This window comes from Nicotiana sylvestris, chromosome 1 (assembly GCF_000393655.2).
Source record: "Nicotiana sylvestris chromosome 1, ASM39365v2, whole genome shotgun sequence".
Classification (NCBI taxonomy): domain Eukaryota; kingdom Viridiplantae; phylum Streptophyta; class Magnoliopsida; order Solanales; family Solanaceae; genus Nicotiana; species Nicotiana sylvestris.
Window position 1 is genome coordinate 185380791 of NC_091057.1, and position 144179 is coordinate 185524969.

Here is a 144179-nt window from a genome sequence, read left to right on the forward strand (position 1 = left end):
ACATACGACCTGATTGTTTCAATCCATATGAAGATTTCTGAAGTTTTATTGAACAAGTTTCTCGAAAACTTTTATATACTTCTGGCACTTTAAATCCCTCAGGTACTTTCATAAAAATTTCGTTGTCAAATGATCTATACAAATAGGCTGTAACAATATCCATTAGATGCATATCAAGTTTTTCTTGCACTGCCATATTTATGAGATATCTGAAGGTGATAGCATCCACTACAGGAGAATATATCTCCATATAATCAATTCCAGGCCTTTAGGAAAACCCTTGTGCCACAAGTTGTGCTTTATATCTAACGACTTCATTTTTATCATTTCGTTTTCGCACAAAAACCTATTTATACCCTACTAGCTTTATGCCTTCAGGTGTTCGAACTATGGGTCCGAAGACTTCACGTTTTCCAAGTGAAGTTAACTCTGCCTGGATAGCGTCTTTCCATTTTGGCCAATTATTTCTCTGTCTACATTCATTGACAGATTTTGGTTCAAGATCCTCATCTTGTTGCATTATTTCAACAGCAACATTATAAGCAAAAATGTTATCGATAAAAATATTATTTCGGTTCCATCTTTTCCCGGTTGAGACGTAACTTATTGATATCTCTTCATTCTCATTATTTTCAGGTACTTGGACCTCCCCTAAGGTCTTATCATTTGTTATGTCTTGGGGATCTTCTTGAGCCACTACCTCTGTGTTATGTTCACTTTGATCACTTGCTCCTTTTCTTCTTCGGGGATTTTTATCTTTAGAACCGATTGGTCTACCACATTTCAAACATGGCTTAGAATCATTTGTTTTAATTAATTGTCCGGCCGGGATAACAACTCAAATTGGAGCATTAACAACTGAAATATGTGACTTAGTCACCCTTGGTAGGTCAGTGAATGCATCTGGCAATTGATTTGCAATATTTTGCAAATGAATAATCTTTTGAACCTCTTGTTCACATTGATTTGTTCGAGGATCTAAATGAGACAGTGATAATGCATTCCAATCTATCTTCTTTTTCAGTTGCTTATTGTAAGCACGTGATTTTTTGCCCTATATGAGAATTACTCCCAAAAATTCAAAAATAAAATGATTTTCTTTGGTGTGCAATTTTGTGATATTTTGAATAATTATTTGTAGTTGTCTGTGCGTGTTTATTTGCTAAATTAATAAAAAATACAAAAATATGTCGCATTTTGCATGTAGGATTTAATTCTATAATTGATAATAATTAAATTTGTTTTACAAAAATTAAAAATTACAAAAATAGGCATCGTTTGCATTTTTAGCATTTAATGTCCAAATATACAATTTTATGCTTAATTAATACTTAATTGTGCGTTAATTGTTATTGGGAATTAATTTGCGCTTTTATAACTTAATTTAGTTCTTAATAATAGTTTAAGTATTTTTATAATTTAGTTTTAGAAAAATAAAAGAAGAAAAGAGAGCGAAAATATAAAGAAAGTCGGAATTGGGCCTCTTCTTCGATTTCAAGCCATAGGCCCAAAAAATGGCCCAACCTTCCCTACGACCCAGTCCATTTCGAACTGGGTCGACCCAGTCCATAACCCAACACCCCTTTTATTTTACAAACAAAATAAAAAAAAAAAAATTAAGAAAACCCTAAGAAATGCCTAAAGCATCCGCCCCCCCCCCCCTATTCTCCTTCTTCTTCCTCAAAACTCCAAAGCACAACCATGGCTTCCCTCTCCCATTCCCCTCCATCTTCACGTCTTCATCTTTTCCGTCGACGTCGTCCATGGTTTCTCCGTTGCTTCATCTTCTTCGTCCGAACGAACATCGACGTCTTATGTCCAAGTTGTTCACCCTCGCCATGGCCAGTCGCCATTGTTGCTCACGCAGCTGCTACTGCGCTGCCTTCTTCTCCGACTGCCCTTACCCTCGTCGTCAACCCCCATTTCTATCGATTACAGTCGACAATCAGGGACGACCCAAACAGCCCACCTACTGCTCACGCAGCTGCTACTGCTGCCATTGCCTTCGTCGACCATCGCTTCCGAGTTGCTGCTGCCTCGTCCAGTTTTTTCCCCTCCCCATTGCTGCGTCTTCAGTCGATGGATAGAACCAGTCGACAGAACCAGTCGACCACTTGCTCTCATGACTTCTGCTTCACTCCGTCTCCTTCACGTAAACAAGTGAATCCCAGCTGCTTTGTTCATGCATTTCTGCCGCGACAACTGTTGCTGCTGCATCGGCGCGGCTTCAGTTGGTTTCGTAGGTTCGTGTTCGTTGCCGTTTGGTCGAGCTTTGGCCGAGGTTCATCGAGTCAGTCCATACATATTTCATGTCGATCCGGTTAGTGGATTTTTGAGTTTTATATTGTCCGCATTTTTTTTTTGATATTTTCGAATCTAAAATCGGCAAATGTTTGTTTTGTTTATCGTTTGACTTAATTTTTAGTTCATGTTCATATGTTGTTTGTTAGATAAATTTTTCAGATTTCAAAGGAAGGATTAATTAGTTATTTTTCATGTTTATTTCATGTTTGTTTTATTGTTAGAATAAATATTTGTTAGTTTGATGTTTGTTAGATTCAAATTGAAATTTAATTGATTATTTCTTCAATTTGTTTCATGTGTTAATGTATTTTTAGAAATTGTTAATATTGTTAAGTTCAAGTTTAAGTTCATAATAGTTTCTAACAACAATTTTGTTATTTGTCTAAAAAATTTTAGTTGTGTTGAAGGAAATATATTGATTTAATCGTTTGAATCCGTCATGCTTGTTGTTTAATATAGATTTAATTCATGTTCATACTTTGTTTGGATGATCTTGAATCCAAATTTTGTATAGTTTGATTTCTTGTTTACCATTTATGATTATTTCTTGAATTGTTCTCATAATTTTGTTTAAAGTTTAATATAAGAATTGTTTGTTGTAATGTTGTTAGAGTTGATTTTAAGTTCAATATGACTGAGTTTAGAAATCTTCATACTTTGTTTATTGTTGGTGTTGAATCCGAAAATAGGATTGTTTGTTGCTAAAATATTGTTCAATCAAATTTTAGTTGTTCTTGGTTGTTCAATTTGTGTTCATGTGATTTGTTGTTGAAATGTTGTTAAAATCATGTTCATGTGATATTGTTGTTATGATGTTCATCCGTGTTCATATTGTTGTTTGAACATTGTTAGAAATTGATCATATTGTCTATATTTTGGTTAAGTTTGATTAATTGATGTGTTATAGCTGATGGGTAGTTTGGTAAATTTGTAATACGTTCAGGGGTAGTTTGGTAATTTCAGTAAGGTCGGAAGGGGTAGTTTAGGAATTGTACATTTTGAAATTGTTTATTTGAAGCATGGGGGACAAAATGAAATGGGGTGGGTTGTGATATGATTATTTAATATAAAGGGGGACAAGATTTAAATTAAAGGGGAATCTTGCATTATTTTAAATAAAGCATGGGGGACAAAATATAATGGGGTGGTGTGATATATTTATTTAATGTAATGGGGATGAGTGGGAAGATAATGGGTTTGGTAGAGAAAGGGATTGATTTTAATTGATTTATGGGATGGGATATATATATGTGAAGTCTTGAACACAAGAGGAGGAATAGAGACAGAAAAAAAGAGATTGAAAAAAAAAGCTGAACATTTATTCCGAAAAAAAAATTGAAACTCTCAAGAAAAGAAAAACATACAAAGAAAAAAAATTGAAAATTAGAAGAGAAAGTAGTACACACCTGATAAATATTCTGGTATACAGGTGTAGAAATTAAGGGTTGAAGATTAACTAGCCTTTCAAAAATCTGAAAATTTCCCTTGGTTTCTGTCCGTTATTTTCGGCATTCCTGGATTTTATTTTGAATTTTTCAAAGCTGTCACTAGGATTTTCGTTGACTGGTTATTGCTGGTTATTGTTGCTGTTGCTGTGTTACGTATTACGTTGCTGACTTTCTTCTTCTTATATTGACAATATCAGGTACACAACTGTAATTTTGGCATTTTGTAAGCTGAAATGAAGAATGGAGTGTTAAATTTTTAATTTAGTTTAATTTAATTTTTTGTATTGTATTTAGGTTATTCATGTATTATTATTCCGTAAATCACTGTCATCGGCATAACTAGGCATATTATAGCGACATATTAAATAACGTCTTTACCAGATTATTAGGAAATATATTTAAACCTGATTATTAATTAAAATTGTTTAAATAAAAAAAAATAGAAGAAATAACGTAAAAATGGCGTTATTGAATCAGTTTGGCAAAAATTAACTAAGTTCCTTATTCATAAGGTTTTTCGTCAACGATAAGTTAATCCGAATCATGTAGTCAATTTCAGTTATAACATGAATTAGTTTGCAAACAAGTATTAGGACATGATGAATTAAAACAAAGTTAGTTAATGTTAAATTGTTTAAATTTTTAGAAATATGATTTAGTACTCAAGTTTTTATTTTTATTTCTTTCAATTTTCAGTATTTGTAAATAATTAGTTTCAATAAGCTTAAGTCTTACTAATAATTTGAATTTTAATCCAACTATGGGATAATTAGTTTTTTTATTTTTTTACTTTTCGATAATTCCATGTTGTATTTATGATTATAATTTTATTACTTTCTGTTAATATCTGTTTTTCTCTTCTATTTAATATGTCATTTTCAAGAATGTAGATATTGATTTTATATTTATAAAAAAACTTAGTAATAATAAAAAGGTTGTCATTAAAGGATATTATTAAAGGATTTCGCTAAAAATAAATAGATGTAAATAATACAAATGTATAGGATTCTCCAATCTCATTTATTTATTTAATTATTTTAAAAAAAAATTACTTAGAATTTGGGATGGATTGTTTAGTGAATTTCACTTCCTTCCCAAAAGATAATGACGCGTTAGACTCTTTAGGCGCGATTTAATTAATTTTACCTTCTTAAACTCGGATGCGCATTTCATGCGACCCAAATCTAAATCCTAAAACATCAAATAAAATATGTTTCGTATTGTGGGTGCATTTCATGTGACACAATCCAAAGATATGTTTTAAGCGATGTTCACATTCCTAAAAAATAATAATTATAATAATAAAGCGGTAAAAGATAAAATTTGCACATGGTTCATAATTGTATTAAAAATCAGATAAATAAGCCGAATATAACAGTTGAGCGACCGTGCTAGAACCACGGAACTCGGGAATGCCTAACACCTTCTCCCGGGTTAACAGAATTCCTTATCCGGATTTCTGGTACGCAGACTGTAATATAGAGTCATTCTTTTCCTCGATTCGGGATTAAAATTGGTGACTTGGGACACCCTAAATCTCCCAAGTGGCGACTCTGAAATAATTAAACCAATCCCGTTTCGACTGTCCTTTAATTGGAAAAACTCCCTACGCTCCTCGCGTTGCCGGAAAAAGGAGGTGTGACAGCTCTGGCGACTCTGCTGGGGAATTAACCCAGAACCAGTGGTTCAGGGTTAGAAATTCGAGCTCATATAAATTGTTATATTTGGTTTTATCTGATTTTTACATGTTTGAGCCTAATATGCTAAATGTTGCTTTTACCGCTTTGATATTACATGAACTGTGTATAAACTGTGCCGAAACCCATCTCCTCTCTGAGTCTTCTAAATCATGAAGAAGGGTGTACTTCGTACGACTTCTTTTCTGTATAGTGTAAAAACCCAATTTAGAACGAGGTTCGGACAAGTTGCTAAGCCGGTGAAGCTTCTGTATTCCCGGTACGCTACCCCCCCTCGGCTCGAGTTGTCTGCTCGGGTAAGCCAGGTCTAGAACAAACACCCAGGTTCTGAACCTAGTATAACAAAGCCACATGCCGGATCCCTAGTAGGAACGTTTGTTTGCATCACGTGCATCTGACTTTGGAGGCTCAACACAGGGGTTGGGTCTGTCTAGGACAGGTGCACCAAAAATGAAAATGACCATCCTGATGCATCTTATTTGTTTTATGTGCATTTATTTGCTCGGTCTTGCATGTTGACCGGCTTCTGAGTCTCGGGAGTGTAAAGAATAAAATAAAATAAAAATAGCAAGTGGAAAGTTAGATGATTAATTTAGAAAAATCAGTGTCCAAGTACTGTCGAAATGCTGCCGAATTTTTTTTTAAAAAAAAAAACATATATATTTTTTTTGTTTGTTTGCTTAGAAAGCAGAAAGTGTGTAGGAATAAGTCTTTTATTTTAATTTGCTTTATTTTCAAAAAAAAAAAAAAAGATAAAAAAAAAAGGAAAATAGTTTTTTTTGCTATAAAAGAAAAAGGAAAAATTTGTTTGTTTTTAAAAATTAGTTAGTTTATAGCCTGAACTACGCGGGTCTGATTCTCACCGGATGTGAGATCAGAGGCAAACCTCTTTGGTTTCGGCTCACTGTATTCAAAAAAAAAATCCAAAAATATTTAACATTACTCACTTCTTTAGAAAGTTTTTCTTTTAGACCTCAAATTATTTTTTTTAAAAAAAAATATATTTCCTTTTAATCTCAAAATCCCAATTATTTGTTTAAAAGATATTCAAAATAAAATTCAAAAATATTTTTTTCTGTAGTATTTCTTTCATAAATTCAGAATATTAGTTCAAAAATATTTCCTTTCTCCTTAAAAGTTTTTTTCAAAAAAAAAAAAAAAAAAATTTAAAGTCCAAAAAATATTTCTTTAGAATATAGATAGTTTTTAAGTCAAATAAAAGTTTTTCCTTCTTTAATCACTATAATAAATGTGCAGGATGAGCACAAGTCAAAATGAATCATTCTCAGTGTGTAGCGAGGTCCCTTCGCAACTCCACATGTGGTGGAATGATATGGGAAAGGATAGTATAAAGATAGTGGAAAGAGTTTTGGGAGGTTTTGTCGATCTGTTGAATATCAAGCCAAGGACAGATATCATCGAGGCTCTAATACCGTTCTGGGACCCAACCCGCAACGTGTTTCGTTTTGCTGACTTTGAACTTTCACCTACACTAGAGGAAGTCGCCGGATATGCGGGGTTGAATGGGAAACTAAGAGGGCAGTATTTACTTTCACCAAGACCAGTATCTCCGCACGCGTTCTTGGATTTGCTAAGCATTAGTCGGAAGGTACAGAATGATGATTTGTCGAAGGGATGTTGTACTCTCCAATTCTTGTATCAACGGTACGGAATTCCTCAGGGTTTGGAAGAACCAAACCTCGGATTAATTCACACTGGGAACAGAATCAAGTGGGAAGCAAGACGTACTTTGGCATTTATCACAGCATTTCTGGGAGTTGTGGTCTGTCCCCGCAAAGATAAAAAAATAGAGATAGGCCTTGTAGGGATGGCCGATGTTGCAATCAAAAGAACCGACAGTACTGTGGTTCCTTTGAATTTTGTCCGAAATCTACCGAGCTTTAACTATATGCCGAGAAGGAGGCAAGTTCTTTCAGGGATGCAATCTGTTACTCCAGCTGTGGATGCAAGAACACCTCCATCACCGAGTGGGATACATGAACCACGGGTTGACTGAGAGAAACTGCATTAGCGGCTTTGAGAAACGAATGACAGGCGTCATATTTCCCGAAGGCGTCGAAGCATGGCTTGCACAATTGAGGTCAACAACAGCCGACCAAGTTGAATGGGCATTTGGGTGGTTGAATGATACTGAGGTAATATACATGGCGGCCGAGGAATGTCATGTTCTTTTGATGGGACTTCGTAGCATCCAACCATATGCTCCTCATCGGGTACTGCGCCAACTAGGAAGATTTCAGGTAATTCCCACTGATGAGGATCTAAGCAAGCACGCCATTGAGTTGAGTCCAGGAGTCGTGTTCCCCGAAGGAAAAATTAGAAAGCTGTGGCACGAATGTAGATTCCTTGAACCCAAGACTATGGTTCGAGAGCTGGCTAAGGGTGAGGTAGACCCAAAATACGATGTTTGGTTCGGGAAAAGTGGGGCTGGTTAGTGAGAGAGGAAGGCTACCGGGTTGAAATCGGTAAGCTGAAGCGACAAATTGAAAGGCTTATGTTTGAAAACAACGTTCAAGTAGCCTCAGAGCAGGGTGAGAAGAACAAATTAGCCAAAGAAAACCAGGCACTGAAAGCCCGAATCCGCCAAGTCAGTAAGAGTGATAGTGACCGACAGAAACGTCGATCTGATGAAAGGTTGATAGCGGAATTGAGAAATCAAGTCAGCCAAAGCCGAGAAGACTTGGAGAGATCCCAGGCTTGTATAACAAGAATGCGGGTCAGGTGGGCTACAGTTACAACATCACGGAGAGAGCACCTATGGCAAGTAAAAAGGGACTACGAAATGAGTGTTGCGACATTGAGAGAGATAAACTCCATTCTCAATAATCGGGTCCTCAAACAAGCCCAGGATGCTAGAACATATAGAGAACACTGCCATGAGTCGATAGCCCGGATGGAAGAACAAATGGAGAGGTTCCAAGAGCAGCTCATTGACAATACTCGAATATTGGGACTAAAGAATCAACGGATAGAACAGCTGTGCATAGAGAGGGATAGAATCAGGGGTAGGATCAATGATATAGGGCGCTATATCACCACAAAGTGCCTAACATGTGAAGAGATGCCTCGTGATGTCCTATTTGCCTCAATCATGGGTTATGTCCATCAGATCATGGAAGAACTAAAAAGCTTGCAAAGAAGCCTGGCCCCCAAGCCCGCGGAAAGGCCGAATGATGCCTCGCGGGCACCAAAATTCAAAGCTTTAATGTATCCCTAGTTCAATCTTGCACTTGTTTGTTTTTCGAATCTGTGGTCTACCCATATGTTTTTTTCTTTTCTTCAAACATTCTCAAAAAAAAAAAAAAATATATATATATATATATATATATATATATATATATATATATATATATATATATATATATATATATATAAAGTCTGTATTTTTTGTTTTTTGTGATGGCTTGTAATAGCATTATTTTTGAGTAATAAAAAATAAAAAAAAAATATATTTGGTCTTATGGCACGAACTACGCTTGGTCTGATTCGTGCGGGGTCACGATACGTAGGCAATCTCTATAGGATTCGACCGTAGAAAAAATAAATAAATATATATATATATATATATATATATATATATATATATATATATATATATATATATATATATATATATATATATTTGTCAGAGCAAAAATAGGCCGGGATGATGCATGCGGTCAGAGCAAAAGCATGTTAGAAATGATTAACTGCCTAGGAGCATTGCATCCCCCTAACGTGCAATTACAATATCTGTTAAGACTCTACCACTGACAAGTTTGTTGTTTTTTCCAATCAATATCAGTTAGTTGTTAGAGCGTACTGGCACCGTACCATTATCAGACAAGATCAAAAGGTCCTATACCAGAAAGCATGACTGGGTCAGACAACAGCGTTGAGTCAGAAAAAACGGCCAATCAGATGCTGAAGGAAGCCCTGGAGAAAATGGAAAAAATGAGGCTAGAAATGAATGAAATGCAGATAGCCTTAGCTAGAGCCCAGAAGGGGCAAGAACTACCCGTTACTCCTACCCTCCAACCAACACACACGCCGGAATACCCCTCTCCCGGTCCTTCAACAAGTTTCCCAAGCCATCACTATTATCAGGGAAGAGAGGCTTATGATTCCCAAGCTCCACCACCCACTCAAAACCCTCCTCCACCAAATGTTCCCGTCTTTGTGGCACCTCCCCCAGCCCCATTGCACAGATCATCTAGTGAGCCACTGTTTCAGGCTCACGATACACAATACTACCCCCCTGAACTCACATTCAAAGCACCCGAGCCACATACCTATAATCCCCACTTTGAGGTCCCGGCGGAGATTGAAAAGCCGGCTAAGAGCCCAGAGCAGGACGAGGTGATGCGGAAATTTAAAAGCCTGGAGCAATCCTTCAGGAACATACACGGGTTAGGTAACCAAGTCAGCGTGGCTTACAAGGATCTATGCCCTTTCCCTGACGTTCAATTACCAGCAGGGTTCAAAATGCCCAAGTTCGATTTATACGAAGGGCATGGTGATCCTATGGCACATCTACGAGGTTTTTGTAGCAAAATGAGGGGAGCAGGGGGCAAAGATGAGCTATTAATAGCTTACTTTGGCCAGAGTTTGAGCGGGTCGGCGTTAGAGTGGTATACAAGACAAGATCCGAGCAGGTGGTACACCTGGGATGACTTGGCACAGGCTTTCGCAGGACATTTCCAATACAACCTTGAGATAGTCCCAGACCGTCTCACATTGCTAAAGCTCGAGAAGAAACCCGGAGAGAGCTTCCGGGAATTTGGGTTCCGATGGAGAGAACAGGCAGCCAGAGTTGATCCCCCAATGAGAGAAGGAGAAATGGTGGATTACTTCTTACAAACTCTCGAGCCAACTTACTTTGGTCACTTGGTGACGTCAGTTGGCAAATCATTTAATGAAGTTGTGAAAATGGGAGGTATGATAGAAGAGGGACTTAAGTCCAATAAGATCCTGAGTTATTCGGCAATTAAGGCAACAACTCAGGCCATTCAGAGCGGCACGGGAGGTGCGCTAGGGAAGAAAAGGAGAGAGGAGGTCACGACATTAGAGGCCGACAATTGGTCCAGATCTAGAGGTCCTTCCCCTCATTACCAACCCAGACCCCATCGTCTAAACTACCCACACATTCCAAATTACCCTCCACAACCCTACTACCAACCACAAGAACAACATTTCACCGTCCATCAAGCCCAGACATACACCCAACCTCCGGTTCGCCCACAATGGCGCGCGCCGGTTCCCCACAATACATACCCACCTCCACATAACACATACCCACCACCACAAAACACCTATCCACCACCAAGAGCCTACAGGAACCCTCCAGGGATGGGTTTCAGGGGAAATCCGGCCGCCAGAAATGAAAGATTGCAGAGGCAAAGAACTTTTACTGAGTTGGGGGAAACTTATATTGCCTTGTTCCACAAATTGAGGCAGTTGGGTTTATTAAATCCTGTTGAGCCTAGATTACCAAATCCCTTACCCCAAAATATGGATCACTCGGTAAGATGTGAATATTGTTCGGGAGCTCCCGGACATGATACCGAGAAATGTTGGAGGCTGAAACATGCAATACAAGATCTTATTGATACCAACAAGATCGAGGTACAGGCACCGGAGGCACCTAACATTAACCAGAACCCATTGCCAAAGCACCCTGAAGCCCACATGATCGAGCTTGTGCACGAAGGAGGGGAGCCGAAGAAACCCCCACAGACAGTGATGATGATCCGTGCCACTCCAAAAGAAAAATCGATCAATGAGGAAGCAGGGGTACAGTTGAAGGGGGAAGATGTCAAGCCAGTGGTGATATTGGGGAAGAATCCATCTGCCGCTACAAGGAAACCAGAACCAGCCAAGTTGGTAATAACGGGAGCATCATCTGCACCCGTGGTTGTTGTGAAAGGGGTCTGTAGGGAACCGGTCATCATAAAACCAGTAGTCCAAACACCAATGATGGATAGCAAGGCTGTGCCTTGGAAGTATGAGAAGGCAGTGGTGATGTACAAGGGACAACAAGTGGAGGAGAATAGTTGTGAGGCGCAGGGACTGACTCGATCAGGACGGTGTTTTGCTCCGGCAGAGTTGAGAAGACCCAATCCAGCTGCAATAAAGAAACCTGTGTCAGAAGAAGAAGCTGAGGATTTCTTAAAGAAGATGAAAGTGCAGGATTACTCCGTGGTCGAACAATTGAAGAAAACACCGGCCCAGATCTCACTGCTATCATTATTAATCCATTCGGATGAACATCGTCGGGCCCTGATGAAGATACTGAATGAAGCTCATGTGCCCAATGAGATTTCTGTAAATCACCTGGAAACGATTGCCAACAAAATTTTCGAGGTGAACAGGGTAACATTTTCAGATGATGATCTGCCAGTGGAGGGCACGGAGCATAATAAAGCTCTCTACCTAACTGTCAAATGTGAAGATTCGGCAGTTACTCGGGCATTAGTGGATAACGGCTCAAGTGCCAATATTTGTCCATTATCCACCCTGAACCAATTGAAGATCGACCACGGAAGAATCCAAAAGAATAGCATTTGCGTCCGAGGATTTGACGGAAATGGAACAGCCACCGTGGGGGATATTATACTTGAGTTGACCATCGGTCCAGTCCAGTTTACCATGGAATTCCAGGTATTAGATGCTACGGTATCTTATAACTTTCTGTTGGGACGACCGTGGATCCATGCAGCCAAAGCAGTGCCATCCACCTTGCATCAGATGGTCAAGTTCGAGTGGGATAGACAAGAGGTCGTGTTGCACGGCGAGGACACTGCGTGCACCGTAGGAGGCGCCATTGTACCCTTCATAGAGACCAATGATGACAAAGGTCCCTGGGTCTACCAGATTTTTGATGCAGTGTCGGCAAACAAGTTCCCCGAGGGTGAAATCATTCAGCATCCTAGGATAGCTTCCGCAACGGTTATGATGGTTTCAGAAATGCTGGGTAATGGGTTTATGCCAGGAAAAGGCTTGGGAGCTGAACTTCAGGGAATTGTTCAACCTGTTTCCTTGCCCAAGAATTTGGAGACCTTTGGGTTGGGGTTCAAACCGACTGCGGCAGATGTAAAACGAGCTCGGAAAATGAAGAAGAAAGTTTGGTTTCTTCCCAAACCTGTGCCACGTCTCTCAAGATCTTTTGTTAGAGCAAGCGCCAAGGGGTCACCAGTCGGGATTGACGGGGATCTGAATCAGAGCTTCGAAAGATTGTTCACTAATGTCAATATGGTAGAAGTCGGAGAGGGTTCCAGCGGAACAGACATACAGTTTATGGGGCCTGAGGCCAAAACCAACAATTGGACGGTTACTCCTCTTCCTACTCGGGGAGAGTCCTGGTAGTAGGCTTTGATTTTTGCTTTCTTATTTTTCGGATTATTCAGGGTGTAATCCAAATCTTATTTTATCTTGTAAAAGTGTGAACCCTGTTATCCCGCATTTTAATAAAATTCTTTTCTTGTCTCATTTTAATTTTGTTTTATTCTTTTCTCTTTCTGAACAGTTCTCTTTTTACTGGTTCTAATGACATGGCATGCACGACGGATCTTCGACCTAGTCTAATAAATCAATCTGACTCTGATTTAATGATACAAGAGATCGATTATGACGATGAGTCTGAATATGATGAGGATAAAGCCTTCGAAGAAATAAACCGAGAACTATGCCAATTTGAAGAGAAACCCAAGCCTAATATGAATGACACCGAGGCTGTAAATCTAGGGGATGCGGATAATGTCCGAGAAACCAAAATCAGCATCCACATTGAGCCTAGCATCAGGGAAGAATTAATCAAAGCACTCATTGAGTTTAAAGATGTTTTTGCATGGTCGTATGACGACATGCCGGGTTTAAGCACCAAGCTAGTGGTTCACAAATTACCCATTGACCCGACATGCCTCCCCGTCAAGCAGAAACTGAGGAAGTTCAAGACAGATATGAGTGTGAAGATTAAAGAAGAAGTAACCAAGCAACTGCAAGCAAAGGTTATTCGGGTCTCTCGATATCCTGATTGGTTGGCTAATGTAGTGCCAGTACCAAAGAAAGATGGGAAGATCAGGGTATGCGTCGACTACCGTAATCTGAACAGGGCAAGCCCAAAGGATAACTTTCCATTGCCCAATATCCATATCTTGATCGACAATTGCGCCGGGCGAGAAATCGGCTCCTTTGTGGATTGCTACGCTGGGTATCATCAGATTTTGATGGATGAAGAAGATGCAGAGAAAACAGCTTTCATTACGCCATGGGGGACTTATTGTTATCGGGTAATGCCATTCGGTTTGAAGAACGCTGGGGCAACATACATGAGAGCAATGACTACTGTGTTCCATGATATGATACACAAAGAGATCGAAGTGTACGTAGATGATGTGATCATCAAATCCAAGCATCAGGAAGACCACGTAGCAGACCTTAGGAAGTTTTTCCAAAGGCTTCGAAGGTACGACATTAAGCTCAACCCAGCCAAATGTGCATTTGGTGTTCCATCTGGAAAGCTGTTAGGATTTATCGTCAGTCGGCGAGGCATTGAGTTGGATCCGTCAAAGATCAAATCCATCCAGGAATTGCCGCCACCAAGGAATAAAACAGAAGTAATGAGTCTGTTGGGAAGATTGAACTATATCAGCAGATTCATCGCTCAGCTCACAACAACTTGTGAACCCATCTTTCGATTGCTGAGGAAAGATGCCGCGATAGAATGGACGGCAGAATGTCAGGAGGCATTTGACCAGATCAAAGGTTATTTATCCAATCCACCTGTATTGGTTCCACCTGAGTCGGGGAGGCCATTAATCCTTTATCTAACGGTCCTGGATCATTCGTTTGGTTGCGTGTTGGGTCAACACGACATCACAGGAAGAAAAGAGCAAGCCATCTATTATCTCAGCAAGAAGTTTACAGTCTATGAGAATAAGTACACTCAACTTGAGAAGACATGTTGTGCTCTAACTTGGGTAGCACAGAAGTTTAAGCATTATCTGTCGTCACATACTACTTACCTTATTTCACGTCTGGATCCATTAAAGTATATTTTCCAGAAGCCTATGCCCACAGGAAGATTGGCAAAATGGCAGATATTACTCACAGAGTTCGACATTGTCTATGTGACGAGGACGGCCATGAAAGCTCAAGCATTGGCCGATCACTTGGCTGAGAATCCTATTGATGAAGAATACGAGCCTTTGAGGACGTATTTTCCTGATGAAGAAGTGATACATATAGAGGAGTTAGAACTGAATGAGGAGCCAGGGTGGAAGCTTTTCTTTGACGGGGCTGCTAATGCAAAAGGAGTTGGAGTAGGAGCAGTACTTATTTCAGAAACAGGAACATCACTATCCTGTTACAGCTCAGCTACGTTTCTATTGTACTAACAACATGGCTGAATATGAGGCATGTATTTTGGGCCTACGATTGGCTGCAGACATGGATGTTCAGGACGTCTTGGTCTTGGGAGACTCGGACCTCCTAGTACATCAGATCCAGGGTGAATGGGAAACACGGGATTTGAAGCTTATACCATATCGACAATGTTTGCACGATCTGAGCAAGCGATTTCGATCAGTGGAGTTCAGACACATCCCGAGAGTTCACAATGAGGTTGCCGATGCTTTGGCCACTTTAGCATCGATGTTGCACCATCCAGACAAAATCCATGTTGACCCATTGTATATTCAGGTTCGTGATCAGCATGCCTACTGCAACATAATAGAAGAAGAAATGGATGGCGAGCCATGGTTTTATGATATCAAGGAATACCTCAGGATGGGGATATACCCGGAGCAGGCAACCGGAGATCAAAAGAGAGCCATTCGACGACTGGCAAATGGATTTTTCCTCAGTGGAGGAATGTTGTACAAAAGAACCCCAGATCTGGGATTGCTGAGATGTATTGATGCAGGTCAAGCCACGATAGTGATGACAGAGGTACATGCTGGAGTCTGTGGGCCCCATATGAGCGGATATGTGTTGGCAAAGAAGATTCTGCGAGCGGGATATTATTGGCTCACTATGGAGCATGATTGTATCAGTTTCGTACGAAAATGCCATCAGTGTCAGATACACGGAGATCTGATTCATTCTCCACCAATGGAATTGCACACAATGTCCGCACCATGGCCATTTGTAGCATGGGGCATGGATGTCATTGGGCCTATCGAGCCGGCAGCTTCGAACGGTCACAGGTTCATTCTGGTAGCCATCGATTATTTCACTAAGTGGGTTGAAGCCAAAACTTTTAAGTCTGTAACCAAGAAGGCAGTGGTGGATTTCGTCCATTCCCATATCATTTGTAGATTTGGGATCCCAAATATAATAATCACGGACAATGGTGCTAATCTTAACAGCAACTTGATGAGAGAAGTATGTGAACAGTTTAAGATTACACACCGTAATTCCACCCCGTATCGGCCCAAGGCGAATGGAGCAGTTGAGGCAGCCAACAAAAATATAAAGAAGATATTGAGGAAAATGATTGAAGGATCCAGACAATGGCATGAAAAGCTACCATTTGCGTTGTTAGGATACCGCACTACTGTTCGTACTTCAATAGGTGCGACTCCTTATTTGTTGGTATACGGAACCGAAGCAGTAATACCAGCAGAAGTTGAAATTCCTTCCCTTCGAATTATCGCTGAGGCCGGGATTGACGATGATGAATGGGTCAAAACCCGACTAGAGCAGCTGAGTTTAATGGATGAAAAAAGATTGGCAGCAGTATGTCATGGCCAGTTGTATCAAAAGAGAATGGCAAGAGCATACAATAAGAAGGTGCGCCCCAGAAAATTTGAAGTAGGGCAACAAGTATTGAAACGGATCCTCCCACATCAGATTGAGGCAAAAGGCAAGTTCGCCCCGAATTGGCAAGGGCCGTATATTGTGACCAGAGTATTATCCAATGGCGCTTTACGTCTGACGGATGTTGAAGGAAGATGCGTCGACATGGCTATCAATTCTGATGCAGTCAAAAGATATTATGTGTAATTTCTTTTGTTGTTTATTTGTTTGTTTGTACTTAGTGCTTATCGGATAATGAAATGACGGAGGCAATTCTTTCTTCTATCCAAACACTTTTAACCTTTGCTTTACCCCTTTGAGCCATACTTATCTTTTTATACCCCTCTCTTGGAATCATTAATAAATGTATGAAAAAAAAAACTTTTTGAAGGTCGCAAGAAAACAAAGGAGTCAGTGAACTACGTTCGACCTGATTCCTCAAAGAGGATACGTAGGCGCCTCACGGCTCGGTCATAAGGTAATAAAAAAAAAAAAAAATCCCCAAGTAAGAAAACTGGGGCAGAAATTATGTTTCTAAATTTTGAAAAAAAAAAGAAAAAAAAAGGAGTTTGATTCCAAGAGTTGTAATACTTTACCCATCAAAGTTATTTTGAATTTTATATCCTTTTCTTCTAAAACCTATATTGATATCCAAAAAAGACCTCCCGATCAGTATCCGAGAGGTGTTAAGATAGGCAAATGAAAACCAAGAATAAAACATCGGTCCCTGACTGAATGAGGATCATGAATTGAAAGAATTTATAGCCAAAAGAATTCCCGGCAGAGATAAATCTTATCGGCAACACTCCAATCCCAAGCTGAGAAAATAAGATGAGAGAGTCTTATCGGCGAAAACCTTCACAGGCGCCATAAGGCGACGTAAGCTGAGAAATACAAAATGAGAGAGTCTTATCGGTGAAAACCTTCACAGGCACCATAAGGCGACGGGAGTTGTGAGAAATGAGAGAGCCTTGTTAGTGAAAACCCCGCGAAGGGCACTATAAGGCGACAAGATAGATTGACGGAAAAGATCCGTATTTTGCGAAGAATTGGGCACCTATTTATCCCCAGCAAGTGAAGACATCAGAAAGTTTGATCGACACAAATAGACTGGGTTGATTAATCCGGAATGCACAACATGATCATTGGAATCGGTTGTATCACCCAGATAAGTTCATTTTTTTGTTCAGAAAGATTTTCTCATTTTTCTATCTTTTCATTTTGTTGTTTAAAAGAATTTTTCTAGAAATTTATGTTTTAAGGAAGGTCTTTCAGAGCTTACTACCAGTTGCCAAAATGGTACAACATAAAAAGTGAAAAGGGCAGGCAAGAGACAAGGCAATAAGGCAAAAGACGTTGGTTGCTAGGCCGAATAATACTGTCCTAAAATGGCAAGGAAAGTACGGGGAAGAGCCGGAGAAAAAAAAAACATGTTGAGGAAATTGTAAGCCAAGTTCCAAGACGATCCCCAGAGTACTCCGACCGAATATCGACCAAGCTACGAGGTGGTCGGACAACACAGAAGGGGAAGGGAAGAAAGGAAAATTCATCTTCGGCAAAATAACCTCCAGAAATTTTTGAGATACAAAATGGTGAAGGGATAAATGGAAAAACCATCCCCAGCAGAATGTTATCCCCAGCAAATAACATCATCCCCAACAAGTTTTGAGAACGCCGAACAAGAATAAGGGAAAGGGAACAATCATCCCCATCAGGAGTGACATGACCACTCGCCATATTTCAAAAAAAAAAAAAAAAAACTAACTAAATTTTCTTTGATTTGAACAGGAAAATAAAGTGTTGATGATGGCCTAAAGATACGCCATAAGAAAGATCGCCAGAATTGGGGCAGAAAATTTTCTGCCACAAGTGGAAATTTTCTCGGAGAATCGAGGAAACAAATTCAAATTATTCTTTACCAATTAGGCGCCCACCAGTATAATGCGGGAATACATTTTATGTTTTCATTTCATGTTCTAGGTCGCCCACCAGTATAATGCGGGAATACATTTCTCTTTTCATTTCATGTTCTAGGTCGCCTACCAGTATAATGCGGGCATGCATTTATCTTTTCATTTTAAGTTCTAGGTCGCCCACCAGTAAAATGCGGGAATACATTTAAGTTCTAGGTCGCCCACCAGTATAATGCGGGAATACATTTCAGTTCTAGGTCGCCCACCAGTATAATGCGGGAATACATTTCAGTTCTAGGTCGCCCACCAGTATAATGCGGGAATACTTTTAAGTTCTAGGTCGCCCACCAGTAAAATGCGGGAATACATTTAAGTTCTAGGTCGCCCACCAGTATAATGCGGGAATACATTTCAGTTCTAGGTCGCCCACCAGTATAATGCGGGAATACATTTCAGTTCTAGGTCGCCCACCAGTAAAATGCGGGAATACTTTCAGTTCTAGGTCGCCCACCAGTAAAATGCGGGAATACATTTAAGTTCTAGGTCGCCCACCAGTAAAATGCGGGAATACATTTAAGTTCTAGGTCGCCCACCAGTATAATGCGGGAATACATTTCAGTTCTAGGTCGCCCACCAGTAAAATGCGGGAATACTTTATGTTCTAGGTCGCCCACCAGTAAAATGCGGGAATACATTTCAGTTCTAGGTCGCCCACTAGTATAATGAGGGAATACATTTTGTCTGTTCATTCCATAGTTCTAGGTCGCCCACCAGTATAATGCGGGCATACATTTCAGTTTTCCATTTCCAGGTCGCCCACCAGTATAATGCGGGCATACATTTCATTTTTCCATTTCCAAGCACCCACCTGTATAACGAGAGGAATACTTTTCAGTCTTATACTACAGATTTTGAAGTCAGTAACCCCACCGGAAGGCAAAGGTTACAACAAGAATCCCCAGCAGGAAACGATAAAATCCCAACACCAGAAGGCAGAAGGTGGCAACAAGAAGTCCCAGCGCAAATTCAAGCGCATGAGTCAAAAGAAAGAAAAGACGCGTCTTGATGAATCTGATGAAGATAATCGTGTCCCCCGAGGAACCGCCAAAAAGCTTAATGAAGAAAGCCATGTCCCCAGCGGACCGAACAAAATGACGAAAACTGGTATTAAAAAAAAAAGTCAAGGGCCAGAAGTCTTGGTAAAAAGGCACCAGAGGAAATACAAACCGACAAAAAGCAAGGCAACCAGAGCAAGGGGGAAAACAGATAAGATTCTGTAATTTCTAGCTTAGTCTAGCTTCTTATTTTGTTTTTAGCATGGTGTAATAAGGAGGTCAGCAAACAGTAAAAGTAGCATGCAACAGCAGTAACTTTGCAGTCCCATGGTAGTCCCAGCTACCAAGACTTCCCGAACTACATTGACCTGATTCCTGTTTAGCCCAGGATATGTAGGAAACCTTTGAAGCAAAGGTTCGGTCAAATCTTTTTCAAAAAATGCTTCAACAGAGTACTCGGATGGGCAAAAATCGCTCGCTTTATCTTTGCACGAAAACCCTTCGTGTCTCCGGGCAAAGAGGGGCAGCTGTAAGCACGTGATTTTTTGCCCTATATGAGAATTACTCCCAAAAATTCAAAAATAAAATGATTTTCTTTGGTGTGCAATTTTGTGATATTTTGAATAATTATTTGTAGTTGTCTGTGCGTGTTTATTTGCTAAATTAATAAAAAATACAAAAATATGTCGCATTTTGCATGTAGGATTTAATTCTATAATTGATAATAATTAAATTTGTTTTACAAAAATTAAAAATTACAAAAATAGGCATCGTTTGCATTTTTAGCATTTAATGTCCAAATATACAATTTTATGCTTAATTAATACTTAATTGTGCGTTAATTGTTATTGGGAATTAATTTGCGCTTTTATAACTTAATTTAGTTCTTAATAATAGTTTAAGTATTTTTATAATTTAGTTTTAGAAAAATAAAAGAAGAAAAGAGAGCGAAAATATAAAGAAAGTCGGAATTGGGCCTCTTCTTCGATTTCAAGCCATAGGCCCAAAAAATGGCCCAACCTTCCCTACGACCCAGTCCATTTCGAACTGGGTCGACCCAGTCCATAACCCAACACCCCTTTTATTTTACAAACAAAATAAAAAAAAATAAAAAATTAAGAAAACCCTAAGAAATGCCTAAAGCATCCGCCCCCCCCCTATTCTCCTTCTTCTTCCTCAAAACTCCAAAGCACAACCATGGCTTCCCTCTCCCATTCCCCTCCATCTTCACGTCTTCATCTTTTCCGTCGACGTCGTCCATGGTTTCTCCGTTGCTTCATCTTCTTCGTCCGAACGAACATCGACGTCTTATGTCCAAGTTGTTCACCCTCGCCATGGCCAGTCGCCATTGTTGCTCACGCAGCTGCTACTGCGCTGCCTTCTTCTCCGACTGCCCTTACCCTCGTCGTCAACCCCCATTTCTATCGATTACAGTCGACAATCAGGGACGACCCAAACAGCCCACCTACTGCTCACGCAGCTGCTACTGCTGCCATTGCCTTCGTCGACCATCGCTTCCGAGTTGCTGCTGCCTCGTCCAGTTTTTTCCCCTCCCCATTGCTGCGTCTTCAGTCGATGGATAGAACCAGTCGACAGAACCAGTCGACCACTTGCTCTCATGACTTCTGCTTCACTCCGTCTCCTTCACGTAAACAAGTGAATCCCAGCTGCTTTGTTCATGCATTTCTGCCGCGACAACTGTTGCTGCTGCATCGGCGCGGCTTCAGTTGGTTTCGTAGGTTCGTGTTCGTTGCCGTTTGGTCGAGCTTTGGCCGAGGTTCATCGAGTCAGTCCATACATATTTCATGTCGATCCGGTTAGTGGATTTTTGAGTTTTATATTGTCCGCATTTTTTTTTGATATTTTCGAATCTAAAATCGGCAAATGTTTGTTTTGTTTATCGTTTGACTTAATTTTTAGTTCATGTTCATATGTTGTTTGTTAGATAAATTTTTCAGATTTCAAAGGAAGGATTAATTAGTTATTTTTCATGTTTATTTCATGTTTGTTTTATTGTTAGAATAAATATTTGTTAGTTTGATGTTTGTTAGATTCAAATTGAAATTTAATTGATTATTTCTTCAATTTGTTTCATGTGTTAATGTATTTTTAGAAATTGTTAATATTGTTAAGTTCAAGTTTAAGTTCATAATAGTTTCTAACAACAATTTTGTTATTTGTCTAAAAAATTTTTAGTTATGTTGAAGGAAATATATTGATTTAATCGTTTGAATCCGTCATGCTTGTTGTTTAATATAGATTTAATTCATGTTCATACTTTGTTTGGATGATCTTGAATCCAAATTTTGTATAGTTTGATTTCTTGTTTACCATTTATGATTATTTCTTGAATTGTTCTCATAATTTTGTTTAAAGTTTAATATAAGAATTGTTTGTTGTAATGTTGTTAGAGTTGATTTTAAGTTCAATATGACTGAGTTTAGAAATCTTCATACTTTGTTTATTGTTGGTGTTGAATCCGAAAATAGGATTGTTTGTTGCTAAAATATTGTTCAATCAAATTTTAGTTGTTCTTGGTTGTTCAATTTGTGTTCATGTGATTTGTTGTTGAAATGTTGTTAAAATCATGTTCATGTGATATTGTTGTTATGATGTTCATCCGTGTTCATATTGTTGTTTGAACATTGTTAGAAATTGATCATATTGTCTATATTTTGGTTAAGTTTGATTAATTGATGTGTTATAGCTGATGGGTAGTTTGGTAAATTTGTAATACGTTCAGGGGTAGTTTGGTAATTTCAGTAAGGTCGGAAGGGGTAGTTTAGGAATTGTACATTTTGAAATTGTTTATTTGAAGCATGGGGGACAAAATGAAATGGGGTGGGTTGTGATATGATTATTTAATATAAAGGGGGACAAGATTTAAATTAAAGGGGAATCTTGCATTATTTTAAATAAAGCATGGGGGACAAAATATAATGGGGTGGTGTGATATATTTATTTAATGTAATGGGGATGAGTGGGAAGATAATGGGTTTGGTAGAGAAAGGGATTGATTTTAATTGATTTATGGGATGGGATATATATATGTGAAGTCTTGAACACAAGAGGAGGAATAGAGACAGAAAAAAAAGAGATTGAAAAAAAAAAGCTGAACATTTATTCCGAAAAAAAAATTGAAACTCTCAAGAAAAGAAAAACATACAAAGAAAAAAAATTGAAAATTAGAAGAGAAAGTAGTACACACCTGATAAATATTCTGGTATACAGGTGTAGAAATTAAGGGTTGAAGATTAACTAGCCTTTCAAAAATCTGAAAATTTCCCTTGGTTTCTGTCCGTTATTTTCGGCATTCCTGGATTTTATTTTGAATTTTTCAAAGCTGTCACTGGGATTTTCGTTGACTGGTTATTGCTGGTTATTGTTGTTGTTGCTGTGTTACGTATTACGTTGCTGACTTTCTTCTTCTTATATTGACAATATCAGGTACACAACTGTAATTTTGGCATTTTGTAAGCTGAAATGAAGAATGGAGTGTTAAATTTTTAATTTAGTTTAATTTAATTTTTTGTATTGTATTTAGGTTATTCATGTATTATTATTCCGTAAATCACTGTCATCGGCATAACTAGGCATATTATAGCGACATATTAAATAACGTCTTTACCAGATTATTAGGAAATATATTTAAACCTGATTATTAATTAAAATTGTTTAAATAAAAAAAATATAGAAGAAATAACGTAAAAATGGCGTTATTGAATCAGTTTGGCAAAAATTAACTAAGTTCCTTATTCATAAGGTTTTTCGTCAACGATAAGTTAATCCGAATCATGTAGTCAATTTCAGTTATAACATGAATTAGTTTGCAAACAAGTATTAGGACATGATGAATTAAAACAAAGTTAGTTAATGTTAAATTGTTTAAATTTTTAGAAATATGATTTAGTACTCAAGTTTTTATTTTTATTTCTTTCAATTTTCAGTATTTGTAAATAATTAGTTTCAATAAGCTTAAGTCTTACTAATAATTTGAATTTTAATCCAACTATGGGATAATTAGTTTTTTTTATTTTTTTACTTTTCGATAATTCCATGTTGTATTTATGATTATAATTTTATTACTTTCTGTTAATATCTGTTTTTCTCTTCTATTTAATATGTCATTTTCAAGAATGTAGATATTGATTTTATATTTATAAAAAAACTTAGTAATAATAAAAAGGTTGTCATTAAAGGATATTATTAAAGGATTTCGCTAAAAATAAATAGATGTAAATAATACAAATGTATAGGATTCTCCAATCTCATTTATTTATTTAATTATTTTAAAAAAAATTACTTAGAATTTGGGATGGATTGTTTAGTGAATTTCACTTCCTTCCCAAAAGATAATGACGCGTTAGACTCTTTAGGCGCGATTTAATTAATTTTACCTTCTTAAACTCGGATGCGCATTTCATGCGACCCAAATCTAAATCCTAAAACATCAAATAAAATATGTTTCGTATTGTGGGTGCATTTCATGTGACACAATCCAAAGATATGTTTTAAGCGATGTTCACATTCCTAAAAAATAATAATTATAATAATAAAGCGGTAAAAGATAAAATTTGCACATGGTTCATAATTGTATTAAAAATCAGATAAATAAGCCGAATATAACAGTTGAGCGACCGTGCTAGAACCACGGAACTCGGGAATGCCTAACACCTTCTCCCGGGTTAACAGAATTCCTTATCCGGATTTCTGGTACGCAGACTGTAATATAGAGTCATTCTTTTCCTCGATTCGGGATTAAAATTGGTGACTTGGGACACCCTAAATCTCCCAAGTGGCGACTCTGAAATAATTAAACCAATCCCGTTTCGACTGTCCTTTAATTGGAAAAACTCCCTACGCTCCTCGCGGTGCCGGAAAAAGGAGGTGTGACACTTATTTTCTCCCCCTAATGTTGGATATACTGATTCATAAAAATGGCAATCAGAAAATCTTGTCGTAAATAAATCTCAAGTTATCGGCTCTAGATATTTTATAATAGAAGGAGATTCATATCCAACATATATCCCCAACCTTCTTTGAGGACCCATCTTTGTGCGTTGTGGTGGAGCAATTGGAACATATATCGCGCAACCAAAGATCCTAAGATGGAAAATATTTGGCTCCTGACCAAAAGCCAATTGCAATGGGGAGACTTTATGATAACTTGTGGGCCTTAACCGCACAAGTACTGCTGCGTGCAAAATAGCATAACCCCATACTGAAATGGGAAGTTTTGTTCTCATACACATTGGTCTAGCAATTAATTGGAGGTGTTTGATCAATGATTCTGCTAGACCATTTTGTGTATGAACATGAGCAACCGGATGCTCAAATGTTATCCCAGTTGAAATACAATAATCATTACAGGCTTGGGATGTAAACTCACCAGCATTATCAAGACAATTCGTCTTGTAGATGCATCTACAAAAACCATATAATATTTGAATGGGCTCACATATATCACCCTGTATACGTTCCAGAAATGCAGGGGATTTCATCCTAACTTTAATAGTTGATGGTCTAATAATTAATTTTCCTTGAGAACATGCAGCACAAGATAATTCCTTAAATTTAAGAATCTTCTGATTCTTCATTGCATGTCCATGTGAATTCTCAATTATTTTACGCATCATATTAGAACCAGGATGGCCCAATCGGTCATGCCAAATAATAAAATTATCTTGATTAGTAAACTTCTCGTTTATTACGGCATGTGTTTCAATCCTGCTAATACTTGTGTAGTATAAGCCGGAGGAAAGAGCAGGTAACATTTCAAGCACATATTTCGTACCGGACATTATTATAGTAATATAAAGATATTCAATCTTTTCATCATTTGTAGTCTCAATATGATAGCCATTTTGTCGAATATCTTTGAAACTTAATAAGTTTCTTTGAGATTTACTACAATATAGTGCTTCATCAATAGCCAAATTTGTTCCTCCTGGTAGTAATAAATTGGCTTTTCCAGAACCTTCAATTAATCTTGTACTACCGGATATTGTATTAACATTCGCTTCTTTCATTACCAAATAAGAGAAATATCTCTTATCTTTTAAAATAGTGTGTGTTGTAGCACTATCCAGAAGACATATATCATCTTTATTAATCTTGAGTCCAACTGAAGACTAGGGAATTTTCATATTCTTCATAAAAAAAATACATCATAAGAAATATGAAAGACAAACAGGAAAAAAAAACATTAAGAAATACATTAAGAATGTAGAAACTAGCAACACATGATGCATTAGGAAAATACACTCAAGAAAAATAAACTAGTTGCAAACATAAAAATAACAACTTTTATAGCTTCATTCCCCAGTAAGATAATTAGTTCTTCAGTCAATATCCTCAAAGAAGTCTCCAGCTTCTAAATGAGTAATATTTGTTAGGCCTCCAAAATCATCATCTTTATATGCAAGATGTGCCTTAGAATCATATTTGTTTGAGGGACCTGCTTCATCATCATTATTTTGAAGGTCAATTGTGCCTCCACATTATTTTCTTTTTTTCTGAGGGAGGCTTGATAAAGTTTGACAAAATGATCTGGCGTACGACAAATGCGTGCCCAATGACCATCCATACCACATCGGTGACACATACTAGTTTTACCTTTTGAATGATTAATTTGAGAACCCTTATTGCTCTCCAATTTATTTTCACCATAATGACGATAATTGTTTCGTCCCCTGCCACGTCCACGTTTACGACCATGTCCACGACCACGGTAATTATTTTATTTTCTTTCAAACTTATCATATGTTGCTACAGCATTCACTTCTGGAAATGGAGTTGACCTAGTGGGACGGGCTTCATGATTTTTCATTAATAGAGTATTATTCTGCTCTGCCACAAGTAGGCATGTGATTAACTCAGAATATTTCTTAAAACCTTTTTCACGGTATTGTTGTTGTAGCACCACATTTGAAGCGTGAAAAGTATAAAATATTTTTTCCAATAAGTCCTCATCTGTGATAGTGTCTCCACATAATTTTAATAGAGAACTTACTTTAAAGATAGCAGAATTATACCCACTTACGATTTTAAAGTCTTGCAACCTTGAATGTATCCTCTCATACCGAGCTTTCGGTAATACCGTAAGTTTTAGGTGGTCATACCGATCCTTCAAATTAATCCATAATTCAAGTAGATCTTTTACGGTTAAATATTCAGTTTTCCCTTCATGTAGATGATGACGAAGGAAAATCATGGCCTTCGCTTTATCCTGATTTGATGATTCATTTCCTTGTATAATAGTATTTTCAAGACCTTTAGCGTCAAGATGAATTTCAGCATCAAGGACCCATGATAAATAGTTCCTCCCGGTGATGTCAAGTGTCACAAATTCAAGTTTTGATAAATTTGACATAGTGAAAACTATCATAAAAGATGAATAAGTTAGAGAAATAATTATAATAATAAACAATTAATGAAAACAAAACGATTAAGGTAAAAGAAATGAAAATAGAGTTATATCATGTTAACAATCTACTATTTCATTTTATTCTTAATGAGACACATTATCTTACATGGACATCCAAGGGAGAGTGTTATAAATAGTTTGTACATTGGATGCTTAATTGAATGCCCATGTTGTGAATAACATAGTTTGTACATTGGACGCTACATTGGATGCCCATGTTGTGAATAACTTAAAGATTGAATCTCCTACTTTATGTCCATCATCTTTACTTTTTATGCCTATAAAAAGCTATGTAATTGCAATGGAAAGATACACCAAAGTGAAAGAACAAAAGACTTATTCCTTTTTTTTATCTCTTCTTATTTACATTTTACTACATTGCTTTTATTTTATAACAAACTAAACATTTTAGAACTTCTTTATACCATGTTTAATTCTTGCTATATATCAAACCAAACGACCCCTCACAGGCTATTACAAAGTTGCAAACTAAATTGAAGTTTTATACTACTCTTTAGTTGAAATAAAAATTAATTATGTTTGTTGAAGAATTAAACTGAAAAATAATTTATTTTCCTTCTCTACTTCTTCAAATTAAAATCCCAATTTGTTTTTCACCTTTCCAGACAAGTTATTGTAAAAATTGCATGGGGCGCCCTATTTGGTCACCCCTTTTTAACTTATATTCGTTTTGTTTTTCCGTTTGCATCTGTACCCAATTTTTTTGTTAAAGCGTTTTAAAAAAATGATTTTGCCCTTCTTTAATAAAAAAACTATTGACAAACTGCAGGACAAAAACTTAGGTATGTTTAAGTTGAAATTTTAGCAAATGAACTAAAAAACTTCAGCTTGTTTAGACTGAAGTTTCAGATAAAACTCAGGACAAAAATGTAGACAGAGTTACAAAACTTTTGCATATTTTTGGTATGAAGTTTTAGCAAATGAACTAAATAACTTCAGCACACATTAGCAAAAACTCTTTAAAAAATTACATATTGCAACACAAAAACTTAAACATGTTTAGTCTAAAGTTTTAGCAAATGAAATAAATAATTTCAGCATGTTTTGTGTGAAATTTTAGCAAATGAACTAAATAACTTCAACATGCATTAGCAAAAACTCATTAGAAAATTACATATTGCAAGACAAAAACTTAAGATGTTTAGTCTTAAGTTTTAGCAAATGAACTAATTAACTTCAGCATGTTTAGACTGAAGTTTCGGATAAAATTCATGACAAAACTGTAGACTACAGGATAAATAATTTCAGCATGCATTAACATGAAATTTTAGCTTCAAAGTGAAATAACTTCATGCTATATTAACACGAAGTTTTACCTTTAACACGGTACATTAACATGAAGTTTTAGCTTCAACGTGAAACAACTTCATGCAAGTCTGATTCTGAATAAGTTTATGATTTTTTGATAAAGCCGTCGAGAGCAGTGGCAAAACCAGAATTTTTCGTTAAGGGGTGTCAAAATATATAAAAGTAAACATATCGGGAAATTAAGGGGAATCAATACATAGTATACATCCATATAATTTATTGTTTTACCTACCTATACAATGTATTTTTCCTGCAAAGGGGTGTCATTACACCCCTTCCTATAAGGTGGCTCCGCCACTAGCCGAGAGGAAAGGAGAAGATCATTTTTCACAAATGAAATTGCAGATCACACGATTAATCCGTGATGCAGGTTTTATATCTTTTGTTAAGAGTCTAATAGTCATATTATTACGGATTTTTTGTCAGCTAGCTACCAAATCAATAATTTTTAAAAATAAGGTACAGATTAAAAGGTGACACAAATATAGGTACGGGCTAGCCAGTCCCCAAAGTTATTGATGATAAAAGTAGGCCCAAATGGGCTAGCCAGTCCATATTTAACGCCGGGTAAGAAACATCTGGTCCCAACTGTCCAGTGATCTAGGTCATAGGACTATAGTCGCATTAAATTATTCACCTTATCGCATATTGTATATTAAATAACGAGCATATTATACAATTAAAAATGTTACATAAAGCATTGTGCACAGAAAAGATTCTACAGAAAATAATAAATTTTTATACTCTCAAGTCTCAATGGTATTGAATTATTCATCTTCCAACCATTCCTGAAGGTTGTGAGTTCGAGTCTCATCAAGAGCAAGGTGGGAATTTCTTGGAGGGAAGGATGCCAATGGTTTATTTGGAAACAACCTCCCTACCTTAAGATAGGGGTAAGGTCTGCGTACACACTACCCTCCCCAGACCCCACTAAGTGAGATTATATTGAGTTGTTGTTGTTGTTGTTGCAACCATTCCTTACATCTCCCATTTCTTTTTCTTTTCCTTACAAAAAATCATTTTTGTTGTTTTATGAACACTAAAAACCCTACACTCACAAGTCCTACAATACCCAAACCTCATTCCCATTTCTCAATTTTTTTTAACTCTACTCTGTTAGTACTATTCTTCCTTATCACTATCACCTGCAACAGAAACAGAGAGTAGAGCAACAAAAAGCCCAACATTAACCCCACCCTCTCGTCCTCTTCCTGCTATCATATTCTTGCTCTCTCTCAATACTCTGTTTTTTGCTCTTTTATTATTTAACTACTTAACCCTTCATTATTGTTGAAATAGTAAAACATTACTAGTATTCAACAGCTAAAGGAATTAGCAAAATACCCACATGGATCTGTCATCTTCTTCTCCTTTACACTTCATTCTTAGCTTGTCTTTTGCTTTCCTCGTTCTATCGAGAGGTAAACAAATAAAAATCTCATTCTTATGTCATATTATTAGCCTTTTTTGTTGGTACTTTTGATAATGTATAATGCAAGATGAATTGTGTGATATTAAAGTTGCTGTTTTTTCCTCTTTTTCAGGTGTATTAGGGGCTACATTTACCTTTGTGAACAAATGTGAGTACACAGTATGGCCAGGTATTCTTGCTAATGCAGGTAGTCCAACTCTACAAAGCACTGGATTTGAACTTCCGCAAGACTCTTCACGTACATTCACTGCACCCACTGGTTGGTCCGGCAGGTTTTGGGGAAGAACCAGTTGCTCATTTGACGGATCCGGGTCGGGTTCTTGCGGAACTGGTGATTGCGGCTCCGGTGAGGTAGAATGCAACGGAGCTGGAGCTGCTCCGCCGGCGACTCTAGCGGAGTTTACTCTCGGAACTGGCGGGCAAGATTTTTATGACGTGAGTTTAGTTGACGGGTACAATTTACCTATGGTAGTTGAAGCTTCGGGCGGGTCGGGTATGTGTGCGACGACGGGTTGCGTTACGGATCTAAACCAAATCTGCCCGACGGAACTGAGGAGTGGCGGTGGAGAAGCGTGTAGGAGCGCGTGTGAGGCGTTTAACAAGCCGGAATATTGCTGCAGCGGCGCGTATAATACACCGGCGACTTGTAAACCGTCGATGTACTCGCAGATGTTCAAAAATGCTTGCCCGAGATCGTATAGCTACGCTTATGATGATCCAACCAGCACTTTTACTTGCAGTGGCGCAGATTATACGGTCACATTTTGCCCTTCAACCCCAAGGTAAAATACTATTCCTGTACTCTTTTTCCTTGTAAATTGCCCACAATTTTTTTAGCTAAAAGGTAAAATTAGTTATCCTGCTACAACAATTATAACTCCTTCGAAGTTAGAACTTAGAAATATGAATTCAGACTAATTAAGCGGCTTGTTATAATAAGTTAAAATGCACTTTTAATCGAAACTTGTTCACATTGCATAAATTTTTTGGAAAATTACATATAATCGATCATAAAAATAAAAAGTAGTATCAAGTTATCGGTTACAACTTACAACAACCACCCATTAGGATCCCGCAAGTGGGGTTTGGATAGTAGGAATCTTATCCTACCCCGGAGGACAGAGAGGCGGTACCCTCGACTCAAGAGAAGAATAGGAACAAGTAAATAACAAGCCAGGAAAATGAGCCACTTTTTTCTTAGACCTCACTACTATCTTTAAACCTCACCCATGGAATTATACTGGATTTGTTGTAAGGCCATGAAAATGATATCAACAATAGAAAGACCGGAGAAAAAATAAATGGAAGAAAGCAATAGCAAAAGTAATAGCCACAAGCCGTAACACGACACGGTACTAAAAACTAAATGCTGAAACAACCCTAATACTAGCATTCTAAGAATCGAAAACAATGTACTCAAATTGTGGGTTACAATGAGTAAGAATACAATGATTGTATAAAGTTCATTGAACATTTAATTTCCTTTCTTTTTAAGGGTGTCTTTCTATGTTAAATTCCATCTTTCGTACTCCATTAGTTTGCATCTAATATTGGTGTTAGCATTAATTAAAGAGAAGAAATGCAATGATTTTGGTCACGAGAGTAACTGACAAATGCTGCAGTAAATGATGTAATTGGTAGCGGTACATTTCATTGACATTTAGCTAATGAGCATTATTTTGTTATGTTATGGTGCAGTCAAAAATCTACAAAAGATACGACACCTACTACAACAACACCCAGTGATGGTGGGTCTTATGATGGGACAGGAGTTGTGGACCCTGCAACAGGAACAGGGTCAAGTTCAGGCCAAATGGTTTCCGGATCGGGTGCCGGGTTAGAGTATGGGTCAGGAACACAATACGGGTCAGGATCCGGAACACAATACGGGTCAGGATCTGGAACAGAATATGGATCAGGAACCGAAACACAGTCCGGATCCGGGTCCCAAGCTATGCTAGCAGATGGGTCATATTTAGCTGGATTAGCCATGGGAGAATCCACAAGAGTTCTCTCTCCAACAGCTTTGCATTTCAGTTGTTTGGCTGCAACTTTGGTTTTATTTGTTTTCTTGTAGCTGTAATGAGAGTGGGGTTTTTTTGCCTTTTGTCTAGTAAAGATGATAGATTCCTCCAGATTGTAAGCCACCACTTCCCATAAATTAATGTTCTTTTTTAGCTATGAATTTTTCTTTTTCTTTTTTTATTGTTGTACCTGGCCATATTTTCACTTTTCAATGTGTATATGTAATGCAGTATTCTTCCTCCCCCGGCCCCCTTTACATTATCCAAGATTTTGTTGGTGTTAGGTTTGTAATTATTATTTAAGTAGCATATTAACTTTACCCTTGATTTGGGGCTCTAAAAATTATAGGGAAGAAATTAATATATCTGGAAAAGGGAGAAAAGATTGTCGGGCCAGCATTGGGCGATAAAATTGACTTTGCGGAAATCACAAGCATGGCTTTTGTTACTTTTGTCTGCTATGGCTTATGCTATACTGCATTGATAATTGCATTACATCGACTTGTGTTAGTTACTATGTTGTTTGTAATATGTGAAAATATGAACAGCGGATTGGGCATTGCTTTGTTTTTCTCTTCTTTCCTATTAGTGAGTTCCGGCCCTTTTATTCGGAATTTCTTCGTTTGTACTGAACTACTTGCAGAATCAAATCCTGTTCTACAAGATCCTATATCAGCTATACATCCTCCTTGCATTTAAGCCGGAGACGTCTGGGTAGAACAAATTGACGGGTTGAGTTAAATTTCAACAATTTTAATAGATGAGTTATAATTGGATATAATCAAAGTTTGGTTATCACCTAATCCGCTCAACATGACAGATCTCTCATTTTTCTTGTTTTGCCTTTTGACATAATTCTTCTAACAGAATTATCCATCTCCAAATTGACATAATTCCAAGTTCTTCCAAATTGTTATAAATTCCAGTCTCAAGAGTTGATTTTTCAGGCTTGGTTAGGACTTTGACCCGTCGGGTTATATTATTTTGGTCCATTTGACTAGATATTTTGACAAATCATTTTGGATTCAAATCGTAGGGTCAAGTCAATAAACATGTCATGATCCAACCTGTTTTAGCTTAGGTGAACCGTGCGAGTTAAAAATAAATGTGTTCATTTTGCAACAAAGTCAAAGCCAGACAAAGAGTTACAAAATGTGGTAACTTTTTTTCACAAGATCATGTCAAAATCTATGTAAACTTTATCATACATTACATCTAAGTAACACCATCACAACTGAACATTTAAATGCCTGGTTTCAGCACCTCCATATAGTGAGCATGTTTAAATAGATGTTCTGTTGCCAAATATGACTGTAATCTTGTATTCACCTAAAAAGCCAGAGAAGCTAAATGAGCCATGATCATCAGTCTGACCATTCACCACCCCAGTTTGCCATTCTTTCAGCAAGTCATCGACTACGTCCCCAGCAGGAAGCTTATGAAAATAGTTATCTGTCAAACACATCTGATAACATCCATTAGTATGTAATGCTGTCCAAAGCATGATTCCATTAACACCTGGATGCGAAAATCCCTCTCTTAATACCATCTCTAGATATCTAGCCTGCCATCAAATTCACAAAAGGGATAATATCAAGCATAGCTACTGAACTTTGTCTACTATAATATTAAATTAACAAACTACTACTCCTTTTTTTAATAGAGAAAAGTAATAAACTATCTTTTGTCACGTTAAAGTAACTGACATGTCACTTTCCACGTCAAATAATTAAAAACATTAAAATGTAATCGATTACATTTACACGGTGGATTTCCTTTTTATCTTCTGATCTATTATATAGTGATAAAATGCTGACGTGGGTAAATGCGGATTTAGGATTTAATGTTTATACGTTCCTACAACGACCTCGAGTAAATTCTCAATAGTAACTGAGTTCACATTCAAACATTTATAGCTTTAATAAATTTTTAGAACACAATTACATTGTTTGCACAAAAGCTATTGGGTTCGCGTGAAATCGTAGGTAGCAAGGTGGATTCGCCCCTGGACATGGGGGTGACATATCATAAACCTGACACCCGAAATTTCACCTTCCGGTTAATGTTATTTTCTGTGCAATTCACACATAGTTCAGTACTTTATCATGAACAAAAAATAGTTCTTGTGATGTAAGTAAAGTTCAGTGTTCATACGTGAAAAAAAGGGCAGCCCGGGGCACTAAGCTCCCGCGCATAGCGGGGTCCGAGGAAGGGCCGGACCATAAGGGTCTATCATACGCAGCCTTACCCTGCATTTCTGCAAGAGGCTATTTCCACGGCTCGAACCTGTACCTCCTGATCACATGACAACAACTTTACCAGTGTTCATACGTGAAATTAACTCTATTTTGTAGAGATTTTGAGGCCCTGACCTGAGTTTGTTTATCAAGTGTATTGCTGATATCAACTTCTGTAAGCCATATGGGCAGTTCAAGTGTAGCCAATTTGTCTAACACTGCTCTGATAAGGGGAGGATTTGGTACTGTAAAATGTCCTTCTAGGCCAATTCCATCCATAAATACTCCACCTTGTTTTAAATCTCTCAATTTGGAAATATAGGCATCAACTGTCGAATTCATATCATAGCAAGTCTCTACAACATTATAGTCATTCATAAACAATTTAGCTAAAGGATCCAAATCCTGTGCTGTTTTGAAAAATTCCAGACTAGTATTGGTGCCAAGTCTTTGTTCATAGAAATTATAATGAAGCATCTCATTGTCAACATCCCAATGAATGAACTCATTCTTGTATTTACTCATCAAACTTTGTATCCTGGAATTAACAGCTGATTTAAGATCTGATCCAGTTAAATTCCGAACCCAAGATGGAGTATATCTTGGATCCTCCCAGAATATGTTGTGGCCTCTGGCAATGATTTGGTTTGCTCGAACGAATTCCAGCATTTGATCAGGAATTGTATAGCTCACTTCTCCTTGTTGTGGTTCTGTTGAATACCACTTGAGTTCATCTTCAAAAACCGCAGCATTGAACCTCTCTTTAAACCATTTCTGTAACAAGTTTTAGTCGTTTACACTCTTTAATATGAGCTCGTTTGGCTTAGCTGATTAGAAGTAGCTCAATGCTGAAAAAACATTTTCAAGTGTTGAAACTGATTCTGTAACTGAGTAGTTATGTGCTTCGGTAGAAATGCTGAAACTTATAATAAATAGAGCCAAAAAGTCCTTATAAGAAACCAACTTATAAGCTTACTCAAACACCTTCGATATGAGGCTGATCGTTAACATTCGTACGTCTTGACAGAAAATTTGATCAGCATGTTACCTGATATGGTGGATTTCCAAGAATTGTCTTTGTAATGCAGAACCTAGTGGAAAATCTCTAGACACTTGCTCTGCTATGATTGAAGCTCCAGGCAGTCTCTTTCCTTGCACATCTGATATATGTATAGTTGCTATGCATTTTCTTTCCTGGGGTTGAATTTTGCAGAATTAGTGCAAGTACATGCTGATAAATAATATGCTTAAGTGATTGAAAGGCCGTTCTCTCTGACAGTTTAAACTTTTAGATGAGATGGTCATACAATTCAACACATTGTCAGAGCAGGCATAACGTCCTGGTTTCATACCCACCGTCATCTAAAACACAAAATATATTTTCACGTATTTTGCCCATTAAAAAGAATCAAAGCCCTCACGTGAAGGAATGAGATGGTTACACCATTCAACAATATAAATGCAGCCAATGAAAATCATAGTTTTACCTTAAAACTAAAGAAGTTGAAATTCATGTAGTAATCAATCCCTGATTGTGGAAAAAATTACAATACTTGTCACACCTCCTTTTTGCGCGCCCGGCCCCGAAGGGTTAAATGCGCTGGTGGAGTTTTTCCAATTTAAGTGACAATATTCGAAATGGGATTATTTATTTAATTCAGAGTCGCCACTTGGGAAAGGTTTGGCTTTTGGTGTCCCAAGTCACCGGTTTATCTTGAATCCCAAATCGAGGAAATTTTCGACTTTTCCAAGTGAAGTCTGCGAACCAGAAATTCTAAGTAAGGAATTCTGTTGACCCGAGGGAAGGTGTTAGGCACCCTCGAATCCCGTGGTTCTAGCACGGTCGCTTAAATTGTTATAATGGCTAAATATCTGATTTAAATACATATTGTGACTTATGTGCTTTTATTAAGTTTAAACCGCTTTTATTATTATCATTTATTTTTATAGAATTGCAACGTTGTGAAAATGCATCTCGAACCACGTCACAATCAATGCACCCGTGGTCGTCGACACATTTTGACTCCGTTGAGATTTGAATTTGGGTCACATCAATGTGCACCCGTGTTTAAGAATATAATTTGATTAAACCGTGCCTAAAAAAAAGTCTAACGCATTATTATTTTTGGATAAGGCCGTGAGATTCACTAAACGGCCTGTCCTGGATTCTAAATATTTATTATGGTTAGTTATTGAGGGCCCCGCAATTCGCATTCTTACTTGACGAGGCTCGTCTCATTATTTTAGAAAAAGGACATCCTGAAGCGACTACATTTCTATTACATTTGTCTCTAAAAAATAAAAGAGAAAATACCAAACTTACTTATTTAGGCAAACTAACATACTAAATCTCTACTATATGTGACGAATCCGAATTTTGCTTGATTGCCTGATTGGTTGTTTATGAGGTGAGAATTATTTCATGCCTCGTCTTCAAAGAGTGAATAAGCTTTGTTAATTTGAATAGGAGAGATTGCAAGCAACAAATAACTCATACTAAGTTTAACATTAAACAAACCTTAAATTTGAACTTTATAATTAGGCTTGATAAATGAAATCGGCTACTTATTAAGAAAAACTGCTATTAATTGGATTTGAGAATGCCTATTAGTTTTCCTCGAAAGTCATCGCATTATTCCGAAACAATGAATTTATATTGATGCCCATATCAAAACTATGTAGAAGCAAGTGATCTAACAAAAGGGTTGGCGTACATTATCACCCTGTTAACGTAACGCTGCATGGGAATTAGTTTGGGGTACACTTATCTTGAAGTCAAATGAAACTGAATGTAGCAGATTCGATAGTTCAGAGATCTAGGCAAAAATACATACGCATGCTTGCTAAGATCCTATGTTATGATGTCACAACTGAAACAAAACTAACGGTTGTATGCATCAAAACACATCTGATCTAACAAGCAAATGTTATCTAATTGTTCGTCTCAACTTAGAATGTATATTGATTTATACAGAGTATTTGCAGTTTACAGTTTAAAACAAATACAGGCTAAGACTAACATTCAACCTGTTTTGATCACAAGCATTATAAAGTAAACAGACTTTCGTTTCTTTATTTCTGGTTCAAACTTCAAACTTTCTACAACATATGGTTTCAGAAGTTGTGTACCTGGAAATGTTTGACAATTGAAGAAAAAGGGAAGTCAGCAGAGTAACAATGGCAACAAATGCAGCAGCAGTAACAGCAGGTAACCAATAGCACAAATCCCAGTGTAAGATGCAGTTAGAGCCAATGGAAAAATGGCAAACTGAAACAATTTCCCAGTAGTGTGGAACCAGAATTTAGGCAGAACACATCCAGAAGTGAATTAATGCTACCACACAACCAGTAACCTCGATCAAGACTCAGAAGAAAAACAATATGAAACAAGAAAATCCAGACCAGTAAAAATCAAGATCAAGATGTAAATGCAGTCCCTTTTCTATGTTATGTTTTTCCCTCCCTATTTCTGTCTGTGTGTGTGTATATATCAAAATCTGTCCCTCTATCCCCTTCTCTTATGTATTCTCTCTAATATCAGATGTTCCCCCCTGTGTGTTTTTGTTCTCTCTGTCTCTCCCAATGTGCCTCTTCCCTCCCTTCTTCTTGTCCTAAAACTGATGGCAGTCCCCTTTTATAAGCCTAAAATCAAACCTTTAACAGCCTGTTTAGAACATCACAACACCCCTCCCATGTGCCTTCACATTTTCAGATTCCACTTGGCTAATTAAGTATGAACAAAACCCCATGATATTCCCTGGCAGACTCACTTTAAGTAATGTTTATTATTTCTGAAACTGAAGTAGAGTATGGGCAGCAGAATGTAGTCTGACAGCATATGCTGTCAAACTATTTTAATTCAAACAGGGCCTTTATGCACATGTTGTGCACAAATGCACATGCCATCAATTCAGATTACAATTACAACCTACACCTTAGATTTCTGAAATCAAATTAGCAATTATAAGTAACTAAACTCAGTTCCTAATCGATTCAGGCAATGCTTAACAGAAGCAGGTCAATTGGTTTTTGTTCGGACAACTGAAACTAATTGACGACATATGTCGACTCGACTATGCTAATCATAACACGTACAATCGTAGCCAAAATCAGAAATCTAAAAGTATCACACAAGGGGTTCAGATTTGCAATGTTAACACATAAATGACCTCGGGAGCTAATTGAATGACCAATTACGAATTCAATTGAACATACAGTTTACACACATACATTACGAAGAAAGATTTGACCGAATACAGAGGTCCGGTCAAGGTGGATAATAGCAGTTCAAAAACACAAAACAAAACGTTTGGCCATACGGACGGACACACAAACATACGAACTAAAAAGAAAAGAAAATTAACTCACCTTAAAGCTTTGAAAGAACAAATCAGAAAAAATCCACTTTGTGTTTTGAACAGATCCTCCTTAAGGCTGAACGGACTTTAATCGAAGTGTTTCTCAGATGAGAAACACTTCGATTAAGGTCCATTAGACCTTAATCTCTTTGGTTTAAACGGATACGGACCAATGACGAGGAACCCTAAGGTTCCAAAAATTAGATCCGGGATTCATGCTTCCCTGGTCAGATTCGGACCAAACCAAGCATGGTTTGGTCACGAGGGGGTCCGGGGACTGTCTGGTATGAATTTAGGGCAGATCGGTGTAGATCGAGTTTTGACTCGAATCTTCAAATGAAGATTCGAGAAGGTGGGATGGGATTCGAGGTGTGTGGTTGGCGGATTTGGGTTCAGGACGGTGAGGAGCATCTATGGTGTTAAGGGTGGGGTCACCGGCGTTCATGCCGCCGGGATTAATGGCGAGGAATAAGGGGGCGGCTAGGGTTTCGTGGGGAAAGGGATGAGGACGAAGGCTGGGGTATTGGATAGGGGGCAGGGTATGGTTGGGAACTTATATATGAGATGGGTGGGGTTGATCTCAGCCGTTGGATGAGGCGAAATGGAAGGCTCATATCTTTCCTCTGATGAGGAAACGGTGTCGTTTCTCATTCAGGGTTTGGGGGTTGGTTTGGGTAAGACGGGTCGGGTTAGTTCATGGGTATGGGAATGTGATCTAGGCCGTTGATCAATCTGAGATCAACGGCCCAGATTAGATCAGGTTAAAACGGTGTCGTTTGAACGCTTTTGGAGTAGGCTGGTCTGGACCGGGTCACACAGGGGTTTTGGATGAGTTTGTTTGGGCTTTGAATTAAAAATCAGCCCAAACTGATTTTCAAACCCAATTTTGCACTTTCTCTTTTATTATTTTTATTTTATTTTATAACAAAACCTAAGTAAATCAAATTAAAATTAAATAAACACTTAATACAATTATTTGCACACATATATCAAAATATTTAAAACAGGTAAAATCAAACAAAACAAAAATCACGAACAAAGATGCCTATTTATGATTTTCTATTTAACAACCGGATTACGGTTCAAATTACGCATGACACATACATTTTTTGTATTTTGTTTTAATAAAATAAAATGGGCAAAAATCGTAAATAATTAACAAAGTGCCATGTAAAAATCCAAAAATTGTACAGCAGGACCAATTGTTATTATTTTTTATTTCTTTTGGAGCGATTGTCGCGCGAAACAAAAATCACGTGCTCACAATACTCACTCCCTCCGTCTCAAATTATCTGTCGTGATTTCTAAATATAGTTGTCTCAAATTATTTGTTATTTTAGAAGTTCAAGACAAAATTAATTATATTTTTTGTATTTTACCTTTAATAATAATTGTTCTTGAAAATGGAGCACATAAATAAAGCAAAGAGATCATATCTTAAGACATAAATAAGGGTAAAATAGTTTAAAACCCCATCTAACTAATAGTATTTCTTAACAAACGTGTAAAAGAGAAACACGACTGATAATTTGAGACGAAGAGAATAATGAAAAGCATGGAGTTGTAGGAGTTACTTTATCGATTGCGTCTTGTTGGTTTTTTCTCCATTGTTCGCAAGTAAATGGCTGCAAAAGAACCCATCTAACTAATAGTATTTCTTAACAGACGTGTAAAAGAGAAACACGACTGATAATTTGAGACGAAGAGAATAATGAAAAGCATGGAGTTGTAGGAGTTACTTTATCGATTGCGTCTTGTTGGTTTTTTCTCCATTGTTCGTAAGTAAATGGCTGCAAAGAACACCATCTGATCTCTGAACCAAAGTATGACATTATCATTTGTACACTCAAACTACTGCAGAAATTTACAGAAATTGAATACTTAATGTAAAGCGGTTCTTCAGGCACCGATTTACACTAAAACAGAACAAAGTAACTTAAAAAATGACCATCATTTTCAAAAATGGATGAATAGCTAATCCAAACAGCTATTGGAAATGCACAAAATTACGTTTGTAGATGACTATTATGTAAAATGTTACCTCAGTATATGCAGAGTGATCGTAAATAGGTCCCACTGCATCCAAATAAATCCATGGAAAAAAATTAGCTTTTACTTGCAGCTACGTACATAAATAAATAAAAAGGGTGGCCCGGTGCACAAGCATCCAGCGTTTACGCATGGTCAGGGGAAGGGCCACACCGCAGAGGGTATGATGTAGACATCCTACCCTAATGAAGCATCAATGGCTGATTCCACAGCTCGAACCTGTGACCTACACGTCACACCGAGACAACTTGACCCTCCCCTTCTGTAGCTACATACATACATTATTAATTAAACATATATATATATAGAGAAAGACCATACCATAAGCAGCAAACGAGGGAACTATGAGGGTGTTTGGATTGGCTTTTAAGCTAGTCAAATAAGTTTTTAAGCTCTTTTTAGCTTTTTTCAGTGTTTCGCAAAGTAAAAAGTACTTAAAATAAGTTAAAAACTGCTTAAAACAAGTCAAAAGCAATAAGCTGGGCAATCCCAACTTACTATTTTTTGGCTTAAAAGTTATTTCTACTGAAAAACTACTTTTTTTAAAGCAATCCAAACGGGCTCTATGCTGAGAAAGATTCCTAAGAGGAAAAACGAAGATTGAGAGTTCATTTTTCTCTTAACACTTTGTTGAATGACAGACCAAAGTTGTCTTACAGAAAATTAAATTTTATATAAATTTTGCAACCGTGCAACAAGATACATGGGACAACAAACAGTATACAGTATATGATATATCTGTATTGTAAGTATCTCCGTGACTAATCACATGATTATGCTAAAAAGATAACGTAACTGAGCTCAAGTAAAGTACATATAATGTCTAATTTTCATAATTTGTTTAACATTAGGAATGTTTTCGGAAATTGTTCCTTGGACTATAGCCTGTATATCAAATGTTTGAACGCAATTTATGACCTCTTCATGGAACTCATATTTGCTTGTTCTTTCTCCTTGGATCGTTAAAGAATCCTGTCGCTCTGATACCAATTGTTAGCGGAAACGTAAAAGAAAGAACACAAGATTTAACGTGGTTCGGATCAAAATAATCCTACGTCCACCAGAGAACAATTGCCCTTTTAATATTAACAAAGGAAGGGGAGATTTCCCAATTACACTTAAGAGAATTTCTCTCTTAACTCTCTACTCACTACAATGTATTGTATTATTTTGGGATGATTTCTACAAGTGAAGGAGTGCATCTATTTATAGAGGTAAAGACCTCCTCTTGATGTCATTGGTGACATCAAACTACCTCCTCTTGATGTCATGGGTGACATCAAAGGAGGAAGCTTCCTCCTAGCATCCACACCAACTCTTTCCACCAACTCTTCCAATTGGCATGCCATTGTTGACTAAACATAAACCAACACCTTCAATCTCCACCTTGGTTTGCGTTTCGAGCGTGCGTGTGAACAACTCTGGCCAAAACTTCTAAGCTTACTGGGCAACCCCATTGTAAGAAACAAGAAGAATCAAACCATTGTTGAACATACCACCTCCACCTAACAACTGTTCTCTTCGGAGTTGCATCAGTTGATGCACACCCCCGCCAAGTCCTTGCAGTGTGCAAACTTAGCGAGCGGGACTATCTTGGTCAACATGTCTGCAGCATTATCGTCTGTGATAACCTTCACGACCTTGATAGTTCCCTCATCAATAACATCTCGAATAAAATGAAATCTGACATCAATGTGTTTAGTGCGCTCATGAAATCTCTGATTTTTCATTAGATGAATAGCACTCTGACTATCACATCTAAGAGTTGATTCCAGCTGAACCAAACTCAATTCCGCTACTAAACCTTTCAACCAGATAGCTTCCTTCACCGCCTCCGCTGCTGCCATGTATTCTGCTTCTGTCGTAGACAAAGCGGCAATCGACTGCAGAGTCGACTTCCAACTAACGGCACTGCCAACGAGGGTAAAGATGTATCCAGTTGTGGACCTTCTTCTGTCAAGATCTCCTGCATAGTCAGAATCTACATAACCGAGAATTGAAATACCTCCACCACTTTTTCGAAAGGTCAGACCAACACCAGAAGCTCCTTTGAGATATCTCAATATCCACTTGACAGCTTCCCAATGCCTCTTTCCTGGGCTGGACATGTATCTACTTACCACACTTACAGATTGAGCAATATCTGGACGTGTGCATACCATAGCATACATAATGCTACCAACTGCACTGGCATAAGGAATCTTTGACATATGCTCCACCTCATCCTCGGACTGAGGCATTTGTAACTCTGAAAGTTTAAAATGAGGAGCTAATGGTGTACTTACAGGCTTGCACGTATGCATATTGAATCTCTTGAGAACCCTTTCAATATACCTCTTCTGAGAAAGATGTACAACACCGTCTTCTCTTGAAATCTCCATACCAAGGATTTTCTTTGCAGCTCCTAAATCCTTCATGTCAAATTCCTTACTCAACAGTTTCTTCAAAGCATTTATCTCTGTAATGTTGTTAGCAGCAATAAGCATATCATCAACATACAACAGTAAATAAATCATTGAGTTACCAGACATCTTCTTGTGATACACACAGCTATCAAATGCACTCCTTGAGAATTCATGTGTAGTCATGAATGCATCAAACCTCTTGTACCACTGTCTAGGGGATTGCTTCAAACCATACAAAGACTTCTTTAGTTGGCATACGTGATCTTCTTTTCCCTCAGCTAGGAAACCTTCAGGCTGATCCATATAGATTGTCTCTTCTAGATCACCGTGTAAGAAAGCAGTTTTGACATCAAGCTGTTGAAGCTCCAAGTCAAATTGGGCAACCAATGCTAGTAGCACGCGAATTGAGCTATGCTTCACGACTGGAGAGAAAATCTCATTGTAGTCAATTCCCTCCTTCTGACTGAATCCTTTTGCAACCAATCTCGCCTTGAACCTAGCATCTTCCACTTCAGGAATTCCCTCTTTCTTTCGGTAGACCCACTTGCATCCAACTGTCCTCTTCCCCTTTTGTCTTTTCACTAAGACCCATGTCTGATTCTTGTGAAGAGACTCCATCTCTTCAGTCATGGCTAACCGCCATTGTGCGGCATCCTTGCAAGAAGTTGCTTCAATATACGAGGAGGGCTCCAGATCTTTAATCTCTTCTTGTGCAGCTACGAACGCATATGCAATCAAGTTTGCTTGATTTATAAGGCGTTCCGGTTCTCGTGTCTGCCTCTTCTCCCTCCCCTTCGCAATTGTGTATGGTTCATTGACAGCAAGTTCTTCAACGCCTACATCTTCTGACTCATCTTTAACCTGAGTCTCTTGATCCTTTTCCTTGGCAAGCTCCACCAGAAGCTCCACCTGCTCGTTGTTCTTGTTTCCTGAAAACTCCACGGAAACTTTACGGGGATCAAGTATAGAGGATTCATCGAAGGTGACATCTCTACTAACTATAAATTTGAGTAAAGACAAACACCAAAGTTTGTACCCTTTTACTCCATCCACATACCCTACGAATATGGCCTTCTTAGCCCTTGGTTCAAGCTTTCCTTCATTAACGTGATAATAAGCTGGACACCCAAATACTCGTAAGTATGAATAGTTAGAGGGTTCACCTGACCATACCTCATTCGGAGTCTTAAAGTCAATTGCCGATGCTGGAGATCGATTGACAATATGAGCAGCAGTGTGAACTGCTTCAGCCCAAAATACTTTGGACATTTTGGCTTGTAGGAGCATACAACGAGCCTTTTCAAGAAGAGTTCTGTTCATTCTCTCGGCAACTCCATTCTGCTGTGGGGTATGCCTGACAGTCCTATGTCTTGAGATCCCATGAACCTTGCAGAATTCATTAAACTCTTCATTGCAAAACTCCAAGCCATTGTCTGTGCGAAGATACTTGATTTTCCGCTCCATTTGATTTTCAACCAAAATCTTCCACTCTTTAAATGCTTCAAAAGCATCACTTTTTGCCTTCAAAAAATACACCCAAACCTTTCGTGAGAAATCATCAATAAAAATGAGAAGATACCTCTTTCCGCCCTTCGATGGAAGTTTAGAAGGACCCCATAAATCTGAATGGATGTAGTCTAGCACTCCTCTTGTCTTGTGTTTGCCAGTGCTGAAGCTGACCTTCTTCTGCTTCCCTAGAACGCAGTGCTCACAGAAGTCAAGCGTGCTGATCTTCTCACCTTCCAAAAGTTTACGATTGCTCAACATCTCCAGTCCACGTGCGCTCATATGACCCAGTCTCATGTGCCATAGTCTTGCCTTGTCATCATTAGATAACTGCACTGTAGATGCATTTGCAGAGCCAACAATGGTGCTTCCGGCCAATGTGTAAAGGCCGTTCTCCAGCTTGCCTTTCAGCATGACTAAAGAACCTTTAGTCACCTTTATAGTTCCTGCTTCGCTCATGTACCTGTAGCCTTGTTCATCCAGAGTACTCAGGGAGATCAAATTCTTCTTCAGATCAGGAACATGACGGACTTGTGTAATAGTCCTCACGACTCCATCATGGCAGCGAACCCGAACTGAGCCAATGCCAACTATTGCACAAGTTGCATTATTGCCCATTACTACGGTTCCTCCACTTTTCTCATAGCTGCTAAACCAGTCTTTTCGGAACGTCATATGCAGAGTGCAAGCAGAGTCTAACACCCATTTGTTTCCATAACTACTATTATTATTACACGATGTTGTTAGTACATAATCATTATCAAAATCATGTACCTGTTCAACTGTGGATGCACTCGCCTTTTCCTTGGACTTTGACATTGGGCAGTCTCGTTCAAAGTGCCCCTTCTTGCCACAACCCCAACACTCTGTATTCTTCTTGTTCACACGAGACTTTGATCTGTGCTTTGATTTGCTCTTTCCCTGTTGGCTAGTCCGGCCTCTCACAAAGAGCCCACTTGCCTGGTCATCTCTATCTCCTTCAATGTGCCTCCGCACATCACTAGAGTTAAGTGCCTGCCGCACTTGCTCAAGCTTGATAGGCTCCTTGCTATACATCATTGAATTCTCAATATCACGATATCCTGAAGTCAATGAAAATAGCAAAGCACATGCAAGCGTCTCCTCCTCCCTTTTTAATTCCTGCAATCTGTAAGTCCATGACAAGTTTATTGAACGCATCTAAATGATCTTGTAACGAAGTACCTGACCCCATCTTAAATGTGTGAAGACGCCGTTGTAACAACATCCTTGTTGTCACTGATCGGTCTTGGTATAGCCCTTCTAGCTTTTCCCATAACTGTTTGGCCGTCTCTTCGGTACCCGTACTCACTTCACAAAGCACGTTAGGTGCAAGGGATAGTTGGATTGCACTCAATGCATCCCCTTCAATCTTCTCCTTGTCGGGAGCTGATATATCCGTAGGATACTTTCCGTCAATAGCATGGATTGAACCTTCCCTCCGCAGTAACGCCATCATCTGGATCTTCCAGATATTGAAGTTGTTGCGTCCATTGAATCTATCAATTTCAAACTTCATGGAACTCATATTTGCTTGTTCTTTCTCCTTGGATCGTTAAAGAATCCTGTCGCTCTGATACCAATTGTTAGCGGAAACGTAAAAGAAAGAACACAAGATTTAACGTGGTTCGGATCAAAATAATCCTACGTCCACCAGAGAACAATTGCCCTTTTAATATTAACAAAGGAAGGGGAGATTTCCCAATTACACTTAAGAGAATTTCTCTCTTAACTCTCTACTCACTACAATGTATTGTATTATTTTGGGATGATTTCTACAAGTGAAGGAGTGCATCTATTTATAGAGGTAAAGACCTCCTCTTGATGTCATTGGTGACATCAAACTACCTCCTCTTGATGTCATGGGTGACATCAAAGGAGGAAGCTTCCTCCTAGCATCCACACCAACTATAGGAGGAATTCTCTTTTAAACAAAAATTAAAAGAATGTAGAAAATTTAAAAAAATAAAAAGTTTTGTGGAAATTTTTAAAAAATTAAAAAGTAAAAGAAGGTTGGAATTAAAAAATAAATATAAAGGTATCTGAAAATTTAAAAAATTTAAAGTAATTGAAAGTAGCATTTTTAAAAGAAAAAGAAAAGATAGTGGTTTGTTTTTTTAAAGAAAAGTTAAATAAAGTGAGATTCTCTTTTAAAAAAATAAAAAGTGGGATTTTAAATAAGATAAAGTAATTAAAGTTGGAATTTTAAAAATAAAAGTAAATAAAGGTGGGATTTCTTTTTCTAAAAAAATAAAAGCAATTTGTAAGTGGGATTTCTTTTAATTAAAAAAATAATAAAATAATAAAAAACAAATCTGAAAATTTCGAAAATTTTGCTATAAATAGAAGAGAAAATTTAGGAAGAAGGGTGGAAAAAAAGAGAGGAAAAACTAGATAGAGAGAAGAAAAAAAGAGGGGGCGGAGTGAGAAGTATACACTCGATATACACTCTAGATACATAGGATATACAGGGACAGAATTCATTTTGGAGAGAGTAAAAAAGATAGAACCAAATTTTCTGAAATATTGAGAGCGGAAAAACACCATAGAGAGTTCAAAGCTAGAAAGAAAAAACAAAGAGAGATTTTCGGACTATTTTTCTTCTCCATTTTTACTAGTTTTCTCCGTGTTGCTGGGATTTCTGGATTGAGGTGTTGAAGCTACTGTGTTGGGCTTTCTGCTGCTGTATGTTGCTGTGTTACATACTACTTTGCTGACCTTCTTCTTCTTGTATTGACAATACCAGGTACACAACTGTAACTTTGGTATATTGTAAGCTGAAATGTGAAAGCATGAATACATATGAAGAATGTAACTTTGAAGTTTTAATTTAGCTTTTTCTTTGTTTCTTTTACTAATTGTATTTAGGTTATTTCATGTATTATTACTCCTTAAGAGATACATATAAGATTTCGTATCGAATACATTACTTTTGATGTTTGAGTTGTAATGATGTTGCAACTAATTTGCATATTATGATATAAGTCATACTTTTTGTATTATTCATAGTTGAATTATAATTTATAAATATTTTAAATAGATTATTTGTTATAATTTTGTGTTTTTTAATATAATTTTTATAATTATTTTTTATTTTATATTATCTTAAAATTCTTGAAATTAGTAAAATTTAAAGATTCGTGGGACTTACGTCCTATGTCTCAGGGCTTACATCTCGCCTCGTCAGAAGTAAAACGCCTCGCCTAACGCCCCGCCTTTAAAAACATTATTCACTATTGGACTTACTCCTTGAAATTTCTGAATTCCGCTGCGCATTCATTACATTTTCTTGTGGATTGTCGTTGATTATCCACTTCTAATTTTATATCCCAACATGCAAAATTATTTAAAAAGAAGGATTGGTTAGGCCAAGTATAGAATAGCAAGTCCAAACTCAATGATGAAAGCAGTGGCTGCTTTGTCGTCCAGAAGAACTAGTCTTACTGCTATTGAAATTCTTTTTATTTTGAGATAATTTTAAAATCGATAGGTAAATTTTTAATGGAACAAAGATTATTACAATCCATGCATCATAGTCCAAGTGTGTACCAATTAAACGGGACTTCATGTTTTTCGTATTAACATGGTAAAAATACCACTAAAATAGTTTTACAGGCTTAAAATCGTACAAAGAATTCAAAATTACTCAATACAAATAACGAATTCCCACTAATCAAACACAAATATGAATTCCACTATTGCACAAGCAAGTGAAAAGATATCATTAGGAAAAACATTTCCTATCAATCCTCCCAACTTACCTCACAACAAATACTACCCAAAGAGAATCAACATTCATTCATCAAGATAATACAGCAGTAGTACTCTTCTTTGTTTTCCTGTTTGCATAAATCTTAGCATATAAGTTCTTGGTTCTGATCGTTAGCAGAATATCTAATCCGAATCCAACGATGCAAGCTATAGACATAACTATGAATACTAGCCTGTAGCAGTGAGCGCCAACACAAGTGTTGCCACCACCAGCTGTTTTTGTAGCCTCAGCATCATATAACAGACCCGCGAGCAAACCAGAGAAGAGAAATGAACCAAGTGGAAGGTTGAGTATTAGGACATTATAGATGAGACCGTAATATTTGAGACCAAAGAGTTCAGAAGCAGTAGGAACAGTGACAGCAAGACGAACTCCATAGCAAATTCCAACGACGATAGAGCCAATGTAGAGTGATCCTGGCATAGCCATTGCCATTAAGATGTATCCTACAGCCATTACAATCTGTGATGCTGCATTCCATATTGGCCTTGGCATTGCAGCTTTCCTGTAAACAAAGAAATTAAGATTATTAAAGGTACAAATCATAGATGATATACAGGAACTGAAACTCCATAAAATGGTACAAACCCAAATTAAGGTACATTCTTGTAGGGGCGGTGTTCAATTGAATACTCTTTGATGAAAACTTATACCATGCAAATAAGGTTTAAAAGAAAATTATATGTATAAATTGTTGAATCTCCTAGAAATAATAGACACTAATCAATGTTAATGAGTCCAAATTGCAGGGGGTAAGTATTGGTTGAGCAAGATTCCCTGCTGCTTTCATAGTTCGTAAACATGCCAAGAACTTTTTTTATTCTTCAAACTATTTATAATGTTTATGTTACACGTAAAGTTGTTGGTAGAGGGGAGCCTTGGTGTAACAGGTAAAGTTTCTATCATATGATCAGGAGGTAATGAGTTCAAGCCGTAGAAACAGCTTCTTGCAGAAATGCAGAGTAAGGCTGCGTACAATAAACTCTTGTGGTTCAACCCTCGTGCATAGCGGACGCTTAGTGCACCAGACTGTCTTTTTTATTTATTTTATGTTACACGTAAATCTTTAACTAATTGTCACTTTCAAGGGGGGAAATGATTTGAAAATTATAAGCATTTGTTTAGACTTTAGACATGCCAAGTTGGGGAAAAGTGTACCCTTTTCCAACTTTAGGAAGTTTTTTCTTAAAAGCCAACTATTGGTCATAAATCGTAAGGAAGAAAATAAAAGACAGACATTGTCCACACCTTTCCGCTAGATTTTAATGTATTTTCTAATCTTTCTGAGATCTAGTTGAAAACATTAAGATAGGAAGTCTTTTAGAAGTAGATCTTTCATAAAGCAAGGAGTACCTCACAAAGAAAAGGACTTTTTGAACTTTTATGCAGAGAAATTTTCAATGCACATAAAATATCATTCTATCTATGTCCCACCTTCTTTAATTACTAGTACTAGTACTAGTCCACAACAAGAAAAGCCCTCATTCTATGTATCCAATACTATGATTCCTTATTTAACCAATCCTACTGTAAACAAGAATTTTCACCAATCTGGTTACTTTGATAAACCTTCCTAAGTACTCCCACCAGAATCAATTTATATGTACCTCGTACCTCGACTAATTTTAGGAATTACTAGTAATCTCATGTCAGTTTATGTAACGGATGTTCATAATTTATAAAAATACGAAATTGTTACTGCTTTGATAACCATACCTACCACTAGCTGCAGGGCCCACTAGGTTTAGCTTAGAAAAAAAGAACAAAATTAAAAGGGAATGGTAGTAGGTGCGCTCAATTACAGTGACCGTACTTTTCTTCTTCCTTTTCCTTCCACTCAAATATCTTCCAACCAAACTCAGCTTCTAAGTTTAACATAAATTACTTTAGAAAAAGAAAAAAGATAAGTTATCTTGAACTTATATATCCCGGGACGGAGCTAGAGTGTCGGGAGCAGGTTCGGTCGAATCCAGCAGCTTTGGTTCGAACTTTGTATTTGTCTTAAAAAATCAATTGAATACGTGTAAATTACTAATTTAGAATCTAATAACTTAAAACGATTAGAATCCTGAACCCATAACCTTGAAATCCTAACTGCGCCTCCTATCATACAAACTTTAGACTATTCAATATTAACACAAATAGATATATGCAGAAATATTGCCTGAATTAAATCAGGAGCAGGAGTAAAATTAAAGAAACATGTATTACTACTAAATAAAGCTGTAAAGTAAAAGTAGAGATCAAGTAACCAGTATAATTATAGTAAGAGTAAACTTACTTGATAAAGTATTCAGAAACAGAGCCGGAAAGAATGCGACCGAAAAATCCCCAAATGCTAGTGAGGGAGACGAAAATGGAAACATCAGTATATCCCAAAGCTAATCCCATTTGCCCCAAATTATTCATCACAGCCAAACCAGTTCCAACTCCACAAAGAAACGAAACAAACAAAATCCAGAAATCCAGTGTCCTCATCGCCTCAAATATCGTGTGATCTTCTCCAATAACAGGTACCCTTTTCTCCATTTCCGCCGCATTTTCCTCCTTCACTACAACAACCTCCTTTTTCACCAGTAATGGCTCTACAAATTCATTTTCATTGCCTTCAACATCAAAATTTTCTGAATTGGACCGGATAAAGTTCTTCACCATTAAATGAACCGGAATGAACAAAGGAGAAGCTAAAAGGATTAGGAGTATAGCTGCAAATATTTGTGAAAAAACTTTTCCATGAGTCCCTGAAATGTCAAAAACTAACAAATAAACCGCTATGATAACGGCAATGACGTTAATGACACCGAAATATTTAACTTCTTCTTTCTCTTCAGCGGGAGTTGAGGAAGGCGGAATTTCACGGAGAAATACAATCGCCGTTAGACAAACGGCGAAAGGGACTACAGCGAGCAAGAGAAGAAAAGTTGAAGGGTCACTAGCGAAAAGCGCCGAACAAATATCGGTGAATATAGCGGTGCTTAAACCCACGTAACCTTTCAAAATTCCCGTTACAGGTCCTCTATTTTTTCGAAAATTACGAATACACGTCACTAAAATGGCGGTGTTCATCCATGTAGTACTGTTACCTCCCATGCACAAAAATATACACATGACCCAGTACGGAAGTGGCTTAATTGTGCCGCTAACGACAAGCCATTGAACGCCATAACCGATGAAGCCTTCGATTGAACCAATGAGTAGAATAACGGGAGTAGAAAGTCGGTCAGAGGCAAGTCCGGCAAGAATTCCGAACGCTTTTCCGACGTCTTTAGCAACGGAGAGGTTGTTTAGTTGGAGCTGAGTTAGGGCCATTAGAGACTTTAAAGCGTCGGAATAGTTGGAAAATGTGTAGTTATTGCCGGAAATGGCTTGTACCCAAACGGCGGCGACGAAGCCGAGCCATTTTCCGACCGGCGAATTATAAGAATATTGGAAAGTCATTAAAATACAAAGAACTGAATAAATGAAAGCTGAATAAAGTGAAAAAGATTTAGGAGACAAAGACTTTGGTTTGTATTTTCTGATTCTGAGGGTGCATAAGATATGATTTATTATATAGAGAAAAAAAAAGACTTTTATTATCCTGATCAAGTGGCTAATTTTTAATTACTAAAATATGTAGTTGTTATGTTGATTAGAGTTGTTTCTGCGAAGACACGTACAAGTTGCCTCATCCCATTTTTTGCAATTGGAAAATGATTTTTAAGTAATTTTTCTTTTTTTTATTTGAGTTTTTAAAAAACAAAAAGGTTGCCAGAGACAAACTAGTGTGCTTTTGTTTTAGTAGATCATAAAGTCATAATAAATCCAAATGGTGACAATATCAACATAGATAAAATATGTGTGTACAAAATTAGACGTTGCTCTACTACAAAATGAATGCAGTTCGAACAACCGAAATTGCCTAATATGAGTTTTGATTAATATATATTGACAGTTAGAATATTACAATTAAATTACCTATAAAGTAAATTATATGTAAGTTTTGATGATAAGCATTAATAATAATATTGCTTGCTATAATATATATATATTTAAATTATAACGGAGAATTTCTTACTTCCAAGTGTAATTATTCCATTTCTCAATTTAGTTCGGACAGAAGCAAATAATCCATTGTTTAACACAAAAAAATAGTTTTCAAGGTCAAAGCAATAATTTTATATGACGGGCCACAAGCAACCGATTCAATCCGATAGATATAAAATTTTGTTAATACAACGTGATAGAGAAGTGAGAAATAAATTCAATGACTGATAATATAATAAAAATAAAGCAAAGAAGAAATAATTCTTATTGAATGATTCTTGATAGGATAATGAGCCAAACAAAGCTTGAAGGGACGAACTATGGCTAACTTGAGAGCAATATGCTATAAATTACCATGTATAGAATTGTAGAGAAGAAAATTAGATTCCCTGATAGTGGTAAAAGTATGTCTATTTATAGGGCTAAATCTAAGTAACTAGTTTCCTTGAATTATGGGTCCATTATGAGCATTTATTCAATCCATCCATTACTTTTAGAAGACTTGTAACAGTTGAGTAAATGCTGGAATTCCGTAACTGATGAGTTAATTCCGAAACTGATGTGTTAATTCCGTAACTAATGTGTCAATCTCGTGCCTGTTGAGTCAATCTCGTGCCTATTGAGTCAATCTCGTGCCTGTTAAGTCAATCTTGTAATTGATTGCCTTGTTCTGACCGTTACAATCATTTATTGCATTTGTTAATAATTGATTTGTAACTGATGGTGTAATGATGGTAAATCCCATATAATCTGGGATTAATTGATTCCTTCCTCATTTGTAATTATGAGATATTCTCCTGCACCTGATCCGGGCTATTTTATGATGATCAGTTCCGAGGCTAACAGACACGGTACGAGTATGGTCGGTCCCGAGGGTGTTTCACATATCATCTTTACATGTCATTCTTCACTTTTCTTCAAACTTTGCTGACACGTGTCGCGATTTAATAATCCCACATGATGAGTCTAATTTTTACTAATACAGATAGTCCCCCCACTTTTCGGTTACTTACTATGATGTGACCGGGAAGTGAAGATTTTAACCTTTTCATCATTGTCTGTGCCTCATTAAAAACCTTGTCAGAAAAACCCAATAGGGACAAAAATCGAACGAAGAAAAAAAGAGTGTAGAACTTAGAGATTCAGAAGATAACTCCACCGCTTATGTTCCTTTCGTCAATAATCGGTTGGTTTATCCCTGTCTCGTTTCGGGGTTTGAAAAGACAAATCTTTGCCTTATGTTTGCAAAGTTTGATATATAAATTTCGACTTTATTTTTTGCCTATTTTAATGTTTGGGTTTTTGTTTCACCCTTTAGCTTTGCATTGAAAATGCTTCAATGCTCTGTGACTTTTTTTGAATAAGCACGAATTATAAAAGAGAGCCATTTTATGAATGACACTTAATGAAGAAGACATCTCAACTTCATCATGGTGTAAACATACGAAAGAAGAAATGGGAACACACATATTTCTTTGAACAGCTTTGAGGAAAGTTTTGTATCATTCTATCTTTCGACTTATATAATAGTTTACATGTATTTAAGTATCATCTATAACTCTTTCGTAACTGTTTTCTTTACAACAGATTCGTAAAAAATTCAAGGGTATATCTTGCAACCCATGATTTATATATTGCCTATAACCTAAATATTTGTAAGATTTTGAAATTTACATCCACGAGTGTATTCTTCATAGATTTTTGAATTAGGCTTGCGTTTTTGGCTCGTAACTTTGCTCTTAACTTTCGATTTGTTGGGTAGACCTTAGGCTTGACTTGAATTCTGATTTTTCTAGTTTTCTTTGCCTTCCATAAATACAGTCCACCAAGTGTTAGAGCTTTGAAGTATGAGATCTCGAGCATTTGATTATTCCTTCCATGTGGTCCATTTTCTGAAAAGGAAAAACATACGGGACTCGGAGGTATATATTTTAGATGATGACTGCTTAACCCTTTTATTTCATAAGAATGGTTGTAACCTAGACCGGAAAAAATACAGTGTTCCTTGTGTCTTTCGGGTCTAATATATATATATATATATATATATATATATATATATATATATATATATTTATTTAGAGCACCATAATTTAGGGCTATATATAAAATTATAGCCAAAATAATTAATTTCAAATCATGTATTTTTATAACTTTTTAGATGCCTTGAATATTTATTCAATTGTATAAATATTTATTTTCAGATCAAATTCAAAAAAAGATTAACTAAACTTTATTATTTTTAGCCAAACAAAAATAATTTAGCCTAAATAATGTAGTTCTATCCAAAGTTTATTATAAATTTTATTCAAAAAAAATTATCTAAAAAAGTAACATACTTAAAAAGGTAAAAATATATTTTATTTTTCAAAAAAATGCCACATATACAGAAAAATCCATGTGGTAGGCGAGTGCACCTACACAATTTGTCACATCAGCATTCAGGGGAGTAATGACTCTCAAAAGGCCTAGTTGAGGAGGGTAATTAAGACCACGAATAGTTTAAGGCGGTAACTAATTAGGAGAGTGATAAGGTATTTTGTCAAATAATATTGAGTGTATAAAAAAACAAATTAACGGGGAACCAGTTACCCATTGCGATACCCTGTTTATTTACTCCCACCATTCATAAAACATGATCAACTTAGTACTTACTGTTCACAATGTAATCAGCAATCTTACTTTACCTCAATAATTTCTGTTAGTGTAGGTAGGTGAAAGAAAGGGGATTTAATTATTGAACCCCTTGGTCGAAAAAATATGTTGCGCAAATAAGAAAGAAGCAACAAAAACTCCGTCAAGTCTGTACAAACGGTGAAGAAGTATAGAGTATTTATTGGTTGATTGTTGACCAACGGAAAGCATGGGAAAAAAGGGGGTAAATCGGGAATGTCAACTGAAAATTTTTAACGTGATGGCGAGGGAGGTTCAAAAGTTATTTTAAGTTACTTATTGGCGAAATGGCTTCTTGACCATTTAAATTTGTTGGGTTTTTTAAAGCCGATACATAAACTTTTTATTTTCCCATTTGAACACTCGAACTCGTTTTTTTTATAATTAATAAACACATCTGACAAGAGACCATGTGCGCGTGTATTACACATACACATACGTGTCCATCCAGTCGGCAAATGACCAATGGATGTCTTACACATCAAGGGCGCGAAAACCCTAACCCTAGTCCCCTCTTTAATGCAAGCCTTTTGAATGAGCCTGATTTGATAAATCTATGTGTTAGGAAAGATCTAAAGATTTGTTCATCTTGTGGGGTGAATTATTCTAAAGGATTCTTCCCTTCTAGTTCTTGTACTGAAAATGCAGACACGGTATGTACTCCTTGCTCTCTTTGCCAGAATAGCTCTTGTTCGGATGTTTACGAACTCATGCCTCACGGAACACTTCACGACCACCTCCACGACGGTCTTTCTCGTCTCAGCTGGAATCTTAGGCTAAAGATTGCGATGCAGGCTGCAAAGGGGCTCGAGTACTTTCACAAGGAAGTTTCTCCTTCTATTGTGCACTGTGATGTGAAGAGTTCGAACATTCTCTTGGACGTTGATTGAGGAGTTTGTATTGCTGATTTTGGATTGCTTACACCTAATGAGAAGGATCTTAACGGAGATGTGACAACTGATGTTTATAACTTTGGGATCGTGCTGCTAGAGATTTTTAGTGGAAGAAAAGCTTATGACCGGGATTGCACACCTCCAAGTATTATTATCTGGTAATGCTGTTTTGATCGAGCTTCGTTTGGTCCAAGTGATACAAAACTTAGCTTCAACTCTACAATGATAAAATATACAACTTTCCACCATTTTCACGGTCTGAAAAAATGAAAAAATAAAATAAAAATGGAGCTTCAGATTTTTAAAAATGGAGGAAGGGGGTATTTTAGAAGGAATAAATAAGAACACAATTAAACACAACCCATTTTGTACTGTTGGGCGTTGGGAAGGGGGGTTTTCACGCTCTTGTGCGTCGTGTTCCTCACGCGAGCTGCTGATTAGGACCAACTGACGCCACATGGGCATGGTCAATGATCAAATATGTTTATTAGTTATGGAAAAAATAAGTTCGAGTGTTCAAATGGGAAAGTTATACGTTTATGTATCGACTTTTAAAATTCCGTCAAGTTTAAGTGGCCAGGAAATCATTTCGCCGTACTTATTTGAATCCGATGTATAATATTCTAATACTTTTTTAATATACAAGATCATTCAACTATTTAAAATTAGGCTAAATGATCTCCTGACCACTTAAACTTGTACTGGATTTTAAAGCCGATATATAAACTTTTGACTTTCCCAATTTTAGCACCTCAACTCAACTAGTTGATTATAAATAAACCCCTTCTTTAGAGCGTATAGCTCAGTTGCCTGACAAAAAGAACACGTCAAATACTAAAGCCATTTATTATTTTACATGTGTCAATAGGGGTCCTATTTTTTATAATTAACTTATCAAACTTCCTTCTTATTTTGTTTCTTTCATTATTCCTTCTACACCTTTTAGAAGGAGCTTCTCTTGTTTACAGAAACGTCGCAGGAGCTTCGCTAATTTGAAATTGCTTTCCTTCTACACCTTTTGGTTACGAGGGCATATTACAAAGATGCAGAAGGAGCTTTGCTTGTTTACGATGTGACTAAAAGGCACACTTTCGAGCGGCTGTCGAGTTGGCTTGAAGATATACTATAACAACGCGACACGACAGTAATAGTGGTGGGGAATAAGTGAGTGTGATGCCGGAAAAAATATTAGGACTGTTAGTGCAGAGGAAGGCGAGGAATTCGTGAAGAGTAATGGATGTTTGTTTATTGAAGCTTCTGCTAAAACGGCGGTGAATGTGGCGGCGCCGTTTGATAAGACGACGGAGAGAATATGTGAGAAGATGGGATACGGGGATGTTGAGGAGGTTGATGAAGCTCTGGGAATTAATACTTGGAAATGGAAAGGGTTTAGGATTGGAAAGAACACAGGGGTGAAGGGAATTTTGCGAGGATGGGGGAAGTGGGTCTGACTTTTTTTTTTTTTTTTCTGGTTTTAGATTTTTTAAATCAAAACTATTGCAGTCACGCGCGTAATTTTCGTGACTTGCACACACTTTGTCCACATCATCTCTGTCACTGCCACATATGCATGGTCAACGGTCAAATAAGTTTATTAATTACCGGATACATGAGTTTGAGTGTTCAAATGGGAACAATGTAAGTTTGTATATCGGCTTTAAAATCCGGTACAAGTTTAAGTGGCCAGGAAGCCATTTCGCCTTAAAATTATATAGTAAAAGTCATGTTTCTTTTGTTTATAACAGAAAATTCATTTAACTATTTCTATAGCACTCAGAAGATCACTCAACTAGATTTCCTACACTGTCAATGGTGATATTTAGAGGGTGAAATATGTATTTGGCCACCGAAATTTTGAGAAATTCTAGTTAGTGACCTTCTGAATGTTATATGAATAGTCAAGTAATTTTTTGTTACAAACAAAAGAAATATGACTTTACTTGATAACTTCAAATAGTTGAGCGACCGTTTAAATAATGGACTCTAAATTCATGTCTCCGGCTCTTCACTATTCAGAAGGACCACAATAGTATCAAATAGAACCAAAACCTAGCAAAGAGCATCTTCTCCAAACTTTCCAAATCAAGAATCAAAGAGATAATTAGGCACAAAATTTGTGCCACGCAATATAAAAATGCAGCTCTATCATCTCGTCTGCATGAACTCCACATGGTAAGAGCATCACACAATCTTCACGTCAACCTTATTCTTCTTATGTCAATTGTCAAATTAATCATCACGCACGATAAATAAACCATAAAAATGAAAACTTGAGTAATATTTAACTTGAGGTTGTTCATAATTACAAATAACATGTGGAACTTGAAGATTTTCCAATTATGGCTCGCGCATAATTCTCTCACTTATTGGAAGTAGGGCAATAAAAAGAGAAAAAAAATAATTAAGTACCTTTTATACAGGTAAAATTGGTTTATATTAAATGATCGAATGGAAACATGACACATGGAATCGAAGACAGATAGAAAGTATCTGTTTCAATTTATGTAAACCTGTTTGACTAAGCACAAAGTTTAAGAAAAAATGAATACTTTTGGAATTTGTGGTCCTAAATAAGTCAAAAGGGGCCCAGAGTATTTGAGTGGTTATAAAAGCTTCTCATTAAGGGTAGAATTGGAAGTCTAAGCTAAATTGTTTCCAAATTTAGAAAGGGATCATTCTTTTTAGAACGGACCAAAAAAGAAATAGATTTACTTAAACTGGAACGGAAGGAGTATACAATAATCAGTACCGGGAACAATAGCTGCAAGTGACATTGGCTGACCCCGAAGGGAGCATGATCAACGTGAACAAAATCAAATGTTTGTCATCGATAACATTCAACGAAGAATATTCCCTGGCATTAAATAGGCAACCGTTGCAGAAAATATTTGCATTTGTCATTTAAGAAGGGCTTGATCCTACGATCTTGTTTCCCTAGGTATAGTTATAAATAATAGACTAACAGCCATTGTAAGACACGAGACCCTTGGCAAAACCTATGCTACATTCCATTCTCAAGCTAAATCAAATAAATTTACTTGCTCTTTATATTATTCTCATTTCTGTCCCCGGAGTCAAGCTCATTGTTTCTTTCGATTTTAACTGCTAAGTCTTATTTTTAATCTAATTTATTTATCTTTTTTGAATCAAATTAGTTCGCTCTATAAATCATATAACAAATTTAACTGTACCGTTTTACGGATAACCACCTTTAACAAGAAGGAAAATGTTTCCCATAAATTGCAGCCAAATCTCATAGATTAGGATTTAGGCCTTACTCCTAACAACTTGAAAATGAGGTCATAAAAGACTGCCTAATTAATGTACGTGAAGTAGCAGCCAAACAAATGAACAATTATGGTGCAATTGTGGTTTAAAACAGTTTATATTGGTTTAGAAGTAACTTGAAATGGTTTCTTGTCAAGTTGTACGGCATCTCCCATCTGTTACAACAAAAGCAACTACTCATATTATACACTTGTTGCATTGACATCCACATATATATATATATATATATATATATATCTCCTTGCAAACCGTGGACGTATCATCCAATGAACTGTTGACTTCGGACGAGCAATAGATTGATTTATCAAGAATTAATGTATTTCTAGTCAATTTGAAGAAAGTGTTATTATCCAACTTGTCTTTCCATTTCTCTTTAGTCTTGAACATTTCGTAAAAAGCTTCTCTTTGCCTTTTGTTCTTTTTCTCAATCTCATATATTTCATATCTTAAGCACGTTTGTTTTTTGTAATTAAAATTTTCATTTCTCAACAAATATGTACATACTATACTCGAGCTTAATCTGGACATACATCCCAGATTTTAGCTCCACTTCTGCCTTCATCAACTACAATTACAAGAACATATTAATCTAACTACTACCTATAAATGAACCTTACATATTAGGATAGTAGTTGAGTTCCCGTAATCTTCTTTGTATCCTGTGTTTACTTTCTCCTCTCCCATGCACATCCTGCGTAATTGCTTTGCTTAGAGTGACTTCTCATCGTTGAACTTTTTTGAAAATCCTGTCATTCCTCTCTTGCCATATGTAATACAGTGTTCCTACCAACACAAGTTTATATAGCTTAGCTGTTGTGCTCCCCCCTCTGTAGTATTTCCCTGCTTATTCAAGCTCATTTGCCCACATCATTGGTTGTCTCTGAATTCCTTTCCATTGCAGCATTGCTGTCCATATTCTTGATGCATAGGTACTTTTGAAAAACAGATGATCAACTGTTTCCTCCTCACTGTTACATAAAGAACATGTTACATCCTCCACATAGCCCAGACCCCTCAACCTGTCTTTTGTCATTAATCTTCTATGTGCAGCTAGGTAGATTATGAAGTTCCATTTTGGTACTCCAACACTGTCGTGCACCATTTTCCTCCATGGCACTCTATCAAATTCACCCATCAGTTTTCCATACATATTCTTGATAGAAAAGTTTTTCATCTCCTCTACATCCTCTTCTATATAGCCAGCTTCCTCAAAGTATTGTTTGGCTTTAAGTATCTTCTGCACTATCCAAGAGGCTTGTTTTGGTGCAGTATCCCACAATGTATTCTGCTTCTTATAATACACATATATCCATTGCACCCATAACCTGTCCTTCTTCTTGCACATGTTCTAAAGGGGGTTACATATGGCTGCCTTATTCCATTCCTCTATAGCTAGCAGATTAAGACCACCAACTGCTTTAGGTTTGCATAAGTTATCCCATGATACTAATATTTTCCTTGATACTTCTACTCCTCTCCCCCCCCCCAGTCCAAAGGAATGTTCTGCATACTCTTTCAATGAGTTGAATAAGTTTCTTTGGTAACACAAACACCTGAGACCAGTATACTTGAATAGAGAATAACACACTCTTGATTAGTTGAATTCTCCCTGCATAAGACAGGAATTTTGATGTGCAGGATTGGATTCTCCCTAGCATCTTCTCAAGTAGAGGCTGTCACTGTATCAATGATAACCTCTTAGAGCTTAGATGTACCCCCAAGTACCTAACTGGTAGATTTTCCTTGACAAATCCCAAGTCTTGTAATATCCTCTGTTGTTGATCATCATGCACTCCAACAAAGAATATGGAACTTTTATCAGCATTTGCCTCTAGCCCTGATGCCTTTGAGAATTGTTGAAAGCACTGAAATAGTAGCTGAACAGATATGGCATCACCTCTACAGAATAGTAATAGGTCATCAGCAAAGCTCAATTGCACTATGTTTAGTTTGCCACATTTAGGATGATAGTTAAAGTTAGGATCCTTTTTAAGAGTCTTCAACAATCTTGTCAAATACTCCATAACCAGTACAAATAGGTAGGGAGATAGGGGATCTCCCTGTCTCAATCCCTTTTTAGCATAAAATGGCTTTGTAGGCTGCCCATTAATCATAATGGAGTAGGATACTATTGTAACACATCTCATAATCCATTGCACAAATCTCCCTGGCAGTTGCAGGTGTGTCAACACTTGCTCTAGATAAATCCACTCCACTGAATCATATGCCTTCTTCATGTCTATCTTCAACATGCATCTGGGAGAAATACCTTTCCTGCCATAACCTTTCACTAACTCATGACTAAGTATTATATTGTCACTTATCAGTCTACCAGGAACAAATGCAGACTGGATCTTATCCACTAGTCCATTCATCACTCCTTGTATGATATAATCTTGTAAAGAATTGTGCAACATGATATTGGCATGTATTCAATAATTTTAGAAGGACTTTTCACCTTAGTAACAAGGGTTACAGTTGTACAGTTAATAAGCTGATACATATTTGAGCTTGCAAAAAATTCCATGACTACATATGTGATTGTATCTCCTACTACAGGCCAATCCTTTTTGAAAAATAAAGCATTAAATCCATCACACCCTGGGGCTTTGTTATCATTGATACCTTTCAGAACCTGATGAATCTCCTCCTTTGTGATCTCTGCAATCAGTTGAAGTTGTTGCTGTCTATTTATCATGAGACCATCTCTCACAATAGCTGGATTAATAGTAGGCAACTCACTTGCTGATGAGCTTAATAGCTGTTGATAAAACCCTGTCACCTCCTCCTCAATGTCCTCCCTTGTTTGCACTATGCTCTCATTAGCTTTTATTAGCCTTATAATCTTGTTTTGGCTGCATCTGTTTTCCATATTTGCAAAGAAGTATGTTGTGTTGGCATCACCTAGCTTCAGCCATTTTATTCTTGATTTCTGTCTCATAATGCTTTCCTCCACTCTTAGCCATTTCACCAGTTATTTTTTCATTTCTTTCTCTTCAGCTACTAAGGTTTCATCTTGCCCAGTATCTCTCATTTGCTCTTGCATAACAGTCAATTTTTGTCTACATACCTTGATCCTAGTACCAACAGTATTGTATTCATTTTTGTTTAAACTCTTCATAGCTTGCTTTACTCTTTTTAGTTTCTGCCAAATACACCTCAAATTGTGTTGTTCCTGTGGCCTCTCCCATGCTTCATTAACTATCTTTATAAAATCATCATGCTCTGCTAGGTGATTTAGAAATTTAAAAGGCTTGGAGCTAAAATCTTCATTCTCCTCCAGTGCTATACTCAATGGTAAATGATCAGAACAGTGAGGATCCATAATCCAAACCTCTAGTTGTGGCATTACCAGCATCCAATCAACATTGATCAAGGCTCTATCAATTTTGCTATAAGTATGGCCATTTGTCCATGTAAAGTTCCTTCCACTAGTCTTCATTTCTGTCAATCCAGTATCTTCAATAAAATCATTGAAGTTTCTTACCTCCAGTTCTTGCACAGGATTATCAATTGGTCTATCTTCAGCTGATCTAGTAGCATTGTAATCCCCCATTATCAACCATGGCCCTTGTTGTATTGAGTTCAACCTAGTTAGTTCACTCCACATACTTCTTCTGTCTTCAATACTATGCAATCCATATACAGCTGTAAATGTAAATCTCATATCCAATCTCCTAGTATATATTATAGTGTGGATAGTCTGAGCAGTGCTACTCACCTCTTTGCACTCTATTTCATTTGTGTCCCATAACAACCATATTTTTCCTTTGCTATTATACTCATAATTGTCTAAATATGCCCATCCAGGTTTAATTTTCCTTATAACTTGTTCAGCCTTCTCATTTTTTATTTTATGTTCTAGATGCTATCATGCTTACTTTGTTACTACAAATGAACCACTTTACCTTTTTTTTGTTTAGGGAGTTTATTTAATCCCCTTATGTTCCAAGTCCCTAACTTCATACAGGTATAAAAAGGGTTGTAGAGTACCTTCCTGCCCAGTATCACCTTGATGTCTACCTGTTCCTCCCTCTATCTGTCTTGGCATAGCTAGTTGTAGTTTTGACTCTGCAAGTAGATTAAATCCATTGATGACATTTACTACATCAGCTGGTTGTCTTTCTCTACTTCTAGCTGCTGATTTTCCTATAACAGTCTTCCACCTTTGCTCCTCATTTCCTCTTTCACCTCCTGCACTAGTACTAGCCATTGATATACTAGTATTAGCATTCTTTTCATTTGTAGTCTCTTTCGACTGCAATTGCTCCTTAACTGGTTCCTGCACTTTGGATGCCACCTTAGGTTGCCATTCCTGCTTCTATTTTACATTCTTAGCCTTCACCTTTGGACCACTCTGTTCTACATTTAGTACAAAAGTCAGGTACCCAAACATATGTTATTTCCTGCATAAACTCTTTTCCATTAGGATCAGTCACTTTAATAGATCTAGGAAGCTCCTTAGTCACATCCATTTCAACCAACACCCTTGCATATGAGATCCTATCTACTTGAGTAGTACAAGCATCCGCATAGAGAGGTATTCCCAATCCACTGCTGATCCTACTAAGTGACCTCTTTCCCCAGCAATTCAAAGGCAAATTGGGATATTTCACCGATATTGGTATAGTTTGGAGAACCTCTTTATTGAAATCAAAATCAGCCGACCACATTTTGACAATGATAGGCTTATTATTCAGCATGTGAGGCCATAAATACAGAACTCAATCGAATTGAAACGAACTACATCCCTATCCTCAATCGAATTGAAACGAACTACAAAAAAACTATCATTATGAAAATAAACCTTAGGTTTAGCCACAAAGTTCCATACTGAAGCAATATACCTTTCCATGGCTCCTATTGTTGGACTTCCTCCAACAACATACAATACCATACTAGGTATTTTTGTATAGTATTTAATATTTTTTCTTAATAAGCGTGCTAAAAGTAAATTGGACACTTATTGTGAACTGAAGGGAGTAGTTATTAAGAACTCATAAACCTATTTAAACTTTACAATTTTGTTGTCTAATTTTCTCCTTGAAAACGACATATAAGGGAACTAGGGTACTTGTTCAAAGCTGTATGACAATGGGATTTTATATCCCCATTTTTTTAAGTCAGCGCACGCGCGCACACAATTTCGAGAAAGAAAGGCATGTTTCGTTTTGCTCTATGAAGAAAAAAAGAAACAAAGAAAAAGAAAAAGAAGCCAAACAATGGTCGGTTTGTTTGTGCAGGACTATTCTCTGGAATTATTCAAACAAAGAAACAAAAAGCAATAAAAGATCCATGTTATTAGCAAGTGAAAGGACGAAAATGGTCTTGAGGCATATTCTCTGGAACCATGCATATATCGTATATTCTTTCTAGAGAAGTTTGTACTATGACCAAAGGGAAAGAGCAAAATCATGTGGCGAATGCTATTATACAAAGTAGACTTCAAATCCTGGATCCGGCTCAAGGCGAATATAGAGCAAATGGTACGAGTTCCCGTGAACCCAGTAACTTTTGCATATACTCTGTATTTATACAAAAAAATTCATTAAAAATATAAGAATATTTATCTTGGAACCCAGTTCGTTGGTCCAGTTATAATGTGGATTAACTTGAGATTATTATAGGAACCTATAAGCTTAAAATTTGGACCCGCCCCTGCTCCGGCTATGCTTAACAGGCAAGTGGATGATAAGAGATGTTTGTTTAATAAGTCATTTGTCTTATAAGTGTATGGGTCCAAATTTGGCAACCACGACAGAAGATAAGCAAGACATGGAACGAGGTCACCACAACACAACGACTGATGGTAGTCGTGACAAAGGACGACGACCAAGAGCAGTCAGTCGAAATAAGATAGTAACAATAGTTTTAATTTAGAAAGAGATAGGAAGAATATGCCTTTTGGATATTCTCTATATTGTACTTTTTAGGATTTTTTGGGAAAATGTCCCTTATAAATAGGAAGGGTTAGTAAATAAGAAGGGGCGACCATTTTTAAAGAAAAAGAACACATTGTAAGAAGGGAGAAATATACGAAAGAATTGTTTTATTGATTTTACTCAAGCACATGTTGTTTAACCTTTGTCCATATATCTGAAGATTCCGCATTCGTATCTGCTATACACCTTTTCGCATCATCAGAAAGAGGAGGTGCTCAATCACATAATCATTGGGTGTCATCCCCTTTATATTATAACCCTATGAAAACTCGAGGAAAATAAATGTAAAAGGTGATGAAGGCTAACTTCACACCCAGCCAACTCCTCATACTTCGTCAGCACTAGAAAGATTTTATATGTATATAGAGATAGATGTGTCGGGAAGACTTTGTAGAACCGACAGAATTCCTCCGCCAGTGGAAGAAGACGGAGGGTGTGACCGATCACAAAAGGATACACGTAGAAAGTACAATATCCCGGTCTATGGACCTCCACGAGGTCCCTCCCAATCGGAACCATCTTGACATGAGGAGGAATATTGTACGTAAATCGGAGTTCATTTATGTGAGCCAACTCAGTTTCAGAGACCACCGGAACGGGGGAAGGGGCAGGTTCATTGTGGAAATCATTCCTGGACAGAGGGTTTCTTGAGAGTATCTCCTCTACAGTGGGTAAACTATCGCCCTCCTCAACCGCCATATCCTCACCACCGGAAGGATGGGCCAAGGATAACGGAGTGACGTCGGAAACTACTTCATGTGTTCGGTGCATTCTGGGCATCTTGGTAATAAAAGGTGTGTTGGTAAAATATAAAATGAGGAACGGTGCTTGAACGGAAAAGAGGAGAAGCAAAACCACGAAAACTGAGCTAAAGAACCAAAAAACAAAACCTTCACCTATTAATAGGGTTGGGTGGCGCGAGAATCAAAGCGGAAGGCTGCCAATGGCACTAAACCAAAGCGACAAGCAATCAGATGTTGTCTCAGGAAGGTGCGTAATGATGACGCCCGTGGGAGTCATGTCACATCTCGATAAACTACACCAGCCAGGGTTCCGTGGAACGCGTTACTCTCTCGGCCTTGGCCAAACCGGCGTAATTTCACAACCAAATTCTCTAACGGAAACAGACGAGTCCGCTTAGCAAGGACGTGCAGAGCCATGACCTCAACAAGCGGAGGGACTAACTGTATGGGTCCAAATTTGGCAACGACAACAAATAAGCAAGACATGAAACGAGGTCACCATAACACAATGACTGATGATCGTCGTGACAAAGGACGACGACCAAGAGTGGTCAGTCGAAATAAGATAGTAACGGTAGTTTTAATTTACAAAGAGATAGGAAGAATATGCCTTTTGAATATTCTCTATATTGTACTTTTTAGGATTTTTTTAGAAAATGTCCTTTATAAATAGGAAGGGTTAGTAAATAAGAAGGGGTGGCCATTTTTAAAGAAAAAGAACACATTGTAAGAAGGGAGAAATATACGAAATAATTGTCTTATTGATTTTACTCAAGCACATGTTGTTTAACCTTTGTCCATATATCTGAAGATTCCGCATTCATATCTGCTATACACCTTTTTGAATCATCAGAAAGTGGAGTTGCTCAATCACACAATCATTGAGTGACATCCATTTATACTATAACTCTTGTCATTTCTTGCATTTATTGCACTTCTAAGATATTATATATTTTGTTAACCAAACCGTATTGCACATATTACTTAACACTCCTATAATGTTCTCACCTTATCAAAATGTCGTTCCATTTGATCTAGAGATTATTAAGTTCAACTGAGATTCACCCTATTAATTTGTTATAAATTAGTTTAGCATTTATTTGCTCAAATAATAAGATTAAAAGTACCTATATGTAGCTATTTCCCTAGATTCCATTAGCATTATTCCAAATGTACTGTTCGATGTGTTAATTGAACTACCATGTGCTCCTTAGTTATTTTTGCAGTAGTTAATTGATAATCTAACTGCCAAAGAACCTGGTAAAACAAAATAATTCAAGTTCAAGCACGGTTCTTGATGGATTACAAATATAATTGTGCGCTTTGTAAATTGATAACATATATAATTGTGCACTCTAAGATACTCTCTCTGGTCCACTCTACGTATACAATTAGCCTTTTAAAAATAGTTCAAAATAAGTGTTCTTTTAAAAATAAAATTAAAAAACATCAACTTACCTTTGCTAGCTAGAACCATCACCTCAGATTACTACTACCTAAAGCTGTCATCATTGTTAGATCTTAAAGTGTGATTCATTAAAAAAAAATGTTCTGTACAGCTCAATGTGAATTAATATTTACTCAAATATGTTTCGATTGTAATTTTTATGTATTAATTTATTTTGACTATATTTATTAGCTTTAATCTATATCTCTCTCTATATATATATTATAAAAGCATGAATAAAATGTTGCATTACAAAAATAACCTTTTAATATTAAGCATAATAACTCACAATAAAAGGATATAAACGGAATTCTAGACATTAGTCCAGTAATCCTATTAGTTTTAGAACATAGTACTACACGTTAAGAATCCTACATAATTTCCTTTAAGAATCCTATTAGTATAATTATTTTTGGGCATAGATATTAGCCTTGTAATCCTATTATTTTTAGGATATACTTCTTAAAAATTTCTATTGCTAATTTAATTTGAAAACATATTATATTGTCCAAATCCATTTAAAAACAGGAGAGCCTATATTATTATAAAAGCACGAATATAATATTGATATATCAAAATAGCCCTAAAATATAAAACAAAAGAACTCATAGGAAAAGTACATAGCTATAATAACTTTTTTTTAGACTACAATAACTTTTATGTTAATTTTTTAATAATTAATATTTTAAAATTATACAATCTTGTCTATTGAATTCTTATTAAAAATATGTAGGAAGGTTTAATAAAATCAATTTCATAAAAATCCTCCATATTGGTAATACATTACCACTCTATAATATTCAATACCAAAAAAAAAGTAATGCTAAACGGACTCAATAAAGCGTTGAAATTGAGAAAACAAATCCTCACGATAATATATTATTATGTTATATCTGAACAGCTTTGCTACAATCAAATAATATTTTTTTATTATTAATTTTTCATGTAATATAGAAAAATATATCAAATTATTAAAGGACAATTAATTTTTTTTAAGAATATAAATGTGTGAGAAAAGAAAGAAAAAGGTTGGTAAGAGCTAATACCACTAATGATTTTGTAAACATAAAGATCTAAAAGTGGAATATCATCGATCTTTTTACTCTTTGAAGATATTGTTTTTGGTGGATAAAATTATAATCACGGTTAAATATTCAATCATGAGATGAACTAATATTAAGAATCTAAATCGACCGAAAATAAATTTTATTTTAGGTTAAAACCAAATAATTAAAACTTTCAATTAATTATTTAGCAAGAGAATCCAATTAAATTATTTTTAAAATTCCTCATATGAGTAAAATTATTTTTCAAGTTAGGGTACATAAATTTATTTTATAAAAAGAGTGTTAGAGATTTACAAAAATAACAAAGTAAAAAAGATTATTATAATATTAATAAAGTCATAAAACTGTTTGAGAAAGCACAATCAATGCTAAAACCTGAACAAGAATAAGCTTTCAAGACTATATTATAATAAATCGACTTTGGTATAGCGGGATTATCCTTTGTAGATGCCTCCGGCGGAATCGAAATAATATGTCATGCATTACTTGCAAATGTCAAATCAAGAGGCATGATATTGTTAGCAATAAGAACAAATATTGTACCAGCAACGATTTTATTATAAGGTCGTCAACTCACTTTAAATCTGATATACCTCTTCAAATAACTGAAATATCTGTCACGAATATATCAAATCAGAGCAATAGTGCTAAATTTATAAGGAAAGCAAAAGTGATAATATGGGATGAGACATTTTTGGCGGTGCCGCGATGAACCGTTTGGTGGAAAAGTAATAGTTTGGGGGCGATTTTTGTCAAGTATGATTAATTGTTTCAAAATTGACCTAAGCAAAAACTGTAAAAGCTAGCTTGCCAAAATTATACTTATGACCTCAAATAAAAAATATTCAAATGACAAGAAATATAAAATTAAGAACATATCCATTATTCAGTGACTTTTTGCTTCGTGTCAGAAACGAAGAAAAGTATCCAATAAAAGATGATTTAATTCTTCTAAAACAGTTGGTTATCAACCCTTATGGTAATAGTAGTGCATTAATAAGGATAATATTTTCATCATTAGATTTAAACGTAATTTGTGCAAATTACATGATAGAATCAAAGGGCTATCTTAGCTAACAGAATTGAATATGTTGATCAACTAAATAAAAAGGTGATTGCTAAGTTTCATGGTAAAAATAAAATATTTTCAGTTTTGATTCAGCAGAAGATGATACCAACAATAACTACCAAGAAGAATATAAATATTTTAATACCAAATGGTCTTTTACTATACATGATTGTTGTCAAGTTCATTATTTCTTACGTATGTTAGTGTCACCATATATATAATAGACTAAGTTAAAATTGATCTTCCATTGCATATAGGTTTATTTTGAAGAAAAATATGCTCATCATGCTACTGAAAATTTAGATCCGCTGAATAGCTTATGTAATAGTACACATATGATATATAGAAATTTTGACAATAACGTCATATATGCAGAACTTATGATACTGGTCAATGTGCTTCTAAGTATGTATTTATCCCTAAATTTAACTTTCGTCTTCTGAAACTAAAAAATATCCTCTTAAATTTGTGTGAAAATAAATTTTAGTATATTACTGGTGGTGGAATGCAGTTGTCCAAGGTAAAGTGGAAGCGAAGAAGGCGGCGTACCTACAATTAGTAGGGAGCACTGGGGAGGAGGAAAGGAGAGCGAACAACGAGAGATATAAGGTAGCTAGAAAAGAGGCAAAATTGGCAGTCACGGAGGCTAAGACGACGGCTTTTGCTCGTTTGTATGAGGAATTGGGGGACAAAGGCGGGGAGAAGAAGTTATTTCAGCTAGCTAAGGCGAGAGAGAGGAGGGCTCAGGATCTAGACCAAGTGAGGTGCATCAAAGATGAGAACGGCAAAGTTTTGATGGAGGATGACCAGATTAAGAGGAGGTGGCAGACCTACTTTCGTAAACTTCTAAATGAAGAATGAGATCAGGCTATTGTTCTAGGTGAATTGAGGAATGTCGACAGGCTCAATGACGTTAGCATTTGTAGGCACATTGTGGTCGAGGAGGTCATGGAGGCAATGCGTAAGATGAGTAGAGGCAAAGCAACCGGGCCAGACGAAATTCCGGTTGAACTTTGGAGGTGTGTGGGTAGAGCGGGTTTGGAATGGCTGACTGAGTTTTTTAATATTATATTCAAGACTAATAAGATGCCTAAGGAGTAGAGGTGGAGTATAATGGTTCCGTTGTACAAGAACAAAGGTGATATCCAAAGTTGTAACAATTATAGGGGTATCAAATTACTAAGTCATACCATGAAAATTTGGGAAAAAGGGGTAGGAATGAGAGTACGAAGGACTGTGTCTATTTTAGACAACTAGTTTGGGTTCATGCTGGGGAGTTCTACCAAAGAAGCTATCCACCTAATTAGGAGGATGGTGGAACAGTACAGGGATAGGAAGAAGGACCTCTACATGGTGTTTATTGATTTGGAGAAAGCGTACGATAGAGTTCCTAGGGAGGTTCTATGGAGCTGCTTGGAGGCTAAAGGGGTTTGGTTTCCTATATTAGGGTGATTAAAGATATGTATGATAGAGCTAAGACAAGAGTTAGGACGGTCGGGGGCGACTCAGAGCACTTTCCGGTTGATATGGGGTTGCACCAAGGGTCTGCGCTCAGCCCATTCCTATTTTCCCTGGTGATGGACGCACTGACTCATCATATTCAAGGGGAGGTGCCATGGTGTATGCTATTTGCTAATGACATAGTTCTGATTGATGAGACATGAGGCGGCGTCAACGAGAGGCTAGAGGTATGGAAATAGGCCCTTGAGTCGAATGGTTTTAAGTTGAGCAGGACTAAGACAGAATATCTAGAGTGCAAGTTCAGCGTCGAGCCGACGGAAGCGGGAGTAGACGTGAGGCTTGACTCTCAAGTTATTCCCAAGAGGGGTAGTTTGAAGTACCTTGGGTCGGTTATTCAGGGGATTGGGGAGATCGATGAGGATGTAACATACCGTATTAGGGTAAGGTGGATGAAGTGGAGGTTAGCGCCGGGTGTCTTGTGTGACAAGAAAGTGCCAACATTACTAAAAGGTAAGTTCAATAGAGCAGTGGTTAGTCATGCCTTGTTGTACGAGACTGAGTGATGGCCGATTAAGAAATCACACATCTAGAAGATGAAAGTAGCAGAGATGAGAATGTTGAGATGGATGTGCAGGCACACTAAGATGAATATGATTAGGAATGAAGATATTCGAGAGAAGGTGGGCGTGACCCCCATAGAGGACAAGATGCGGGAAGCAAGACTCAGATGGTTCGGACACATTCAGAGGAGGAGCACTGATGCACCAGTGAGGAGGTGTGAGCGACTGGCTGCGGTGGGTACTAGGAGAGGTAGAGGGCGACCTAAGAAGTATTGGGGAGAGGTGATCAGGTAGGACATGGCGCGACTTAGAATTACTGAGGACATGGCCCTTGACAGGGTATTGTGGAGGTCGAGCATTAAGGTTGTAGGTTATGAGGAAGTTGCGAATATTTCTACGGCACACCCGAGTAGGACTAGACAGTTAAGATTAAGTTTCAAGATGCTAGTAGTTATCTACTGATGCATGACTTTATCTACTGGTTATTATTGTACTTTCCATCTATTTCGTATTTCCTATAATGTTGTTATTTTATTATTATTCTATTGATGGTACTAATATATCGTCTATTGTCTCCTTCTTGAGCCGAGGGTCTCCTGGAAACAGCCTCTCTGCCCCTCAGGGTAGGGGTAAGGTCTGCGTGCACATTACCCTCCCCAGACCCCACTAGTGGGATTACACTGGGTCATTATTGTTGTTGTTATGTTTTGTAGTTATAATAAATAAAGTACAATGACAAATATCCTAAACATTGAATTATATTTACCACAATATGTTTTCTTACACGAACAACTATATGTTGCACTTTCAAATAGAGATATCAATATCAACAACAAGAGTTCTGATTATGGCAGAGTAACCAAAGCATTAGAAGGAACATATAGTACAAAAAAATACAGTCTATAAAGAAGTGTTTGGTAAGATATCATCACATTAGATACCTTTAAACTACAATACATAATTATCGACTTAACACGATTAAAATTGATCATTTATGCAAGTTCTGATGATATCCTTTCATTTTGAATTCGCGTATTATGTTGGTGTAATAATATTTTTCGACATTTAGATGATTTTTGTAGTATTAAATATCAAAATTTCTCATTGATTAAATTTTATTATTCATTCATATAAATAAATATTTAAACCATCATGTGTCATTATTAGCGTGCAACGCACATTTATAGATACTAGTAATCATAAATGCATGCAAATTTAGATATTTAATCTAAATAAAACAAAAAAGACCTAACTCCACCGTTTTCATATATTTTCCGTACTATTGTGTTCAAAATGAAAATTTAAATTCTTAAACAAATCCAAGCAGTCATGGTTCAGACTGCTTATCATCTTGATAATTTTCAATCAAATATGTACGGTGTTGTGGGTACGAGTTTGAAGTGACAACCTGTCTTCCTCGGATAGAGTAGACACCACCAAAAACAACTTTGTATTCAATTTGAACTGCACCGACAAGATAGTTTGCTCTCTTTTTTCTACAGTTCCTTATAAATTATGATTGTAAAATGTTTAGGACTCGTTTGATACAACAGATAAAGAATAATTAATTTTGGAACTAAATTTAAAAAGAGTTTATTTCATATTTGGTTGATAGAAAATTATGGTATGATTAATCACGAGATTGTAATATTTTTTTATTCCCATGAAAAATTGAAATAACTAATCTTGAGATAATTAATCGTGGGATAACTTTTTTCCAACTAAACGACCCCTTAACTATTTTAGGGCCGTCAATTGGACGTCTTATTCCATTAACCAAAACATTAATTCAAAAATATTACTTTCACCTCCTAATTTATGTAGTACATCTCGATTGAGTATAAAACTTAAGAAAGAATGAAATTTTTAAAAGTTTATAATTTAAAATAAGTCAAAATATCTATAAAATCGTAAATTATTTCATTAAAAATAAATGAAATACTTAAAATTAAATTATTAAAAATATAATTTTTTTTTACAAATTATGAGCTGTGACATATGTTTTTGTTGTTGTACTTTTCACGCGTTGTTACATCAATTTGTCTTTTTTCCGTATGTTGGGACAACTTAAGATAAGTCTTTAGTTTCTTTTCAATTTCCTTTATCTTAGTAGGGCCCAATTTCACTTTTAGGGAGTGGACGGTCTATTCACACTTTACTCTCAAGTAGCCTTAAGTTGCTGCGAAAACGCATTTTATTGAACGTTGATTTTTGGGGCGTTTAACAATACTATTTTTGTTGGGACCTCATTTTTAGTAAAATGAATAATGTTGTGTGATACTTCACAGAATAATACCTTTGATCTCAAATTAGTTTTTGTTGGGATTAAAAGATTGGTGAATGGAAAATGGAGGAAAGAAATATGAAGGGAAAGTGAGCTCCTTTATGATTTGGAAAAAATAATTGTTCTTCACTAGTGGTGAAAAGAAAATGGAATGTGCTTATATTAAGAAAACACTTCCCTTGGTGTTTAATGGGATGGAAAGAAGGTAAGCCTCGCGTCGTCATCGTCGCTCGGCTCGGCTTCGACTTCGGTCAAAGATTGATTGATTAATCTTTTCGGACAAAATTTCTTTCAATTAAATATCGAAAATTATAACTATTTCCAATTTCTGTCTTACTGTTGTTTTTCTTATTTCTGTTTTATGCTACAGAAATTTATTGTTTCATAATATTATAGTTTAATACAGATTGAAATACAATCTTAAGGAAATTAATTTATAATGTAATATGTATTCTGTTTTAGAGATTAAAATATTTGTGGTTTTCTACTCCTTCTGATTTTTTCTATTTTTGATTTAAATATATAAAAAACTGCATCAGAGTATTAAAATTCATAAACGATTTGAAGAACATAAAAACTTCATCGTTTCGAGAAAGCGACAGTTGGAGAAATGTATTAAAAGAGGTACGAGTTGTAACAGATGCGAGCAAATCACCCACGAGAGGAGAAGATATGGTCGTTCAAGTTTAAACAGTTACATGAAGAGGTACCAGCGAAATGAATCGAGACAGTAAAAAGGAAAGATTCATTGATCTCCAATTAGTGAGCATGGATGATTACAAACGTTACAGAATCTTCATGAAACGGTTACGATTACCAATTATAACGTTTCATTAATGTCATTAATGCTCATAATGACTCAGTCATAAAAGGGGAAAAGACGTTGTACTTAGAAGCTACTATATAACGGAAAGAAATGTCATATGTATGGACAGGTTCTGATTATTACTGGAATACAATCATTTTCTTTTGCTTTCTATTGATTACTTTGCTATTTCATATTCTAATTTCCTTTCTTATTGTAAGAATATTAATTTTCCTGATTATCAGTAACCCGAGTACTTCTAAAAATATGATTTGACCGAAATTTCTATTTTTTGGTTAAACAAATTGATTCCATTATCGGGAATCTGATAATCTTTTTACTTTCCAAATTTATTTTTCTTTCAAAAAATTATGTCGAACTTTAACGACAACAACCAACAAAATCAGCAACATCAGTTGAACCAACAAAATCAACAAGAGAATGGAACTTTAGTCCCTTCACCACGAAACTCTCCTCAATAGTCTCGAGAAGAGTCACCTAACATATCAGTACCGCATGTGAATGACCAACGTGGGGATGATCAAGCTATTGATGAAGTATTGAAGCAATTAATCGCAGAACAGGTCAACAATGCTCTTCAAGCTTTTGTTAGTGGGTTGCCAACTGTACCACCAACTCCACCTCCGAATAACACCGCAACCATAGAAAATCCATGCTTGGGACTCGCCAATTAGGGCAGTGGAGGAACTACCAGTGAATCTCGCGATGGAAGGTCAGGTATTCCAATTAATTCTGATTTACAAAGTTTAGTACTAACTTTGCAGAAATAACTCAACAACCAGAACGATCGCATAGAACAGATACCTGGTGTTCTACCTATAATCAAAGGAGTGGATATGGATAAATATTCTCAACAACCCTTGAAGCGAAGTACTGCTCCTTTGCCTATTCCAAAAAAGTTTAAGATGCCCGATATCCCAAAGTATGATAGGACAATTGATCCACGAGATCATGTAACTGCATTTACAACTAGCGTGAATGGCAACGACTTGACCAAGCAAGAGATTGAATCAGTGCTGGTCAAAAATTTTGGTGAAACACTCACAAAGGGAGACCTAACATGGTATTCTCTTTTACTTAAAAATTCTATTAATTCTTTTGCTGAGCTTGTAGATTCATTTATAAAAGTACACTCGAGAGCTCAAAAGTTGAAAAGAGGATGGAAGACATGTTCAAAATAAAACAAGGAGATACGAAGCTACTCAAGAAATTCGTAGATAAATTCTAACGTGAAAGAATGATGTTACCACGTGTACCTGACAATTGGGCGGCTATGATATTTGCAAGTAATCTAACTGAAAAAAGCTCAGAAGCCACGATTAGGCTCAATGAAAGCTTATGAGAAGTCCCTGCAACAACTTGGAATGACATTTACAATAGGTATAGCACGAAGTTGCGGATAGAAGAAGATACTATCACTCAGTCCCGGGTAGATGAAAGAGTAAGTTCGAGGCGACCAAAAACTGAAAAAAAAGGTCTAGTAAGAACAAGTATGAACCTTACACGGGACTACCAGAAAGGTATTCACGTTCAAAATAAGAGAACCCGAGGTACGATTCCGGAAGAAGGGACAGAGATTCGGTTTCGTAGTCCATATTTGGAAAGGAGCGAGACACGCAAGATACGCGGGACAACGATATAAGTTCAAAAGTGAAGATTGGTGGCTACATTTTTAATAAAAGAAATGAGATCGAACCCAAATAAAAGAAACCCTAATTTCTAGTGCGAGTTTCATAATGATCACGGTCACAAAATAACAGATTACAAATTGCTACAAGGTGAAGTAGAGCACTTATTAAAACAAGGCTACTTAACCGATTTGTTTAGTGAGAAGGGTAAGCAAACATATATGAAGAATAGACGGGAGCCATCAAAACCTCCGTAACCAAAAAGAACAGTTAATGCTATAAGCGGAGGGGAGAAGGTCAATGGCGTGACATATACGGCTGCAAAGAAGGTGTCAAAAATCACAGTAACCCACGGAAAGCGAGTTCGCCAAGTTTTGGAAGAAGACAGTATAACATTTGACAATGCAGACGCATATGGCGTGTTGATCCCACACAATGATGCACTGGCAATATCTTTACTTGTACATGATACTAATGTGAAATGAGTTTTGATTAATCCAGGTAGCTTTGTAAATATCATTCTTTTAAGAGTGGTAAACGAGAAGCAAGCTGATGACAAGTTGGTACCCAAAGCACCTACCTTATTTGGATTTGACAATTTAAGCGTTGTCACAAAAGGGGAGATAATACTCACCACATCCGCAGAAGGAGTAGTTAAATATACGAAATTTAGGTAATAGATATGGATATGGCGTATAATATGATCCTTGGCACACCTTGGATTCACGAGATGGATATTGTTTCATCTACCTTACATTAGGTTATCAAGTTTCCTTCGCAATAATGAATAAGACAAATCTGTGGTGATCAAAAGGCTTCTCGAAGCATTAATTCAGTGGCAGATTCAGGCGTAAAGAATGACGTTGCAGATGAAAAATAGCAATTACATAATTTAGTTGAGGGTTTAGCAACACAAAACTCAACTGCAGATGGACAAACGGATGTAGACTCAAGGCCTGATACGATTCAAGAGACAGAAGAGAATAAGAACGTCAAAACAATAATTGAGGAACTAGAAGAAGTGGTGCTATTTATACATTAGCCAGACATAAAAGTTTACATCGAAACCAACCTCAGCCCAGAGATGAAAAGTAAGTTAATTAAATTTTTAAAAACTAACGTAGATTGCTTTTCTTGGTCGCATTCAGATATGACATGTATACCACCGGAGGTGATGACCCATAAGCTTAATAAAGATCCAACGTATCCACCTCTCAAACAGAATAAAAGGAAGCAAGGATCCTTCAAAAACTAGGTGATTCAGGATGAGGTACAAAAGCTTTTAAAAATTGGGTTTATCCGTGAGGTAAAATATCCTAATTGGCTAGCAAATACTGTAGTGGTACCCAAAAGAATGGTAAGTGACTAGTTTGTGTAGATTATACTAACTTAAATAAAGCTTGCCCGAAAGATTCTTTTTCTTTACCACACATAGATTAACTAATTGATACTACTGCAGGGCATGAATTGTTGAGTTTTTAGATGCTTATTTAGGATATACATAAAAATGGATGCTTCAGATGAGGAAAAAACCTCTTTCATTACTAACAGGGGGACTTACGGTTAAAAGTCATGCCCTTTGGTCTAAAGAATGCTGGGGCCACATACTAGAGATTAGTAACAAAGATGTTTCAAGAACATCTAGGAAAAATAATGGAAATCAACATTGATGACATGTTAGTCAAGCCAGAATAAGCGGGGGTCACATCCAACATTTGTCAGATACTTTTCAAATTCTCCGCAAATTTAATATAAAGCTTTGCATTTGGCGTGTCTTCAGGTAAGTTTTTGGGTTTCCTAGTTTTTAACCGTGGAATTAAAGTAAATCCAACGCAGTTTAAAGCCATTGAAGAAATACCGGATATACTCACGAGCAAAAAAGAAGTGTAGAGGTTGACAGGTAGGATAGCAGTATTGGGAATATTTATTTCTAAATCTTCAGAGAAAAGCTTTAAGTTCTTCTCAGTATTGAAAAAGCAAATCCAATTTGAAAGGACTGAAGAATTCCAACAAGCGCACAAAAATCTGAAATCATACTTGTCGAACCCACTGTTGCTGGCTAAACCAAAAGACAGTGAAAGTCTACTTATATATCTCGCAGTGTCAAAAATGACGGTAAGTGTAGTGTTAGTTCGAGAAGATAAAGGTAAACAATATCCAATTTATTATATTAGCAAGTCCTTATTGGATGTTGAAACTCGATATCCTCATTTAGAAAAACTTGTTTTAGCACTAATTATGGCATATAGAAAATTAAGGTCTTATTTTCAATGTCACCCTATTTCTATAGTGACCGCCTACCCCTTACGAAATATATTGCACAAGCAAGAGTTATCAGGTAGGTTAGCCAAGTGGGACATAGAACTAAGTGAATATGACATCACATATCAACCTAGAACTGCGATAAAATCACAGGTTTTAGCAGATTTCGTGGTAGATTTTAGCGCAAGGATGGAAACAGAAGCAGAAAAAGAACTGCATGTGTTTAACGGGTCTAATCCAGGTACTTGAACCTTGTTTACAGATGGCTCCTCGAATGGTAAAGGAGCGGGTTTAGGCATTATTCTAATCCCACATATGGGAGAAACTATAAGGCAAGCCATAAAGTGCCATCCTATTACTAATAATGAAGTAGAATGTGAAGCTGTGATTGTAGGTTTAGAATTGGCACGAGAGCTCAGAATAGAGCATGTCATAATCAAAAGCGACTCACAGCTCGTAGCTAATCAAATGCAGGGGACTTATATAGATAGAGAGGCGAAGATGCAACAATATTTGGAAAAGGCACGAGATTTTATCAGGCAATTCCAATCTTGGAAAATCGGGCAGATACCCAGGGAAGAAAATGTCGAAGCAGACGTATTGGCTAATCTTGCATCCACTGCAGAAGTAACAAATGAAGAAAATTCTTCCGTAATACATTTGTTTCATTCGGCACTCGACCAAGATAAAAACGAGGTAAATTTCAATAATTTAACTTGGGAGTGGAGAAACGAAATCATCATTTTTTTGCAGTACGAAATACTACCTGAAGATAAGAAAAGGCTTAGGCGCTTCGATGAAAAGCTGCTCGTTATTGTTTAGGTTGAAGCAATTTATATCGAAAAATGTTTGGTGGTCTTTTAGCAAGGTGTCTCGGACCTTCTCAAACAGAGTATATGAAGAGAGAAGTACATGAAGGATATTGTAGAAATCACGCACGAGGAAGATCCCTAGTAAAAACTCTAATTAGAGCAGGGTATTACTGGCCAAAATGGAAGAAGAGGCAGAAAGTTTTGTGGCCAAATGTGACAAGTGCCAAAGATATGGTAACAACATGCACCGACCAGTAGAGTTATTACATCCGGTTGTTGCACCGTGGACTTTTATGAAGTGGGGGATTGATATTGTGGGCCCACTACCACATCCAAAGGAAATATACGATTTTATTAATACTCACTAATTATTTTACTAAGTGGGTAGAAGCGGGTGCCTTCAAACAGGTGCGAGAAAAAGAATTCAGGGACTTCATTTGGCGAAACATCATATGTCGGTTTGGGGTTCCAAAATAAATCATGCATGATAATGGCCCGCAGTTCATAGGTGCGAAAATCACAGAATTCTTTCAGAGTTGGCAAACTAAAAGGATTACCTCAACACCTTATCATCCTTTGGCCAATGGAAAAGCTGAATCAACAAACAAAATTATTATTAATAACTTGAAGAAAAGGCTAGAAGAGTCAAAAGGTAAGTAACCATAAGTGTTACCTGTAATCTTGTGGGCTTATCGAACAACAACAAAAATGAGTACGAGAGATACACCATTTTCACTTGTGTACGGTGCTGAAGCCTTAATTCTAGTTGAAATAGGTGAACCAAGTATTATATACACCCAAGCAACCGAAGTCAAATGAGGAGGAGATGCGAGTAAATCTTGATTTGCTTGAAGAAAGGAGAGAAACAACTTTGATAAGGATGGCTGCGTAGAAATAAATTATAAAACGATATTACAATCGAAAAGCTCATCTTAGGTACTTCAAGATTGGGGACTTCGTACTCAAGAAAGTTTTTCAATCAACAAAAGCAGCCAATGCAGAAAAGTTGAGTCCAAATTGAGAAGGACCCTACAAGATTCGAGGTATCGCCAGAAAAAGGTGCCTACAAGATAGAAACTATGGACAGAAAGGTTTTACCCTCAAGTTGGAATGATGTTCATTTGAAGAAGTACTATTCCTAAGCAAAAGAAATACCCACGGTCAGGTATCGCTCAATTACTATTTTTATTTTGTACAGTTAAAATTATACTAACAATTTTAGATGATAGGCAAAAAGCTAGCCCATACCAAATGATGATATTAGACCTGAAAGACATGCGGAAGTAATATAATTCCCGATCTAGGGTTACAACCTTTCTGATGAAAATATAAAGGGTTAAGCAGTCATCATCTAAATTATATATACCTCCGAGTCCCGTACGTTTTTTCTTTTTCAGGAAAAAGACCACATGGAAGGAATAATCAAGTGCTCGAGATTTCATAATTCAAAGCTCAATCACTTGGGATTATATATATATATATATATATATATATATATAAGACTGGAACAATCAGAATTCCAGTCAAGCTTAAAGTCTACCCAACAAATCGAAAGTTTAGAGCAAAGTCACGAGCAAAAAACGCAAGTCTGATTCAAAAACCTGTGAAGAATACATTCGTGGATGTAAATTTCAAAATCTTATGAATGTTTAGGTTAAAGACAATATTTAGTCATGGGTTGCAAGATATACCCTTGAATTTTTTGCAAATCTGTTGTAAAGAAAACAATTACGAAATAGTTATAGATGATACTTAAATACATGTAAAGTATTATTTAGTTTGTAAGTTTGAATGATACAAAACATTCCTCAAAGTTATTCAAAGAAACGTGTGTGTTCCTATTTCTTCTTTCGTATGTTTACACCATTATGAAATTGAGACGTCTTCTTCATTAAGTTTCGTATATAAAAGGGCCCTCTTTTATAATTCGTGCTTGTTCAAAAAAGTCACGAAGAATTGAAGCATTTTTAATGCAAAAAAAAGGTAAAACAAAAACCCAAACATTAAAATAGGCGGAAACAAAAGCCCAAACTTTAAGTATAATACAAGGGTAAACCACTAAGAGAGTAAAACAGAAACTCAAAATAAAGATATTATAAGAGTTAGACAAAAACTTTATAATATTATTATAACTTGGTTAAAACTAAGTATGAACTTAGTTCCAACCTGATTGTCTTATACAAAAAAAAACCAAAACGAACTAGGGGCAAGATTTTCCAAAACATTACCCCCAAATGGGACCAGGGGTAAACCTCCAAATGTTCCACCAATAAAATTTAAAAAAAATTGAAGCTTTTTTACTTTCACTGAGGGGCAGAATCTGAACCAGTAGGATGAAGAATGGCATCATCAGAAGCAGGAGGAGCAACTTGAGCGGAAGGAGATTGAACAACAGCTTCACCATGAGTAACTTCATCACCATCGAGAATGTTAGCCACGGGTGAAGAAAAGCTCTGACTTTATTGGGTTTTCTCAATAGTTTTTTTGATCTTTTCTATCTCAGAAGCTAAGTCAAAGCCTTCCCGGCTTTCCTCCATTAAAGTGACATGGCGTGTGTTCAAGAAAGCCCAACTAACTTCAGCAGTGGCTTTATCTTCAAGGATCTCATAGTCTTTTTCCCACTGCTCAACCTGAACTCTTAATTCATCTTTCTCATTCAAGGTAGCATCGTAAGAAGCCTGTAGGGGAGCAAGAGATCTCTCTAGATATTTAACCTTGTCTGAAGATACACGAAGATCTTCTTGAGTTTGTGTGAGCATTTGAACAACCTCCCCAAAGTAAGCTTCTTTTTTATTTAACAAATCCTTTAAGCTCCTAATTTCTTCAGAAGAAGCCTGGGAAAGTTGTTCAGCAAATGAGGACTCAAGAAGATTCTTATCTTTGCCCGCCTGATTAGATGAGGTTTTCTCAACTACTAGTTCCGTTGCCATAAGTTTTACTTGCTGCTCTAAGGTACACTTTTATTCCTTTAAAACCTTCATTTCCAATTGAAGACTCTCGAATTGCTCTTTCCAAAGTATGATAATCATTCATCAATTGCTCCATGTGGATAATCCTTTTCATCATCTCTGTACCGATGAGATTGATCTACACAATGAAAAGAGGAATGTGATACTAGTGAAAGAAAAATCACATAAAATAAAAATACAAGGTTTATACCTTTAAAGATGAATGTATAATATCATTCATCCACGTTAGAGAACCGTGACTTTCTAGTTTAGACTTATCAACTAGGCCAATCAGTGGTTTTAGCCATACATCAGCTTGGTCTGATTTCTTCAAAAGACTACCATCTGTAGGAATCTCAATGGTAACTTGTTTCATCACTCTACGGCTACTAGAAGAACCAATTTCAGCATGGGAAGTTGTAGTCATAGGTAATGTTGAGAAAGTCAAAATAGCCACAGGCGGAGCAGGGGCATTAACAACAGATACATGCAACTGAGATTCAATTGGAGCAGACACAGGAAAAGAGGCAAGAGGCGTTTCCTCAGAAATAAAGCCAAAACTTTCTTCATCAAATCCACGAGAAAAGAGTTGTTCAGTAGGGTCACAGGGTGTTGCAGGCGTCTCTTTATCAGAACTACTAAGGTAGCACTCTCAAGCTCAAGCATGGGAATAGAACTAGGAGGGGGAGTAACTTCGTCATCTGAAATGACCCGTCTTCTAGATCGTGGATTACGAACCAACAAGCCTTCGTCCAGTTGCTTTTCGTCTTTAGAGTTCTGTGGCCTATCAGCTTTTCTTTTTGATGAGGAACTCAAGATTATCTCTTGAGACTTTGATAGAGAGAGCCTCGAAGCAGTGATTGATGCAGCACTCACACCCCGAATGGGAAACCTTAATAAATAAAAGGGTTAATAAGTTCCAAGATAAGCACGAAAATAAAGAAGAAAGTGAAAGAGAAAGTTACCGTGAGTCTTAACTTTCCATCCAAATATGTTTGAAAGGTATTTCTAGGACCTTTCTTCCATTGGAACAACTGTTAATAATTTTTCTACCCAACCACGAAAATTAGGAATTTCCTCAATAGTTCCCATAGTTTCTTAAAAAGAAAAGTAAAACAGTTACAAGAGTACAAATTCTTCACAAAAAAGGAAATAAAAGATTGAAAGAAAAACTTGCGTGCAAAGTTTCACTTCTCAGGGAAGGGCATGTTTTCTTCACCTACTAATCCACTTGTAGGAGCAGCAACAAATCGGGCATACCAACCACAATCCTTGCCATCCTCAGGGCTTACTAAAACCCTTTTACTTCTAGCCACAAGAGTAAACACCCCAGAACGAAATAACTTGGGGAATAAAGAAGAATCGGATGATAAAAGGTGAAAGGTAAAGCAGCCAAGTTCGACAAGTATCTAAGGCATGCCACATCCTTCCATACAATAGGACCAATCTTTACTAAACACACATCAAAGAAACGACAAAACTCGATAATAACCGGATCAATAGGTGGCCTAAAACCTAATGTGACAGGATATGTATACACAAAAGAAAAACCACTTTAAAGGAAGTGATCCTTTGATTCTCATTGGGGACTAGAATTGGAAAATAAAATTTTCAATGACAATCTCTACGCACAATAGAAATCAAACCCTCAGTAATCTGGGAAGGGTAAATATCAGCACGATCATAAGAAGTCATAGAAGTGGCTTGATTCCTAATCGATTCACTATCAGTAAAAAAGGAAGGTTCAACAGGGATGATCTCATCAACAGAGGGTTCACGAAGTGGTTCACTAGAATCCTTATTTCTAATAAAAGATTTGTGTGAAGAAGAAACCCTAATTGACGATGGAGGAGTAGAACTGGGTTGAGAAGAAGAACCACATACAGAAATTGACCCTAAACTGCGCAACCTACCACCTCTCCTACTTTTAGTAGGAGCAGAAGAAAGGGGAAGTTCATCTACTATGAGAACTTTTCGAGGATTGGTATTTGAAGAAGACATAGTTGTATGAAGAAGTAGTATGTACTGAAGAAAAAGAATGAGTTGTGAACACTAAAGAAATTTTTTCGTAAAAATAAAAGGCAAAGAAGGTATTTATATGAAGAAGCAACTATCATGTAAAAAGGGTCGTGATGGGAAAGTCATAATGAAACAGTCACTTCATGACTAATGTAGCCATAAAAAAACCCTAGAAATTTCTGAAGAGTTGCAGATCAAATTAACGAAGACAACGTGGCACATGCATTAAATGAAAGTGACGGATGACGTGTTGGTTCTGAAGAAGACGTAATGATACATGGGAAACATAGGCAAAAATTACCGCCATAAATACATACCACTTACCAAATATTCAATTGCAGAATATTCAGCAAGTGGGGGGACTATCTGTATTGGTAAAAATAAACATTACACGTGGATTTATGTAAATGGATGGTAAGACAAGACACGTGGATTATCGAGAAAGCGAAATATGGAGAAATGTATTAAAAAAGGCATGACTCGTAATAGATGCGAGCAAATCACCTACGAGAGGAGAAGATATGGTCGTTCAAGTTTAAATAGTTGCATGAAAAGGTACCGGCGGAATAAATCGAGACACTAAAAAGGAAAGATTCATGGATCTCCAATTAATGAGCATGGATGATTACAAATGTTATAGAATCTTTACGAAACTGTTACAATTACCAATTATAACGTTTCATTAATGTCATTAATGCTCATAATGGCTCAGTCATAAAAGTGGAAAAGACGTTGTACTTAGAGGCTACTATATAAGGGAAAGAAATGTCATATGTATGGACATGTTCTAATTATTACTGGAATACAATCATTTTCTTTTGCTTTCTATTGATTACTTTGTTGTTTCATATTCTAATTTCATTTCTTATTGCAAGAATATTAATTTTCTTGATTATCAGTAACTTGAGTACTTCTAGAAATAGGCTTTGATCGAAATTCCTATTTTTGGTTAAATAACAGGGGAGATGCTGCCCAAATTTACATGAACGAGCTACTAGTTTAAATTGCGGACTTAGCCTTTACTCAACACTGATTTTGAATCGCCTTATGCTATGGTAGATTGAGTTGAGTTATTTGAAGAATTGTTTGTAAGGTATTAAGGACTCAATGGAGTTTAGGTATGCTAAGGTTATACCTTATTTCCTTTTGGCATGATCCATAAGATGCAACGAAATGAGCAAGCACGCAACTTTCACAAATGGCTCTATTCATAGAAGTACGAGGGGTGCCTATGTTCTTGACCCCATGTGTCTTGTTAGTATATCATATGTTCATGGGTATTAGATAATACATAAGTTGATAAAGTTTATTTTATGATATTAACTAAAGGCATATTGATCTTGTGACATCCCGGAAGATCTTATTGACTTACTTTTTATGTATTGCATTCATTTATATATGTACATTGACCCATGACCAGATGACGTTATATACGCATATATTATATGTATATATGGGGTATGGGAAAAGTTTATGGCGTTATATACGCACTACCAACTGATCAGCTGATATACATTGATGATTTCACTCACAGTGGCTGAGATGATATGATGGTATGCCCTTAGAGGCTTGATGATGTTATGTACTCATATACCTATGCATGGAATGATATTTATACGTACATGCATGACATTATAATTTTTTCATGATTCATAGAGCTATTCAGACTTACAAGTTGAGTTCTTTACTCCATGTTTCTTTCATGTCTTTTATATACTACTTTCACTTCGTACATACTCGATATTTTATTTGTGCTGACATCCCTTTTGTATGGGGACACTGTGTTTCATGCCCGAAGGTCTCGATAGACAGGTTGAGAGTCCTCCTAGTAGGCTATCAGCTCAATAAAAGATGTTTGTGCACTCCACTTGCTCCGAAGTTACCTATTTGGTCAGTATGATTTGGACATGTATTGGTTGGTATGGCGGGGCTTTGTCCTGACCTTTATGATATTTATATACTCTTAGAGGCTTTGTAGACAGATGTCATGTATATGGATATTTGTATGGCCTTGTCGGCCTATGTTTTGAGTATACAAATGATCATGTCGGCCTTATACGCCCACATGTCACATATATAAGTTTTTATATCATGTTGGGTCGTCCTACATATAATATTCCCTTATGTTTTATTCTGGCTATCTCAGGACGGCCCTTCTGACCCGTTTACCCATGATGATATGATAAAAAATATATCTTACATTGGTACTTGATTGAGTAAGGCACCGGGTACCCGTCGCAGCCCTACGGTTTGGGTCGTGACAAAAAGAGAGTTTATATTTGTTAGCTAGACTAAGACATAAGCTGATACCTAACCTTAGTTAGTTAGTAAACTTAACTGTAGTTAGGTGATTAAATGTATAGTTAGGAAGTTAAAAGTTAGTTATGGTTAGGAAGCTAGTTAGTTAGTTAATTTACTTTATATATATAGTGTTCAGAGAATAGAATACATACGATTTGCATTTCCAATTTTCCCTCAAATTTGTTCATCATCCTTCTCAATTCTCTCTCGATCTATAATCTCTTTCTCTCTCGTTAATGGCTATGTCTTGTAACATGGTATCAGAGCCATCAGTGTAGGTCTTCATTGTAGCTCTAGTTTGCATCGGTATTCTCAGAAACCTTAGTTCAACAATTTCTGGTTGAATTGTCGTAGAGTTCATCTGAGTTATAAGGAGCTAGGGTTTGTGAATTGAGAGAGAATTTTGCAAAATTTGTTCAATTCAACTGATCGGCGAGTAATTTGCTACTAGAAAATTGCTATTGGAGATGAGTCGAGTCCTTCAAGTGGTGTATATGTTCCTCCTAACACTGGAAATGGTGATTTGGGCACAGGTACCACAAGTTTTTCAATAATCGATCATAATTATCCTTTGTTCTTACAGCCAACTGATACTCCAAGAAGTATACTGATTTCACTTCAGCTAACTGGATCAGACAATTATGCTTTATGGAGTCGTGCTATGAGAGTTGGCCTTTTATATAAGAGCAAATTAGGTTTTGTTAATGGTTAAAAGGTTAATTCTGTTGTTCTATCATGGATCATGAACTCTGTTAGACTTGGCTTATCGAGTAGTGTTCTGTATGCTTCTTATGCCCATAAGGTTTGGGAGGATCTCAAGGAAAGATTTGATAAAATCAATGGCTCTAGAGTTCTATATCTTCATAGAGAAATCCATAGTCTTACTCAAGGAACCATGACAATTGCTGATTATTTCTCTAAACTAAAAGATTTGTGGGATGAATTTGATGTACTCATGCCTTGACCTGAATCTAAGAAATACTCTCAGCATTTTGAAGCTAATAGGTTACTACAGTTTATGGTAGGCTTGAATGAAACCTATGCCCAAGCCAGAAGCGAAATTATGATGATGTCTCCTTTACCTAGCATCAACGAAGCATATGCACTACTTGTTGATCATGAAAGTCAAAGAAGTTTTGCAACCTATCAACAGTCTATGCTAATTACTGAAGGGATAGAAAGCACAACATTGTATAGCAATAGAGGAAATGGAGACTCAGGAGGTAACTACAAATTTAAGAAGAGTCAGATTCAATGTGAATACTGTCATTACAAAGGACACACCAAAGAGAATTGCTACAAACTCATAGGATATCCACCTGACTTCAAGACCAAGAAGAAAGGTTCTACAACTTCTGCTTTATATGCTAATGGTGCCTCAGGTGTAGATTTTGTTGTAGGAGCTACTACTCACAGGCACTCTCAACCACAGTGTGCCCTACCTCAAGCCAATGCTGCATATCAATAGAACAAAGGAGGAAATTCCTGTGTGTATCTACACCAATCAGTTGTCTATCCACAACAGCAGGATTCGAGCTTTGGACCTCTTCCTTAGCCTCATTCAACTCCAGCTTTCTTCACTAAGGAACAATATCATCAAATTCTTTAGCTGCTATCAAAAGTGAATGAGGAAGCTCTAGGATCATCTAGTAGGTTGGTTGCAACAAGTACTCTGATTGCCCTAATGACCAACTTTGTCAATTAGAATCGTATCATAGACACCGGTGCCACTAATCATATGACTTTTAGAATTGAGATGCTTAATTCACATAGTATTATTAACAAAGAAAGCAAAAATGTAGTTCACTTACAAATGGAGAAATGGTATTTGTTACTCATAAAAGGGAGGCTACTATTCTTAAGGATCACACTATATCTAATGTGATGTACATACCAGACTTTAAGTACAACTTATTGTCTGTATCACAACTTACCAAGGAGCTTTAGTGCCTAATTGTCTTATTCCCTGACTTCTGTATTTTTCAAGATCTCTAAAATGGTCAGATGAAGGGGATTGGTAGGGAGAATCATGGACTGTATATTCTAGAATAAGAAGGTCTTCAAAACTCCTCAACACTGTCTGAAGTAAGATGTCTCAGCACAGTTAATGTAACTTCTAGTTCTGAGCCTAAGTCTAGTCCTAGTACTATTGAAAATTCTAGTTTCTTCTCATCTAGTAGTCTGTGGCACAAGAGGTTAGGAAATGCTCCTGTAAATATAATAAAAAGGCTCAACGTAATCAGTGATGTGAAAGACTGTTCTACTAAACACTGTCTTATATGTATTTTGGCTAAGCAATCAAAACTGCCCTTTCCTCTAAGTAATTCAACTACCAAGTCTGTATTTGAATTAGCACATTATGATATATGGGGACCCTATAGGGTGCCAACCTATGATGGAAAAATATTCTTTGTCACTCTAGTTGATGACTACTCTAGATATACTTGGATATTTCTTATCAACTCTAAATCTGAAGTTATTGTAGTACTGAGAGATTTTCTTGTAAAAGTAAAGAATATGTTCTCTACTAATGTAAAGTACTTGAGAACAGACAATGGAAATGAATTCTTTAGCAATGAGTTTACATCCCTAGTAACTACTCTTGGCATCATGCATCAAAGTTCTTATGTATACACTCCACAACAAAATGGAGTTGTGGAACGAAAGCATAGAACAATTCTGGAGATGGCAAGGTCTCTCAGATTTCAAGCCTCTATACCTCTAAGATTCTGGGGAGAGTGTGTCACTACATATGTCTATCTCATCAATCGACTTCCATCCTAGGTAATTGGGTACAAGACTCCTTTTGAGATGTTTTATTTGCATCCTCCCTCATTGCATCATGTAAGAATCTTTGGGTGCTTGTGTTATGCATCTACTCCTAAAGTGCATGACAAGTTTTCATCTTGAGCAATACCAGTTATTATCAAGGGGTATTCATACACTCAAAAGGGATATATTTTATATGATCTTTCCTCAAAAACCTTCCCAGTCAACAAGAATGTTACATTTCAGGAAGAAATATATCCTTTCAAGCACATAAAGCAAAGCACTAATCCTTTGTTTCTTATGCTGGAGTTTGTTCCCAATGCTAGTGACAACTCAGTTCATCCTCTTGCAGCTCCTCAAAGTGTGATACAACCCTCTCCAGTAACCTCAACAGATGGCAATGAAGATGATCATTGTCATATTCCAAACACAACTGAAATTTCCACTACAAATGAAGATCATGTAGTTGATCCTCTGAGTTCACATGAACTTAGAAAGTCTTCTAGAACTAGTAGACCACCTCTGTGGTTACAGGACTATGTGGTTCATTAAAAAGGGTTCAAATGTGCCTATCCAATCTCAGCTTATGTAACCTACTCACACATATCTACATCTTATAGTCAAGTCTTATCAACTTACTTTGCATGCACTGATCCTCAAACATTCTCAGAGGCAGTCAAAGATCCTCAATAGGTAGAAGCTATGAAATAGGAGATAACAACATTAGAGGATAACCACACCTGGAGTATTGTAGATCTGCCCCTTGGAAAGAAACCTATTGGATGCAGATGGATATTCAAGATCAAACATAAGGCATCAGGGTAGATACAGAGGTTCAGGGCAAGACTGGTAGCCAAAGGCTATAGTCAAAGGGAAGGCTTAGACTACAGTGAAACCTTTTCATCAGTAGCTAAGATGGTCACTATTAGGTCTATTATTGCACTTGCAGCTTCAAAACAGTGGTTCATATATCAAATGGATGTGCATAATGCCTTCCTCAATGGTGATCTCCTAGAAGAAGTCTATATGGCAATTCCTAAAGGGTTTGCTAGGCAGGGGGGGAATCAGAAGGTCTGCAAACTACACAAATCTCTATATGGTCTCAAACAGGCTCCTAGATAGTGGAATATGAAACTGACTGAAGCTCTGGTGTTAATGGGATTTGGACAAAGTCACTATGACTATCCTTATTCACTAAGAAGGCTGCAGGTGATGTAGTCATAGTCTTGGTATATGTGGATGACTTATTGATCACTGGTAGTAATCCTAGTCTGATTAGTGATTCTAGGTGTAAATTGCAGCAGAGGTTCAAGATGAAAGACCTAGGGGAGTTAAAGTTTTTCCTTGATATTGAATGTGCAAGATCAAATAAGGGCATCTTCATGAGTCAAAGAAAGTATGCTCTTGAGCTAATTGCTGAGGCAGGTCTAGGTGGAGCTAAACCAACTGATACTCCACTAGAGTTAAAACAAAAACTTACATCAGTGACGTATGATGAATGTATCAATCATAAGGAATCATCTGGAGATAAACTACTTAAAGATTCCAGCATGTACTAAAGACTAGTTGGAAGGTTGTTGTATCTAACTATAACTAGGCCTGATATTACCTTTTGCAGTACAGGTATTAAGCCAATACATGCATTCTTCTAAAGTATCTCATATGGAAGCAGCTTTAAGGGTAGTGAGGTATATCAAACAAGCTCCTGGTAGGGGATTGGTCATGCCTACAGGACATACTGAGCAACTCACTGCCTACTGTAACTCTGATTGGGGAGTATGCATAGAAATAAGAAGATCCGTCACTGGGTACTTAGTCAAGCTTGGAAGGTCCTTGATATCTTGGAAGTCCAAGAAGCAGAATATTGTCTCAAGAAGTTCTGTAGAATCTGAGTTTAGAAGCATGGCTGCATATGCGGCAAAAATTACATGGTTGGTAGGCTTGTTTAAAGAACTTGGAGTCAACATCCATATGCCAGTGAAGATGATATCAGACATCAAAGCTGCAATACAAATACCAGCTAATCCTATATTCCATGAAAGCACAAAGCATATCGACATAGACTATCATTTTGTTAGAGAAAGAATCAGCCAAGGACTGATACAAACTGAGCTTATTCATACTGAAGATCAACTAGCAGATCTGTTTACCAAGAGCTTAGGGAAGGCTCAACATCATCACTTACTGAACCAGCTTGGAGTAGAGAATTTGTTCGGATCATTAGCTTTGGGGGGGGGGGGTGTTAGCTAGACTAAGACACAAGCTGATAACTAACCTTAGTTAGTTAGTAAACTTAATTGTAGTTAGATGGTTAAATGGGTAGTTAGGAAATTAAAAGTTAGTTATGGTTAAGAAGTTAGTTAGTTAATTTACTGTATATATACAGTGTGTTCAGAGAATAGAATACATATGATTTGCATTTCCAATTTTCCCTCAAATCTGTTTTTCATCCTTTTCAATTCTCTCTCGATCTGCCGTCTCTTTCTCTCTCGTTAATGGCTATGGATGCTAACTAGAAGTTACTTGAAATGGCTTCTTGTCAAGTTGTACGGCATCATCCATCTGTTACAACAAAAGCAACTACTCATATTATACACTTGTTGCATTGACATCCACATATATATATCTCCTTGCAAACCGTGGACGTATCATCCAATGATCTGTTGACTTTTGGACGATCTAGGACGAAAAATAAATTGATTTATCAAGAATTAATGTATTTCAAGTCATTTTGAAGAAAGTGTTATTATCCAACTTGGTTTTCCATTTCTCACGAACATTTCGTAAAAAGCTTCTCTTTGCCTTTTGTTCTTTTTCTCAATCTTACATATTTTCAAATCTTAATCACATTGTTATGAGCAAAAGAGTTTAACTTCTATGTATTCGTACTACAATAACAACAACAACAACAACAAACTCAGTGTAATTCCACAAATAGGATTTGGAAAGGGTAAGATGTAGGCAGCCTTACCACTACCCCGGTAGAACAGATATGTATTGGTAATACAAAAAAAGAAAGAAAGTTAAATCACCTCAAAACTAATTGCAAAGAAGTCTATAAAAAAATACTACAGTAACCTAAAAAGTAAGACAAATTATATCCATACATCAACATCTAGTGAGCACATTCATTTTCGAATGTATCAAAGTAAGTCGGAAATGAGTTTTCCTTTAAAGAGGTAGGTACCCTTTGAAGTATGTACGTGGAACTGACTGAGTAACATATATATACAATGAGATATTTCCCTTATTCTAATTAATGACATGGAGCATGTGGTGAGACATCATTAATTTCGTTTTACAATCTTCTATTGTCTCGTCGTACTTGTCATGTTTGTCAAAAATAATTGTTTTAAAATACTTATTTTAAAAATAATAATTGGTATTTAAAGAATGGACATTTTATTGAAGAGAGAAAAGACTAGTATGACAAGTTAATAGGACGAGAGAAAATATTTATTCATAACTCATAAACCTAGTTTAAACTTTACAATTCTGTTGTCTCATTTTCTCCTTCAAAACGACATATAAGGTAACTAGGGTATTGGTTCAAAGCTGCATGACAATGGGATTTTATATCCCCATTTTTTTTAGTCAGTGCACGCGCACACACAATTTCGAGAAAGAAAGGCATGTTTCATTTCGCTTTATGAAGAAAAAAAAAAAGAAACAAAGAAAAAGAAAAAGAAAAAGAAGCCAAACCATGGTCGGTTTGTTTTTGCGGGACTATTCTCTGGAATTAAATTATTCAAATAACAATGACTTCAAATGTCAATATTATTAGCAAGTGAAAAGACGATAAAGTTCTTTCTGAAGAAGTTTATACGACCAATAGGAAAGAGCAAAAATCAAAATCATGTGGCAAATTGTCATGGCTCACCACATCACCATGCCACATAGGTGACACTTGGCATATATTTTTGCCATATAAAAGGGTTACATAAGTTAGGAATTAGCTCTTAATAGAATATTCTAAAACTATGAAAAATTTCTTTGGGAAAACTCTAGATATTTATGGACTTAGTAGGAAGACTCTTTTGGAAAGCCTTGGAATGTTCTAGCCATGTAAAAAATTCTAGAGGGTGTACTTATTTGTAAATATGAAAGGACTTGTGGAACAATTATTATTTACTCACTAGCCCTTAGGAGATTAGTATAAATAAGGGGTATTTATTTGTAACTCACCAAGCAAAACAATAGAGTTCTCTGCAATAAAAAGCCTCATTTGACAAATTTCCCTTGTCTTTTTTATCTAACATTCCCTTAGCGATCTAGAGTGTAGTATTTTAGACTGTCTTGGCATAGCAAGATCATGAGCAAGTTGTCAAGTGCCACACATGTGCTTAATTCAAGACTAAGGACGTGACAACGTGGTATCAGAGCAAAGGTTACGACTAAAGGAATGTTAAGAAGAATACAAAAGATTGCTAGAAGGAAGCTTTGTAGGGAACCATGGCCGAAATTGCCAAGGGCGTGGTACTTGCAAAAGGGACTAATGTGAAGGTCCCTAAGCGAAAGCAGTTTGACGATGCATAGGACGCACGCGAGGCGGCATAATTACTTTGGAGAATGGACGAGTGCTTTGAGGTAGTCAAAGAGGACGGCGAAATTATTAAGGTATGCAACGCCTCAATGTACTTGATCGAGGTTGTTGCGTTATGGTGGCGTCGAAAGTGTGCTGACATGGAGAAAGGGCTATGCAAGATTGAGACGTGGGAACAGTTCAAGACGGAGTTGAAGAAGCAATTCTACCCGATAAATTTGGTGTGCAAGGCTAGGCGGAAGTTAAGGGAGCTTTGATAGATAGCCACAATTCGAGAGTATGTGCGCGAGTTCACAATCTTAATACTGCACTCCTGTCATTGTTCGAGGAAGATTTCATGTTTTACTTCATGGATGGGTTGCAAAGTGGGGCAAAGTAAGAGATAAGAAGAAATCAAGTAGCCAATATGGACGAGACCATAGCGGTAGCCGAATGACTCGTTATCTTAAAGATGGAGCATGCCAAGTCCAAAGAACGCAAAGCCGAGAGAGGTGGGGGAGATCATGACAAAGGGTATCTAAGGGCAATGGCAAGAGGCCATTCCATAATAGACAGGGGTCCAAGAGAAAAGGCAAGGTCAGGAAAACGATAGCAGTTACGTGCCTAAAGGAGGGTGCTACTAAGGGATCACAACGGACAAGTCGTTACCCACTGTTGGGGAAGCTTGCAACAATGATTGGGAACTTTGCTCAGGCACATAAGGGTGACACAAGAGAGATCGCATGCATTGGGAGGGATACACTTGGAATCTAATAAGAAAGTAAGGGATTCCAAAGCCTATCTTTGCGTCATGCAAATGGAGCATGGTGGTAGCAAGAAAAGTTGGGCGGACATAGTTGAAAAGGTTGGCAAATTACAAAGTGATGACACTCTATCAAACTTAGACGATACACCGAGAAGAAGGGTCAAGTTATGCTAGCAAGGTTGGGACCATTGAGGGCAGCCAGCCAAATAGAGAGTGGAAGTATGGACCCGATAGTTGAGAAGCTGCTGGACTTGGTCAAGTCATGGGAATATTCAAGCCAAGAGCAAGGAGAGGCATCCGATGAACGGAGGATCGATGTCACCATTGCTAGCCATCCAAAGTACAAATGCGACAAGAAGAATGGTGACCAATACCTTGTGACATGGGAAGGCGAACCGCTCCATAGGGCATCATGGCTAATGGACAAAGATCTCCAGCGAAGCCAAGGTGAGATGCGCTCGTACGTGTCGATACTTTGTGCCTGGGGCGGCACAAAATTGGGTGGGGGGGAGTTTCATGGACCGCCACATCATCATGCCACGTAGGTACGCTTGGCATATATTTTTTCCCATATGGAAGAGTTACATAAGTATAGACTAGCTCTTGGTGAAATATTCTAGAACTATGGAGAATTTACTTGGGAAAGCTCTAGATATTTATGGACTTGGTAGGAAGACTCTTTTGGAAAGCCTTGGAATGTTCTAGTCATGTAGAAAATTTTGAAGGGTGTACTTATTTGTAAATATGGAAGGATTTGTGGAACAATTATTATTTACACAGTAGTCCCTAGGTGATTAGTACAAATAAGGGCATTCAATTATAACTCACCAAGTAAAACAATCAAGTTCTCTCCAATAAAAAGCTTCATTTGACAAATTTCTCTTGTCTTTCTTATTTAACATTCTCTTAGCAATCTTGAGTGTAATATTTTAAGCTGACTTGGCATAGCAAGATCATAAGCAAGTTGTCAAGTGCCGTACATGTGCTTAATTCAAGACTAAGGACGTAAAAAAATGCTATTAAAATTTAGACTTGTAAAAATTAACTAGCGTTTTGATTCAAAAAACTGGAGACTTCGTGGGTTGTGGCACATGAAAATTGATCTCCGTATATTTTCATTTCTTTTCTTCTGTTTTCTTTTTCTTATTGCACAACAAGAAATGACTAATAATTAACTATTTAACTGTTACTTTAATAATTTTTTACTATAACAACATCTATGACAAATTAATTAACATTTTAAATTTGTGTTCGTCAAAAACTCCTTAGCGGGCAAGTGGTTGATAAGAAGTGTTTGTTTTGTTTAATAAGCCAGCTGCCTTATAAGGTTAAAAGTACACACTATTGCACCTATGTAGATATGTCCCTAGCTAGATTCCATTAGCATCATTCCAAATAGAGAGATCGACAAATGAACTAACCATGTGCTCCTTACATTTTTGCAGTAGTTAAATTGACCAAAAAAAATCTGGACAAAGAAAAAGAATCAAGTTCAAGCACGGTTCTTGATGGATTACAAATATAATTATACATATTGGAAACTGACAACATATATAATTATGGAGTCTAAGATACTTGTTACCATTATTCTATACATTATAAATGAACAATCGCGTACTATAAACAGTGGCGGAGGCAGGATTTCTACTAAGAAGGTTCAAAAAAGAAAAATATTTTAAAATTAGAGGAGGTTGTAGTCAATGAGAATTGAACTAGTGACCTTACTAAGGTTCTAAACTCCCTTGACCACTAAACTATGCTTTCAACCTATGTTAAAGGGATTCAAAGCATAATATATAGAAGTGAAAAACAGATTTTATCTTATATATACAGTGTAATTTTCGACGAAGAAGTTTCGGGTGAACCCGCTTCTGCCCCTAATTCCGCTCCCGACTATAAACGTTCATTTTACTACGACCATTGTCGATCATAAGCATCAGCTTTAATAATCATATATGCATGCAGATTTAAATAGTTAAAATCTACATAAAACCAAAAAGACCTAACTCCGCCGTTTTCATATATTTTTCCGTACAAATATGTTAAAAATGAAAATTTAAATTCTTAAACAAATCCAAAATATCCATGGTTCACACTGCTTATCATTTTGATAAATATCAATCAAATATGTACGGTGCTGTGGGTACGAGTTTGAAGTGACAACCTGTCTTTCGTTGGATAGAGACACCACCAAAAACAACTTGGTACTGATTCAATTTGAACTGCACCTACTAAGTTTTATTTTGTGTCTCGTACAACTCACACTAGTTGTATGAGGCTCTTTTTTATCTCATAAATTTGTGGACCATAATCTTACACTTCTGGGTCCACAGAAATCCGTGAGACAAAAAAATTATCTCATACAACTAGTATTAATTGTACGAGACACTAAATAAAATTTTCCACCTAAAATCGTTTCTTTTCTACCGTTCCTTATAAATTATTTGATGTAAAATGCTTAGATATTTTAGGGCCGTCAATTGGAAGTCTTATTCCATCACCTCTCAATTTAGGTAATAGATCTTTATTGAGTACGAAACATAAGAAAGACAAAAAAAACTAAAATTTATAATAAAAAATAAATTAAATATTAACTTAAACTTCAAATGCTACCCTTAATGAGATATTTTATAACCATATAAAAGACTCTGGCCCTCTCTGACTTGTTTAGGACTAGAAATTCCAAAAATCTTCAATTTTTCTTAAACTCTTTACCCAGTCAAACTTGTTCGCATAAATTGGAACAGAGGGAGAGTGTGTGTATATATATGAGTATAAATTATCTATAAATAATAAAATTAAAATTAAATTATTAAAATATATATCTTTTTTGACAAATTAAAAAGAATACATCGGAAGCGAGAGAGCAACAACAACAACAACAACAACAACCCAGTATAATCCCACTTAGTGGGGTCTGGGGAGGGTAGTGTGTACGCAGACCTTACCCCTACCCTGGGGTAGATAGGCTTTTTCCAAATAGACCCCCGACATCCTTCCCTTCAAGAACTTCCCATCTTGCTCTTGGGGATATTCGAACTCACGACCTCTTGGTTGGGAGCGAGAGAGCAAAAGTCGTAATTCGTGAGATCGGTGACATTTTTTGTATTTTCATGCGTTGTTACATCAATTTGTTCTTTTCCACATGCAAGTTGGGACAACTTAAGATAACGTCTTTAAGTTTCTTTTTCGATTTCCTTTATCTTAGTAGGACCCAATTTCACTTTTAGGGAGTGGACGGTCTATTCGCACTTTACTCTCAAGTAGCCCTAAGTTGATGCGAAAACGCATTTTATTGAACGTTGATTTATGGGGCGTTTAACAATACTATTTTTGTTGGGACCTCATTTTTAGTCAAATGAATAATGTTGTGTGATATTTCAGACAATAATACTATGATCTAAAATTGGTTTTCATGTGACCATTGTATACTTACTGATAAAATCGGGGCTAATGAGCACCTTGATTTCCTGGTTAGTCAAACGCAGCAAGGACATAACTATATGAAATTGGAATTGAAGCTGTCGTATTAAGGCCCGAACGGAGTGGTACGCCACCGGGCTTGATAAGGCAATGCTTTCTTGATCCTGGAATGAGTTCCTACACCTTAGAAAGCACTGCGAACGGTCACACACGAATAATAGGGGGTCGTGATATCCGCACCAGGCTGGATATCATGGTGCGAATCTCGTCCGATGTCAGTAGCGTATCAGTAATTTATGTACAAGGAGGATTTTTACTTTTTTTAGAATTATACTAGAGGTAAAACTTCCATACTATATAAAAGGGGAAGTTTATTATTCAGTAAACATTGTGTAACACGCATATCAAAGCAATACAAAGTTATTTTCTCTGCTTCTTAGTTATTGAAAAGTTCTTATCTTAATTGTAGCTCTTCATACACATTTGGTTCCGAATTGAGGGTAGAACAATTGTTAAGCTTAGAATCCGAGCTCGAATTCAATATCACAACTGATTTGGTTATTTATTTTATCTCTAATTTATTTATCTAACATTCTTGATCATTTATATTGAATCAATTCATATATCTTTAAAATCGCGTATAAATTCAATTGTTATCCATTTTGTAGGGTGAACAACATTTTGCCAGATCGAAATTCACATAGTAATATTCACACGATTTTATTCCTGTCGGAGGAATCAAAACTTTAGACTTCATACCAACGCAATTAATTATCTTAGGAAAAAGTTAGAGAGTGCGTATAATATGTTTTTACTTTTTGGATTAAAATTCTTAAAACGTGCATCTTGAATAAGGCGTGGCGGCTTCATTGCATCTGATGCCACCTTAATCCAGTACATCTCTCTAGTGAAACGAAAATGACATAAATAATTACTCTCTCCGGTTCACTCTAAATGATCAATTTATTTTTAGTACGCCCATTAATAAAATACTAAATTTTATACAAAAATATTTACTATGACTAAACTATTCCTAATTAAACATTTAATGTGAAGAGTAAGAAAACTTTTTAGGGCCGGAATATGTAAAAACATATTGAATTCTTTCTTGATTATATAACTTGACACTTATTTTGAACCAAAATGAAAAAGCAAATTAATCACTTATTGTGAACCGGAGGGAGTAACAATTAAGAGGTGATTGGTATATTGGAGTAACAATTAAGCAATATTATATTTTAAGCCAAGTAGATTGAATTTTCCATTTTAATTACTATAAAATTTTCCTATAATTTTATTATTACCAGCTGGAATCTACATGCAAGTTGCCTAAGAATGAGAATACCAGCCTCATTAAACGATAAACGGGGGGTAGTTTCTAATCAATTGCCTAATCAAGTTGATTTACTTTCTCGTGCCATACGTAGAAAATGGGGGTTAATTGGGTGGAGGATTATTTCAATATTTCAATCATCCTTATCATTTTTACATGTTTAATTGAGCATTTTCTTTCATGTACTCATTATATATACAAAACATATAATTTTAACGCTCTTTCTATCAAAAAGTTATTTATTCCCAACGTTTGAAAAAACTATTAGAAATTTCCATTGTGCTCTTAACTTAAATATAGTCAAGTTGGTATAAGTCAAAGGAATTTAAATTTCAACTAATATTATATTTGAAGCTATAATTTTTAAAATACAATGAATTTAGTGATAAATAATTTAAAGGTCGAACCCATCAAGATTAAAATTTTGGATCAGTAGATCTAAAATGCTTATCGAGTGATTGTCACAAGAAACTTATTAACGTACTTAGTATATTTTTTTTCCGGACTTACCTAGTATGAACTAGTCCACATTTATAGACTTATCTGCATTAAGCAAACTTGTAAATTAGCAATATATATAATTGTAATATGTATTGTTTGAAAAAGAAAAACCAATAGTTGAGATCTTAATTATAAAAATTAAGCGGCAGATGGTAAGGATGCATAGAAAATCTAGACAAATAATGTCGCAAAGGAAAAAATTGGTCATATGTAACATTTAGGGTGTGTTTGGTATTGAAGAAAAATATTTTTTAATTTTCTCATATTTGGTTGGCTTAAATATTTTGGAAAATTCCTGATAAACTCATTTTTCTTTAATTGGAGGAAAATGTTTTCCTTGTCAATAGAAGGAAAAATATTTTCTAAAACTCTTTTTTCAACCTTCCCCATCTTATTCCTCATCCCCATCAAAGGACCCCCACACCCCATCCCCACCCACTAACCCCATCCTCGCCCCATCCCCAACCCTTCATTCTAAATAAAAAATTATTTATAGTACTTTCTTTTCATGTTATAGATAGAGTACTTTTTTTTTCCTTTCAACAAATGAGTATTTTTTTTCATTATATAGAAAAAGTATTTTCTTTTATTTTAACAAAATACTTACTTTATTTTCATGTCGTAGAAAGAGTACTTTCTTTTTCAACCAAAAGGAATATTTTCTTTTTAGTCGTGGAGCACAAATTTCAATGTTGTTTTTGCGTAAAAAAGTAAAGCAACACATTAGTTCTTTTGGGATTGTGTGAATTTTTAGACGAATAATTAAATTCTTGAAGAACATAAAAGTCCTGAAAACGTTTGGGTATTTGGAACGGGGGGAAGGGAATCACAGGAAACATGGGGACTTGGGGGAAGGAGGATGAAGAGAGTAGCATAAAAAAATTCTTAAAAAGAATTTTCTACTCTCTAACCAAACACTAGAAAATATTTTTCGGAAAAAGGTTTTTCACTCAACAAACAAACAAGGAAAAATAAGTGATAAAACCACTCATTTTTCATGAAAATATTAAAACATTTCCTTTGTACCAAACACACCCTTAATAGAAAGATATTTTCGCCAAAAGTATTAAATGTATCAACAAGATTTTCAAGCGTCTTCTCAGATAGCGAATGTTAGAAAAATCAGGGGACAACAAATTTAAGAACTTTATTACAAACATTATCTAAAAGTACATAATTGGATGAGTCCAAATTATACTGTTGTGCAACTTATCCAGATACTTAAAAAGCGTTTGGTTCAAAATTGACAGAGTTTTGAAGAACAAAAAAAAAAAAAAAAAAAAAGAACAGAATTTTGGCAAAATTAACTTTCAACAAAAGTTCAAGATATAAAATTTTCTTATTTGTTAAAAACTTAATAGACGGCCACCCCACATTTGAATCTGTGAGATTTCAACTTCCTAGGATCCTTTTTTTCCCTTCAAATAAATATATAATATTACTAAGCTAATAAAGCGTAAGGGATCGTTTGCCGGGGCGTATAAGAATAATGTTAAATAAAGTGCATTAGTAATGCATGGGTTAGTAATGCAAGCATTAGTTATACAGAGATAATGCATGGGTGCATTATGGTCACCCCTAACCAAAGGCGGTGCCAGGATTTCAAGTTTATGGGTTTGAGATTTTAATTGTTTTAAATTACTGAATTTTAAATTATTAGTTTATACATATTCAATAAATTTTTTAAGACAAATACATGGTTCGAACAAAAGCTACTGAGTTCGGTTAAACCTGCACTAGACTCTCTAGCTCCGGCCCTGCCCCTAGCATATATGTAAGAAAATCAATTTTTTGATAAACTCTTGAAATAATGCGATAACTATATATGTTACATGGTATATAGTAGAACAACTATATGTGTGCTCCTATTATCATCCCCTCCTCTCACTCGCACTGTCACGCATACACACACAGAAATTAGATGGATTAGCTGTATAATATTAATCTTTATTAGAATCAAAATTTGAAAAACTAACATGACTTGCAAATCGCAGCAATTTATTACCAATTGTTTCAAAAGTTGGGTTTTGCTACATTCCGCTGAATTTAAAATGGAAAGAAAGGACTATAAATATACTTGGAGTAGTAATGAAGATTACGAAATTTTATATTTATATCTCAAGTTGCACTCCATTGAGCATGGGGAAACTTAAAAAAAAATAGAGCAAAAACATAGAAGTTATTGGCCCATGGATGTGGAGAAACTAGAAAAGAAATGAAGAATTAACCCAATCATCCGCTCACTCAGCCGCGTAAATTAAAAATAGCCAGCGAATAATTCAGGTATAATATGTGCATGATTATTTATAATCATTGTGTAATCTAGAGTACAAGGAATTTGGTCTGCTATTTGTGTAAAAGTCCCATAGAGCAAACATATGTATAAGTGCAACCAAGTAGACACTTTAAAAGGCTGCTATTTAGGAATTAGCCGGTAAATCCTGAATTTTAGTTTTTCAGATTATTTTTTTGGGACAAAATATTCTAATTTTCCCGAAATTAAGATTTTTAGAATAAAAATATAGGACAAAATAAGTACTTGCTTATTTTTAAATAACATTCGTAAGAACGGCTGTTTGTGCACCTATTGGCCCATAGATTTGGCCTCTCTGATAGCCCGTATCCTGACGGGGTATTTGCATCTATACCCGCTTTTTGGGTCACGTTTTAACTTGTGCCCGCTTTGCAAAAAAAATTGCAAGCGTACCCACTTTTTTGCGTAACTTCAGCATACGGTGCTGAAGTAGCAAAGACAATCACGCAATACATCAGCATTCTAGTAGACGGGAATAATGCTGTATTTTGTCCCGGGCCCGGGCCTTAGTGGGCCTAACGGGTCGGGCCTCGCGGTCCCGGGCTTCGTGGTCCCGGGCTCTTGCGGTCCCGGGCCTGGCGGTCCCGGTCTTCGTGGGCTCAATGGGTGGAACCGGCCCGTGACGGGCCTAAGCCCACATGGTCCTGTGCTTAACGTGCCGGGCTCGTGGGCTTCGCGGGCCTAGCGGGTTTTTTTTTTTTTTAAAGACAATTTCTTGTAGTATCATGGCTATATTAAAAATATATATGTAGTATATATGTATATCTAATTATTAAAGTGCTTGACGAAAAAGAAAATAACAAAACAATAGTAAAACACTAAATTGTCATGCATAATATATTTTCTTGTAGTATATTATATTGTATCTTATGTATATATATTCTCTTATATATTTTCTTTTAGTATATGTATTGTATCTTATGTATATATATTCGCATAATATATTTTCTTGTAGTATATATATTGTATCTTATGTATATATGTTCGCATAATATATTTTCTTGTAGTATATATATTGTATATTATGTATATATTGTAGCATAATATATTTTCTTTTAGTATATTATATTGTATCTTATGTATATATATTCTCTTATATATTTTCTTATAGTATATATATTGTATCTTATGTATATATATTCGCATAATATATTTTCTTGTAGTATATATATTGTATATTATGTATATATTGTAGCATAATATATTTTCTTGTAGTATATTATATTGTATCTTATGTATATATATTCTCTTATATATTTTCTTGTAGTATATATATTGTATCTTATGTATATATATTCGCATAATATATTTTCTTTTAGTATATATATATTGTATATTATGTATATATATTCGCATAATATATTGTCTTGTAGTATATATATTGTATATTATGTATATATTTTCGCATAATATATTTTCTTGTAGTATATTATATTGTATCTTATGTATATATATTCTCTTATATATTTTCTTGTAGTATATATATTGTATATTATGTATATATTGTAGCTTATAAATAATTCTAAGTATAGACAAAGAAATATTGCGAAAAGAAGCTCATGGGTAGAAGCAATAAATTTTATTACCAAAAAATGGCATATCTTTCTTAGTCATCCTTCCCCCAATGGAATGAGCACAACAAGGTACTAATACCACCATTAGAAGGGAAAAAAACTAAGGAAAATATTTTCTATGTTTAATATTCGCATACCATCACCGACAATTAAATGATAAATATGACAAATACATCTAACATGGAAAATATTAGTAAATGCAGGATTTAGTGTTGTTGTAAGCATGCCTATAGCACTGGTGTTACTAGAAGCATTATCCATTGAAATTGCCATTATTTTATCGCTAAAGCAAAAATATCTACAAATATCTGCAACAGTGTTAGCTATAAACTTACCTGTGTGACGCGAATTAATTATTCTATATGCAATTATGCGTTTTTGCATTATCCATTCCTCATCTATCCAATGACTTGTAACAGTTAGGTAATCACAATCATTACCACTTCTACCAATATCAGTAGTAATAGAAATCCCACAAGTTTTACACTTAGCCTTATTTTTTTCTCTTACTTGAGTAAAAAAATTCCAAACTAATGATGTTTCTAGGCGTTTAGCAGGTTCTCTATTAAAAGTAGGAGTTTCTACAGGTGGGTCGACCGGTGCATCACTTGGGTTATTAAGAGGACTAGTAGGTGTATCATCTAAATCCGGTGCTTGAGTTTCATCATCATCCTCATTTTCCTCATTATTTTCTAAGATGGTTTCATTAGGATAAAGAGCATTCATAATTTCATCATCTAATCTATCACCTGGTGCAACATTATGATAAAATTCACTATCGGTAAATTGAAAACAAGGGTGATCACTATCAAGAATTACGGAAGGAGGAGGACGTCTAGGTTGACGACTACTTTCAACTTGCTTATCTTTTCTAGGTCGGGGAGCCGGGGGAAGGGTAGTTGGTTGGCCACTACTTTCACCGGTTTTATCTTTTCCTTTACCAAACATTTTTTTCAAAGTAAATGCCATATTAATTATAATTATGCAAACTAAACCACACAAAAATATATTCTAAAAACGTAAGAGTTGAAACGAGTTTACCGGATTGCCGAACAACTTCTTGAAAATTGAAAATCGTTGAACACTTGAAAACTTCAATTCAACAACTTCACAATTTTTCACGAAATTTCAACAATAAATTAAGTAATTGTAGTAGAGAGATTGAGAGAGATTGAGAGATATTGAGAGATATTGATGAATTGGTGAATAAAAATGAAAGAATGATGGGGTATTTATAGTTGAGAAATGGGGAAAAGTGTAATTATATAAAGTTTGGGGTTAAAATAAAGTTTGGGGGCCAAATGGCCATTTTTTTAACTTAAAAACGGTCATATTTTCAGCCCAAACGGCTAGATTTTAAATATGGCCGTTGGAGAATTTTTTTTTTAAAAAAAAAATAGTCGTTGGGCCCGCCAGGACCGGCCCAGGCCCGCCTGCCGGTCCCGGGCTAAACGGTCCCGGGCTCGTGGGCTCAACCTTGAAGACCAGCCCGTGACGGGCTCAGGAGGCCCACCAAGACCGGCCCACCCAGGACCGGCCCACCAGGCCCGTTAGGACCGCGGGCCCGGTCCGGTCCGGTTCAGGCCCGGCCCACCGAGCAGCCCTAGACGGGAATGAAGAACCAAGTGTGCTGAACCAAGTGTGCTGAAGTTTTCATAGTAGCTGAAGTTTTGTTCTCTATTTGCTGAAGTTTTTGTTTGTAATTGCTGAAGTTTTTGTTTTTGTAACTGGCGAACTTCAGCTCTAGAGCTGAAATTTTTGTTTTGGAACTGGCGAACTTTAGCTTTAAAACTGAAGTTTTTGTTTTTGTAACTGGAGCTGAAGTTTTTATTTTGTAACTGGCGAACTTCAGCTTTAGAGCTGAAGTTTTTGTTTTTGTAACTGGCGAACTTCAGGTCTAGAGCTGAAGTTTTTATTTTGTAACAGCTGAAATTTTTGTTTTGTAACTGGCGAGAGCTGAAGTTTTTGTTTTTGTTTTTGTTTTTGTAACTGGGGAACTTCAGCTCTAGAGCTGAAGTTTTGTTTTGTTACTGGCGAAAATTTTTGTTTTATAACTGTCGAACTTCAGCTCTAGAGCTAAAGTTTTTGCTATTTATTACTATGAATCCACAATAATCTTCAAAGCGGGAATCACATCATATGGTAATCCACGACGATTTTCAAAGTGTGAATTCACATCGTATAGCAATCTAAGTCCTTGTGAAATCAAACAGCTAGTATTCTTGTCAAATTACTTGTCGCTTTGAGTTTTTAGTACTTACAATTAAAAGGAATTCTTAGTAATAGTAAGAAATATTTATTTAAAAGAGATAGCTGAAGCATAAACTTCGTCAATAATATCTCCACAACCCATGTCAATTACTGGAACATTTTCACAATCAGTGACTTCAGAAAGGAGTGGCCTATCGGATTGAGGGCGGATATAAAAAATGGGTACAAATTAAATTTTTTTTAAAAAAAATGGATATAGGTTAAATGAGGGCGGCCAAATAGGACGCCTCGCGCAATTTTTAGCTATAGTTTGCTCATTGAGAGAATGATCCCTTTAATATCTAATTGAACCAACCCATCGTGGCCCGAACTCTAATTGCAAAAAAAGCCCCCCAAGAAAATGAAAACGCTACAAACACCCAAATCAATATGTCTGAATAATCAAATAGGAGTAGTAATGACGAAGCTGAGCAGGAACAACAATTTCATGCTCTGAAAGTCTACTGACGCTCAATTAAATATAAATAAATAAATTATACACTATTTCTCCACACCCCCAACTTCATTATTTGCGTCATCTACATAATCATTCAGTGCCCAAAGAGAGCCATTTAATTTGTTGACAATGGAAGAACATAGCAGAAATTTCTGAATTTTTTAAAATTTATTTAGAGGAGATGGGTAGAGCGATCTCAGTTATATTGCAGCCGCGGTGGCTTCTGTTCTTTCTTGCTGTTTTAGTTCTTATCTTTCTTGCTTCCTCCTTCTCCCAAAAGGTACAATTTTTTGTCTCTTTTTTTGTATTTTGTTTCTTTCTTATGTTACATCTGTAATTTTTAGGTAATTGGATAATTGAATGTAATGGTTTTGGATCTGGTTGTTGTCAAAATTGGATTGACTATAAATTATGTTCATAAGGTGTTATTAGGCATTGATTCTTTATTGCAGACTTAAAGCATTATTAGAAAAGATCTCATTTTTTTCTCACTGTATAGAAATTTACTCATTTACCTGCTAAGTTGCTTTGTAGCGATTTAATAGGGTTGCAATGTCTTTAACGACATTGTTTGAAGCAATGCTATGTTTTCTGCACGAATTTGATAGTGATAAGGAGCATAGGATATTGCCCAGTCAACATTACCAGCTAAATTGAAAGGGGAAGGTATATCATTTGTAATATATTTGTGTGAGATGTGAATAATTAGTGAGAGTCAATTTCATGGAACTTATGGTGGTTAGATTTGGATCGTTGTGCAATGCGCTTCGAGCGATGTCAGGCCAGTTTATGGGAATGATGACTGATTGGTAATAGGTTTGATGTTGCCCACTGCCCTTCCAATTGGAGAACAATATGAGAAGCAAAAACGAGGAGCAAAGGAAGGAAAAAAAATCTTTTGGAATAGAGTTTCTTCGGAACACACGTCAAAAGGCTAGTCTTGGGGTTATCCTTAGAAGCAAGAAGAGTCCTCCCAAAATTTTGAGATGTCAGCTGTGCTACACATTTATCATAGTATACTTTTTACGGTAGCGTAGTTTCCCTTGAATCTGCAAGTATCATTGACTTTATGATATGTGATCTATAATTTCAAGATAAGTAGAATCACAATCTAACATTGGTTTAGCTTTCTGCATGTCAATAGAAAACCAGAAGTTGTGCAATCATATCTTGCACCCAATCTTTGGGATCAAGGTTTCCAATTTCCTTGAAATATAAATTGAATTGATCATCTCCTGGTTGGCTCAAACTCTCAGATGCTGATGTAGTAAAATATCGCTGTGTACTATATCTGGATAAGGGATGATAATTGATAATGTGCAAATAAACTTAAATAGAAAGATGTGAAGCTTAGTCATGCACCATATTCTTCATGTGGCAGATCGTCATTTCCCCCTCTAGTTTTCATTTTGTAGCATAGCTTTGACAGTGTTTCTGCTACTTAAGTTCATTTGAATAGAATTTCTTTAGCCATCTCAGTCGAACCAGTTTAGAGTGGTCGGCTCTGTTTCTCCATGCATGCACAATCATTTTGGTATATTCAGTAATGTTATTCGTATGGAGAGATATATATAGATGTTGTATAATACATTGTGTTTGGTCTGGCGCAACGGAGCGCACATATTGATTTACATTTTTGCTAGGTGAAATATCTATCGTTTCTGTCTGTTTATTTGGTACAAAAAGATAGAAAAAAAATACTTACCCTCTTATATGCATCTAAATTGGAGGGACTTGTGTATCCACCCCAGTTATTTTACATCTTCAAGCAGTCCCTATCCACAATTTAAGGTATCTATCGCCCTCCTCTCCAAACCATAAAAAAGTAATTCTAGTACAGAAAAATTAAGGGAATGCTGTTTGGAGGACATCATTGTGTGATTCACATTTTCAGAGGTTTATACTAATAAGACAAGCTACTAAAAAGTTAAATCTCATCTATCTTTTTTAGCTTCAAACTATTAGCAGGAGTTAGAATCTACTATTTAAAAGCTATAAGCCTAATTCTGGAGTCTCATTTGCAATTTTTGTAAATATCTTCTATTCTATTTCTAAGAACCCCTTTTGACCAGTAGTGATATTTTTTGCTCCAACAGTTTACGAAGAATTATTATTTGCTTACCTGTTTAATTTCTCAGGAATATGAAAAGGTGGAAGAGGTGTATGATATTACCCACAGAGTATTCTTGGATGTTGATATAGATAAACAACGTGTAGGTATGGGCCTCTTCTGCTGACGTTCTTATTTTGTTTGATGCCATTTACTTAATGAACAACAGATATAAATTCCCAAGTCAAGTGCCCCTGTCCACAATTAAAGAAAAAGGAAATGTAAATGGGTTGAATTAGCGACCTGGTATTCTTTTACTGAGGCTTTCCTTATTATCCTTTCTGAAACAGCTTTTCACTATGTCGTGCTGACTTAGTTACTTTTCTCTTTTTGTTTTAACTTAATCTGTAATCTATGCTCAATCCCCCTGTTGACCACTTCACCTTTTGATTCTCATACTACTAGTCGATGAAGGATCGGGATGATTGCACTATCTTCTCATCCGAAAAACAAAATTTTATGCATGACATATAATGGTTTGATCTATTAATGATTAGAAAAGCTGTGACTGGTATGGTGTGTGCTTCATTCAAGGACAATAATACTTGTGAACTTGCATTGCACTATGCTATCCCTGTTCCCAGCTAACATGGTTTAGAGTACGATGTTTCGGTATCCAACTTCGAGTTGATTTAGGCCTTTAATTAATTGATCTTTTAAGAACAAATGTTATGCTTGAAACCCCATAACTTGACCACTCCTTTTAAAAGTTAAGAAGTCTAGAAATTGTTTAAGAAAATCATTATGAAAATACTTATAAAAACATAAGAAAATCTTTAACCAAGAAAAAGTTATTTGATTCTCCAAATAATAATTGTACCATGTAAAGCAGGATAGATAGAATGTAATATATATCTAACGAGCTGCCCATGTTGAAGAAGAAAAGAAGATCTTTATTGTTTTGATGGTTTTTGCAATATCCTTGGATTTTTGCACGGTGAAGGCTGGGAAGATTTTTGTGTATGAACGATCCAAACTTCAAATGTTTGCAGGAAGAATTGTGATTGGATTATATGGGCAAGTTGTACCAAAAACTGTTGGTACGTCTTTATATACCTCTTTTCCATACTTTGCTCTCCTCTTCAGTACAATACTTCCGTTCTTGTTGCTTAATGCCTGCATTTTTACTTCTGTGCAGAGAATTTCAGGGCTTTGTGCACAGGTACTTCTGTTAGTGTATAATTATAACTGGCACAGTTTTTGACTCCTTAGTGATACACACGCAACCACTTACATACATATACTTTCACACACGTATACATATTACAATACTTTGACTGCAATTGCTGCACTTCTTGTTGTTTGACTCAGGGGAAATGGGCAAGACCGCTGATGGAATATCTCTTCACTACAAGGGAAAGCCATTTCATCGTGTAATACCTGGATTCATGATTCAAGGTGGAGATATTGTGTCGGGTGATGGAAGGGGAAACATTTCCATTTATGGTGGTCCTTTTCGTGACGAGAATCTCAAGATAAAGCATTCTCATGCAGGTCTGAAGTCATCACTTGATTGCACTAACTCTCTCTCTAGAGGACCAAAGGCAAACATTTGTACATTCACGTAAATGTGTACATTTATAAGCTTCTTATTTTTTGACTTTTGCAGGTGTTATTTCCATGGTGAACACAGGACCCAACTCCAACGGCTGTCAGTTTTTTATTCCAACAGTGAAGGCTAGCTGGTAAGGTTTTAAAGTTTAACGACAGTATTTGAAATTAACTTGCATCAATTAAATCCAAATTGCTTCTCAGTCACTCAGACACAAAGGTTTTAACAGATGCCTATTAGGTGTATGCTGCAATCCTTTCTAATATGCCCATATCTAAACCAGTGAATGCTCGCAATTCACAAACTGATTTAGCAAAGAACCACAAAATGTGGTATCTGAAATAATGACCTCCGATAAATGATTTAGCAAAGAATAGTGGACCGTCGTGAGCTCGTTTTATCTTCTTTCATTTATAATTTAATACTACTGTTTATTGGTGCTAGTAAGAGTTGTCCGATTTTAGTCATTTCTGATGTAGCAACTGTATACGGTGTAGGTAGAATGACACAATCTAGTGCAATATATCCTCCAAAATGTTTTGAACATGCTATGACTACATAGCTTGTTTTCCCAGATAGCAAAGATAATTATTTACTGAAGCAATAAAGCAACTACAGTCCTGTAACTTTTACCTCAGCACTTCCTTGCTGCTAATTATGAATGAACTGAACCTTACCTTTCTCAAAGAAAAACAAATTATCCAGCGAAACAATATTCCAGATGGGTTTGTCCTGCATTGCTTAATAATGTTACATCCCGTCTTATTATGGAGGAACCAACCCTTGAATGTTCAAAAATTTCTCATACTAATACTAAAGCTTACAAGCAGGTTGGACGGGGAGCATGTTGTATTTGGCAAAGTTATTGAAGGTATGGACACGGTATATGCAATAGAGGGCGGAGCAGGAACGTACAGTGGAAAACCGAGGAAAAAGGTGATTATTGCAGACTCTGGGGAAATACCTAAGAGCAAGTGGGATGAGGACAGCCAGAGTTCAACTTCATAAAGATTGTCAAAAGTTTTGAAGTTACTAACCAGCCCTATATATTCTTGCCCTGTGTTCTTTTCTTTTATATCACAAACTTAAATTTTTGTGGTGCTAATTATGAGGTCCTATTTGATCCCCTTAACCTTACTGATGCGAGTGTTTATTCCTAGAATTGGTTGTGAATATTTTGGGTTTTGTAGAGGAATTGAACTGAACCTATACATTTTCTTTACATTCAAATTGGCCTGCTGCCAAGTGCCTTTGTTCTCCATTAGGACCAGAAATAGTTACTGCTAATAATATTGGACTAAGACGTGTTTAAATAATGCGACATGGATAGTGATAATTCATATCGTCGATTTCAACTTGCTTGGGATTGAGTCATTTTATATAGCTGGTTCTGTGGGAAAGCAAGGATTCTTGTTTTTTGTTGTTGTCAGCATCAATACGTTGAAATTGCGTGGACCACATTATCACTATGCTGGTCCAAGTACCTGCCACTTCAATTTGGAGATAAAGAATTTGTTTTAGTGAAGATAAGCTATAATGCTATATAATGAATTTCCTTTACCAAGTTTCACTGAGCTGCTACTAAAACCACTGTGCATGTCCATTATGTCTAGTCATGAATTATTTTTGAATTCGACTCTAGCAATCCCTCCATGAGGATGGATCAACTTTTCTCCTCTCTTTAAACTTTTCATAATTCTAAACGAAGTAGAGTGGTTTCTTTCTGTGCCCAAATCAATTGATCATCTCAGAATTATGTACTGTTTCGAAGATAAAGCATTGATTAGCATCATGTGCTTATTTATTCCACAAAAGAATGTGCTAATGTCGGACTTAAAACATTTCTCTGTCAAAACCATCATAATCTAACACCTAATGAAAACTGGCCTAAACAAGAAAAAGCGTCATAAGCTGCAAATAAGAGGTTAACAAAGCGCTGCCAAATAGGAACTCCTACACACCTAAGAGCCCCTTTGGACATAAAAAAATTCATTTTTTTGAAAAAAAATCACTTTTTTTACGAAATCAGTGTTTTGTCATAAAATTTCTAATTTTCAAAGATGAATTTTGGAATTTTTCTAAAATTTGAAAAACTCCAAAAAGCTATCTTTCAAAATTTTAACTCAAATTACTCACAAAACTTCAAAAATAACCCAAAATAATATTCATGTCCTAATACAACTTTAATTTTTAAATATCATTTTCACTTGAAATTTTATTTTCACTTTTTTTTTTGGAGTTTTATAATTCTTATGTCCAACTGCCCACTAAATTTCTTTTTCTCCTTGTATCCTCTTTCTGGTTTAAGAAAAATGCTCTGAGCTACACCGCAAGTTAGAAAAAGTCGTAGTATATATATTTGAAAGTGTTATAAATAGAATTATATTTAAGGTGAATGTCTATATTTAGAGAGATTCTAGGGTTTATTGCTTGGTGGCTAAGCTAATCTCTCCCTATAAATAGAGGGTTCTATTCCATTGCAATTCATCCCAAACTCAATAAGAATTTTCTCTCCCTACTTTTCTCTACAATACTCTTCTTCTTCTTTTATTGTTTCATAACACGTTATCAGCACGAGACTCTAACCAATTGAGTAGAAGATTTGGGATTGAGCATAATGATTGTAAATTATTCTATGAACTTCCTTCATGATTAAATTCTGGATTTAAGGTAAGTATTTTACTTTTCTCTTTCAAATTCTTGACATTCTATAATTTGTTTTAAATACAAGCAGAGACGATAAATTTTGATTGCAACTCTAATGAAGTTTGAAAGATATTATAACCACCCAAAGTAGTAAAATTTATATGTCTTGCCATGATCAAATTCATGTATGATTGTGGACAAAGAATTGAAAATCCGTCCCATTGAATTTACTCCATTCTCATTCCCTTTAGAGAATGTGATAGCAGTATGTGATAAGTCTGAAAGAAGACAAAAATTATTACTATGAATGTATCAATGGATGTGGATGTGGACGTGGCAATAGACGAAATTATAATCGTCATCATTGTGGTAATGAGAACAATAATGATTCTCAAAATAATCATTCACTTTGTGAAAGTAATATTTGTTATCGATTTGACATGAGATTTTATAAAGCACATACAGATGGTTATGGTCCATTCATGATGTGAATATGATAACATCTAATTTATGAATACATATTCATTCTTGGAAGGATATGAACGTGCTAGTGGTAGCAAATATACCACACTCACTTCTAGAAGGAGGTTTCAGATGATATAAGAAATAATGTCATTATTATGGCATGAATGGTCATTGGTCACGTACCTATTGCACACCAAAATATTTTGGTAATGCGATTATTAAAGAATAACATTAATGCAAGAAACATATCTTGCATATAATTTTGACCATAACCATAATGATATAACTTTCTCTTTAAAAGAGATATTCACCATATTGATGTTGATGAATATGTGTAGTACAAAATTAATTGAGAACTCTGCAAGAGCTAATTATACTATTTTGGAGAAACACAACTGATTACCAATAAGGTATTGTGTTGTAGTATGTCTCAAAGAAACTTATTCAGTTTCCAAAGTACACGCGAAAGCAGTTGATTATATTGAGACTATAAATAAAGGAAAGATTTAATATCTTCTATTACTACAACTTGTAGCGGGGTAATATGTATGTGAAAAGTTATCCGCTTTATTCTTCAGTTTGTACTACACAAATAAAAGAATACCACAATAAAGTAGAACTTTATTGATATAAAACTCATATCATAATAAACTTGGAGTTTATTGATATCCAGTTGGCATAACTGGTTTAGTCATATCAATTTAAGTATGATGTGCAAAAATAAAAGAGAATTCAAATGTGTAAACATTAAAGAACTAGAAAGTTCTTTACGAATTCTCCTAGGTTGCTTGTTCTCATTAATTAGTAGACCAACTAAAATTGGGATTGAATCTCATAAACGCTGGAAATATCAAAAGTGAATATGGGTCAATTCACTTGCCATGTATACCACATAAGATGCATCTATGAGATGGTTACATGTGCGATTATTATTAACCCGCAATATGATGTTTTGAGAGGTAACTTGCTCAATAATTTAATTTCGAGCATAATTTCTAGATTTTCTATTCAAGAAGTCCATCTTGATAAGTTGGTTTACATCACAGTTGGTTTGACAAAATAATTTATTAAGTGCCTCCACTTAATAGCTAAACTATTGCTTATGAGAACAAAGTTATCTATATCAGTTTGATATAGGTTATATACAAAAGTATAGTACATTCTCCCCTCACAAGTGATTCGGAGTCAGGAACCAAATAATTCCATCTTATTATTATTAATGTGCGGTGTATATTTTGATTAGCACCATGACACACAAAGATGAGCTCTCAAAGTTGAGGAAACAAGTTAGTTTTTCTAACATGAGGGGCAGACATGATAAACACTTGAGAAAAAGTTACGTGGAACGGATTATCATTTGTATATATAGATCCTCGAATATCATAATATGAACTTGAAGTTCATAAAATGATAATTCGTTTGCAATATATTTCAAGCATGTCATACGCATTTGCTGACCCAAAGAAAGTAACTATATTCCCATTGCAAATGCTCATATTAAGTCCTAGAAGGACAAAGTCTATGGTACGCTTAAAGCGTATAGACAAATCGATTTCAAATAAAACTTCTTGATAAAGAAGATGAGCAAATGATCAAACTGATCATAATAAAGAGGCAAGTGATCTAGAAGATCACATGACATAACACTTCATAAAATCTCATGAGAGATTCTGGTACCTGAATATATGAATGAAGAGATCTCTATGTTATGTCTTTATGAAAAATTATTGGAACCGATATAAAATGTTCGTCGACGACATCTATCATAGTGCTAAGTATAGATGGGGATCTTAAGGCTGTCGAGACAGATACAAAAATATTGGCCAAATAGACGATACACAATTCAAATAAAATTGGTTTAATATGAAAGACATAATAGTTTTGGACATGTAGTTCAAATACTTGAAAGTATAAAGTCAATGGTATGTGCAATTAGTTTCCGATATCTTATATGTCTAGCATGACATAAAAAATTGATATGCATCTAAAGTCTATTATATAGCTTATATGACTTAACTTATATGACAATCCATGAAGGATTTAAGTCGCTTAAAGCATATACAATTCTTGGTCTTGAAGTACCACATCCTAAGTGCAATTTGTGCACATATGTATCTTGCTATAACTATAAGCATGATAATGTGATAGCGAGAATACCTCTATGGAGATATTGAAAAGGCCATTCTACGGAAGTTTATGAAGACATTACATCTCTATCAAGAATGATGATTTCAAGATGCAATATATTCATTCAAGTTAATATGGTTGATTTGTTTATCAAGTCTCTACCAAAGATCGTTTTGAAGATGGTGCACAAGATTGGAATGCAAATGCTTAAAGATGTGAATTGATGCTCTCATCAGGGGGAGTTAATGCGCGTTGCACTCTTTTTTCCTTACAAGATTTTTTCCCGTTGGGTTTTCCTTGCAAGGTTTTTAACGAGGCAACCAAAAAGCGTATTGTTAGATATGTGTACTCTTTTTCCTTTTCTACAATTTTTTCCCATTGGGTTTTACTTAGTTAAGGTTTTAACGAGACACATTATCTGTTGAATAGACATTCAAGGGGAAGTATTATAAATAGAATTCTATTTAAGGTGAATGTCTATATTTAGAGAGATTCTAGGGTTTATTGCTTGGTGGCTAAGTCAATCTCTCCCTATAAATAGAGAGTTCTATTCCATTGTAATTCATCCCAAACTCAATAAGAATTCTCTCTTCCTACTTTTCTCTACAATACTCTTCTTCTTCTTTTATTGTTTCATAACAGAAAGTACAGTAAATCTAATATTAAAAATATTGAATCCACTTAGCTAGTCATTTGAAAGGTAGGTAAGACTAATTGCTCTTTAGCTCTGCCTTTATGAATTTTGCGAACCAAATTAAGATCAGATAAGTGATAAATATGCGAGGCATCAATATACAAATAATTTAGTACTTATAGTGAATTTGTTACATGAATGAGAGTCTTGGTGTAATCGGTAAAGTTGTTGCCATGTGATCAAGAGGTTACGGGTTCGAACCGTAAAAACACCCTTCAAGAGATTACGGGTTCAAGACGTGGTACACTTATTTTGAACAAAAATAAAAAAGCAAATTGATAACAAATTGTAAACCGGAGGGAGGGTTTTGTTTGAGAGCATAGTGTACCGGAGTGCCCTTTTAATGAATTTGTTACATATATGAGCCGAATAAATACACAGGATTTAATAAACCGATCCCTCCAATTAATAACACCAATTTTCAAAGCTGGTTATGAATCTTGAATTACACCAACAAAATCAGATTGTAATTATCCAACACTGACAAAACCTTATACTGGCACGTCTTTAGCTACCTTAGTACCGATCTATTCCCGAATAGAATAACATCAAATTGTCTCACGTGGCTAGCTTTCACCACCGACCACAACCTCGTCATCATCACCATCATCTCCAACCCCCACCATGAAATTCATGAATTCCTCCACCACCCCATTCTTCAAGCCCCCAACCAACAAAGATTCTTGATTTTCTTTTTTTGCCATGGAAACCAGTGAAGACCCAAATAAGCTTTCTTCTACTATTGTTGACCCCACCACCCAACCCCTTCTAACCCCTCATAACTACCCTGGCCAATCTTCTTTAGACCCAGAAGACCAAACTCAGTTCCTTCAGATCTCTTATAACTTTGGTCCAAGACCCTTTAAAGATCTTCCCTTTCTTATCCTTTTTGCTCTTCTTGTTTTATCCACTTTTGGTTTTGGTATTTTTGCTTCTGTTCATAAAAATCCTCATCACTCCCAAGTTTCATCTTTTACCTACAATTTCACCTCCTCTTCTTGTACCCTTCAAAGTTCTAGTTCTAGTAACAACTTTTTTGAACTTTACTCTTCTGATTCTAGTTTTTTGAAGAGTTTGATTTGGACCCTTGTAGTTACTTTAGTTTTAAGCATACCCTTTGTGTTGTTTGTGCTTTTCTTGCTCAAGCGTTATACAAAGCAGATAGTCTATGCTTCACTTCCCTTTTTTGTAATTGTACCTGTGTTTCTTGATATTTACTGGTTTGTTGCTTGTACTGTTAGCTCCAAATGTAGTGAAGATTTCCCTTTAGCTTATAGGATTTTGGTGCTTGTTTTTGTGTTGTTGTTAATTGGGCTTCTTGTTTGGATTTTTGTAGCTAATTGGCATAGGATTGAGTTGACTATTAAGATTATTGGGGTTGCTTCTTATGCCCTTTCTAGGAATTTAGGGTTGTTTGGAGTGCTTCCAACATTGACTTTAGGACTGTTAGTGTATTATGCTCCCATTGTTGTTTTCTTGGTTTTTGCTAGGTTTAATGGAGAGGTTGTACCTAAGGAAAAGAATGGGGATTACTATTGTGTGTGGAAACAGGATAAATGGGTTCCTGCTTATTATACTTTTGCTATTCTAACAATGCTTTGGTCTGCGACGGCGATGATTGAGGCACAAGTTTATGTGATAAGCGGGACAATTGCACAATGGTATTTCTCCAAGGATGAATCAGGTCCCAAAAAGTCTATGAGAAGTGCTTTGAGGTTAGTTCATACTCTTTAACTTCGATGGTGGAGTGCCTATTTTGGTATGAGCCTATTCTCTTATAGCTAATTATCTATGCAAACGATAGCAGAATATTCTTAACTTTGATTATAAAGCTCCTATCTTTGTATGAGCTTATTCTTTTGCAGCAAATTTCTGTGATAACAGAATACTCTTACCTTCGATTGTTAAGTGCCTATCATTGTATCAGCTTATTCTTAATTACCTATGCAAATGATGGCAGAAAAATAAAAACTGTAGAGAGCACCTTATTGTCCTTCTTCTTGCATGCAATGGCTATGTTTCTGTTATAGTTCTACACTGCAACTGATCCTGGAAAGCGGAAGGGTATTTGTAGTATGTCTGGATTTCATTGCTGGCCCCTTGCATTTTAGGCAGTTTTATTCCCTTTGGCATAGGCATAAAGCCTCAGTAACGAATGACAGTAGTCAGTGGTGGTGCATTGACTAGATGGTCCTAGACTAACTGGAACTCAACCATTCGACTTTTTCATGCTTTCAATCATTACTCAGCTATCAGTATGATTAAGTACCAACAAGTGCATCCGGAGGATTAAAAAAAAAGAATATAGGAAAAAACATGTCCCTAGGGCTTTGGTTCAACGGCAAAGTGGCAAAGGTAGTACCACGTTGGATGTGTGGTAGGTGCGCATCACAAGTTCGAATAGTGCTGGTAAACCACGTATGGTATTTAAAGTGGATCGGACTTCTCGATTATCAAAAAAGAAAAAGGAAACCTACAATTGCTCTTTCCAGGTGTAACTCAAATCTAATCTGAAATTTCTTGGTTTGGCTGTTTAATTATTAGGCATTACTTTCTCTCTAATCAAACCATGTGAAAGGAGAGTTGAGGGAGGGAGGGAGGAAGGACAAGCATAAGCCACTACCAGGTTTCGCATTATTTACTCTAGTTATGGATGAGTTAATCAACACAATACAAGATGAGGTTCTAGTTATGGATGAGTTAATCAACACAGTACAAGTAGTCAGTGGTGGTGCATAGACTGGATGGTTGTAGACTAACTGGAACTTAACCACTCAACTTGTTCATGCTTTTAATCATTACTCAAAATCAGTATGATTAAGTACCAGAAAATGTGTCCGGAGGAAAAGAAAAAAAAGAAAAAAAGAAGAATATAGAAAAACATGTCCATAGGGCTTTGGTTCAATGACAAAGGTAGTATGACGTTGGATGTGTCGTAGGTGCGCATCACAAGTTCGAATGTTGCTGGTGAACCAAGTATGGCATTTAAAGTGGAGCTGATTTCTCGATTATCAAAAAAGAAACCTACAAGTACTCTTTCCAAGTGTAGCTTAAGTCTAATTTAAAATCCCTTGGTTTAGCTGTTTTATTATTAGGCATTATTTTTCCGTAAACCATGTGGAAGGAGAGTTGAGGGAGGGAGGGAGGAGAGACAAGCATAAGCCACTGCCAGGATTGACATTATTTACTCTAGTTATGGATGAGTTAATCAACACAATACAAGATGAGGTTCTGTTGTGTATACTATTTGCTAACATGTTATGCTAATTGATGAAGCCAGCGAGGTTGTCAACCAAAAGTATGAACTGTGGAGAAACATTTTAGAGAGTAAGAGTTTTAGGATTAGTAGTAAGACTGAATTTATGCAGTTTAGTCAGTATAAGAAGAGTGGAATTGAGGTTGATTAGACAGGTTTGTGGTGCCTACATGCAAGCAAATCAAATATCTAGACTCATTATTCCAGGAAAATGGCTTGATAAACGAATTGTTACACATAAAATCAAAATTGGATGGTTGAAAAATAGAAGTGCTATCGAAGCCTTAGGTGATAGAAGGATGCAGACCAAAATGAAAGGTAGTTCTATAAAAACAGTTATATAACACTAGCAATGTTGTATGGCAGTGACGGTTGGGCTGCTAAAGTCCAACACATCCACAAGATGAGTATCGCGGAAATGCGATGCTAAGATAGATGTGTAGCCATACAAAATTAAACAAGATTAAAATGAGAAGGTCGCTTGAGCTGATTTGGTTATGTCCTGCATCGGCCACCTGATTCACAGGTCTGTAGGTGTGAGACCATGGTAATTGAAGGCGTTTAAAAGGGGAGGAGGTAGACATAAAGGAAATTGTTTCGAAAGATTTACAATCCCTTGGATTCCATGCAGAGTCTGCGAAAGATAGGGCACAATAGAAGGAAAATATATGTATAAGTGATAGCAATTAGTTGGTAGTTTACATGTCCATTTAAGCAAAAAAGAAATTAGCTGGTTAATACATTTACTTTAGGTTGTATGATTTCTAGGAGTCTTTGTTCTCTATTAGAGATTTTTGTACCAGTAGAAATATATAGGCCTCATAGTACTTTATGTTTATATTTTTATTTTGTGTTATGTTGGCTGAGATTAGTTAAAAATGGAGAAACATGTAAGGGATCATATATCCGACCCCAACTTGTTTGGACTGGTGCGAAGTTTTTTTTTTAATTCCAAATTTAATGATGAAATCTTTGCCGAAGTTATTGATGTCTAAATGATGAAGTCGATACTTCTTTGCTATACGTTCTTGTTTCAGCATAACTGCCTGGATCTTTTCTAATTTTTCTGGTTTTCTCGAGAGCTTTCTTTTGGTGCTAGTTTCTTTTTTCATGATTTTTTTGTGGAAATTCGCAGACATGCGTTTGGCCCATCCTCGGGCACAGTATGTTTCTCTGGGTTACTAATCTGTGTGGTTCGTATGGTTCGTGCTATGGTTGATAATGCAAGACAAGAAGATTCTGGAATTGTGAACCTTATCCTGCGATTTTGTGCCAATACCTTGCTGTCAGCAGTTGAGTTTGTGAATAAATTCACCATAAACTTTGCAGCTATAACTGGTGAAGCATATTGCACTTCTGCTAGGATGACGTATGAACTTCTAAAGCGCAATCTTCTCTCTCCAGTTTTTGTGGAGACCGTCTCCACTCGCATACTGGCTGGAATAATTTTTGTTCTCTCAACAATATATGCAATATTGGTGAGTCGTTCTGGGTATTGATCAACAATATATGCTATATGGTTAAATGCTTTTCATTATCCGCCTTAAAGGAAGAAAAAAATAAAAAAATACGTTTGGTTATTTTTGCTTCCAGGTTTTTGTTGTGGTAAGAGCTGCCAGTCATCTTGGTGTCGAAGCATACCTTATTGCTGCTCTGGCATGGCTGCTGCTGATGGTGGTTCTTGGTTTCTTCGTGCACGTTTTGGATAACGTTATCGACACAGTATATGTTTGCTATGCGGTTGACAGAGACAGAGGAGAGGTATGTAAACAGGAAGTTCATGATGTTTATGTGCACCTTCCTATCAGTAGGGGTCATAGTTCTGCCGCTTACGGTGCCAGAAGTCCCCTTGTTGTATAACAAACCTTTGGTTAAATTCAATGTGTTGTATTCTGTCTGTAATTCTTCTCCTTTTTCCGGGTTCATTTTGTGACTTCTGAGTTTGCCTGTTAGGCAAGTTGTGCATTGAGGTAAATTTATTCTGTATAACAGTGTTTTTCCAATAAAGATGAAAATATGCTATCTGTGCCATTATTTCTGTTAGTTCCTGGTTCACGTTCAGATTACTCAAAGCGTGGAAAGAGTAATCAAATCGCTTGATGGATCCAGGCTTTCATTGGTCGTCAGTGGTTTTAGGCTATACTGTATCATGCTTTTGCATCGTTTGATTGTTTGATAATTTTGCTTGTTGATACTCATTCATCGCGTCTACAAGGGATCGAGTTAGTAAGCAACTACTTCCATTATTTCTTTGGGATAGCTTAGAAATCTTCGAGGGTCAATTGGTGCATGGTTCGATGGATAATGGCTTGGTCCATCTGTACTCCACTTAAATACTCGGATTTCATCCCCTGATGGATTTTGAACTTGTGACATGTGTCAAAATGATGCATTGCTCACTCACAGAACAGAATCAGTTATTGTCTATTTAGTTTTAATTTGCGAAAGAACCTTCTCCCGATGTGTTTGGCACTGAGGCGTGGTTGTTGTTGCCAAAGAACCTTCTCTGGTGCTTCTCTTGTAAATAGACAAAGGATAGCTTGTGTCTGCTAAATTACATCTGCTAGCAACAATTAGAACTTGTGGTGTACCATGACATTTGGTCCATGGGTAATGACTTTGCTGATTTGGACATCCTCTTTATGATCAGTGATATATGATGCTGACAATTGTTTCAGCATCCTATGCTGGAAAATCTTTAGGCTACAAAATTGTCAGATTGTCATTGTATAACCCCCAAAGGATAAGGAAATAGGAAGCTTGATATGTTTGTTTGTTAGTACTCATTCATTATTAGGAAGTAAGTACTATCATTCATTTATTTGGATAATTGAGAAATGTTTTAGGGCCAATGGACTCATGGTTCGAAACTAGGTGGATGAGTGTAACGCCCTATCTTTTCAACTTAAATATCAAACTTTTAGTCCTTGCCAGGTTCGCATCAGGACATGTGCCTAGCTCAGATATCACATGTCATGTTCTTACCACTTGACCACCTCGGTAGGTTTGCATCATTACGTGCTTCTAACTCATACATTACGCGTCATGTTCTTATCACTGAACCAAAGCCTATAGGGAGAAATAAGTAGTTTTGAGGGCTCACGAGAACTGAATCACTTACTATTTAATTTGCCAAAGAACCTTTTTCCGAACTTGTTTGGGACTGTGACGTTAGTTGTTGTTGTTGTTGTCAAAGAACCTTCTCTGGTGCCTCTCTTATACGGAGACAGGACATATTGTGGCCGCTAAATTACATCTGCTAGGAACAATTAGAACTTCTGGTGAACCATGACATTTGGTCCATGAGGTAATGACTTCTGCAGATTTGGACATCCTCTTTATGATCTGTGAAATATGATGCGGACAGTTGTTTCAGCATCCTATGCTGGAAACTATTTGGGCTACAAAGTTTTGTCACATAGTCATTGTATGATCCCCAAAGGATAAGGACATAGAAACTAAGTTTCCAGAGAATTGGCATCACAGCCAAAACTACAAAGAAGAAAAGGCCATAGGGGTAACACTGCAGGTTGGATATATCATTCGATCATATATGTGGTATCAAGTTTTTCCAATTACCAAAAATTCAGCCACCCAGACCCCGCGCATAGCTGGAGCTTAGTGCACCGGGCTGCCCTTTTTAACAGCCTCCTGCATTTTTGCAGGATAAGGCTGCGTACGATAGACCCTTGTGGTCCGACCTTTCCCTGAACTTCGCGCATAACAGGAGCTTAGTATACCGAGATCCTTCCCTGAACCCCGAGCATAACGGGAGCTTAGTGTACCATACTGTCTTTTTTTTCAGCCACCAAACAAAGAATGGCCTCCATCTACAGTAAGGGAAAATTATGCTCTACCACTTGAGTACATCCATTAAGAAGATCCAGAATAGTAGTTTATTTTCCATCTATAACCACAATCCTCTTTGTCACTTTACAACCAAGAAATTCGAAAAGAAAGTTTCATTTCTAAGAGGTTAGAGGTGTTAAAGTATCTTGTCATACAAGAGCAACTATTTTCTATTTACAACAATAACAACAAGCCCAGTGTAATCTCATAAGTGGGGTTTGGGGTGGGTAGTGTGTATGCAGGTATTACCCCTACTTTATAAAGGTAAAGAAGTTATTTTCGATAGACCCTCGGCTCAAATAACAGTGAAAATGAAGCAACAACAATAGTAACAACAATGTAATAGGACAATGGAAGCGAATGACAAAACGTGTAATAATAAAGAACGAAAATACAAGAATAGTATTAGTTCTACTGGTAAGCCTACTCCTAACGCACGACTACCTGTCAACCTTCAACCCTAATCCTCAACCTTCACATCTTCCTATCGTGGATCATGTCCTCGGTAAGCTGAAGAAATGACAACTATTTTCTCTTTACATGTGCTAATAATTAGGTCGTAAGCGCCTATTTATCCCGCAGGCAACATAGTTACCTGGTTAATCCAATAAAAAATAGAATCACCAAGGAATGTGGTCGGATGAATAACTAGAGGTGTCTGGTTCGAGCTCTATATATTCGGATATCCAAATGCGTAAAAAAATTGGAAAGAGAAGTATAGTCAAAGCACATGATACAATTGTGGGCTGATAGAATTTTAGGTTCACAAAGAAAGAGGGCCAAGTTGAAATATGACATGTCTCCTCATCCACATCCAAATCTTTACTTGCTCTGATGGGCTCTCTCAGATTTTAGTGTTTGTAATTCTCTAATATTTCTTTGATTCTTTCTTTTCTTAGCATATCTTGTTGCAATTCATGGTATTTATATTCATGTACTTGATACATACAGTGGTTTGCAGCATTATTTGATGACAAAAACATTAAATAATCAGATTTTCTACTGCATTCCTAGACAAATTTGTGGGTAAACTCAACCATAGGGATTTACAATCTTTGAAATTTATACTCATTCATTGTTTCCAATTGGCAAATGAACCTATTGAAAGGGTTAGATATGATGCATTTCTTGAACCAATGAGCTGAAATAAGGCAAAAAATGGAATTTTATATTCCTTCATCATTTATTTTATTTTATTTTATTATCTTTTTGGGATCTTCAAAAAAAGAAATTTTTTACTTGTAGAATTGGATAAGAGGGTGAGACCCATCCTTTTTTCCACCTTTGCTTTCACGCCAAGACTTTTGAGGAACTCAAAGAAAAAAAAGAGAGACGAGATGTGCTTGTGCAACCCTAAAAATGGACCACTTATATTCCAATTTTGCAGCTAAAATGAAGGATATTTCCCTGATTAAAGCTTTATATATAGGCATGCCAAAAAAGTTTGTCTTTCCATCCGGGGCAAAATAAAAAGGATAGCACGGTGCACTAAACTTCCGCTATGTGAGGGGTTCGAGGAAGTACCAGACCACAAGGGTCTATCATACGCAGTCTTATCCTGCATTTCTGCAAGAGACTGTTTCCACTGCTCGAACTCGTGACCTCCTGGTCACATGTCTTTCCATCCCTAGTTAATTCAAATTTAAGAATGAGATTTTTTTGACTAAAAAGGATTGTAGCATCAATTAACTACGTTTAGACCTAATAAATTTGAATCGGCTATATTAATGTTCTACATGTATTATGCTTTCTTAAAGGATTCTCCACTATTTCAAAAAATTCTCTGATGTGTAGTAACCAATGGAATTTTTAGGTGATTTCTTTCACCTGCTTAAATTCTAGTGGTAAAGTTATTTAGCGATTACGCTAAAGAAGAGACGCTAAAGGACATAGTAAAATATCGAGATGCACGCAAGCTGATTCGAATACTATCATTAAATATAATACTCTTTCCGGTCTACTTTAAGTGATGTTTGGTTGTTTTCACACCTATCAAGGAATTCACCTTTTAGCATTACTTAACAATTTAATTGACCATATTAACCTTAATTTGTTCATTGAAAATACAACAAATATACTCCTAGGCTCTTTACTCCAATGACAACTTTGAAAGAAAAAAAAGTTAATTCTTTCATGATTTTTTATTGTGAATCAAAATTTAAAAAAAGTGGACCAGAGGGGTAATGTTTATACTAGTATTCAGTAACCAGTTTTACTGTGAGAATGATGATAAACGCTTAACTACTATGTCTCCAGTAAAATTTTTGAGCCCATTGATCATTCTTATAATCAATTATTATAGGTTAAAGTAAGGATCTACATGCACAGAACATTCTTAGAAAAATAATCCATTTTCCAATATAACTCTTATAGTTAGGCAACAGCTTCCAAGGCTAAGCAGAAATCCCAATGGAGGTCAATTTAGTCATTCAATCATAAATTTCTTAGATCTAGTATAGATAAACTCGTAATATTACCCATAATTTAATGGCATTTTAATAACCACATCCTATTTAAATACCCTTCACTCCTGAACTATTCTCTCTCAATTCATATTTTCCACCATCCTCACTTACTTAGCCAACAAGAAAACAAAATATCAAATTAATTTGCTCTCTTTTACTTGCATCCTACATCATGGCTATGGCATTTAAGATGGTAAATATTTATCTGAATTCACTGACTCTAAATTCTGAATTTTCGTTTACTGACTGTTGTTTTTGTGATGTGACTAATTAAACAGGCGACTACAGGCATGTGGGTGACTGATGAATGCAAAAACTCGTACATGGAAATGAAATGGAAAAAGGTTCATAGGTATATAGTTTATAAAATTGATGAGAAATCAAGATTGGTCACAGTTGATAAAGTTGGTGGACCTGGTGAAAATTATGAAGATTTTGCTGCTGCTCTACCTAAAGATGATTGTCGATATGCTGTTTTTGATTTTGATTTTGTTACTGTTGATAATTGTCGAAAGAGCAAGATCTTCTTCATTGCCTGGTTTGTTGCTCTTCTTACTTCCACTTTTTTGATCGATATTCTCTTCATATTTTCTTTTTTATTCTCATTAGAGGTGGTAAATGAACGCGTTGGATCAAATTTAGACGGATCAAAACGAGTTAAATTATGACACAATTTGTCAAAGGTTGATTGAGTTCAGTAGTTCCTCATGATATAAAATTATTGATTAGAGATATAGTAATATCGAGAAACAAAATTGTTTCAAGCACCAATCGAACCGAAAACGCCTTTTCTTTTTAAAGAGAGAAGGATGAGTTATTCACATTTCATTTGATAGTCGGAAGAGAATTGAAAGTTAAGCAGCGAGAATTCTAAAGATTCCCCTGAGTCAAATAACATGTCATAATTCTACCTACCTAATTAGCTTGACGTCACCTCATCTCTTCTTCTTATTTTGTTTCTTGAGAGAAAAAAAATAGTGAATGTTAATGTATTATTCTTAGGTTGATATTCCAAATTTATATAATTTCCCATTTAATTTCTATATTTGATCTTGGATGGTTGGAGTTAAGTTGCATTACAGTATTTTGACTCGTTTTGACCTAATAATTTGATTAATCATTCTTGGTCCAACTCGTCGGATCAAGTGAACAAATCGATTATAACTCAATTTTTTAACCTTGGACGAGTTGGAGGTTGAAAAATAGGTTGATTTTGCCACCTTTATTTTTCACTTGCTCCTTCTTAGAGTCGAGTTTCTTTTGGAAACAGCCTCTTTCTCCCTCCGGATAGGGATAAGGTCTGCGTACATTTTATCCTTCCCAGACTTCACTTGTGAGATTTTACTGGGTTGTTGTTATATGCTCCACTCGCTCAAAAATTTTCAGATCATGATATATTGCTAAGTTAATCCCTCTCGACTGTCATATTTTGATACATTTATTGAAATTTTTGGGAATTTTTTTGACTCAATAGGTCACCAACAGAATCAAGAATCAGAGCAAAAATATTGTATGCAACTTCAAAAGCTGGACTGAGAAGAGTGCTAGATGGAATTAGCTATGAACTTCAAGCAACTGATCCAACTGAGATGGGAATTGATTTGATCAAGGACAGAGCCAAATGAGATGTCCCATTTTTTTATTAGCAACCAAATTAATGCACTGTTATTTTGGCCATCTTTTTCAAACTTTGTTTTGTTTTTTTAATATAATAATGACTCCACTTAGAGGGCAAAGATGCTTTCTTTCTTTCTTTCTTAGTGGTACTATTGTGACCTTTTTTGTAAGATCTAAAAGCAAGGTTGATCTAAACCTTCTAATTTGTGATAACTATCATGTCCTTTTCTACTAATTTAACTACAAGTGTTTCTACTATTAATGAGTTTTGTGTAACTTTATCTCTTGTTCATACGTGGAGATTAAGATCACTTCAATTTCTTTAGGTACTTTTTTGTAAGATAAAGGTAAAGCAATCAAGACTTTATTAAAGTATTAATTTACCTTTATCTTTTTTTTTTTGTAAAAATAGTACGGGCTAATCAGTTTTTTGATTGATAATTAAAAAATAGTCGGTGTTTGTAAAATTATTGAAAAATAGTCACTATTTTGCTGCAATACTGGAGTTCCAGCATAATATACTGGAGATTGATGCACTTGTATATGAACTTCCAGCATATTATGCTGGAACTCCAGTATATTATGTTGAAAGTTCACATGTAAAAAATTCGAACTCCAGTATATTATGTTGGAATATTTTCCGGATTTTGAACAGTATTTTCGTTCAGATTTATATTTACATAAAATGTGGCTAAATTTCGATTACTTTTAAAACTGTCGCTATTTTTCAATTACCACTTGTAACACAGGTTATTTTTGAATTTTACCCTTTCTTTTTTGGTGTTTACATGGTATTTAATTCTTGTGTTAAGGTCGGGTTAAATTTAAATTCGCACCTAAAAGTCTTTAGTAAAAAAATAAAGCACTTTCAAAATAAGCATGACTCCATACTCGTGGCTCATATCCGAAACTTTCAATTAATCTTTACCTTTTTCTTGTGTTATTAGATCAGGTTGATGAATAACTTTCAATTAATCTTTACCTTTTTCTTGTGTTATTAGATCAGGTTGATGAATTGGGTAATTTTGTAGCCAATTTTTTCTTTTATAAAAAGTTTTTTTTTTTTTTTGTGTGTGTGTGTGTGTGAACCAGTCTTTTAGAGCAGTGTAGAATAAAGTGGAATAGATGTTTACCAAACGGATCCAATGAGGAGACAAGCAGATCTTCCTTTCATTCATCTTTGGCTGGCACCTACTGCCCTGGCGGCAAGTGCTCTTCTTTGGGAATTACATTTTATTTTATTTTTAATTACCCGGCATCCGGTATCTATATTAGACTCGATTAAATTCGGATTCATACCGAAAAACCTCATATTTGGGGATAAAATGCTTCCTAACAAAGGCGATCCCACTTTGGGAATTACATTTACCTTTTGATATTAAGGTGTTGTGTAGCTTGTGAACAGCTTATACAATGATTATAATGTGAGAATTATTATGAAACAATAAAAGAAGAAAAGAGTATTGCAGAAACGTAGGAAAATAGAATTCTTATTGATTTTGGGATGATTTACAATGGAATAGGACTCCTCTATTTATAGGGAAAAAGTGACTTAGCCGCCAAGTAATAATCCCTAGAATCTCTCTAAATATAGACATTCACCATAGATAAAATTTTATTTATAACACTCTCCCTTGAATGTCTATTCAACAGATAAGGTGCCTCGTTAAAATCTTAACTAAAATAATACCCAGTGGGAAAAAAATTCTAGAGAAAGAAAAAGAGTGCACTTATCTAACAATACGCTTTTTAGTTGTCTCGTTGAAAACCTAGTGGGACAAAACCTTGTAAGGGAAAAAGAGTGCAACGCGCATTAACTCCCCCTGATGAGAGCATCAATTTACATCCTTGAGCTTCGCATCCCAATCTTGTATACTAGTTTCTTGAAGGTTGACATCAGTAGAGATTTGGTGAACAAATCAGTCATATTATCACTTGAATTAATATGTTGCACCTTGAAATCACCATTCTTGTATATATGTAATCTCTTCATATAATGTCGTGAAATAGCAGAGGTATTCTCGCTATCACATTACCATGCTTTTAATTATAGCAAGATACATATGTGCACAAATAGCACTTAGAATGACCGAAAAATTATATATGGTCTAAGCGATTTAAATCCTTCTAAGGATTGTCATATAAGTCATAATGTTATATAATAGACTTTAATTAGATGCATATCAAGTTTCATGTCATGCTAGACAAATAAGATATCGAAAACTGATTGCACATACTATTGACTTTATACTTTCAAGTATTTGAACTACATATTCAAAACTACATGTCTTTCATATGAAACTAATTCTATTTGAATTGTTTCTCCACACTTAAGATCCTCATATATATATATATATATATATATATATATATATATATATATATATATACGGTTCCAGACTCCTTATTTTTCATATAGACATAAGATAGAGATTTTTTTATTTATATATTCAGGTACCTAAATCTCTCCTGAGATTTTATGAAGTGTTATGTCATGTGATCTTCTAGATCATTTGCCTCTTTATTATGATTATTTTGATCATTTCCTCATCTTCTTTATTAAGAAGTTTATTTGAAACCGATTTGTCTATATGCTTTAAGCATACCATAGACTTTATCCTTCTAGGACTTATTCTAATAGGAGCATTTGCAATGAGAATATAGTTACTTTCTTTGGGTCAGCAAATGCGTCTGGCATGCTTTGCAATATATTGCAAATGAATTATCTTTTATGAACTTCAAGTTCATATTATCTTATTCGAGGATCTAGATGTACACACGATAATTCATTTCACGTAACTTTTTCTCAACTGTTTATCTTGTCTCCCCCCTCATGTTAGAAAAACTAACTTGCTTCCTCAACTTTGAAAGCTCATCTTTGTGTGTTATGGTGTTAATCAAAATATACACCGCACATCAATAATAATGAGATGAAATTATATGGTTCCTGACCCTGAAATCACTTGTGAAAGGAGAATATAATATACTTTCGTATATAACGTATATTAAACCGATATAGATAACTTTGTTCTTATAAGTAATAGTTTAGCTATTAAGTGGAGGCACTCAATAATTATTTTGCTAAACCAACTTTGATGTAAACCAACTTATCCAGATAAACTTTCTTGAATAAAAAATACTAAAAATTATGCTCTAAATTAAATTATTGAGCAATTACCTCGCAAACACTAGGTTGCAGGTTAATAATAATCCCACATGTAACAATATCATAGATGCATCTTATGTGGTATACATGGAAGGTGAATGTGCTCATTTTCACCTGCGATATTTCCAGCATTCATGGAATTCAATCCCAATTTTAGTTGGTATATTAATTAATGAAAACAAGTAATATAAGAGAATTGGTAAATAATTTTTTAGTTCTTTAATATTTACCCGTATGAATTATCTATTATTTTTGCACATCATACTTAAATTGATATGGCTAAACCAAGTATGCCAACTGAATAAATTATCAATATTGATAAACTTCATATTACACCATGCCATGTGCAATTATCAATAAACTCCAAGTTTATAATGATATGGATCTTTAACTTCTATTTTATTGTGGCATTCTTTAGTTTGTGTAGTACAAATTGGAGAATAAAGCGGGTAGCTTTTTACATGCATATTACCCCGCTACAAGTTGTAGTAATAGAATATATTAAATCTTTCCTTTATTTATAGTCTCAGTATGACCAACTGCTTTCGTGAATACTTTAGAAACTCAATTAAGTTTCTTTGATACTTACTATATCACAATATCTTATTGATAATCAATTTCATTCCTCCAAAATAATAATAATTGGGTCTTTCAGAGCTATCAATTAATTTGATACTATCACATATTCATCAACATCCATAGGGTGAATATCTCTTTTAAAGAGAAAGTTATACCATTGTGGTTATGGTCAAAATTATATGCAAGATATGTTTCTTGCATTAATGTTATTCTTTAATAATCATATTACCAAAATATTTTGGCATAATCACAATAGGTACGTGATCAATGACTATTCATGCCATAATAATGAAATTATTTTCTTATTTCATCTCAAACCTCTTTCTAGGGGTGAGTGTGACATATTCACTATCAGTAGCACATTCATATTCTTCCAAGAATGAATATGTATTCATAAATTATATGTTGTCACATTCACATCATGAATGGACCATAATCATCTATATGTGCTTTACAAAATCTCATGACAAATCGATGATAAATATTACTTTCACAAAGTGAAAGATTAGTTTGAGAATTATTATTATTCTCATTATCACAATGATGACGATTATAATTTCGTTTATTGCTATGTCCATATCTATTGATACTTTCACAGTAATAATTTTGTCTTCTTTCAGACTTATTACATATTACTACCACATTCTCTTAAGGGAATAAGAATGAAGCAAATTCAATGGGACGGGTTTGCACTTCTTGTGCCCACAATCATACATGAATTTGATCATGGTAATGCATGAAAATTTTTGAGTGGTTATAATTTCTTACTAACTCCATTAGAGTTATAAGCAAAATTTATTGTCTTTGCTTGTATTTAAAATCAAATTATAGAATAAAAGAGAAAAATAAGGTAAAATACATACCTTAAATCCAGAATTTATTCATGAAGGAAGTTCATGGAACAATTGACAATCATTATGCTCAATCCCAAAGCTTCTACTCAATTGATTAGAGTCCCGTGTTGATAACGTGTTATGAAACAATAAAAGAAGAAAAGAGTATTGCACAGAAACGTAGGGAGAGAGAATTCTTATTGATTTTGGGATGATTTACAATGGAATATGACCTCTCTATTTATAGGGGAAAAGTGACTTAGTCACCAAGTAATAATCTCTAAAATCTCTCTAAAATATAGACATTCACCATAGATAAAATTTTATTTATAACAAAAATTAAATAATAACGGATTATTTACTAGATAGATATTTAATTTATTAGACTAATATAAAATACACGACAAAACAAATTTTTGATTTTTTTTCTCTATGTCTTTGATTTAAAGTAAAAAAAAAATCTTTTTATTGTCCCGTTTTAATTTTTACACTTACTTGATCTCCCAATATAATAAGAAGCATAATTAAAAAATGAAAAAACTTTTGCGTTCAAATAGTGTGTTAAAATGATCAAGCCTCAAGATTATGCGGGTCAAATGGATTCAAGTAAACTTAAGGATATGATCAAATTATGCGGGTCAAATGGATTCAAGAAAACTTTTTTTAATGGTAGTGTATGGCCAGCTTGTACTATTTCGATTGTTTTATTGGATTCGTGTTATTTCTCCCTTCGTATATATTGGATAACTTTATCAAAACAAGGTTTATAAAAAGAAAAAAGTTATATATATATATATATATATATATATATATATATTTATTTATCTTTGCTGAAGTTTGTTAATTTTTAAGATTTACGCTCAATTTATTGATCGTTGAGTTATTAACGACATGATCCTCCTTGTCAACTTGTCTTTATTCGGGTCAAACATGTGCGTGTAGCGTAGTTAGGTCAAATATGCTCAATTCAAGATAAATTCTCAAGTAGCTTCTTGTTACAGTCATATCATAATTTTATAGCCTTATTTATTACTTTTAGCGTAAATCCTCAAATTAAATATGAGAATCAACTTATTATTACAAACATTTTTAGCATCAATAATTTGACGGATCAATCAGATCTGAATCCTATTATGACCAGAAGCGGACCTATACTATAACAAGAGGGGTCGCTGGCACCCGTAAAGTTCGACAAAAATTCCATGTATACATGTATATATCCTTAGAAAATAGTAATATATTAGTAGTTGTGCACTCTTTATACAAAACAGATTTAGTTGAATCCAAAAGTGCATCCTCGACCTTAACATCCTAGGTTCGCCTCTGATTATGACATGTCTTACCTGTAATGTAAACGCGCTAAAATTGGCTATCCACATTTCATTTTCTAGTCTTTTGATTGATAATCATTAGGGAGAAGAAAATAAAACTGAGTTTAAGTTACATACTTGGGAATTTGCTACCATCATATCACTTTTATTTACGGTAACGGGTAGTTCGTATTATTTTTAAGGAAGCATAATATAAATATTTTTTGGGTAATCTGATAGTGTAAAATCCGGTTGCTTATTTTGGTTTAACTGAATCTAATTTGCTAAAAATTATTTAATCATATGCTTATTTACCAGAAGCATGCAGCTTACCGGTTCCTCAATTATTAGGGACTTATTATTGGGTCCATGCATTTGTTTTTTTGTTTTTTGAATAGAAATATCTTTATGTAATACTACAAGTATGTAATCAGCAATTTCATCTGCTTATAATAATACGATACTCATATGATTATATTTCACGACATTGTACAAATTACAAAATGATTGTTTTAAACTGACTGCTGAACTAACTCCATCAATTAGAAACTGGTACATTTTGAACATCATGTGCCCTTGTGCAACCATCGACCTTGCTAATCAGTCCTAGACCAAGTGTAAAAACGATTACTTATTAAAAAAAAATATGACATTAAAGAAAATGACTAATTAAATCATAAACCTACAAATTATGCTAGCAGCAGTGGTAATTAACTACATTCAAATGCTAACATTTTTGCCCCCATTTATCTAATTTTTGAGTAAGAAAAGTGGGCAACAGTGTGATACTCAGAATTTGTGCATTACGGCTCAAATTGTTATATCTTGCACATTGGATATGATGCACATATTTCTTTCTTTTTTTTCACATAATAATTTTCTTAATGTAGCGAGTGGTTGAATTTCGCAAAAATATTGTAAAATGGTTTAAAAAATAAGGGTAATATTTAGAGAATCTCTAGTTTTAGAGAATTTTTAATTATTTTAGAAAGAATAAATTATTGAGTTTTGAAGAAAATGAACCGAATGAAAAAAATATAGAGGATACATTTAGTTGAAACTAACTAATTTCGATTTAATGCATTTGTTAATGTTGTTGTTGTTGCTGCTGTAGCGATTAGTTGAATTGGTACTACATTATATTTTTCATAGCGTGAAATTCAAAAATAGTCAGATTTACAAGTGGTAATTAAAAAATAGTCACAACTTCGAAAGTAATTGAAATTTAGCCACTTTTCATGTAAAGATAAATTTGAACAAAACACTGTTTAAAATCCGGAAAATATTCCACCATAATATACTTGAGTTCCAGTATAATATATTGCACATCTAGTATAATATACTAGAGTTCCAGTATATTATACTAGTCCATCATAATATGCTGGAAGTTCATACACAGGTGTTCTAATCTCTAGTATATTATGCTGGAACTTTCCGTGTTGCAGCAAAATAGTAGCTATTTTTCAATGATTTTGCAAACGTTGGCTATTTTTCAATAACCAGTCCGAAAACTAGCGAGCCTGTGCTATGTTTACTTCTTCATACTAGTAACTGGCAGCACTATGGACCCGTTTAGCCCCATAGTGAAGGTAAAAATTGCACGGGACGCCCAACCATTTAACCTATACCCATTTTTTAAAAAAGTTTTAACTTGTACCCACTTTTTAAACAACTTCAGCCCCCTTTCTCTTCCTCTTTCTCCTCCTTCGTTTTCTTCTTCTTCTTCTTTCCTCTGCTGATGTTGGTGCTACTATGAAACTTCAGTTCATGGGATGATTGCCATAAGTATGTTTATCAGATTATTTAAAAATAAATTATAAATAATTACGTAAGTTAGTAGACAATAATTTGTGAATATTTTCACGTACGGGAAGTTTAAGGTCACACTTAGTGATTCTTTTCATGATAATTCTATTCTTTTCACGTTTATTGTTTCCAAAATTTATGATTTAGATATTGTTGGCAATCTGATTATTTATCTAGTATGTTAGAAAGTTTTTTCAAAAACTTCAGCTTATATAGTGCTGAAGTTTTTACTAATGAACTAAATAACTTCATCATCTTCTATTGAAGATTTTAAAAAAGCTTTATGACAAAACTAATGAATCCAGGACAAAAAAACTTCAGCTTATTTAGTGCTGAAGTTTTTACAAAATGAACTAAATAACTTCAGCATCTTCTGCTGAAGTTTTTGAAAAAACTTATCCAGTACAAAAAAACTTCAGCTTATTTAGTGCTGAAATTTTTATTAATGAACTAAATAACTTCAGCATCTTCTGCTGAAGTTTTGAAAAAGCTTAATGACAAAAGTAATGAATCCACGACAAAAAAACTTCAACTTATTTAGTGAAATTACAAACAAAAATTTCAGTAAATAGAGAACAAAACTTCAGCTACTATGCTTAAGTTCAGCAATTACAAACAAAAACTTCAGCAAATAGAGAACAAAACTTCAGCTATTATGCTGAAGTTTGTGTGATTGCCTTTGCTACTTCAGCCCCGTATACTGAAGTTACGCGAAAAGGTGGGTACGCTTGTAATTTTTTTTGCAAAACGGACATAAGTTAAAACGTGACCCAAAAAACGGGTATAGATGCAAATAACCATAGTGAAGTCATTATTTGCAAGTTGAAGTTGGGCCACGAATATTTGTCCATCATTTTAACTTTTAACTTGACATAATGAATTTAAAGTTGGATAACTCATTTGGGAATTATTTCCAATGAAAGAGTGGTTATAATACTCACAAAACATCAATTAATTTATTTTCAAATACAATCTCAGCTTCCAAATACAATCTTTAAACTTGAATTTCAAATAAGTATTTCTTTCAACTTTCAATCAAATAATGTCCAAAATTTGGCTATGGCATATGGCCATCTTGTTTTATCCACAGGAGATCAAAACAAGGCAATGTAGTGTCTGCTATAGGCCCAGCCCATAACAGTCCTTACCATTTCTCTCTCGTTTAGACTTTAGGCCTCAAAACCAGTTTCAGAATCTGCTGCTCTTGAAAAGCCCATCAGTTAACTTATCAAACTGGGCCTACATGCAGGTCTAACTTCGGATATTATCACTTTTAGCCTACGCTAGAAACTATTTATGTTTGGTAGTCGAAATGATGTATCAAATTTGTATAATTTTTTGTATTTAACATACAGAGTCTATATATATACAAAAAATATACAAAAATTATACACTTTTTCAACTATTATTTTTGGAGTGGCTATGCAGTGTCATTTTTCCTTTAACCTCTATGTAGCCTCAAAACTTTGCTCTGACTAACTTGAATGGATTAAACTATGAAGATGTGCTTTAATTGGTCAACTTGAGCAAAATTAGGATTAGTTCATTCAAAACCTTAGGTCAGTTTGAACTACCTAAGTACATTTTTCTTTGCATCATTTTGGGTTATACAGAAAAAACATGTTTTACTTGGATTGACAAATTAAAAAATAGCACAAGAAAAAGGCCAGTTTTGAGTTGGAAGGAGAACTCGTAGTTTAGCCTATAGTCATCTAACTCACCTTAAAAGTAAACATAAACAACTGAATCATGACATATTTATTGACTGAACATATTTTAACTTAAACAGTTTTAGAGAGAAAGTTTGGAAAGTTTTATTTGTAAATATTTGTAATTTTTTTAAAGAAAGATTTGTGAGAGAAAAAAAAAAGTTACTATTTTTAGAGTTTCCTACGATGGCTATATCTATTTCAGAGCCCCAATTAATCAAAATTCGCACCGTATAAATACTTATGCATTAACTAATAGCATGTTTGGCCAAGCTAGAGAAATCAGCTTATTTTGAGAAGTGTTTTTGAAAAAAGTACTTTTGGAGATAAGCAGTTTGTGTTTGGCTAATCAGTCCGAAAAGAACTTTTGAAAAATAATTTGTATTTGACCAAGCTTTTTAGAAAGTGCTTTTTAGTGTCAAATTACGAATAAGGACATGAATAGATTTACTTAATAATTAATATTATAAGTAAATAAATAATATCAAAATTTTGTTATTACATGCAATAATTAAAAAAATTCATTTTATTTAAGTAAAATATGAAAATAAAATTAAAAAGTACTTAATTCTTTTAATATAAGTTAAATATATTAAAATTCCTTCAACAAATATAAAAGCATTCACCCCTAAAGTCACTATATATTAGAAAGTTTTCCTAAAAATAAGAAGAAATATTTATAAATTAATATCCTAAGTATTAGGTTTAAGGGTTATTTTGGTATATACTATATTTTGTTAAGGGTATTTTAGGTAAAAAGAAAAGCCAAAACTGCTTCTACTTTTGGAAAGAAACTACTTTTTTCTGCTTCTCCTTTTTCCCAAAAGCATATTTTTTTCCTAAATAAGTTTGGCCAAACATTTCAAATTAAAAAAAAATAATTTTGAAAAAAAAATACTTTTTTCTCTTGAGAAGCTTGGCCTATAAGTAACAATTAGTTCAAGGGTTTATTACAAAGGGCTAGGGGTAAGGTCTGCGTACATATTACCCTCCCCAGACCCCACTTGTGGGATTATACTGGGTCGTTGTTTGTTTGTTTTGTTTTTACAAAGGGCTGAATGATAACATGTCCGCCACGAGATAAAAGGCCGACAGCGAATATCTATCGTCCGGTCAGTCAATTATGAGTACATGTTCTCGGCGATATTTTGATATTTAATTTTCTTCCTTTTTCTTTTTCTGATTCTTTATTCTTTTTTCTGTCTTTTCATTTTATTCTGTGTCTCCATTTTCAATATTTCCTTTCTCTTTTAGTGATTATTATGTTCTTTTTTTTTCTTCAATGCTTTATCTAAATCTGGTGGTTGAAAGTGAAGTCTCTAATCTACGAAGCAAAAGTTGGACAACTCTGACATTAAATGAAAAGAAAAAAGGAATAGGAGATAAAGTTAATTATTATGTAAAAATAGATTTCTATAATAAATTATATCTTATGTACTATGTTTTTAGTGTCTAAAATAGCGAGTATTATTTAATATTACTAACCAAACGCTGAATTTATTATGCAAAAATTTCTTTTATCTAATACTTTCAATCAAAAATTACATTATTTTATATATAATTTTATGTCGGGATTATTTTTTCTAATTTCTCCAATCAAAAAACTCCCGAGTGACCGCAACACTTATCGTCTAATGATGTCGGTAGAAATCATCCCATTTTTTCTTTTATATTTTCAATGTAAATGAATCTTTTTTTTTTGGGTTAAAAAAGGGATTCCTCAAGGGGAAAATTAGAGATACTCATATTTACGATTGATAATTGAAAAATAACTACAATTTCAAAAGTAATCGAAATTTAACCATTTTTCATATAATATGCTGGAGTTCGAATGTTTTATTTTTATATGAGCTTCCAACATAATATGTTAGAATATTATAATGTGCTGGAGTTCGATCGTAATATGCTAGAAGTTATATGAAGGAGCTCCATAATCCCGCATATTATACTTGAACTTTTCCTGTACTGGAGTTCTAACATAATATGTTAGAAGTTTATACGCATGAGCTCTATAATCCAGCATATTATGCTGAAACCTTTCGCGTTTTAACAAAACAATCACTATTTTTCAATAACTTTGCAAATACTGATTATTTTTTAATTAACAATCCGAAAACGGGTAAGCTCGTGCTATTTTTACATCCCTCGGTGTAGAATTTGGCAAATGACTGCAGACAGACCTCGTGAATCGCGGCAAACTAACGACTTTTAATTCACAAGGATGTCATTTTCTGGGATGGTTGGGTCATAATATATTAATGGGCCCTAAAATTAATCTCTATGCTTTTTGCTTCAATTAGAGCAAACACGTGTCATCTCTGGACCATGCAGCATCAAAGCTCTATGTATTTTTAACCTAACTTCTGTTTTATTTTTAATCACACGACTAACAACGGTTTCATAAATAGTTGTGGACTATTTTTTGGTAATAATTTTAATTCATGTAATGCTAAATCTTTCATTTTCATTAGGACCCGACAATTGGAGGCCAATATGGATAATCGTCCAAAATTTAGAATTTGAGGGTCACAATTGATGTTACTCCTATTTTTTACCTTCTATATTAGAGATGTGGTGCTGGTGCTATGTGGACAGTTAATTTCATATTAATTCCGATAAATTATTTATTTATTTATTTATTTATGAAAGTTTATTTGTGGATGCCAATCGCGGTTCTATAGTAGAATTATTGCAATCATATTAATAGACCAATATGGTCCACACTCTGTTCTTATCAATAAAGCAAAAGGACAAAAAGAGAAATCATCCAAAGCACCTCTTTATCTTTTTGTAAATACTTTACTTATTTAATATTTCATTAATTCAAATAATTAGTGTAGATTTAATAAAATTACAAGTAATAAACAATTAATTCTTTTTTTTAATATCAAATATTTTAGAACAAAGCTTGATAGAATTTGAATCCTCGTGTAAGGTGCTTATCAAGTGAGAAATCCATCTAACTCTTGTCTTGTTTTTTTTATTTATATTCAAACTCAATATTATAAACAATTTATTAAATTAGTTTTATATTTGTCGTTAATCAATAACGTCTCTTTTTTATCTGAAATCATAATCAACAAGTTGGAGTTAGGTAATATATTGAATTCCTTTATTCCACTTTTTCCGCATAAATTGGGGTCTGACACATAACTAATCTCGTCAACAATCCAACTTTCTCAGCGACAAAATCATACCTACAATTCCTTAACATTTTAAAATTCCAAAAGAAACCCCTAAATCCACAGTAATTATATTAAATATAATTTAACAGGTAACTCACCGATTTTTAAGATTATAAATCTCACATTTTGATAAAATTTATTTATAAATTATTTTTGAGGATTTAATACTGTAAATATATTTTAATATCGCGCATATAACTCAAAAGAAAAATGATACCATATAGCCGCTCTCAAAATAATAATCAAAAAAATATTATATATATATATATATATATATATATATTCTGTCTATTATATACAAAAATTATATAAATTTTATATACTTCTTCACTAAGAAGGAGAACCTTGGCGTAGCTGGTAAAGTTGTTGTTATGTGACCAATAGGTTACGGGTTCAAGCAATGAAAACAACTTTTTGCAGAAAATGCAGCGTAAGACTGCGTAATATAGACTCTTGTGGTCCGACTTTTTACCTAACCCGCCGCATAGCGAAAGCTTAGTGCATCGGGCTACCCTTTATACTTCTTCGCAAATTAAATATAAAATTTCTAGCCCGAACTAAAAGTCCTTTTAATTCGAACTCACTAGGTTAAGTAAATAAGTCCCCAGCTTTATTCAAATTAAAATATTAAAAAAGAGAAGTAAAAGGACAATAATCCCTTGTATAACACACCAACATTGTCAGTAATTCAACACTTCAATCACTCCACACCTTACTCTCCTCTTTCAAACCCTACTCTCATGGCTTCGCTTCTGCTTCTGACTCACTTCCTCTGTTTCACGTTCACTGCAATAATCCCGATTTTCTCGCCGGTTTCAGCTGAACCGGCAGCAAAAACATACATATTTCGAGTCGACAGCTTCTCTAAACCGGCAATTTTCCCCACCCATTACCACTGGTACAGCTCCGAGTTCACTGAACCGGTGAACATCCTTCACGTTTATGACAACGTTTTTCATGGATTTTCAGCTTCTTTAAGTCCTTCTCAAGCTGCTTCAATACTTCAACATCCTTCAATTCTCGCAACATTTGAGGATCGCCGGAGGCAACTACATACAACTCGGTCGCCGCAGTTTCTGGGTTTAAGAAACCAAAAAGGTTTATGGTCGGAATCAGATTATGGTTCTGATGTTATTGTCGGTGTTTTAGATACCGGAATTTGGCCGGAGCGTCGGAGTTTTTCGGATCTTAATTTGGGCCCCATTCCGACCCGTTGGAAAGGTGTATGCCAAACGGGAGATAAATTCACTGCTAAAAATTGTAATCGGAAAATTATTGGCGCTCGATTTTTCTCTAAAGGACATGAAGCTGCACCGGGATTTGGCGGAATTGGTGGTGGGGGGATTAATGATACCGTTGAGTTTAAATCACCAAGGGACGCAGATGGTCATGGGACCCATACAGCTTCAACAGCCGCTGGGCGGCATGCTTTTAGTGCTAACATGTCTGGTTATGCGTCCGGTATTGCTAAAGGTGTTGCTCCTAAAGCTCGTTTAGCTGTTTATAAAGTTTGCTGGAAAAATTCAGGTTGCTTTGATTCTGATATCCTTGCTGCGTTTGATGCTGCTGTTTCTGATGGCGTCGATGTAATTTCGATCTCAATTGGGGGCGGAGATGGAATATCTTCGCCTTATTATCTCGATCCGATTGCTATTGGAGCTTATGGTGCTGTTTCTAGGGGTGTATTTGTGTCTTCCTCGGCTGGAAATGATGGGCCAAATGGAATGTCTGTTACGAATCTTGCGCCGTGGCTGACGACTGTTGGAGCTGGGACAATTGATAGGAATTTCCCCGCAGAAGTAATTCTCGGGGATGGAAGGAAGCTTTCTGGCGTATCATTATACGCCGGAAAGCCTCTGAATGGGAAAATGTATCCCATAGTGTACCCTGGGAAATCAGGTGTACTCTCTGCTTCACTCTGTATGGAAAATTCACTTGATCCTCATTTAGTTAGGGGTAAGATTGTGATCTGTGATCGTGGTAGCAACCCCCGCGTTGCTAAGGGAATGGTTGTTCATAAAGCTGGTGGTGTTGGAATGATTTTAGCGAATGGTGTTTCGAATGGTGAAGGTCTTGTTGGTGATGCTCATTTGATACCAACTTGTGCTGTTGGTGCTAATGAAGGTGATGCTATTAAGTCCTATATAGCGTCGCATCCAACTGCCTCTGCAACTATTAATTTCCACGGGACTGTAATTGGAGTTAAACCAGCTCCAGTTGTGGCATCATTTTCGGGGCGAGGTCCCAATGGTCTGAATCCCGAAATTCTAAAGCCGGACCTTATAGCACCTGGTGTTAACATTTTAGCAGCATGGACTGATGCAGTTGGTCCAACGGGTCTAGATTTGGACAATCGAAAAGCAGAGTTCAATATACTTTCAGGCACTTCAATGGCTTGCCCACATGTAAGTGGTGCAGCTGCATTGCTCAAATCTGCTCATCCAGATTGGAGCCCTGCAGCAATAAGATCTGCAATGATGACAACAGCTAACCGTGTCGATAATAGGCTGCAGCCCATGACCGATGAAGCCACTGGAAAACCAGCTACACCATATGATTATGGTGCAGGACACTTAAATCTTGATCTTGCATTAGACCCTGGGCTAGTATACGATCTAGCAAACGAAGACTACGTGAGCTTCTTATGTGCAATCGAGTACGGTCCTAAGACAATTCAAGTGATAACTAAATCACCTGTAAATTGTCCGATGAAAAAGCCATTGCCGGAGAACTTGAACTACCCATCAATAGCGGCTTTATTTTCGACTGCAGCGAAAGGGGTTTCAAGCAAGACATTCTTCAGAACAGTGACGAACGTGGGTGACACAAATGCAGAGTACAAAGTGAAAATTGAGGCCCCAAAAGGGGTGACGGTAAGTGTAAAGCCGGACAAATTGGTGTTTTCCGAGAAGGTGAGGAAATTGAGTTACTACGTGACTATAACGGTCGACAGTAAGAATCTGGTGTTGAATGATTCGGGTGCAGAGTTCGGGTCACTTTCTTGGATTGATGGAAATCATGTGGTTCGGAGCCCCATTGTGGTTACCCAAATGAGCCCATTGTAGATAGTAAACTAATCTTGATCCTGTTGTTTTGATCGAGATTTATGGGTATGGGAAAAAGATTAATGTGCTAATCACAGAGCACATTACGTTCAGCATGTAGATGACTAGATTCTACACTAGAGTCTAAATTACAGAGGTTTTAACCTAGTTTGTTTTGGCTTTAGGGTCGAAAATGCTAGAATGCGGGTTATAATATGGCCTTGTTTTTATTTTTTTATTTAACTTTTTGTAATTTTTGTTTTCCTTTTTTCTTCTTCTTTTTCTTCCAAGATATCAACAGGGGTTTCTGTAGGCCTTTAGTTTTTGCTTTCCAACTTGTCTGTAATGTCACAACAATGTGTGCTATGCTTATAGGAAGTATATTGTAAGATATGATCAATTAGCTTTAATGAAAGATCAATGTCTTTGCTTTGAAGTTTTGTGGTCAACACACTCAATCATGTACTAAAAAGGTTGATTAGAGAGAATTTGGTCTTTCCTTTTCTTTGTTTTTTTGTTTGGTGGTATTTGATGTTGTTATTATTTAAACTTGATAATGCAAAGCCGAAAATTTCTTTGTGGTCCCTTTTCCTTGTTTACTTTTTTGTTTTGTGAAATACAAAATATCCTTCATCGGTGATAGAAAGTTATTTCCCTTCTCTTTATATTGAATTGTTCTTTGTTGGAGGGAACATGAAAAATTGGTCCTAGAGGCAAAGCATGTCGATTTGCCCCTTCATTCTCTTTATATTAAATTGTTTTTTGTTGGACTTGTAAAGAGTTAGTAAAAGGGAGGGTCTGGCGCACAAAGCAGGTCGATTTGCCCCTTCACCCTCCTTTGAATTGAATTTTGTAACAACTATAATTTAATTTGTTATAAATCCTACTTGAATTTTGTAATAGCTTTTTTATTTTCATAACCCCCAATTAAATTTTCCTTTCTTGTAACAACTCTAGCATCTTGTCTATATTAGGAGTTATTTTGTGAAGTTTTCATCCACAGAAAACACACCTTCATCTCTCTTCTTCAATTGATGTCTGGGCAATTGTTTTTGTGCAAATTCTAAATTTCCAGCCGCGAGTGCACATTTTTGAAAGTGTTGTGAACCTTGAGGAGCAATTGATCTTTAACGATTTACACCTAGTCGGGCCGAAATCACTTTCAAGTCAGTGGCTTGCCATGACACAATATTTTTGATAAGTTGTTCTTGTTTCCTTCTTGTTCTTAGTCAATATTATCTACTCATTTTTCTTTCATTTGACACCTAATATGTTTAGCAGATCTTGCATGCTTTACTAAGTGCTTCCTAATTCTGTCGTCCTATAAAGTATAAACTACAAGGGTAATCTAGTTCCAATTTTTGTGCGCAAAATAGGAAACAACAAACAAATAATGCACAACACTGTTTCACTTCTTATCCAAAAGGAACGATTGAGATAGTTGGACCCCAAAACAATAAAATTTTACCAAAAGGCCAGAGCAAAAACCAAATTCTTAATCAGCAGAAACGACATGGTCCTATTTGGCGCAAAGAAATTACTAGGATAGATGCGGACAGACCGGATTATTTGCATCATTTAGCATTTCTTTTAGGCCACTCTTCAAAAAAAAAAAAATGGCTAAATAGAGACAGGATGAGTTGCCTAGATTTTTTATTTAGACACTTTAACTAGGTCTAGTTTCGATTGAACACCTATAATATTTGTTGATTATTCAGTATTATAAAATGGGTGAAACTCTGAGCAATTAACTTATAGAATACCTTTTTGTGCCTGAAAAAACTGTTGAGTTTCTTTTTAATATAGAAAAGTATTAAAAAGAGGGTGAATGGAAAAATGGA

At 35.7% G+C, this 144179-nt stretch overlaps 10 protein-coding genes and 1 pseudogene across 10 annotated transcripts; 7 read left to right on the plus strand and 4 right to left on the minus strand.

Moving 5' to 3' along the window:
• Positions 1-28977: 28977 nt before the first annotated feature.
• Positions 28978-31708, plus strand: LOC104222622 (thaumatin-like protein 1). Its single transcript, XM_009773867.2, has 3 exons — positions 28978-29390; positions 29514-30183; positions 31100-31708. Exons 1-3 carry the CDS (start codon positions 29318-29320, stop codon positions 31476-31478), a joined length of 1122 nt encoding a protein of 373 aa, XP_009772169.1. The 5' UTR covers positions 28978-29317; the 3' UTR covers positions 31479-31708.
• Positions 31709-32707: 999 nt separating this feature from the next.
• Positions 32708-35024, minus strand: LOC104222623 (endo-1,4-beta-xylanase 1-like; annotated as a pseudogene).
• A 12518-nt stretch (positions 35025-47542) lies between these two features.
• LOC104217799 (protein NUCLEAR FUSION DEFECTIVE 4) lies at positions 47543-51289 on the minus strand. The gene is made up of 2 exons (XM_009768128.2): positions 50052-51289; positions 47543-48275 (listed from the first exon to the last, which is right to left on the minus strand). The coding sequence occupies exons 1-2, from the start codon at positions 51206-51208 to the stop codon at positions 47801-47803; spliced, it is 1632 nt and encodes a 543-aa protein (XP_009766430.1). The 5' UTR covers positions 51209-51289; the 3' UTR covers positions 47543-47800.
• A 9732-nt stretch (positions 51290-61021) lies between these two features.
• LOC138878050 (uncharacterized) lies at positions 61022-61519 on the minus strand. The gene has a single exon (XM_070157708.1). It carries the CDS (start codon positions 61517-61519, stop codon positions 61022-61024), a length of 498 nt encoding a protein of 165 aa, XP_070013809.1.
• A 102-nt stretch (positions 61520-61621) lies between these two features.
• LOC138878056 (uncharacterized) lies at positions 61622-63320 on the minus strand. The gene is made up of 3 exons (XM_070157713.1): positions 63036-63320; positions 62641-62929; positions 61622-62295 (listed from the first exon to the last, which is right to left on the minus strand). The coding sequence occupies exons 1-3, from the start codon at positions 63318-63320 to the stop codon at positions 61622-61624; spliced, it is 1248 nt and encodes a 415-aa protein (XP_070013814.1).
• Positions 63321-65532: 2212 nt separating this feature from the next.
• On the plus strand, positions 65533-69776 carry LOC138878061 (uncharacterized). The gene is made up of 3 exons (XM_070157718.1): positions 65533-65579; positions 68758-68825; positions 69403-69776. The coding sequence occupies exons 1-3, from the start codon at positions 65533-65535 to the stop codon at positions 69774-69776; spliced, it is 489 nt and encodes a 162-aa protein (XP_070013819.1).
• A 17303-nt stretch (positions 69777-87079) lies between these two features.
• LOC138878067 (uncharacterized) lies at positions 87080-89337 on the plus strand. Its single transcript, XM_070157725.1, has 3 exons — positions 87080-87432; positions 88137-88709; positions 89112-89337. The coding sequence occupies exons 1-3, from the start codon at positions 87080-87082 to the stop codon at positions 89335-89337; spliced, it is 1152 nt and encodes a 383-aa protein (XP_070013826.1).
• A 16564-nt stretch (positions 89338-105901) lies between these two features.
• LOC104217800 (peptidyl-prolyl cis-trans isomerase CYP21-1) lies at positions 105902-110817 on the plus strand. Its single transcript, XM_009768129.2, has 7 exons — positions 105902-106205; positions 108064-108142; positions 109028-109075; positions 109174-109197; positions 109347-109529; positions 109645-109720; positions 110418-110817. The coding sequence occupies exons 1-7, from the start codon at positions 106107-106109 to the stop codon at positions 110593-110595; spliced, it is 687 nt and encodes a 228-aa protein (XP_009766431.1). The 5' UTR covers positions 105902-106106; the 3' UTR covers positions 110596-110817.
• Positions 110818-115952: 5135 nt separating this feature from the next.
• On the plus strand, positions 115953-120806 carry LOC104237379 (uncharacterized). Its single transcript, XM_009791523.2, has 3 exons — positions 115953-117234; positions 119911-120253; positions 120369-120806. The coding sequence occupies exons 1-3, from the start codon at positions 116222-116224 to the stop codon at positions 120633-120635; spliced, it is 1623 nt and encodes a 540-aa protein (XP_009789825.1). The 5' UTR covers positions 115953-116221; the 3' UTR covers positions 120636-120806.
• A 4361-nt stretch (positions 120807-125167) lies between these two features.
• On the plus strand, positions 125168-126964 carry LOC104237378 (actin-depolymerizing factor 5-like). The gene is made up of 3 exons (XM_009791522.2): positions 125168-125282; positions 125368-125627; positions 126564-126964. Exons 1-3 carry the CDS (start codon positions 125262-125264, stop codon positions 126712-126714), a joined length of 432 nt encoding a protein of 143 aa, XP_009789824.1. The 5' UTR covers positions 125168-125261; the 3' UTR covers positions 126715-126964.
• A 12983-nt stretch (positions 126965-139947) lies between these two features.
• On the plus strand, positions 139948-142774 carry LOC104237377 (subtilisin-like protease SBT1.6). The gene has a single exon (XM_009791521.2). The coding sequence runs from the start codon at positions 140035-140037 to the stop codon at positions 142357-142359; it is 2325 nt and encodes a 774-aa protein (XP_009789823.1). The 5' UTR covers positions 139948-140034; the 3' UTR covers positions 142360-142774.
• Positions 142775-144179: the final 1405 nt, after the last annotated feature.

Bases quoted from the DNA above. Each gene is read 5' to 3' on its own strand.
- LOC104222622 (XM_009773867.2), top strand. From the start codon at position 29,318: ATGGATCTGTCATCTTCTTCTCCTTTACACTTCATTCTTAGCTTGTCT. The intron at 29,391-29,513 runs GTAAACAAATAA...CCTCTTTTTCAG, and splicing joins TTTCCTCGTTCTATCGAGAG to GTGTATTAGGGGCTACATTT. The intron at 30,184-31,099 runs GTAAAATACTAT...GTTATGGTGCAG, and splicing joins TTTTGCCCTTCAACCCCAAG to TCAAAAATCTACAAAAGATA.
- LOC104217799 (XM_009768128.2), bottom strand. From the start codon at position 51,208: ATGACTTTCCAATATTCTTATAATTCGCCGGTCGGAAAATGGCTCGGC. The intron at 48,276-50,051 runs GTAAGTTTACTC...CTTTGTTTACAG, and splicing joins GTTTCTGAATACTTTATCAA to GAAAGCTGCAATGCCAAGGC.
- LOC138878050 (XM_070157708.1), bottom strand. From the start codon at position 61,519: ATGGAAAACAGATGCAGCCAAAACAAGATTATAAGGCTAATAAAAGCT.
- LOC138878056 (XM_070157713.1), bottom strand. From the start codon at position 63,320: ATGTGGTCGGCTGATTTTGATTTCAATAAAGAGGTTCTCCAAACTATA. The intron at 62,930-63,035 runs GTACCTGACTTT...TCCAAAGTGCAG, and splicing joins AGGAAATAACATATGTTTGG to GAACCAGTTAAGGAGCAATT. The intron at 62,296-62,640 runs GTACTCTACAAC...TTACATTTACAG, and splicing joins AGGTGATACTGGGCAGGAAG to CTGTATATGGATTGCATAGT.
- LOC138878061 (XM_070157718.1), top strand. From the start codon at position 65,533: ATGGCACTAAACCAAAGCGACAAGCAATCAGATGTTGTCTCAGGAAG. The intron at 65,580-68,757 runs GTGCGTAATGAT...GCTTCGTGTCAG, and splicing joins TCAGATGTTGTCTCAGGAAG to AAACGAAGAAAAGTATCCAA. The intron at 68,826-69,402 runs GTAATAGTAGTG...AATAAATTTTAG, and splicing joins GTTGGTTATCAACCCTTATG to TATATTACTGGTGGTGGAAT.
- LOC138878067 (XM_070157725.1), top strand. From the start codon at position 87,080: ATGATGATGTCTCCTTTACCTAGCATCAACGAAGCATATGCACTACTT. The intron at 87,433-88,136 runs GCACTCTCAACC...TGTAACTTCTAG, and splicing joins GTAGGAGCTACTACTCACAG to TTCTGAGCCTAAGTCTAGTC. The intron at 88,710-89,111 runs GTCTCTCAGATT...TCCCAATGCTAG, and splicing joins ACAATTCTGGAGATGGCAAG to TGACAACTCAGTTCATCCTC.
- LOC104217800 (XM_009768129.2), top strand. From the start codon at position 106,107: ATGGGTAGAGCGATCTCAGTTATATTGCAGCCGCGGTGGCTTCTGTTC. The intron at 109,198-109,346 runs GTACTTCTGTTA...TGTTTGACTCAG, and splicing joins TTTCAGGGCTTTGTGCACAG to GGGAAATGGGCAAGACCGCT. The intron at 109,530-109,644 runs GTCTGAAGTCAT...TGACTTTTGCAG, and splicing joins GATAAAGCATTCTCATGCAG to GTGTTATTTCCATGGTGAAC.
- LOC104237379 (XM_009791523.2), top strand. From the start codon at position 116,222: ATGGAAACCAGTGAAGACCCAAATAAGCTTTCTTCTACTATTGTTGAC. The intron at 117,235-119,910 runs GTTAGTTCATAC...GGAAATTCGCAG, and splicing joins TCTATGAGAAGTGCTTTGAG to ACATGCGTTTGGCCCATCCT. The intron at 120,254-120,368 runs GTGAGTCGTTCT...TTTTGCTTCCAG, and splicing joins CAACAATATATGCAATATTG to GTTTTTGTTGTGGTAAGAGC.
- LOC104237378 (XM_009791522.2), top strand. From the start codon at position 125,262: ATGGCTATGGCATTTAAGATG. The intron at 125,283-125,367 runs GTAAATATTTAT...CTAATTAAACAG, and splicing joins TGGCTATGGCATTTAAGATG to GCGACTACAGGCATGTGGGT. The intron at 125,628-126,563 runs GTTTGTTGCTCT...TTGACTCAATAG, and splicing joins AAGATCTTCTTCATTGCCTG to GTCACCAACAGAATCAAGAA.
- LOC104237377 (XM_009791521.2), top strand. From the start codon at position 140,035: ATGGCTTCGCTTCTGCTTCTGACTCACTTCCTCTGTTTCACGTTCACT.